Source organism: Ranitomeya variabilis, chromosome 1 (assembly GCF_051348905.1).
Source record: "Ranitomeya variabilis isolate aRanVar5 chromosome 1, aRanVar5.hap1, whole genome shotgun sequence".
NCBI classification, from domain to species: domain Eukaryota; kingdom Metazoa; phylum Chordata; class Amphibia; order Anura; family Dendrobatidae; genus Ranitomeya; species Ranitomeya variabilis.
The window spans coordinates 1,159,416,852-1,159,561,030 of record NC_135232.1 but is presented as its reverse complement, the minus strand read 5'-3'; the positions used below and the strand labels follow the sequence as shown (position 1 = coordinate 1,159,561,030).

General features: G+C 46.8%; 1 protein-coding gene and 1 pseudogene across 1 annotated transcript; one reads left to right on the top strand and one right to left on the bottom strand.

Annotated features, from left to right (window-relative positions):
- Positions 1 to 60,314: 60,314 nt before the first annotated feature.
- LOC143793436 (uncharacterized) lies at positions 60,315 to 124,059 on the bottom strand. Its single transcript, XM_077280392.1, has 4 exons — positions 123,715 to 124,059; positions 93,997 to 94,846; positions 93,373 to 93,553; positions 60,315 to 61,332 (listed from the first exon to the last, which is right to left on the bottom strand). The coding sequence occupies exons 1-4, from the start codon at positions 123,758 to 123,760 to the stop codon at positions 61,111 to 61,113; spliced, it is 1,299 nt and encodes a 432-aa protein (XP_077136507.1). The 5' UTR covers positions 123,761 to 124,059; the 3' UTR covers positions 60,315 to 61,110.
- Positions 124,060 to 136,210: 12,151 nt separating this feature from the next.
- LOC143793223 (mediator of RNA polymerase II transcription subunit 4-like) lies at positions 136,211 to 139,641 on the top strand (annotated as a pseudogene).
- The last annotated feature ends 4,538 nt before the right edge of the window (positions 139,642 to 144,179 follow it).

Sequence of the window (144,179 nt, the reverse complement as noted above, 5' to 3'; positions counted from 1 at the left end):
CCAACTTGCCTGAAGGATACCAAGGACTATGTTCTCTCTTGCGAGGTATGTGCCCATTACAAGACTCCTCATGTGGCACCTACGGGTCTTCTACAACCATTACCTGTTCCATCCCGCCCTTGGGTGTCTATATCAATGGACTTTATTGTGGAGCTGCCTACATCGGGGGGCATGAATACAATCATGGTGGTAGTTGATCGCCTGACTAAAGCTGCTCATTTTGTTCCGTGCACCGGCCTCCCCTCAGCTAAAGATACAGTGAACTTGGTTATACAGAATGTCTTTCGGTTGCATGGGGTCTCGGATGAGATCATCTCTGACCGTGGAGTGCAGTTCACTTCAAGATTCTGGAAGGGGTTTTTCTCTGCACTCAATATTAATGTCTGTCTCTCTTCCGCTTACCATCCCCAGACAAATGGTCAGACTGAGCATACCAACCAGACGCTGGAACAATATCTAAGATGCTATGTCAGCCATCTCCAGGATGATTGGTTGGAGTTGTTGCCGTTAGCCGAATTTTCATATAATAATTCTCAGAGCGCCTCCACTAAATTTACACCTTTCTTTGCCAATCTGGGTTATCATCCGTGTATTTTACCTAGGTCTCCAATTAATTCTCCGGTTCCAGCAGTGGAGGAAAGGCTGACTGCGATGAGATAAAATCTGGAGGTTCTGAAGGAATCCCTGACCACGGCTCAAGAACGTTATAAGAGATCGGCTGATAGATTCTGTAAACCTGCACCCATGTTCAAGGTAGGAGATTCCATGTGGTTAGCAACTAAGAATCTGAAGTTAAACGTTCCTTCACAAAAACTTGGACAGAAATTCATTGGCCCCTTCAAGATCAACGGTATTGTAAGCTCTGTGGCCTGCCGGCTGAAGCTACCTGGGACAATGAAGGTACACCCAGTTTTTCATGTATCTTTACTAAAGCCTGTATCTCCTAATACCTTCCAGGGACGTGTTGTGCTACCTCTGCAGCCTGTGGTGATTGATGGGCAAGAACAATTCATGGTGGAGGAAATTATTGATTCCAGGATTTGCAGGAATCTGCTCCAATATCTGATAAGATGGCAGGGATATTCCCCTGAGGAAGACTCTTGGGAACCTGTGGAAAACATCAATGCCCAACAGATGATTTCTCGTTTTCATCAGAGATTCCCTGAGAAACCAGGTCCAGGATCATCCTGAGGCCGCTTCTAAGGAGGGAGTAATGTCAGGACTCTGAACATTTTTTACCTTTTGTGCATTACTGCCCTTTTCCAACATGGCATCTTTGGTCTCATGTGCACTTGTCTTCCTGCTATAAAACTCCACCCCAGCCTTTAGTCTGTGCTAGATTATTCTGCTTTGCATCCAGCTCCTGATTACTCCCTGGCCTTGCACCTGCACCTGCTCCTGTCAACCTGTGTTGGAGATCCTGCCACTCTGCTCTGAGTTCCTGCTGCATACACCAGTGTTCAGTAATCCTCCTTCATCTGCTGCTCGTGTTACTTCCATCTGCATTTGTTAGACATGTAAGCTGTTTGCTTCTCTGCAAAACCTGAGCCTTTTATCCAGGCCTCCCTGGTTGAGCTAAGATATGATTTGAACTGCCTTATAGCATATCTATCTGTGTCTGGACTAAGTCAAGGATCTATTCGTGTCAAGTTTCCTCAAGAATAACTGTGCTTCATAGACTTTCTGTTTGTTTGCATCTACCTCTGAAGTTTCCTATTGACTGCTAAGCTGCGTTTATTATTTGCACCAAGTGTTGTGGACTTGAGTTTCTCTCTGCACCTGTTTGAATCACCGTGTGATAATATACACTTTACCACTTATAAAACTGCGTCCTGTTGTCTTGTTCCACGCAAAGAGTCTCCTGAATTATACCTGCAGCGCCCCAGAGTCCTGGTCGTTGCAGTAATGTCGCTCTGCCACTAAGGGGAGTGATGTTACGTCTGATTGCACTAAAGGAGTTTCTCTGACCAGGTAACACTCACACTACACTTCACACTCCGGCCACCAGGGGGGGGGTTCTATCTAGTAGGCCACTCCTCACACTTTGGTAAAACTGGGGGTTGGACAGGAAGACAAGGGAGAAGTAACTGGGAAGAGCTAGTGAGAGGACCTGTCAGGGATGGGATCCTGGCAGACTCCTAAGAGCAGAACTAACCAGTGAACAAAGGGAATACAGTAAAGAGGAATTAGGACCAGAAGGAGTCGTGCTGTTAGACCGAGGCAACATCCTTCTGAGGCGCAAACAGTCGGTGGCCGGAACGCCGAGCAAGTAAGAGACTCTAAGTACAACTGCAAACCACGGCCGGACAGCCAATTATAGGTTGGCTGTCTCACACAAATCACCTAAGCAGACAACGGAGGCAGCTGTGGGAGAGGGGTGACTCTAGGGTCCCGGAAGAACTCCAGGCCTACCCCGTCATACGGGTGCGTCCTACCATATCATCTGGGGGACGGAGAGAATGAACATCAGAGACAGGCAGAATCAGTTGTGAGGACTATCCCGGGAGCTCAGCAGGGAAGAACTACAACACCCAGCGCTAGAAGGTAGACACTGATTCCCACCTGTAAAGAGAACTCCTGATGTGCCTTTGGACCGGCCGGTCTCTGACAGCCCTGTTGACAGCGCTCTGGACTGAGGACTCTAAAACCTTCAGTAAAGAGGTAAAGAGACTGCAACCTGGTGTCCTCGTTATTTACTACGACCTACACTGCACCGCAACATCACCATCATTTACCACCACCTTTCACTGGACGCCCCTCAGCAGGGTCACGGACCGGGTCTAGCCACCGTGACAACCCCAGAACAGAGACTCAGAGACCCGGTACCGGGTACCCCTCGGCCCTGCGGCAGTGGGGGCGCTCCATTTTGGCGTCACGAACAGGATCTACTTAAGCTTGAAGAATCAGGTCATGTGTGCCTTGGAACTGTGATTTATTGTGCTTGGACTGTAACTTATTGCAAAGGCTGTGCGTCGACAATTGCCGCCAGGAGTTCCCGCCACGATTCGCCATCGCAGTGTGCGGAGGGAGGAGCCACAGCTTCGTGGGCGGAACTGTCCAAAAGAAGCGCGGAACGAGAAATCGCGGTAACGTGCCGATCCCGGAAGAGGAACCCCGATCTCCAGCAGGTTAGTGGAGGAAGGGCCAGCCATGTCCGAGTCGGGAGGAGCGGAGGAGGAGGCCGCAACCGGGGACGCAGGGGCACCTCCGGGCCCCGCAGCGGGCGAAGCCGCAGCCCTAATACCACCACCGGTTGCCGCAGAACCCGCTGCCCCCAGTAGTCAGTCGGACACTGCCGCTACCACAAAGGCCATAATGCCCTTCTCTATGCCGTACCTGCCCGGAGCGGCCTGGCTCCCGCGATACTCCGGGGAGTCGCATACATTCACTGACTTTAAGGAAGGGCTCTGCAGCCTGCTCGAGTTCTATCCCCTGACAGAGCCTCAGAAGGTTCATATGATAACCGGCCAACTCTTTGGGGCGGCTCTGAGAGAATTGAAGTCCTGGCCCGCCGAAGATAAGGGAACTGCACAGCAGATTTTTGCAAAGCTTAAAGCCACCTTCGATACTCGCACTGCTACAGAAATTAAACTGACTTTCTATGGATGCAAACAGAGACCGCAGGATAGCTTACGGGACTATGCCCTTAATCTCCAGGAGGCGATGCGGGCCATTAAGCAGAGTGACCCCGGCAGCATGCAGGATGAGGATAAACTCCTGAAGGAGCGGTTCATTGAGGGGCTCCTGTGCAGTCACCAGCGGGGCCAATTGCACTTCCTGGCCATGCAAAATCCAGACTTGACTTTTGCGCAATTCAAAGATAAAGTTTTCCAGGCATTGCAGGAGCGACAGCCCAGCCGTGCAGCACCTCCCCGGCGTCCCGCTCTCACATACCACCAGGAGGTGGCGTCGGATGCCCCAGTCGCCGCCGAGACCGATGCCCAGAGCCTAGAGGACGACTCCCCTGCAGGACTTCGCCTCCAGATGCAGGAGCTAACCAAGAGCGTTGCTTCCCTGGCCCGGACGGTGCAGTCCCTACAGGAGGCCCCCAAGGAGAAGATCTGCAGCGCCCCAGAGTCCTGGTCGTTGCAGTACTGTGGCTCCGCCACTAAGGGGAGCTATGGTATGTCTGATGGCACTGAAGGAGTTCATCTGACCAGGTATCACAGACACCAATACATTTCACAGTCGGGCCTCCAGTGGGAGCTAAGGGTACTATTCATTAGGCCACTCCTCACATACTGGTAAAACTGGGGGTCAGGCAGGAAGTTAGTAGAGAAAGCTGACTGGGTTGGAACCAGGCAACACCTTGTGGCAGAGGGTGTTGTGGGGGAAGATTCGGTAGGGTCTCTGTCAGGTTTGGGACCCTGACGGAGGCCTGGCAACAAGGAAGAATGTCACGTGACCGTGCCTGCTCAGCATAGCGGCGGTGCCCTAAGAAAGGATCAGAAGCGAGATAGATTGTGCTGAGTGAGAAACGAGATCAAAGCAACAAGGAGAATACCAGTAGGAGTCGTGCTGTAAGACCGAGGCAACATCCTACTGAGGCGCACAGCCGGCGGCCGGAACGCCGAGGAAGTATTTATACATCTAGCTCCAAGCAATACTTCAAACCAACGGCAGGACAGTCAGTCACAGGCAGGCTGTCTCACTTAAATCACCTAAGAAGACATAGGGGGCAACTTGTGGAGAGGGGTGACTCTAGGGTCCCGGAAGAGCTCCGAGCCTACCCGTCATACGGGTGCGTCCCAACCATAACACCGGGAGGGACGGAGGATTAGCAGAACATCATCTAATCGAGTTGTGAGGGAACATCAGAAACAGACACAACAGTTGTGGGGACTTTCCGTAAGCACAGCAGGGAAGGACCACAACCCATAGCGCTAGTAGGAAGGCACAGATTTCCACCTGCAAAGAGAACTCTGGAGGTGCCATTGGACCGGCCGGACTTGCGCAGCCTGGTTATCCGGATTCCGGACTGAGGACCCAGAGATCTTCAGTAAAGAGGTAAAGAGACTGCAACCTGGTGTCCTCGTTATTTACTGCGACCGGCACTTCACAACTACACCACCATTCACCACCTCTACACTGGACGTCCCCGCGCAGGCAGGGCCACGGACCGGGCCTAGCCACCGTGACAACCCCCCCAGAACAGAGACTCTGAGGCCCGGTACCGGGTACCCCTCGGCCCTGCGGCTGTGGGGGCGCTCCATTTTGGCGTCACGAACAGGATCTACTTAAGCCTGAAGAATCAGGTCATGTGTGCCTTGGAACTGTGATTTATCGTGCTTGGACTGTGCTTTATTACAAGGACTGTGTATTGCCATTTGCCGCCAGAAGTTCCCGCCAAAACCGCCGCCATTACAGCGCTAAGAGGAGCGCAGGAGAAGAAGGGCGTGGAAGTGGGCGTAAACAAGCTGAAGAGCGCGAAAGACAATGGCCGCCCAGTCTAAGTATTTCTGCCCCTTGAGAACGTGTCTGTCAGCAGCCGAAATCCGCCTCCTCATCCTCAATGGAGGGCGGAGACAACGAAAACGAAACCGCCCACGAAGGAGAGAGCGGGAAAAGGACCAGGAAGAAGAAGTCAGCGACATGGAGGACGCCATGGCCAGCCACCCAGAGCCGGAGCGTGGGGTAGGAGCGGAGGATTCCCCCAGCTATCCGGAGGGGCACCTGTTATGATCCCAATGGTAGAGGATCTCAGGGTTTTCAACAAAGTCTGCAAACATAAAAAACCAGCTCATAGGGAGGTGGTAACTGAGCTGACCGCATACCTGATCCTAACCCACAACTAATAGCAGCCGGGGAACGTACCTACGTTGGTTCTAGACGTCTCGCGCCAGCCGGAGAACTAACTAACTCTTTCAGAGAAAATCAGACCTCACTTGCCTCAAGAGAAAGGTACCCCAAAGTAAAGACACGCCCCCAACAAATAATAACGGTGAGGTATGAAGAAAGGATAAACATAAGTATGAACTAGATTCAGCAAAGAGAGGCCCACTATATAATAGCAGAAATATAGAAAGCGGACTTATGCGGTCAGCGAAAAACCCTACAAAAATATCCACGCTGAATATCCAAGAACCCCCGCACCGACTAACGGTGTGGGGGGAGAATATCAGCCCCCTTAGAGCTTCCAGCAAAATCAGGAATCACATTATGAACAAGCTGGACAAAAAACAGAACAATACAAATGAACAAAAATAAGAAAGCAGGACTTAGCTTATCTTGCAAGAATCAGGACCAGTAGACAGGAGCAACCAGACAAGGACTGATTACATTAATGCCAGGCAATGGACTAAGAATCCAGGAAGTTTAAATAGGAACACCCAGGGTCTAATGAACCAGGTGACTACCAACCTGGGGAAAGAATATCCAAGAGCCATACCGCTAGTGACCACAAGAGGGAGCCAAAAAGTATAGTTCACAACAGTACCCCCCCTTAAGGAGGGGTCACCGAACCCTCACTACGACCACCAGGGCGATCAGGATGGGCAGCGTGAAAGGCACGAACCAAATCGGCCGCATGAACATCAGAAGCGACCACCCAGGAATTGTCCTCCTGACCATAGCCCTTCCATTTGACCAGATACTGAAGCCTCCGTCTAGAGAGACGAGAATCTAAGATCTTCTCCACCACGTACTCCAACTCGCCCTCAACCAAGACCGGAGCAGGAGGGTCAACAGCAGGAACCACAGGCACAATGTACCGCCGCAACAAAGACCTATGGAACATATTGTGAATGGCAAACGACACAGGAAGATCCAAACGAAAAGACACCGGATTAAGGACCTCCAATATTCTATAAGGACCAATAAAGCGAGGCTTAAACTTAGGAGAGGAAACCTTCAGAGGGACATACCGAGAAGACAACCAAACCAAATCCCCAACACGAAGTCGGGGACCCACACCGCGGCGGCGGTTGGCAAATCGCTGAGCCTTCTCCTGTGACAACTTCAAGTTGTCCACCACATGATTCCAAGTCCGCTGCAACCTATCAACCACGGAATCCACCCCAGGACAGTCAGAAGGCTCAACATGACCTGAGGAGAAACGAGGATGAAAACCAGAGTTGCAGAAAAATGGCGAAACCAAGGTAGCGGAAATAGCCCGATTATTGAGGGCAAACTCAGCCAATGGCAAAAAGGTCACCCAATCATCCTGATCCGCAGAAACAAAACATCTCAAATAAGCCTCCAGCGTCTGATTAGTTCGCTCCGTTTGGCCATTAGTCTGGGGATGAAAGGCAGACGAGAACGACAGATCAATGCCCATCTTAGCACAAAAAGATCGCCAGAATCTGGACACAAACTGGGATCCTCTGTCAGACACGATATTCTCAGGAATGCCGTGCAAACGAACCACATTCTGAAAAAACAAAAGAACCAGATCGGAAGAGGACGGCAACTTAGGCAAGGGCACCAAATGGACCATCTTGGAAAAACGATCACACACCACCCAGATGACAGACATTCCCTGAGTGTTATGGTTTCCAATGGCAAGGAAACATCAGAAGCATAGAATAAACGGACAAGCTCTCGGGTGATGGAAACTAGAGCTGACCGCGATGCTAAACCTACACACCACACTAGAAGTAGCCAGGGGGCATTCCTGCGTTGTCTCTAGATGCCGCGCGCCAGCCGGAGAACTAACTACCCCTGGTAGAAGAAAACACAGTCCTGGCTTGCCTCCAGAGAATGTCCCCACAGGAGATAGCAGCCCCCCACATATAATAACGTTGAGAGCAGATGAAAAGACACACGTAGTATGAAAGCAGATTTAGCACAGAGAGGCCCGCTAACTAAATAGCAGAAAGATACAACAGAGGACTTCGCGGTCAGCTGCAAAACCCTTCAAAACACCATCCTGAAATTACCTTAACTCATGTGACAACTCATGACACCGGAGTGGTAATTTCAGCCCAACAAGAGCTTCCAGCTGCAGAGATTCACATAAGTGCAAACTGGACAAAACATACAAAAATAGACTTAAGGACTAAAGTGTCCAACTTAGCTGAGCAGAAAACTGGGAGCAGGAACATGCAACAGAATCACTCTGGATACATTGATGGCCAGCATTAGAATGACTGAGGAGCAAGGTTAAATAGGATACTCCCACATCCTGATAGGAACAGGTGAACTGAGAAGGCAAAGCTTGCAGGACACCAGTACCACAAGAGACCACCGGGGGAGCCCACGAACCGAATCACAACAGTACCCCCCCCCTTAAGGAGGGGGCACCGAACCCTCACAAGAACCACCAGGGCGATCTGGATTGGCCCTATGAAAGGCACGGACCAAATCAGAAGCATGAACATCAGAAGCTGTAACCCAAGAATTATCCTCTTGACCGTAGCCCTTCCATTTCACCAGATATTGAAGTCTCCGTCTGGAAACACGGGAGTCCAAGATTTTCTCCACCACGTACTCCAATTCACCCTCAACCAGCACAGGAGCAGGAGGCTCAACAGAAGGCACAAGTGGTACCTCATTCCTCCCCAATAATGACCGATGGAAGACATTATGGATAGCAAAGGATGCTGGGAGGTCCAAACGAAAAGACACAGGGTTAAGAATTTCCAAAATCTTATAAGGACCGATGAACCGAGGCTTAAACTTAGGAGAAGAGACCCTCATAGGGACAAAACGGGAGGACAACCACACCAAGTCCCCAACACGAAGACGAGGACTGTTATGACCCCAATGGCGAGGGTCTCAGAGGAACAAGTAAGTCTGCGAAGTACAAAAATCCAGCTCATAGGGCAGTGGTAACTGGGTTGACCATATATCTACTCCTAACGCCAACACTAGAAGTAGCCGGGGAACATGCCTACGTAGGTCGCTAGATGTCTCGCGCCAGCCGGAGGACTAACTACCCCTAGAAGAGGAAAACAAAGACCTCTCTTGCCTCCAGAGAATAGACCCCAAAAGTTGGATACAAGCCCCCCACAAATAATAACAGTGAGGTAAGAGGAAATGACAAACACAGAGATGAACTAGGTTTAGCAAAGAGAGGCCCACTTACTAATAGCAGAATGTAGTAAGATAACTTATATGGTCAACAAAAACCCTATGAAAAATCCACACTGGAAATTCAAGAACCCCCGAACCGTCTAACGGCCCGGGGGGAGAACTCCAGCCTCCCTAGAGCTTCCAGCAAGGTTAGGATACAGATTATGTACAAGCTGGACAAAAATGCAAACAAAAACAAATAGCAAAAAGCAAGAAAGCAGACTTAGCTTAATCTAGCAGGAACCAGGATGAGTAGACAAGAGCACAACAGATTAGCTCTGATTACAACGTTGCCAGGCATTGAACTGAAGGTCCAGGGAGCTTATATAGCAACTCCCCTGACCTAACGACCCAGGTGAGCATACAAGGGATGGCAGACATTCCCAGAGTCAAATCACTAGTAACCACTAGAGGGAGCCAAAAAGGTAAATTCACAACAGTACCCCCCCCTTAGTGAGGGGTCACCGAACCCTCACCAAGACCACCAGGGCGATCTGGATGAGCGGTGTGAAAGGCACGAACCAAATCGGCCGCATACACATCAGAGGCGACCACCCAGGAATTATCCTCCTGACCATAGCCCTTCCACTTGACCAGGTACTGAAGCCTCCGCCTGGAGAGACGAGAATCTAAGATCTTCTCCACCACGTACTCCAACTCGCCCTCAACCAACACCGGAGCAGGAGGCTCAGCAGAAGGGACCACAGGCACAACGTACCGCCGCAACAAGGACCTATGAAATACGTTGTGAATGGCAAACGACACCGGAAGATCCAGGCGAAAGGATACAGGATTAAGGATTTCCAATATCTTGTAAGGACCAATGAAGCGAGGCTTAAATTTGGGAGAGGAGACCTTCATAGGAACAAATCGAGAAGACAGCCATACCAAATCCCCAACGCGAAGTCGGGGACCCACACCGCGGCGGCGGTTGGCAAAACGCTGAGCCTTCTCCTGTGACAACTTCAAGTTGTCGACCACATGACTCCAGATCCGCTGCAACCTATCCACCACAGAATCCACCCCAGGACAGTCAGAAGGCTCCACATGTCCCGAGGAAAAACGAGGATGGAAACCAGAGTTGCAGAAAAATGGCGAAACCAAGGTGGCGGAACTAGCCCGATTATTAAGGGCAAATTCAGCCAACGGCAAGAAGGTCACCCAATCATCCTGATCAGAAGAGACAAAACACCTCAAATAAGCCTCCAGAGTCTGATTAGTTCGCTCCGTTTGTCCGTTAGTCTGGGGATGAAAAGCGGACGAAAACGACAAATCAATGCCCATCCTACCACAAAAGGATCGCCAGAACCTGGAAACAAACTGGGATCCTCTGTCCGACACAATATTCTCAGGAATGCCGTGCAAACGAACCACGTTCTGGAAGAACACAGGAACCAGATCAGAAGAGGAGGGCAGCTTAGGCAAAGGAACCAAATGGACCATCTTGGAGAAACGATCACATATCACCCAGATGACAGACATGCCCTGAGACACCGGAAGATCAGAAATGAAATCCATAGAGATGTGTGTCCAAGGTCTCTTCGGGACAGGCAAGGGCAAGAGCAACCCGCTGGCACGAGAACAGCAAGGCTTAGCTCGAGCACAAGTTCCACAGGACTGCACAAATGACCGCACATCCCTTGACAAGGAAGGCCACCAAAAGGACCTGGCCACCAGATCTCTGGTGCCAAAAATTCCCGGGTGCCCTGCCAACACTGAGGAATGAACCTCGGAAATGACTCTGCTGGTCCATTTAGCAGGCACAAACAATCTGTCAGATGGACAAGAGTCAGGCCTACCAGCCTGAAATCTCTGCAACACACGCCGCAGATCAGGAGAAATAGCTGACAAGATAACTCCTTCCTTAAGAATACCCACAGGTTCAGCGACTCCAGGAGCATCAGGCACAAAGCTCCTAGACAGAGCATCGGCCTTCACATTCTTAGAACCTGGTAAATACGAGACCACAAAGTCAAAATGGGAGAAAAACAATGACCAGCGGGCCTGTCTAGGATTCAGGCGTTTAGCAGACTCGAGATACATCAGATTTTTGTGATCAGTCAAGACCACCACACGATGCTTAGCACCCTCGAGCCAATGACGCCACTCCTCAAATGCCCACTTCATGGCCAACAACTCCCGATTGCCCACATCATAATTTCGCTCTGCCGGCGAAAACTTCCTGGAGAAAAAGGCACAAGGTCTCATAGTAGAGCAACCAGGGCCTCTCTGCGACAAAACGGCCCCTGCCCCAATCTCCGAAGCATCCACCTCCACCTGAAAGGGAAGTGAGGTGTCAGGTTGGCACAAAACAGGCGCCGAAGTAAACCGGCGTTTCAACTCCTGGAAAGCCTCCACGGCAGCAGGAGCCCAGTTAGCTACATCAGAGCCTTTCTTGGTCATATCCGTCAATGGTTTAACAATGCTAGAAAAATTTGCGATAAAACGACGGTAGAAGTTAGCAAAACCCAAGAACTTCTGAAGACTCTTAACTGACGAGGGTTGAGTCCAATCATGAATAGCTCGGACCTTGACTGGGTCCATCTCCACAGCAGAAGGGGAAAAAATGAACCCCAAAAAGGGAATCCTCTGTACACCAAAGAGACACTTTGAGCCTTTAAAAAACAAAGAATTTTCACGCAAAATCTTAAAAACCATCCTGACCTGCTCCACATGCGAGTCCCAATCATCAGAAAAAACCAGAATATCATCCAGATAAACAATCAAAAATTTATCCAGATACTTCCGGAAAATGTCATGCATGAAGGACTGAAAAACTGAAGGTGCATTAGAGAGCCCAAATGGCATCACCAAGTACTCAAAATGACCTTCGGGCGTATTGAATGCGGTTTTCCATTCATCGCCTTGCTTAATGCGCACAAGGTTGTACGCACCACGAAGGTCTATCTTGGTGAACCACTTGGCACCTTTAATCCGGGCAAACAAGTCTGACAACAGCGGCAAAGGATACTGAAATTTGACAGTGATCTTGTTTAAAAGCCGATAGTCAATACAAGGCCTCAAAGATCCGTCCTTTTTGGCCACAAAAAAGAATCCCGCACCAAGAGGGGAAGAAGAAGGACGGATATGCCCCTTCTCAAGAGACTCCTTGATATATGAACGCATCGCGGTATGTTCAGGTACCGACAAATTAAACAGTCTCCCCTTAGGAAACTTACTGCCAGGAATCAAATCTATTGCACAGTCACATTCCCTATGAGGAGGCAGTGCACTGGACTTAGACTCGCTGAAGACATCCTGATAATCAGACAAATACGCCGGAACTTCCGAAGGCGTAGAAGAAGCAATAGACAAGGGCAGGGAATCTCCATGAATTCCATGGCAGCCCCAACTTGACACCGACATTGCCTTCCAGTCCAAGACTGGATTATGGGTCTGTAACCATGGCAAACCCAAAACAACCAAATCATGCATCTTATGCAGAACAAGAAAACGTATCACCTCCCGATGTTCGGGAGTCATGCACATGGTAACCTGTGTCCAAAACTGCGGTTTATTTTTTGCCAAAGGCGTAGCATCAATACCCCTAAGAGGGATAGGATTTTCTAATGGCTCCAGAACAAAACCGCAACGCTTGGCAAATGACAGATCCATCAGACTCAGGGCAGCACCTGAGTCTACAAACGCCATGACAGGATACGATGACAGTGAGCAAATCAAAGTTACAGATAGAATAAATTTAGGTTGCAAATTACCAATGGCGACAGGACTAACAACCCTAGTAAGACGTTTAGAGCATGCTGAGATAACATGTGTAGAATCACCACAGTAGTAACACAAGCCATTCTGGCGTCTATGAATTTTCCGCTCATTTCTAGTCAGGATTCTATCACATTGCATTAAATCAGGTGCCTGTTCAGACAACACCATGAGGGAATTTGCGGTTTTGCGCTCCCGCAACCGCCGGTCGATTTGAATTGCCAGGGCCATGGAATCATTCAGACCTGTGGGAATGGGAAAACCCACCATCACATTCTTAATGGCTTCAGAAAGGCCATTTCTGAAATTTGCAGCCAATGCACACTCGTTCCACTGGGTCAGCACGGACCATTTCCGAAATTTTTGGCAATACACTACAGCCTCGTCCTGGCCCTGAGACATAGCCAGCAAGGCTTTTTCTGCCTGAATCTCAAGATTGGGTTCCTCATAAAGCAAACCGAGCGCCAGAAAAAACGCATCAATATCAGCCAATGCCGGATCTCCTGGCGCCAGCGAGAAGGCCCAATCCTGAGGGTCGCCCCGTAAAAAAGAAATAACAATTTTCACTTGCTGAGCGGAGTCTCCAGATGAACAGGGTCTCAGGGACAAAAACAATTTACAATTATTCCTGAAATTTCTAAATTTAAATCGGTCTCCGGAAAACAGTTCAGGAATCGGTATCTTAGGTTCTGACATAGAATTTCTGATAACATAATCTTGTATGCCCTGCACACGAGCAGTAAGCTGGTCCACACCTGTAATCAAGGTCTGGACATTCATGTCTGCAGCAAACACAAGCCACTCAGAGGTAAAGGGGAAAAGAAAAAAAAAATGAGAAAGAGAAAAAAAAACTCAGAATTTTCTTTCTTATAATCCCGCTTCTGCAATGCATTTAACATTTAATACTGGCCTGGCAAACTGTTATGACCCCAATGGCGAGGGTCTCAGAGGAACAAGTAAGTCTGCGAAGTACAAAAATCCAGCTCATAGGGCAGTGGTAACTGGGTTGACCATATATCTACTCCTAACGCCAACACTAGAAGTAGCCGGGGAACATGCCTACGTAGGTCGCTAGATGTCTCGCGCCAGCCGGAGGACTAACTACCCCTAGAAGAGGAAAACAAAGACCTCTCTTGCCTCCAGAGAATAGACCCCAAAAGTTGGATACAAGCCCCCCACAAATAATAACAGTGAGGTAAGAGGAAATGACAAACACAGAGATGAACTAGGTTTAGCAAAGAGAGGCCCACTTACTAATAGCAGAATGTAGTAAGATAACTTATATGGTCAACAAAAACCCTATGAAAAATCCACACTGGAAATTCAAGAACCCCCGAACCGTCTAACGGCCCGGGGGGAGAACTCCAGCCTCCCTAGAGCTTCCAGCAAGGTTAGGATACAGATTATGTACAAGCTGGACAAAAATGCAAACAAAAACAAATAGCAAAAAGCAAGAAAGCAGACTTAGCTTAATCTAGCAGGAACCAGGATGAGTAGACAAGAGCACAACAGATTAGCTCTGATTACAACGTTGCCAGGCATTGAACTGAAGGTCCAGGGAGCTTATATAGCAACTCCCCTGACCTAACGACCCAGGTGAGCATACAAGGGATGGCAGACATTCCCAGAGTCAAATCACTAGTAACCACTAGAGGGAGCCAAAAAGGTAAATTCACAACAGAGGACCAACACGACGATGGCGATTAGCAAAACGTTGAGTCCTCTCCTGGGACAACTCCAAATTGTCCACCACCTGCCCCCAAATACGATGCAACCTATCCACCATGGTATCCACTCCAGGACAATCCGAAGACTCCACCTGACCAGATGAAAAACGAGGATGGAACCCTGAATTGCAAAAGAAAGGGGGGACCAAAGTGGCAGAACTGGCCCGATTATTAAGGGCAAACTCAGCCAACGGCAAAAAGGAGACCCAGTCATCCTGATCAGCAGACACGAAACACCTCAAATAAGTCTCCAAGGTCTGATTAGTACGTTCCGTCTGGCCATTTGTCTGGGGATGAAATGCAGACGAAAAAGACAAATCAATGCCCATCCTGGCACAAAACGCCCGCCAAAATCTGGACACAAACTGGGATCCCCTGTCGGAAACGATATTCTCCGGAATACCATGCAGCCGAACCACATTCTGAAAAAACAGGGGCACCAACTCAGATGAGGAAGGCAGCTTGGGCAAGGGCACCAAATGAACCATCTTAGAAAAGCGGTCACACACCACCCAAATGACGGACATCTTCTGAGAAACAGGGAGATCAGAAATAAAATCCATAGAGATGTGTGTCCAAGGCCTCTTAGGAACAGGCAAGGGCAACAACAACCCACTAGCCCGAGAACAACAAGGCTTGGCCCGAGCACAAACATCGCAAGACTGCACAAAAGTACGCACGTCCCGAGACAGGGAAGGCCACCAGAAGGACCTAGCCACCAAATCTCTGGTACCAAAAATTCCCGGATGACCTGCCAACGCAGAAGAATGAACCTCCGAGATGACTCTATTGGTCCACTCATCCGGCACAAACAATCTACCAGGCGGACAACGATCAGGCCGATCCGCCTGAAACTCTTGTAAAGCACGTCGCAGGTCTGGGAAGACAGCAGACAATATCACCCCATCCTTAAGTATACCCGTAGGTTTAGAATCACCAGGGGAATCAGGTTCAAAACTCCTAGAAAGGGCATCCGCCTTCACATTCTTAGTACCTGGCAGATACGAAACCACAAAATTAAACCGGGAGAAAAACAACGACCAGCGCGCCTGTCTAGGATTCAGACGTCTGGCCGACTCAAGATAAATCAAATTTTTGTGATCAGTCAAGACCACCACCTGATGTTTAGCACCCTCAAGCCAATGACGCCACTCCTCGAATGCCCACTTCATCGCCAAAAGCTCCCGATTACCGACGTCATAATTTCGCTCGGCGGGCGAAAATTTTCGAGAAAAGAACGCACAAGGTCTCATCACTGAACAATCTGAACTTTTCTGCGACAAAACCGCCCCCGCTCCGATCTCGGAAGCATCAACTTCCACCTGAAAAGGAAGAGAAACATCAGGCTGGCACAACACCGGAGCAGAAGAAAAACGGCGCTTAAGCTCCCGAAAGGCCTCCACAGCAGCAGGAGACCAATCTGCAACATCAGCACCCTTTTTAGTCAAATCAGTCAAAGGCCTGACAACGCTAGAAAAACCAGTTATGAATCGACGATAAAAGTTAGCAAAGCCCAAAAATTTCTGAAGGCCCTTAAGAGAAGTCGGTTGCGTCCAGTCACAAATAGCCCGAACCTTCACAGGATCCATCTCAATAGAAGAGGGGGAAAAAATGTACCCCAAAAAAGAAATCTTCTGAACCCCAAAAACACACTTTGAACCTTTAACAAACAGAGAATTGGTCCGCAAAACCTGAAAAACCCTCCTAACTTGTTGAACATGAGATTCCCAGTCATCCGAAAAAATCAAGATATCGTCCAAATACACAATCATAAATTTATCCAGATATTCACGGAAAATATTGTGCATAAAAGACTGAAAGACCGAAGGGGCATTTGACAGACCAAAAGGCATCACCAAATACTCAAAATGGCCCTCGGGCGTATTAAATGCGGTTTTCCACTCATCCCCCTGCTTAATTCGCACCAAATTATACGCACCGCGAAGATCAATCTTAGAGAACCACTTCGCCCCCTCAATGCGAGCAAATAAATCTGTCAGCAATGGCAAAGGATACTGATACTTGACTGTGATCTTATTCAAGAGTCTATAATCAATACAAGGTCTCAAAGAACCATCGCTTTTAGCTACGAAAAAGAACCCCGCTCCAAGAGGAGACGAAGAAGGACGAATATGTCCCTTTTCCAAGGACTCCCTAATATACTCTCGCATGGCAGCATGTTCAGGTACAGACAGATTGAATAGACGACCCTTAGGAAATTTACTGCCAGGGATCAAATCTATGGCGCAATCGCAATCTCTGTGAGGAGGAAGAGAATTAAGAGTAGATTCCTCAAAAACCTCACGATAATCAGACAAAAACTCAGGAATTTCAGAGGGAATAGATGAAGCAATGGAGACCAAAGATGTGTCCCCATGATTTCCCTGACATCCCCAGCTTAGTACAGACATTGTTTTCCAGTCAAGGACTGGGTTATGAGTTTGCAACCATGGCAATCCCAGCACCAACACATCATGTAGATTATACAGTACAAGGAAGCGAATCACCTCTTGATGGTCTGGAGTCATACGCATAATCACTTGTGTCCAGTATTGTGGTTTATTACTAGCCAATGGTGTAGAATCAATACCCTTTAAAGGTATAGGAACTTCCAGAGGCTCTAGATCAAACCCACAGCGCCTGGCAAAGGACCAATCCATAAGACTCAAAGCGGCGCCAGAATCCACATACGCATCCGCAACAATAGAAGATAACGAACAAATTAGAGTTACAGACAAAATAAACTTGGACTGCACAGTGCCAATAGCAGAGGATTTATCAACTTTCTTTGTTCGTTTAGAGCATGCTGATATAACATGAGTAGAATTTCCACAATAGAAGCACAAATGCTTTTTGCGCCTATAAATCTGTCGTTCGCTTCTGGACAGAAAGCTATCACATTGCATACTCTGTGGTGCCTCTTCAGAAGACACCGCCAACTGGTGCACAGGTTTGCGTTCCCGTAAACGCCGATCAATCTGAATTGCCATTGTCATGGACTCATTCAGACCAGTAGGCGCAGGAAACCCCACCATGACGTCTTTTACAGCATCAGAGAGACCTTCTCTGAAAATTGCCGCCAGAGCGCACTCATTCCACTGAGTAAGCACAGACCATTTTCGAAATTTTTGGCAATATATTTCGGCTTCATCTTGCCCCTGAGAGAGGGCTATTAGGGCTTTCTCAGCCTGAATCTCCAAATTTGGTTCCTCATAAAGCAACCCCAAAGCCAGAAAAAACGCATCCACATTGAGCAACGCAGGATCCCCTGGTGCCAATGAAAATGCCCAATTTTGGGGGTCACCCCGCAGTAAAGAAATAACAATTTTTACTTGCTGGGCAGGATCTCCAGCAGAATGAGATCTCAGCGAAAGAAACAATTTACAATTGTATTTAAAATTTAGAAAACAAGATCGATCTCCAGAAAAAAACTCCGTTATAGGAATTTTAGGTTCAGACCGAGGAGCATGTAACAAAAAATCTTGTATATTCTGAACTTTAGAGGCAAGATTATTCAAATTGGTAGCCAGACTCTGGGGATCCATATTTCAACAGATAAAGTCTGAGCCATTCAGGGGTTAAGAGGAGAGGAAAACAGGAGACTGCAATTAGAGCTGGAGTGCAACTTCAGAGGAAGGAAAAAAAAAAAAAAAAAAAGGTTTCACACAGTTCCTTTTCTCTCCTGCTTCAGCCTATAGATTAAACATTTGGGCTGGCCATACTGTTATGGTTTCCAATGGCAAGGAAACATCAGAAGCATAGAATAAACGGACAAGCTCTCGGGTGATGGAAACTAGAGCTGACCGCGATGCTAAACCTACACACCACACTAGAAGTAGCCAGGGGGCATTCCTGCGTTGTCTCTAGATGCCGCGCGCCAGCCGGAGAACTAACTACCCCTGGTAGAAGAAAACACAGTCCTGGCTTGCCTCCAGAGAATGTCCCCACAGGAGATAGCAGCCCCCCACATATAATAACGGTGAGAGCAGATGAAAAGACACACGTAGTATGAAAGCAGATTTAGCACAGAGAGGCCCGCTAACTAAATAGCAGAAAGATACAACAGAGGACTTCGCGGTCAGCTGCAAAACCCTTCAAAACACCATCCTGAAATTACCTTAACTCATGTGACAACTCATGACACCGGAGTGGTAATTTCAGCCCAACAAGAGCTTCCAGCTGCAGAGATTCACATAAGTGCAAACTGGACAAAACATACAAAAATAGACTTAAGGACTAAAGTGTCCAACTTAGCTGAGCAGAAAACTGGGAGCAGGAACATGCAACAGAATCACTCTGGATACATTGATGGCCAGCATTAGAATGACTGAGGAGCAAGGTTAAATAGGATACTCCCACATCCTGATAGGAACAGGTGAACTGAGAAGGCAAAGCTTGCAGGACACCAGTACCACAAGAGACCACCGGGGGAGCCCACGAACCGAATCACAACACTGAGACACCGGAAGATCTGAAATGAAATCCATGGAAATGTGTGTCCAAGGCCTCTTCGGGACGGGCAAGGGCAAAAGCAACCCGCTGGCACGAGAACAGCAAGGCTTAGCCCGAGCACAAGTCCCACAGGACTGCACAAAAGAACGCACATCCCGTGACAAGGAAGGCCACCTAAAGGACCTAGCCACCAAATCTCTGGTACCAAAAATCCCAGGATGCCCTGCCAACACCGAGGAATGAACCTCGGAAATAACTCTGCTGGTCCATTTATCAGGAACAAACAGTCTGTCAGGTGGACAAGGGTCAGGTCTACCAGCCTGAAATCTCTGCAACACATGTCGCAAATCAGGAGAAATGGCCGACAAGATTACTCCCTCTTTAAGAATACCAGCCGGCTCTGAGACTCCAGGAGAGTCAGGCACAAAGCTCCTAGAGAGAGCATCAGCCTTCACATTTTTCGAACCAGGCAGGTATGAGACCACAAAGTCAAAACGGGAGAAAAACAACGACCAACGAGCCTGTCTAGGATTCAGGCGTTTAGCAGACTCGAGATACATCAGGTTCTTGTGATCAGTCAAGACCACCACACGATGCTTAGCTCCCTCGAGCCAATGACGCCACTCCTCAAATGCCCACTTCATGGCCAACAACTCCCGATTACCAACATCATAGTTCCGCTCAGCAGGCGAAAACTTCCTGGAAAAGAAAGCACATGGTCTCATCACAGAGCAACCAGAGCCTCTCTGCGACAAAACAGCCCCTGCACCGATCTCAGAAGCGTCTACTTCAACCTGAAAGATAAGTGAGACATCAGGCTGGCACAAAACAGGCGCCGAAGTAAACCGGCGCTTCAGCTCCCGGAAGGCCTCCACGGCCGCAGGAGCCCAATTAGCAACATCAGAACCTTTCTTGGTCATATCCGTCAGAGGTTTAACAACGCTAGAAAAGTTAGCAATAAAACTACGGTAGAAATTAGCAAAACCCAAAAACTTCTGAAGACTCTTAACAGACGTGGGTTGAGTCCAAACATGAATAGCTCGGACCTTGACTGGGTCCATCTCCACAGCAGAAGAGAAAAAATAAAACCCAAAAAGGAAACCTTCTGCACTCCAAAGAGACACTTTGAGCCCTTCACAAACAAAGCATTATCGCGCAAAACCTGAAACACCATCCTGACCTGCTTTACATGAGAATCCCAATCATCAGAAAAAACTAAAATGTCATCCAGATAAACAATCACAAATTTATCTAGATACTTCCAGAAGATGTCATGCATAAAGGACTGAAACACTGAAGGGGCATTAGAGAGCCCAAAAGGCATCACCAAGTACTCAAAATGACCTTCGGGCGTATTAAATGCAGTTTTCCATTCATCTCCCTGCTTAATGCGCACAAGGTTGTACGCACCACGAAGATCTATCTTGGTGAACCAACAGGCACCCTTAATCCGAGCAAACAAGTCCGACAATAGTGGCAAAGGATATTGAAATTTAACCGTGATTTTATTCAGAAGCCGATTGTCTATACAAGGTCTCAAAGACCCGTCTTTCTTGGCCACAAAAAAGAATCCCGCACCAAGAGGAGAAGAGGATGGACGAATATGTCCTTTCTCCAAAGACTCCTTTATATAAGAATGCATCGCGGCATGCTCAGATACCGACAAATTAAATAATCGTCCCTTAGGAATCTTACTACCAGGAATCAAATATATAGCGCAGTCACAGTCCCTATTGTTGTGGATTCTGTTTTTGGGCTCCCTCTGGTGGTTACGGCTGGTACTGGGTGACTTTGGTGGGTTGCGGTCTCTGGTTTCCACCTGTCCATCAGAGGCTGGGTGTTTCCTATTTAACCTGGCTTTCCTGTCATTCCCTTGCCGGCTATCAATGTACTCAGATGTGCTCAGTTTGGTTCCTGACTACCTGCTCCCAGATCTCTCAGGATAAGCTAAGTTCTGTTTTTCAGTTGTTTGGTTTTTTGTCCAGCTTGCTAGTTATGACTCTATGCTAGCTGGTAGCTCTAGTGGGCTGAGGTTCTCCCCATGTGCCATGAGTTGGCACATGGGTTCTTGTAATCTCAGGATGGTTTTTGATTAGGGTTTTTTTGCTGACCGCTCAGACCCCTTTTGTATCATTCTGCTTTCTAGTTATAGCGGGCCTCATTTTGCTAAATCTATTTTCATCTCTATGTGCGTGCCTTCCTCTCATTTCACCGTCAATACATGTGGGGGGCAACTATACCTTTTGGGGTTCATTCCTCTGGAGGCAAGCTAGGTCTTTATTTCCTCTGCAGTGCTAGTTAGCTCTTAGGCTGGCGCGTGGCGTCTAGAATCAACGTAGGCACGCTCCCTGGCTATTTCTAGTTGTGTTTGTCAGGAGTAGGGCAGCGGTCAGCCCAGGTTCAATCACCCTAGAGCTCGTCCGTTATTTATGTTATTTTGCTTGTCCAGTGCGATCCCCAGCCATTGGGATCCATGACAGTATAGCCGGCCCACAAAGTGTTAATTGTTTGGGCTGAAGCAGGAGAAAAAGAAGTGTTTAAGGGAAATTTTTTTTTTTTTTTTTTCCCCTCAGAGTTTTGCTGCCTAGCCCTTAATTGCTGTCTAGCTGCTTCTTACTTCCTCTTAACCCTTGAATGGCTCTGACCTAAGCTGTTTAACATGGATGTCCAGAGTTTGGCTTCCAGCCTGAGTAATCTTGCTGCAAAAGTTCAAAACATACAGGATTTTGTTGTTCACACTCCCATGTCTGAACCTAGAATTCCCATTCCAGAGTTTTTTTCTGGAGATAGATCTACCTTCCTGAATTTCAGGAACAATTGCAAATTGTTTCTTTCTTTGAAATCTCGCTCCTCTGGAGACCCTGCTCAGCAGGTTAAGATTGTAATATCTTTCCTGCGGGGCGACCCTCAGAATTGGGCATTTGCATTGGCACCAGGGGATCCTGCATTGCTCAGTGTGGATGCGTTTTTTCTGGCACTGGGATTGCTCTATGAGGAACCTAACCTGGAGATTCAGGCTGAAAAGGCTTTATTAGCCCTCTCTCAGGGGCATGATGAAGCGGAAGTATATTGTCAAAAATTTCGGAAATGGTCGGTGCTTACTCAGCGGAATGAGTGCGCCCTGGCTGCAAACTTCAGAGATGGTCTTTCTGAGGCCATTAAGGATATTATGGTGGGGTTCCCTGCGCCTACAGGTCTGAATGAGTCTATGGCTATGGCCATTCAGATTGATCGGCGTTTACGGGAGCGCAAACCTGTGCACCAGTTGGCGGTGTCTTCTGAAGAGGCACCTGAGACTATGCAATGTGATAGAATTCAGTCCAGAAGTGAACGGCAAAATTATAGGCGGAAAAATGGATTGTGTTTTTATTGTGGTGATTCAGCTCATGTTATATCAGCATGCTCTAAACGCACAAAAAAGGTTGATAAATCTTTTGCCATTAGTACTCTGCAGTCTAAGTTCATTTTGTCTGTAACTCTGATTTGTTCACTGTCTTCCATTTCCGTCGATGCCTATGTGGATTCGGGCGCTGCCCTGAGTCTTATGGATTGGTCATTTGCCAAACGCTGCGGTTTTAGTCTGGAGCCTCTGGAAGTTCCTATTCCTTTGAAGGGAATTGACTCTACACCATTGGCTATGAATAAACCGCAGTACTGGACACAAGTGACCATGCGCATGACTCCCGTTCATCAGGAGGTGATTCGCTTCCTTGTACTGTATAATTTACATGATGTACTAGTGCTTGGTCTGCCATGGTTACAAACTCATAATCCTGTCCTGGATTGGAAAACAATGTCTGTGTTAAGCTGGGGATGTCAGGGGGTTCATGATGATGCACCTCTGATTTCAATAGCTTCATCTACTCCTTCTGAGGTCCCTGCGTTTTTGTCTGACTATCGGGATGTTTTTGAGGAGCCTAAGCTCAATTCGCTCCCTCCTCATAGGGATTGTGACTGTGCTATAGAATTAATTCCTGGCAGTAAGTTCCCTAAGGGTCGTTTATTTAATCTGTCAGTGCCAGAGCATACTGCTATGCGGAATTATATTAAGGAGTCCTTGGAAAAGGGACATATTCATCCATCTTCGTCCCCTCTGGGAGCAGGTTTTTTTTTCGTGGCAAAAAGAGATGGTTCCCTGAGGCCTTGTATAGATTATCGCCTTCTGAATAAGATTACAGTCAAATATCAGTATCCATTGCCATTATTGACTGATTTGTTTGCTCGCATTAAGGGGGCTAGGTGGTTCACTAAGATAGATCTTCGCGGTGCGTATAATCTTGTGCGGATAAAACAGGGTGATGAGTGGAAAACCGCATTTAATACGCCTGAGGGCCATTTTGAGTATTTGGTAATGCCTTTTGGACTTTCTAATGCTCCTTCAGTCTTTCAGTCCTTTATGCACAATATTTTCCGTGAATATCTGGATAAGTTTATGATTGTGTATTTGGATGATGTTTTGGTGTTTTCTGATGACTGGGAGTCTCATGTTCTACAGGTCAGGAAGGTGTTTCAAGTCCTGCGGGCCAATTCTCTGTTTGTGAAGGGCTCAAAATGTCTCTTCGGAGTCCAGAAAATTTCTTTTTTGGGGTACATTTTTTCTCCTTCTACTATTGAGATGGATCCCGTCAAGGTTCAGGCGATTTGTGACTGGACACAACCTACATCTGTTAAGAGTCTTCAGAAGTTCTTGGGTTTTGCTAATTTTTATCGTCGGTTCATTACTAATTTTTCCAGTGTTGTTAAACCTTTGACTGATTTGACTAAAAAGGGTGCTGATGTTGCTAATTGGTCTCCTACGGCTGTGGAGGCCTTTCAGGAACTTAAGCGCCGGTTTTCTTCTGCTCCTGTGTTATGTCAACCAGATGTTTCACTTCCTTTTCAGGTTGAGGTTGATGCTTCCGAGATTGGAGCGGGGGCGGTTTTGTCACAGAGAAGTTCCAATGGCTCGGTGATGAAGCCATGTGCGTTCTTTTCTAGAAAATTCTCGCCCGCCGAGCGCAATTATGATGTGGGTAATCGGGAGCTTTTGGCCATGAAGTGGGCATTTGAGGAGTGGCGTCATTGGCTTGAGGGTGCTAGACATCGTGTGGTGGTCTTGACTGATCACAAAAATCTGATTTACCTTGAGTCTGCCAGGCGTCTGAATCCTAGACAGGCTCGTTGGTCGTTGTTTTTTTCTCGTTTCAATTTTGTGGTTTCATACCTGCCAGGTTCAAAGAATGTGAAGGCAGATGCTCTTTCCAGGAGTTTTGTGCCTGACTCTCCTGGAGACTCTGGGCCTACTGGTATCCTTAGGGATGGGGTAATATTGTCCGCCGTCTCCCCAGACTTGCGACGTGCATTGCAGGAGTTTCAGGCGGATAAACCTGATCGTTGTCCACCAGAAAGACTGTTTGTTCCGGATGATTGGACCAGTAGAGTCATCTCCGAGGTCCATTCTTCTGTGTTGGCTGGTCATCCTGGAATATTTGGTACTAGAGACTTGGTGGCCAGGTCTTTTTGGTGGCCTTCCTTGTCAAGGGATGTGCGCACCTTTGTGCAGTCTTGTGAAGTGTGTGCTCGGGCTAAGCCTTGCTGTTCTCGGGCCAGTGGGTTGTTGTTATCCTTGCCTATCCCGAAGAGGCCTTGGACGCACATTTCCATGGATTTTATTTCAGATCTCCCTGTCTCACAGAAAATGTCCGTTATCTGGGTTGTGTGTGACCGCTTTTCTAAGATGGTTCATTTGGTACCCTTGCCTAAGTTGCCTTCCTCCTCTGAGTTGGTCCCTTTATTTTTTCAGAACGTGGTTCATTTGCATGGGATTCCGGAGAATATTGTTTCTGACAGGGGATCCCAGTTTGTGTCTAGATTTTGGCGGACGTTTTGTGCTAAGATGGGCATTGATTTGTCTTTCTCGTCTGCATTCCATCCTCAGACGAATGGCCAGACGGAGCAAACTAATCAGACCTTGGAAACTTATTTAAGGTGTTTTGTTTCTGCTGATCAAGATGACTGGGTTGCCTTTTTGCCACTGGCCGAATTTGCCCTTAATAATCGGGCTAGTTCTGCTACTTTGGTCTCTCCTTTCTTTTGTAATTCGGGGTTTCATCCTCGTTTTTCCTCTGGTCAGGTGGAGCCTTCGGATTGTCCTGGAGTGGACGTGGTGGTGGACAGGCTACATCAGATTGGGAATCAGGTGGTGGACAATTTGAAGTTGTCTCAGGAGAAGACTCAGCAGTTTGCTAATCGCCGTCGCCGCGTGGGTCCCCGACTTCTTGTTGGGGACTTGGTGTGGTTGTCTTCTCGTTTTGTCCCTATGAAGGTCTCTTCTCCTAAGTTCAAGCCTCGGTTCATCGGTCCTTATAAGATCTTGGAGATTCTTAACCCTGTGTCTTTTCGTTTGGATCTCCCAGCATCGTTTGCTATTCATAATGTGTTCCATCGGTCGTTATTGCGGAGGTATGAGGTGCCCGTTGTTCCTTCGGTTGAGCCTCCTGCTCCGGTGCTGGTGGAGGGAGAATTGGAGTATGTTGTTGAGAAGATCTTGGATTCTCGTGTTTCCAGACGTAAACTCCAGTATTTGGTTAAGTGGAAGGGTTATGGTCAGGAGGATAATTCCTGGGTGGTCGCCTCTGATGTTCATGCGACTGATTTGGTCCGCGCCTTCCATAGAGCTCATCCTGATCGCCCTGGGGGTTCTCGTGAGGGTTCGGTGACCCCTCCTCAAGGGGGGGGGTACTGTTGTGGATTCTGTTTTTGGGCTCCCTCTGGTGGTTACGGCTGGTACTGGGTGACTTTGGTGGGTTGCGGTCTCTGGTTTCCACCTGTCCATCAGAGGCTGGGTGTTTCCTATTTAACCTGGCTTTCCTGTCATTCCCTTGCCGGCTACCAATGTACTCAGATGTGCTCAGTTTGGTTCCTGACTACCTGCTCCCAGATCTCTCAGGATAAGCTAAGTTCTGTTTTTCAGTTGTTTGGTTTTTTGTCCAGCTTGCTAGTTATGACTCTATGCTAGCTGGTAGCTCTAGTGGGCTGAGGTTCTCCCCATGTGCCATGAGTTGGCACATGGGTTCTTGTAATCTCAGGATGGTTTTTGATTAGGGTTTTTTTGCTGACCGCTCAGACCCCTTTTGTATCATTCTGCTTTCTAGTTATAGCGGGCCTCATTTTGCTAAATCTATTTTCATCTCTATGTGCGTGCCTTCCTCTCATTTCACCGTCAATACATGTGGGGGGCAACTATACCTTTTGGGGTTCATTCCTCTGGAGGCAAGCTAGGTCTTTATTTCCTCTGCAGTGCTAGTTAGCTCTTAGGCTGGCGCGTGGCGTCTAGAATCAACGTAGGCACGCTCCCTGGCTATTTCTAGTTGTGTTTGTCAGGAGTAGGGCAGCGGTCAGCCCAGGTTCCATCACCCTAGAGCTCGTCCGTTATTTATGTTATTTTGCTTGTCCAGTGCGATCCCCAGCCATTGGGATCCATGACACCCTATGAGGAGGAAGAGCACTGGACCTGGACTCACTGAATACATCCTGATAGTCAAACAAATACTCAGGAACTTCTGAAGGAGTGGAGGAAGCAATAGACACCGACGGGGAATCGCAATGAATTCCCTGACAATCCCCAACTTGACACAGACATAGCCCTCCAATCCAAAACTGGATTATGGGCCTGTAACCATGGCAGACCCAAAACGACCAAATCATGCATCTTATGCAGAACAAGAAAACGAATCACCTCCCGATGTTCAGGAGTCATGCACATGGTCACTTATGTCCAATACTGCGGTTTATTCTCCGCCAATGGCGTAGCATCAATTCCTCTAAGAGGAATAGGATTTTCTAAAGGCTCTAGGACAAAACCACAGCGCTTGGCAACCGACAAGTCCATAAGACTCAGGGCAGCACCTGAATCCACAAACGCCATAACAGGGTAGGAAGACAATGAACAAATTAAAGTCACAGACAAAATAAATTTAGGCTGCAAGTTACCAATGGCGACAGGACTAACAAACTTTGTTAGGCATTTAGAGCATGCTGATATAACATGTGTAGAATCACCACAGTAAAAACACAACCCATTCTGACGTCTATGATTTTGCCGTTCAGTTCTAGTCTGAATTCTATCACATTGCATTAAGTCCGGTGTCTGTTCAGACAACACCGCCAGAGGATTAGCGGATTTGCGCTCCCGCAAACGCCGATCAATCTGAATGGCCAGCGTCATAGAATCATTCAGACTTGTAGGAATGGGGAAACCCACCATCACATTCTTAATGGTTTCAGAAAGGCCATTTCTGAAATTTGCGGCCAGAGCGCACTCATTCCACTGAGTAAGCACGGACCATTTCCGAAATTTTTGGCAATACACTTCAGCTTCATCCTGGCCCTGAGAGATAGCCAGCAAAGCTTTCTCTGCCTGAATTTCAAGATTGCGCTCCTCATAAAGTAATCCGAGTGCCAGAAAAAACGCATCAATATTTGCCAATGCCGGATCTCCTGGCGCCAAAGAGAAAGCCCAATCCTGAGGGTCGCCCCGCAAGAAGGAGATAACAATTTTAACCTGCTGAGCTGAGTCTCCAGACGAACGAGGTCTCAAAGATAGAAACAATTTACAATTATTCCTAAAATTCCTAAATTTAAATCGATCTCCAGAGAACAGCTCAGGAATAGGTATCTTAGGCTCTGACATAGGACTGCTAATAACAAAATCCTGAATGCCCTGCACACGTGCAGCAAGCTGATCCACACTAGTAATCAGAGTCTGAACATTCATGTCTGCAGCAGAGCTTCAAGCCACTCAGAGATAAAGGGGAGGAAGAAAAAATAAATAAAAACTCAGAACTTCTTTTCTTTTAATCCCACTTCTGCAATGCATTAACTATTTATTCGGCCTGGCATTCTGTTATGATCCCAATGGTAGAGGATCTCAGGGTTTTCAGCAAAGTCTGCAAACATAAAAAACCAGCTCATAGGGAGGTGGTAACTGAGCTGACCGCATACCTGATCCTAACCCACAACTAATAGCAGCCGGGGAACATACCTACGTTGGTTCTAGACGTCTCGCGCCAGCCGGAGAACTAACTAACCCTTTCAGAGAAAATCAGACCTCACTTGCCTCAAGAGAAAGGTACCCCAAAGTAAAGACACGCCCCAACAAATAATAACGGTGAGGTAAGAAGAAAGGACAAACGTAAGTATGAACTAGATTCAGCAAAGAGAGGCCCACTATATAATAGCAGAAATATAGAAAGCGGACTTATGCGGTCAGCGAAAAACCCTACAAAAATATCCACGCTGAATATCCAAGAACCCCCGCACCAACTAACGGTGTGGGGGGAGAATATCAGCCCCCTTAGAGCTTCCAGCAAATTCAGGAATCACATTATGAACAAGCTGGACAAAAACAGAACAATACAAATACGACCGACCCCGGCGGACGCAGCTGAGCACGGAGGCCGGGTGGAAGAAGATCTTCATCGGGAGCCTCGCCGGACGCCTGTCGGCAGCCTCGTCTGGTCCGGAGCAGGAAAGAAGTTCCAGCGCTCCGAAGCTGGAAAGCAAGGCCCTGCCGGAAAGCGGGATGCTGCAAGCAGAGTTGACAATGTCGCAGCACAAGGCCCCGCAACCAGCGTTCCAGACCCCAGCGGAGGCGGAGCAGACCGGCAACGGAGGGACCGCTGTTGTGAATTTGCTTTTTGGCTCCCTCTAGTGGTTACTAGTGATTTGACTCTGGATATGTCAGTCATCCCTTGTATGCTCACCTGGGCCGTTAGTTCAGGGGTGTTGCTATATAAGCTCCCTGGACCTTCAGTTCAATGCCTGGCAACATTGTAATCAGAGCTAATCTGTTGTGCTCTTGTCTACTGATCCTGGTTCCTGCTAGATTAAGCTAAGTCTGCTTTCTTGCTTTTTGTTATTTGTTTTTGTTTGCATTTTTTGTCCAGCTTGTACTTAATCTGTATCCTGTCCTTGCTGGAAGCTCTAGGGAGCTGGTGTTCTCCCCCCGGGCCGTTAGACGGTTCGGGGGTTCTTGAATTTCCAGCGTGGATGTTTGATAGGGTTTTTGTTGACCATATAAGTTATCTTACTACATTCTGCTATTAGTAAGCGGGCCTCTCTTTGCTAAACCTAGTTCATTTCTATGTTTGTCATTTCCTCTTACCTCACCTTTATTATTTGTGGGGGGCTTGTATCCTACTTTTGGGGTCCTGTTGTGAATTTGGATTCTGGGCTCCCCCGGTGGCTACTGGTGGAATTGAACTGGTGTTTTCATCTTCTCTGTTCACCTGTTCCCATCAAGATGTGGGAGTCGCTATATAACCTTGCTGCTCTGTTAGTTGCTTGCCGGTCAACAATGTTATCAGAAGCCTCTCTGTGCTTGTTCCTGCTCCTAGACAACTACTAGATAAGTTGGACTCTTGTCCATGTTTGTTTTTGCATTTTTGTTCCAGTTCACAGCTGTAGTTTCGTTACTGTGTCTGGAAAGCTCTTGTGAACAGGAATTGCCACTCTGGTGTTATGAGTTAATGCCAGAGTTTTAAAGTAATTTCTGGATGGTGTTTTGATAGGGTTTTCAGCTGACCATGAAAGTGTCCTTTCTGTCTTCTGCTATGTAGTAAGTGGACCTCAAATTTGCTAAACCTATTTTCATACTACGTTTGTTATTTCATCTTAATTCACCGCCAATACATGTGGGGGGCCTCTGTCTCCTTTCGGGGTATTTCTCTAGAGGTGAGCTAGGACTAATATTTTCCTCTGCTAGCATTATTTAGTCCTCCGGCTGGTGCTGGGCATCTAGAATCAACGTAGGCATGCTACCCGGCCACTGCTAGTTGTGCGTTAGGTTTAGTTCATGGTCAGCTCAGTTCCCATCTTCCAAGAGCTAGTTCCTATATATGCTGATGCTATGTTCTCTTGCCATTGAGAACATGACAGTTTGACCGGCCCACTAAAGGGTTAAAATCCTTGGCTGAGAAAGGAGAGAAATAAGAAGTCTGCTGAGAATTTTTTTTTTTTTTTTCTCCTTCTAATCTTTGAATGGCTCTGTGTCCACCTGTTTGTAATGGATCTTCAGAGTGTAACTGCAGGTTTGAATAATCTCGCCACGAAGGTACAAAATTTGCAAGACTTTGTTTGTCATGCACCTGTATCTGAGCCGAGAATTCCTTTGCCGGAATTTTTCTCGGGGAATAGATCTGGGTTTCAGAATTTTCGAAATAATTGCAAATTATTTTTGTCCCTGAAATTTCGCTCTGCCGGAGACCCTGCACAGCAGGTCAGGATTGTGATTTCCTTGCTCCGGGGCGACCCTCAAGACTGGGCTTTTTCATTGACACCAGGGGATCCTGCGTTGCTCAATGTGGATGCGTTTTTTCTGGCCTTGGGGTTGCTTTATGACGAACCTCATTTGGAGCTTCAGGCAGAAAAAACTTTGATGTCCCTATCTCAGGGGCAAGATGAAGCGGAAATTTACTGTCAAAGATTCCGTAAATGGTCTGTGCTTACTCAGTGGAATGAGTGCGCCCTGGCGGCGACTTTCAGAGAGGGTCTCTCTGATGCCATTAAGGATGTTATGGTGGGGTTCCCTGTGCCTGCGGGTCTGAATGAGTCCATGACAATGGCTATTCAGATCGATAGGCGTTTGCGGGAGCGCAAACCAGTGCACCATCTGGCGGTGTCCACTGAGAAGTCGCCAGAGAGTATGCAGTGTGATAGAATTCTGTCCCGAAGCGAGCGGCAGAATTTTAGACGGAAAAATGGGTTGTGTTTCTATTGTGGTGATTCTACTCATGTTATATCAGCATGCTCTAAGCGCACTAAAAAGCTTGATAAATCTGTTTCCATTTGCACCTTACCGTCTAAGTTTATTCTATCTGTGACCCTGATTTGCTCTTTGTCATCTATTACCACGGACGCCTATGTCGACTCTGGCGCCGCTTTGAGTCTTATGGATTGGTCCTTTGCCAAACGCTGTGGGTATGATTTAGAGCCTTTGGGGACTCTTATTCCTCTGAAGGGGATTGACTCCACCCCATTGGCTAATAATAAACCACAATACTGGACACAAGTAACTATGCGTATTAATCCGGATCACCAGGAGATTATTCGCTTTCTGGTGCTGTATAATCTACATGATGATTTGGTGCTAGGATTGCCTTGGCTGCAATCTCACAACCCAGTCCTCGACTGGAGAGCTATGTCTGTGTTGAGCTGGGGATGTAAGGGGGCTCATGGGGATGTACCTGTGGTTTCCATTTCATCATCTATTCCCTCTGAAATTCCTGAGTTCCTGTCTGACTATCGTGACGTCTTTGAAGAATCCAAGCTTGGTTCGTTACCTCCGCACCGAGAGTGCGATTGTGCCATAGATTTAATCCCGGGTAGTAAATACCCAAAGGGTCGTTTATTTAATCTGTCTGTGCCTGAACATGCTGCTATGCGAGAATATATAAAGGAGTCCTTGGAAAAGGGACATATTCGTCCATCGTCATCTCCCTTAGGAGCCGGTTTTTTCTTTGTGTCAAAAAAAGACGGCTCTTTGAGACCATGTATCGATTATCGGCTTTTGAATAAAATCACTGTAAAATATCAATACCCATTGCCGTTGCTGACTGATTTGTTTGCTCGCATAAAGGGGGCCAAGTGGTTCTCTAAGATTGACCTTCGTGGGGCGTATAATTTGGTGCGAATCAGGCAGGGGGATGAGTGGAAAACCGCATTTAATACGCCCGAGGGCCACTTTGAGTATTTAGTGATGCCTTTTGGTCTTTCAAATGCTCCGTCAGTTTTCCAGTCCTTTATGCATGATATTTTTCGCGATTATTTGGATAAATTTATGATTGTGTATCTGGATGATATTCTGATTTTTTCGGATGACTGGGACTCTCATGTCCAGCAAGTCAGGAGGGTTTTCCAGGTTTTGCGGTCTAATTCTTTGTGTGTGAAGGGTTCTAAGTGTGTTTTTGGGGTACAGAGGATTTCCTTTTTGGGATATATTTTTTCTCCCTCTTCCATTGAAATGGATCCTGTCAAGGTTCAAGCTATTTGTGATTGGACGCAGCCCTCTTCTCTTAAGAGTCTTCAGAAATTTTTGGGCTTTGCTAACTTTTATCGTCGATTTATTGCTGGTTTTTCGGATATTGCTAAGCCATTGACCGATTTGACTAAGAAGGGTGCTGATGTTGCTGATTGGTCCCCTGATGCTGTGGAGGCCTTTCGGGAGCTTAAGCGCCGTTTTTCCTCTGCCCCTGTGTTGCGTCAGCCTGATGTTGCTCTACCTTTTCAGGTTGAGGTCGACGCTTCTGAGATCGGAGCTGGGGCAGTGTTGTCGCAGAAAAGTTCTGACTGCTCCGTGATGAGGCCTTGTGCCTTCTTTTCCCGTAAATTTTCGCCCGCTGAGCGGAATTATGATGTTGGGAATCGGGAGCTTTTGGCCATGAAGTGGGCTTTTGAGGAGTGGCGCCATTGGCTTGAGGGGCCCAGACATCAGGTGGTGGTATTGACCGACCACAAAAATTTGATTTATCTTGAGACCGCCAGGCGCCTGAATCCTAGACAGGCGCGCTGGTCATTATTTTTCTCTCGGTTTAATTTTGTGGTGTCATACCTACCGGGTTCTAAGAATGTTAAGGCGGATGCCCTTTCTAGGAGTTTTGAGCCTGACTCGCCTGGTAACTCTGAGCCCACAGGTATCCTTGAGGATGGAGTGGTATTGTCAGCCGTTTCTCCAGACCTGCGGCGGGCCTTGCAGGAGTTTCAGGCGGATAGACCGGATCGTTGCCCACCTGATAAACTGTTTGTTCCTGATGATTGGACCAGTAGAGTCATCTCTGAGGTTCATTCTTCTGCGTTGGCAGGTCATCCTGGCATTTTTGGTACCAGGGATTTGGTGGCAAGGTCCTTCTGGTGGCCTTCCCTGTCACGAGATGTGCGAGGCTTTGTGCAGTCTTGTGACGTTTGTGCTCGGGCCAAGCCTTGTTGCTCTCGGGCTAGTGGATTATTGTTGCCCTTGCCTATTCCTAAGAGGCCTTGGACGCACATCTCGATGGATTTTATTTCAGATCTGCCTGTTTCTCAGAAGATGTCTGTCATCTGGGTGGTGTGTGATTGTTTCTCTAAGATGGTCCATTTGGTTCCTCTGCCCAAGTTGCCTTCTTCTTCCGAGTTGGTTCCTCTGTTTTTTCAAAATGTTGTTCGTTTGCATGGTATTCCTGAGAATATCATTTCTGACAGAGGGACCCAATTCGTGTCTAGATTTTGGCGGGCATTCTGTGCTAGGATGGGCATAGATTTATCTTTTTTGTCCGCTTTCCATCCTCAGACGAATGGCCAGACCGAGCGGACTAATCAGACCCTGGAGACATATCTGAGGTGTTTTGTGTCTGCTGACCAGGATGATTGGGTTGCTTTTTTGCCATTGGCAGAGTTCGCTCTCAATAATCGGGCCAGCTCTGCCACTTTGGTGTCCCCGTTTTTCTGTAATTCGGGGTTTCATCCTCGATTTTCCTCTGGTCAGGTGGAATCTTCGGATTGTCCTGGAGTGGATGCTGTGGTGGAGAGATTGCATCAGATCTGGGGGCAGGTGGTGGACAATTTGAGGTTGTCCCAGGAGAAGACTCAGCTTTTTGCCAACCGCCACCGTCGTGTTGGTCCTCGGCTTTGTGTTGGGGATTTGGTGTGGTTGTCTTCTCGTTTTGTCCCTATGAGGGTCTCTTCTCCTAAGTTTAAGCCTCGGTTCATTGGCCTGTATAAGATATTGGAGATTCTTAACCCTGTTTCCTTCCGTTTGGACCTCCCTGCATCCTTTTCTATTCATAACGTTTTTCATCGGTCATTATTGCGCAGGTATGAGGTACCGGTTGTGCCTTCCGTTGAGCCTCCTGCTCCGGTGTTGGTTGAGGGTGAGTTGGAGTACGTTGTGGAGAAAATCTTAGACTCTCGTGTTTCCAGACGGAGACTCCAGTATCTGGTCAAGTGGAAGGGATACGGCCAGGAGGATAATTCTTGGGTGAATGCATCTGATGTTCATGCCTCTGATCTGGTTCGTGCCTTTCATAGGGCCCATCCTGATCGCCCTGGTGGTTCTGGTGAGGGTTCGGTGCCCCCTCCTTGAGGGGGGGGGTACTGTTGTGAATTTGGATTCTGGGCTCCCCCGGTGGCTACTGGTGGAATTGAACTGGTGTTTTCATCTTCTCTGTTCACCTGTTCCCATCAAGATGTGGGAGTCGCTATATAACCTTGCTGCTCTGTTAGTTGCTTGCCGGTCAACAATGTTATCAGAAGCCTCTCTGTGCTTGTTCCTGCTCCTAGACAACTACTAGATAAGTTGGACTCTTGTCCATGTTTGTTTTTGCATTTTTGTTCCAGTTCACAGCTGTAGTTTCGTTACTGTGTCTGGAAAGCTCTTGTGAACAGGAATTGCCACTCTGGTGTTATGAGTTAATGCCAGAGTTTTAAAGTAATTTCTGGATGGTGTTTTGATAGGGTTTTCAGCTGACCATGAAAGTGTCCTTTCTGTCTTCTGCTATGTAGTAAGTGGACCTCAAATTTGCTAAACCTATTTTCATACTACGTTTGTTATTTCATCTTAATTCACCGCCAATACATGTGGGGGGCCTCTGTCTCCTTTCGGGGTATTTCTCTAGAGGTGAGCTAGGACTAATATTTTCCTCTGCTAGCATTATTTAGTCCTCCGGCTGGTGCTGGGCATCTAGAATCAACGTAGGCATGCTACCCGGCCACTGCTAGTTGTGCGTTAGGTTTAGTTCATGGTCAGCTCAGTTCCCATCTTCCAAGAGCTAGTTCCTATATATGCTGATGCTATGTTCTCTTGCCATTGAGAACATGACAGGGTCCTTTCTCTGGAGGCAAGAGAGGTCTTTGTTTTCCTCTTCTAGGGGTAGTTAGTTCTCCGGCTGGCGCGAGACATCTAGCGACCAACGTAGGCATGTTCCCCGGCTACTTCTATTGTTGGCGTTAGGAGTAGATATATGGTCAACCCAGTTACCACTGCCCTATGAGCTGGATTTTTGTACTTCGCAGACTTACCTATTTCTCTGAGACCCTCGCCATTGGGGTCATAACAGTTTGCCAGGCCAGTATTAAATGTTAAATGCATTGCAGAAGCGGGATTATAAGAAAGAAAATTCTGAGTTTTTTTTTTTTTCTCTCTCTCATTTTTTTTTCTTTTCCCCTTTACCTCTGAGTGGCTCAAGCTTGCTGCAGACATGAATGTCCAGACCTTGATTACAAGTGTGGACCAGCTTGCTGCTCGTGTGCAGGGTATACAAGATTATGTTACCAGAAATCCTATGTCAGAACCTAAGATACCGATTCCTGAATTGTTTTTCGGAGACCGATTTAAGTTTAGAAATTTCAGGAATAATTGTAAATTATTTTTGTCCCTGAGACCCTGTTCATCTGGAGACTCCGCTCAGCAAGTGAAAATTGTTATGTCTTTTTTACGGGGCAACCCTCAGGATTGGGCCTTCTCGCTGGCGCCAGGAGATCCGGCATTGGCGGATATTGATGCGTTTTTTCTGGCGCTCGGTTTACTTTATGAGGAACCCAATCTTGAGATTCAGGCAGAAAAAGCCTTGCTGGCTATGTCTCAGGGCCAGGACGAGGCTGAAGTGTATTGCCAAAAATTTCGGAAATGGTCCGTGCTGACTCAGTGGAACGAGTGTGCACTGGCCGCAAATTTTAGAAATGGCCTTTCTGAAGCCATTAAGAATGTGATGGTGGGTTTCCCTATTCCCACAGGTCTAAATGATTCCATGGCCCTGGCTATTCAAATTGACCGGCGGTTGCGGGAGCGCAAAACCGCAAATTCCCTTATGGTGTTGTCTGAACAGGCACCTGATTTAAGGCAATGTGATAGAAAAACCGCAAATTCACCTATGGTGCTGTCTGAACAAACACCTGATTTAATGCAATGTGATAGAATCCTGACTAGAAATGAGCGGAAAATTCATAGACGCCAGAATGGCTTGTGCTACTACTGTGGTGATTCTACACATGTTATCTCAGCATGCTCTAAACGTCTAACTAAGGTTGTTAGTCCTGTCACCGTTGGTAATTTTCAACCTAAATTTATTCTATCTGTAACTTTGATTTGTTCACTGTCATCTTATCCTGCCATGGCGTTTGTAGATTCAGGTGCTGCCCTGAGCCTTATGGATCTGTCATTTGCCAAGCGCTGTGGTTTTGTTCTTGAGCCATTAGAAAATCCAATCCCTCTTAGGGGTATTGATGCTACGCCGTTGGCAGAAAATAAACCGCAGTTTTGGACACAGGTTACCATGTGTATGACTCCTGAACATCGGGAGGTTATACGTTTTCTTGTTTTGCATAAAATGCATGATTTGGTTGTTTTGGGGTTGCCATGGTTGCAGACCCATAATCCAGTCTTGGATTGGAAGGCCATGTCAGTGTCAAGTTGGGGATGCCGTGGAAATCATGGGGATTCCCTGCCCGTGTCTATTGCTTCTTCTACGCCTTCGGAAGTTCCGGAGTATTTGTCTGATTATCAGGATGTTTTCAGCGAGTCCAGGTCCAGTGCACTGCCTCCTCATAGGGAGTGTGACTGCGCAATAGAGTTGATTCCAGGCAGTAAGTTTCCTAAGGGAAGATTATTTAACCTGTCGGTACCTGAACATACCGCTATGCGTTCATATATTAGAGAGTCTCTGGAGAAGGGGCATATCCGTCCTTCTTCTTCCCCTCTTGGGGCGGGATTCTTTTTTGTGGCCAAAAAGGACGGATCTTTGAGGCCTTGTATTGACTATCGGCTCTTAAATAAAATCACTGTCAAATTTCAGTATCCTTTGCCGCTGTTGTCAGACTTGTTTGCCCGGATTAAAGGTGCCAAGTGGTTCACCAAGATAGATCTTCGTGGTGCGTACAACCTTGTGCGCATTAAGCAAGGAGATGAATGGAAAACCGCATTCAATACGCCCGAAGGTCATTTTGAGTACTTGGTGATGCCTTTTGGGCTCTCTAATGCGCCTTCAGTTTTTCAGTCCTTTATGCATGACATTTTCCGGAAGTATCTGGATAAATTTTTGATCGTTTATCTGGACGATATTCTGTTTTTTTCTGATGATTGGGACTCGCATGTAGAACAGGTCAGGATGGTTTTCAAGATTTTGCGTGAAAATTCTTTGTTTGTTAAAGGCTCAAAGTGTCTCTTTGGTGTACAGAAGGTTCCCTTTTTAGGGTTCATTTTTTCCCCTTCTGCTGTGGAGATGGACCCAGTCAAGGTCCGAGCTATTCATGATTGGACTCAGCCCTCGTCAGTTAAGAGTCTTCAGAAGTTCTTGGGTTTTGCTAACTTTTACCGTCGTTTTATCGCTAATTTTTCTAGCGTTGTTAAACCTTTGACGGATATGACCAAGAAAGGCTCTGATGTAGCTAACTGGGCTCCTGCTGCCGTGGAGGCTTTCCAGGAGTTGAAACGCCGGTTTACTTCGGCGCCTGTTTTGTGCCAGCCTGATGTCTCACTGCCCTTTCAGGTTGAGGTGGATGCTTCGGAGATTGGGGCAGGGGCCGTTTTGTCTCAGAGAGGTCCTGGTTGCTCTACTATGAGACCTTGTGCCTTTTTCTCTAGGAAGTTTTCGCCTGCAGAGCGAAATTATGATGTGGGCAATCGGGAGTTGTTGGCCATGAAGTGGGCATTTGAGGAGTGGCGTCATTGGCTCGAGGGTGCTAAGCATCGTGTGGTGGTTTTGACTGATCACAAAAATCTGATGTATCTCGAGTCTGCTAAACGCCTGAATCCTAGACAGGCCCGCTGGTCATTGTTTTTCTCCCGTTTTGACTTTGTGGTCTCGTATTTACCAGGTTCGAAGAATGTGAAGGCCGATGCTCTGTCTAGGAGCTTTGTGTCTGATGCTCCTGGAGTCGCTGAACCTGTGGGTATTCTTAAGGAAGGAGTTATCTTGTCAGCTATTTCTCCGGATCTGCGACGTGTGTTGCAGAGATTTCAGGCTGGTAGGCCTGACTCTTGTCCACCTGACAGATTGTTTGTGCCTGCTAGGTGGACCAGTAGAGTCATTTCCGAGGTTCATTCCTCGGTGTTGGCAGGGCACCCGGGAATTTTTGGCACCAGGGATCTGGTGGCCAGGTCCTTTTGGTGGCCGTCCTTGTCTAGGGATGTGCGGTCTTTTGTGCAGTCCTGTGGGACTTGTGCTCGAGCTAAGCCGTGCTGTTCTCGTGCCAGCGGGTTGCTCTTGCCCTTGCCTGTCCCGAAGAGACCTTGGACACACATCTCTATGGATTTCATTTCTGATCTTCCGGTGTCTCGGGGCATGTCTGTCATCTGGGTGATATGTGATCGTTTCTCCAAGATGGTCCATTTGGTTCCTTTGCCTAAGCTGCCTTCCTCTTCCGATCTGGTTCCTGTGTTCTTCCAGAACGTGGTCCGTTTACACGGCATTCCTGAGAATATTGTGTCGGACAGAGGATCCCAGTTTGTTTCCAGGTTCTGGCGATCCTTTTGTGGTAGGATGGGCATTGATTTGTCGTTTTCGTCTGCTTTTCATCCACAGACTAATGGACAAACGGAGCGAACTAATCAGACTCTGGAGGCTTATTTGAGGTGTTTTGTCTCTTCTGATCAGGATGATTGGGTGACCTTCTTGCCGTTGGCTGAATTTGCCCTTAATAATCGGGCTAGTTCCGCCACCTTGGTTTCGCCATTTTTCTGCAACTCTGGTTTCCATCCTCGTTTTTCCTCGGGACATGTGGAGCCTTCTGACTGTCCTGGGGTGGATTCTGTGGTAGATAGGTTGCAGCAGATCTGGAATCATGTGGTGGACAACTTGAAGTTGTCACAGGAGAAGGCTCAGCGTTTTGCCAACCGCCGCCGCGGTGTGGGTCCCCGACTTCGTGTTGGGGATTTGGTATGGCTGTCTTCTCGATTTGTTCCTATGAAGGTCTCCTCTCCCAAATTTAAGCCTCGCTTCATTGGTCCGTACAAGATATTGGAAATCCTTAATCCTGTGTCCTTTCGCCTGGATCTTCCGGTGTCGTTTGCCATTCACAACGTATTTCATAGGTCCTTGTTGCGGCGGTACGTTGTGCCTGTGGTTCCTTCTGCTGAGCCTCCTGCTCCGGTGTTGGTTGAGGGCGAGTTGGAGTACGTGGTGGAGAAGATCTTAGATTCTCGTCTCTCCAGGCGGAGGCTTCAGTACCTGGTCAAGTGGAAGGGCTATGGTCAGGAGGATAATTCCTGGGTGGTCGCCTCTGATGTGCATGCGGCCGATTTAGTTCGGGCCTTTCACGCCGCTCATCCTGATCGCCCTGGTGGTCTTGGTGAGGGTTCGGTGACCCCTCACTAAGGAGGGGGTACTGTTGTGAATTTGCTTTTTGGCTCCCTCTAGTGGTTACTAGTGATTTGACTCTGGATATGTCAGTCATCCCTTGTATGCTCACCTGGGCCGTTAGTTCAGGGGTGTTGCTATATAAGCTCCCTGGACCTTCAGTTCAATGCCTGGCAACGTTGTAATCAGAGCTAATCTGTTGTGCTCTTGTCTACTGATCCTGGTTCCTGCTAGATTAAGCTAAGTCTGCTTTCTTGCTTTTTGTTATTTGTTTTTGTTTGCATTTTTTGTCCAGCTTGTACTTAATCTGTATCCTGTCCTTGCTGGAAGCTCTAGGGAGCTGGTGTTCTCCCCCCGGGCCGTTAGACGGTTCGGGGGTTCTTGAATTTCCAGCGTGGATGTTTGATAGGGTTTTTGTTGACCATATAAGTTATCTTACTACATTCTGCTATTAGTAAGCGGGCCTCTCTTTGCTAAACCTAGTTCATTTCTATGTTTGTCATTTCCTCTTACCTCACCGTTATTATTTGTGGGGGGCTTGTATCCTACTTTTGGGGTCCTTTCTCTGGAGGCAAGAGAGGTCTTTGTTTTCCTCTTCTAGGGGTAGTTAGTTCTCCGGCTGGCGCGAGACATCTAGCGACCAACGTAGGCATGTTCCCCGGCTACTTCTAGTGTTGGCGTTAGGAGTAGATATATGGTCAACCCAGTTACCACTGCCCTATGAGCTGGATTTTTGTACTTCGCAGACTTACCTATTTCTCTGAGACCCTCGCCATTGGGGTCATAACAGACTGCATCTGAAGCAGGAATGAAGGACGACCCTGCCCTGACGACCGACACCACTCCAGTGACTGCTAGTGCCACAGCTGCTGACTCCATTCCAGTGACTGATCTTGCAGCAGCCGCTACCTCTGCTGCAGCAAATGCCCCTACTCAAGCTGCGCAGACCTCCATCGCTGCGCCCGATTTAACCGTACATGCAAGACGGATTAACGGCGTTTGTCCAGCACTGGGTGCAACTCTGGACCTCACTTTTCCCAGGCCAGGAAGGGTTAAGTGCCAGGTGCAGCCCTGGAAGCCGTCCAACTAAACCTCGGAAACCTGAAACTGTACATAGTTAACTGTTTGTTTCCCTGCTTTTTGCTACTTTAAACCCGACCTGGGTTATTCTTAAAGGGATCCCTTTGTTTACCCGGGATCCCTTCTTCTGCTTTTTGTTTTGTTTCCTGTTTATTCATCACTGAAAGAACTGCTGGATCATGAACGATGCATGATACAAACTTCTTGTAAATAGTTTGCACCTTCTTAAAGGTGCTCCTTACTGGTTTTACATAAAAGAAGGACTCTTTGCGAAGATACCGCACCGGAGTCCTTACTGTGTACGGACTGGTAGCTGGAGAAGCTGCGCTACCTCATAAAGACTTGGTCCCCTCTTAAAGGGGATGTTCATATGTTGCACTTACGAGTAGTATTGCCTTAAGACAGTTAGCTGGCAATAATGTTTTGAAAAAAGAAGTGATAATGTTTTGATATAGTGAGTTATATGTGGTCAGTTAGACAATTATAAGAAATGTTGATAATGTGCTCTGGAATAAAGTAATTATTGGAAAGGTGCAGTAGACCCATAGGGGTAGACATAAAGTCCTGCATAAGTGAAAGCTAGAAGAAAGATGCAGCAGACCCGTAGGGGTAGACATAGTGTCCTGCATACATGTTAGTAAGAAAAGTAGTGAAGGAAGTTTAATGTTTTACTTAATAGGAAATGTTTAATAATGTTGCTAGTAGATGAGGACAGGAAGTGAACCCGTAGGGGTTATGTTCTATACTGTGTATAGTAGTTGAAATGGCAGTAGGCCCGGGCTGAACGGGGCGGTCCTGCATAGAAAGGAGAGGCAGTAGGTCTGGAGCCGTTAGGACAGGCAGTCCTGCAGACTTAAAGTAGGAGAATAAAAGAGAAAAGTTAATTGGTATTATAATGTTTTTATAAGTAAGTCTTTAGTGGATAGGAAGTGTACGTCCTTAAAGACAATGTGTTGTGAATTTGGATTCTGGGCTCCCCCGGTGGCTACTGGTGGAATTGAACTGGTGTCTTCATCTTCTCTGTTCACCTGTTCCCATCAAGATGTGGGAGTCGCTATATTACCTTGCTGCTTTGTTAGTTGCTTGCCGGTCAACAATGTTATCAGAAGCCTCTCTGTGCTTGTTCCTGCTCCTAGACAATTACTAGATAAGTTGGACTTTTGTCCATGTTTGTTTTTGCATTTTTGTTCCAGTTCACAGCTGTAGTTTCGTTACTGTGTCTGGAAAGCTCTTGTGAACAGGAATTGCCACTCTGGTGTTATGAGTTAATGCCAGAGTTTTAAAGTAATTTCTGGATGGTGTTTTGATAGGGTTTTTAGCTGACCATGAAAGTGTTCTTTCTGTCTTCTGCTATGTAGTAAGTGGACCTCAAATTTGCTAAACCTATTTTCATACTACGTTTTGTTATTTCATCTTAATTCACCGCCAATACATGTGGGGGGCCTCTGTCTCCTTTCGGGGTATTTCTCTAGAGGTGAGCTAGGACTTATTTTCCTCTGCTAGCATTATTTAGTCCTCCGGCTGGTGCTGGGCATCTAGAATCAACGTAGGCATGCTACCCGGCCACTGCTAGTTGTGTGTTAGGTTTAGTTCATGGTCAGCTCAGTTCCCATCTTCCAAGAGCTAGTTCCTATATATGCTGATGCTATGTTCTCTTGCCATTGAGATCATGACAGTTTGACCGGCCCACAAAGTGTTAATTGTTTGGGCTGAAGCAGGAGATAGAGAAGTGTTTAAGGGAAATTTTTTTTTTTTTTTTTTTTTCCCTTCAGAGTTTTGCTGTCTAGCCCTTAATTGCTGTCTAGCTGCTTCTTACCTCCTCTTAACCCTTGAATGGCTCTGTGTCCACCTGTTTGTAATGGATCTTCAGAGTGTAACTGCAGGTTTGAATAATCTCGCCACGAGGGTACAAAATTTGCAAGATTTTGTTTGTCATGCACCTGTATCTGAGCCGAGAATTCCTTTGCCGGAATTTTTCTCGGGGAATAGATCTGGGTTTCAGAATTTTCGAAATAATTGCAAATTATTTTTGTCCCTGAAATCTCGCTCTGCCGGAGACCCTGCACAGCAGGTCAGGATTGTGATTTCCTTGCTCCGGGGCGACCCTCAAGACTGGGCTTTTTCATTGACACCAGGGGATCCTGCGTTGCTCAATGTGGATGCGTTTTTTCTGGCCTTGGGGTTGCTTTATGACGAACCTCATTTGGAGCTTCAGGCAGAAAAAACTTTGATGTCCCTATCTCAGGGGCAAGATGAAGCGGAAATTTACTGCCAAAGATTCCGTAAATGGTCTGTGCTTACTCAGTGGAATGAGTGCGCCCTGGCGGCGACTTTCAGAGAGGGTCTCTCTGATGCCATTAAGGATGTTATGGTGGGGTTCCCTGTGCCTGCGGGTCTGAATGAGTCCATGACAATGGCTATTCAGATCGATAGGCGTTTGCGGGAGCGCAAACCAGTGCACCATCTGGCGGTGTCCACTGAGAAGTCGCCAGAGAGTATGCAGTGTGATAGAATTCTGTCCCGAAGCGAGCGGCAGAATTTTAGACGTAAAAATGGGTTGTGTTTCTATTGTGGTGATTCTACTCATGTTATATCAGCATGCTCTAAACGCACTAAAAAGCTTGGTAAATCTGTTTCCATTTGCACCTCACCGTCTAAGTTTATTCTATCTGTGACCCTGATTTGCTCTTTGTCATCTATTACCACGGACGCCTATGTCGACTCTGGCGCCGCTTTGAGTCTTATGGATTGGTCCTTTGCCAAACGCTGTGGGTATGATTTAGAGCCTTTGGAGACTCCTATTCCTCTGAAGGGGATTGACTCCACCCCATTGGCTAATAATAAACCACAATACTGGACACAAGTAACTATGCGTATTAATCCGGATCACCAGGAGATTATTCGCTTTCTGGTGCTGTATAATCTACATGATGATTTGGTGCTAGGATTGCCTTGGCTGCAATCTCACAACCCAGTCCTCGACTGGAGAGCTATGTCTGTGTTGAGCTGGGGATGTAAGGGGGCTCATGGGGATGTACCTGTGGTTTCCATTTCATCATCTATTCCCTCTGAAATTCCTGAGTTCCTGTCTGACTATCGTGACGTCTTTGAAGAATCCAAGCTTGGTTCGTTACCTCCGCACCGAGAGTGCGATTGTGCCATAGATTTAATCCCGGGAAGTAAATACCCAAAGGGTCGTTTATTTAATCTGTCTGTGCCTGAACATGCTGCTATGCGAGAATATATAAAGGAGTCCTTGGAAAAGGGACATATTCGTCCATCGTCATCTCCCTTAGGAGCCGGTTTTTTCTTTGTGTCAAAAAAAGACGGCTCTTTGAGACCATGTATTGATTATCGGCTTTTGAATAAAATCACTGTTAAATATCAATACCCATTGCCGTTGCTGACTGATTTGTTTGCTCGCATAAAGGGGGCCAAGTGGTTCTCTAAGATTGACCTTCGTGGGGCGTATAATTTGGTGCGAATCAGGCAGGGGGATGAGTGGAAAACCGCATTTAATACGCCCGAGGGCCACTTTGAGTATTTAGTGATGCCTTTTGGTCTTTCAAATGCTCCGTCAGTTTTCCAGTCCTTTATGCATGATATTTTTCGCGATTATTTGGATAAATTTATGATTGTGTATCTGGATGATATTCTGATTTTTTCGGATGACTGGGACTCTCATGTCCAGCAAGTCAGGAGAGTTTTTCAGGTTTTGCGGTCTAATTCTTTGTGTGTGAAGGGTTCTAAGTGTGTTTTTGGGGTACAGAGGATTTCCTTTTTGGGATATATTTTTTCCCCCTCTTCCATTGAAATGGATCCTGTCAAGGTTCAAGCTATTTGTGATTGGACGCAGCCCTCTTCTCTTAAGAGTCTTCAGAAATTTTTGGGCTTTGCTAACTTTTATCGTCGATTTATTGCTGGTTTTTCGGATATTGCTAAGCCATTGACCGATTTGACTAAGAAGGGTGCTGATGTTGCTGATTGGTCCCCTGATGCTGTGGAGGCCTTTCGGGAGCTTAAGCGCCGTTTTTCCTCTGCCCCTGTGTTGCGTCAGCCTGATGTTGCTCTACCTTTTCAGGTTGAGGTCGACGCTTCTGAGATCGGAGCTGGGGCAGTGTTGTCGCAGAAAAGTTCTGACTGCTCCGTGATGAGGCCTTGTGCCTTCTTTTCCCGTAAATTTTCGCCCGCTGAGCGGAATTATGATGTTGGGAATCGGGAGCTTTTGGCCATGAAGTGGGCTTTTGAGGAGTGGCGCCATTGGCTTGAGGGGGCCAGACATCAGGTGGTGGTATTGACGGACCACAAAAATTTGATTTATCTTGAGACCGCCAGGCGCCTGAATCCTAGACAGGCGCGCTGGTCATTATTTTTCTCTCGGTTTAATTTTGTGGTGTCATACCTACCGGGTTCTAAGAATGTTAAGGCGGATGCCCTTTCTAGGAGTTTTGAGCCTGACTCGCCTGGTAACTCTGAGCCCACAGGTATCCTTAAGGATGGAGTGGTATTGTCAGCCGTTTCTCCAGACCTGCGGCGGGCCTTGCAGGAGTTTCAGGCGGATAGACCTGATCGTTGCCCACCTGATAAACTGTTTGTTCCTGATGATTGGACCAGTAGAGTAATCTCTGAGGTTCATTCTTCTGCGTTGGCAGGTCATCCTGGCATTTTTGGTACCAGGGATTTGGTGGCAAGGTCCTTCTGGTGGCCTTCCCTGTCACGAGATGTGCGAGGCTTTGTGCAGTCTTGTGACGTTTGTGCTCGGGCCAAGCCTTGTTGTTCTCGGGCTAGTGGATTATTGTTGCCCTTGCCTATTCCTAAGAGGCCTTGGACGCACATCTCGATGGATTTTATTTCAGATCTGCCTGTTTCTCAGAAGATGTCTGTCATCTGGGTGGTGTGTGACCGTTTCTCTAAGATGGTCCATTTGGTTCCTCTGCCCAAGTTGCCTTCTTCTTCCGAGTTGGTTCCTCTGCTTTTTCAAAATGTTGTTCGTTTGCATGGTATTCCTGAGAATATCGTTTCTGACAGAGGGACTCAATTCGTGTCTAGATTTTGGCGGGCATTCTGTGCTAGGATGGGCATAGATTTATCTTTTTCGTCCGCTTTCCATCCTCAGACGAATGGCCAGACCGAGCGGATTAATCAGACCCTGGAGACATATCTGAGGTGTTTTGTGTCTGCTGACCAGGATGATTGGGTTGCTTTTTTGCCATTGGCGGAGTTCGCTCTCAATAATCGGGCCAGCTCTGCCACTTTGGTGTCCCCGTTTTTCTGTAATTCAGGGTTTCATCCTCGATTTTCCTCTGGTCAGGTGGAATCTTCGGATTGTCCTGGAGTGGATGCTGTGGTGGAGAGATTGCATCAGATCTGGGGGCAGGTGGTGGACAATTTGAGGTTGTCCCAGGAGAAGACTCAGCTTTTTGCCAACCGCCACCGTCGTGTTGGTCCTCGGCTTTGTGTTGGGGATTTGGTGTGGTTGTCTTCTCGTTTTGTCCCTATGAGGGTCTCTTCTCCTAAGTTTAAGCCTCGGTTCATCGGCCCGTATAAGATATTGGAGATTCTTAACCCTGTTTCCTTCCGTTTGGACCTCCCTGCATCCTTTTCTATTCATAACGTTTTTCATCGGTCATTATTGCGCAGGTATGAGGTACCGGTTGTGCCTTCCGTTGAGCCTCCTGCTCCGGTATTGGTTGAGGGTGAGTTGGAGTACGTTGTGGAGAAAATCTTAGACTCTCGTGTTCCCAGACGGAGACTCCAGTATCTGGTCAAGTGGAAGGGATACGGCCAGGAGGATAATTCTTGGGTGAATGCATCTGATGTTCATGCCTCTGATCTGGTTCGTGCCTTTCATAGGGCCCATCCTGATCGCCCTGGTGGTTCTGGTGAGGGTTCGGTGCCCCCTCCTTGAGGGGGGGGTACTGTTGTGAATTTGGATTCTGGGCTCCCCCGGTGGCTACTGGTGGAATTGAACTGGTGTCTTCATCTTCTCTGTTCACCTGTTCCCATCAAGATGTGGGAGTCGCTATATTACCTTGCTGCTTTGTTAGTTGCTTGCCGGTCAACAATGTTATCAGAAGCCTCTCTGTGCTTGTTCCTGCTCCTAGACAATTACTAGATAAGTTGGACTTTTGTCCATGTTTGTTTTTGCATTTTTGTTCCAGTTCACAGCTGTAGTTTCGTTACTGTGTCTGGAAAGCTCTTGTGAACAGGAATTGCCACTCTGGTGTTATGAGTTAATGCCAGAGTTTTAAAGTAATTTCTGGATGGTGTTTTGATAGGGTTTTTAGCTGACCATGAAAGTGTTCTTTCTGTCTTCTGCTATGTAGTAAGTGGACCTCAAATTTGCTAAACCTATTTTCATACTACGTTTTGTTATTTCATCTTAATTCACCGCCAATACATGTGGGGGGCCTCTGTCTCCTTTCGGGGTATTTCTCTAGAGGTGAGCTAGGACTTATTTTCCTCTGCTAGCATTATTTAGTCCTCCGGCTGGTGCTGGGCATCTAGAATCAACGTAGGCATGCTACCCGGCCACTGCTAGTTGTGTGTTAGGTTTAGTTCATGGTCAGCTCAGTTCCCATCTTCCAAGAGCTAGTTCCTATATATGCTGATGCTATGTTCTCTTGCCATTGAGATCATGACACAATGTTAACTTATTATTCAAAAAGTTTGCACTAAGTAGAATACCCGGTTGGGTAACAGGAGTTATTTATGGCCTGAAATTTATAATGTTTAACCATGTTTGTAACGTTCAAGTGTCCTCACCTCCCATAAAGGGAAGCTCTGTTCAAGCTTACTTATTGTTATTGCATTTTCAAAATTGTATGTCTTTTTGCTAACCTGTATTGTCGTTTTCTTCCCAGTCCCGGAGTACTGGATTTAACCGGGGGGGGGAGTGCAGCACCCCAGAGTCCTGGTCGTTGCAGTACTGTGGCTCCGCCACTAAGGGGAGCTATGGTACGTCTGATGGCACTGAAGGAGTTCATCTGACCAGGTATCACAGACACCAATACATTTCACAGTCGGGCCTCCAGGGGGAGCTAAGGGTACTATTCATTAGGCCACTCCTCACATACTGGTAAAACTGGGGGTCAGGCAGGAAGTTAGTAGAGAAAGCTGACTGGGTTGGAACCAGGCAACACCTTGTGGCAGAGGGTGTTGTGGGGGAAGATTCGGTAGGGTCTCTGTCAGGTTTGGGACCGTGACGGAGGCCTTGCAACAAGGAAGAATGTCACGGGACCGTGCCTGCTCAGCATAGCGCCGGTGCCCTAAGAAAGGATCAGAAGCGAGATAGATTGTGCTGAGTGAGAAACGAGATCAAAGCAACAAGGAGAATACCAGTAGGAGTCGTGCTGTAAGACCGAGGCAACATCCTACTGAGGCGCACAGCCGGCGGCCGGAACGCCGAGAAAGTATTTATACATCTAGCTCCAAGCAATACTTCAAACCAACGGCAGGACAGTCAGTCACAGGCGGGCTGTCTCACTTAAATCACCTAAGAAGACATAGGGGGCAACTTGTGGAGAGGGGCGACTCTAGGGTCCCGGAAGAGCTCCGAGCCTACCCGTCATACGGGTGCGTCCCAACCATAACACCAGGAGGGACGGAGGATTAGCAGAACATCATCTAATCGAGTTGTGAGGGAACGTCAGAAACAGACACAACAGTTGTGGGGACTTTCCGTAAGCACAGCAGGGAAGGACCACAACCCATAGCGCTAGTAGGAAGGCACAGATTTCCACCTGCAAAGAGAACTCTGGAGGTGCCATTGGACCGGCCGGACTTGCGCAGCCTGGTTATCCGGATTCCGGACTGAGGACCCAGAGATCTTCAGTAAAGAGGTAAAGAGACTGCAACCTGGTGTCCTCGTTATTTACTGCGACCGGCACTTCACAACTACACCACCATTCACCACCTCTACACTGGACGTCCCCGCGCAGGCAGGGCCACGGACCGGGCCTAGCCACCGTGACAACCCCCCCAGAACAGAGACTCTGAGGCCCGGTACCGGGTACCCCTCGGCCCTGCGGCAGTGGGGGCGCTCCAGATCCAGTTGGCCTCCAGACCAGAGGATGTCCCTTGGATGCGACAGAGGAGGACTCCGCCGACCAGAGGCCGGAACGACGATCGCTTCCACCAGGACGGACGACCCATCTGCCGCCGCTGTCACCAGGTGGGCCACCTTGCAAGGTACTGTCCTTTAAACGAGCAACCCCTGGGGCAAAGGGCCAACCCCCAGGAGTAGGACGGTCAGGCCCGCAGCATTGGAGAACCAAGTACATTGGAGGACGACCAGTTCTCCCTGTAGTGGTTGATGGAATCCCCTTGAACGCTTTGCTTGACACCGGTTCTCAGGTGACGACTATACCTTACGTGCTTTATAGACGGTATTGGGAGGACACCGATATTACTCATGGCCCTGACGATGATTTCACCATAATAGCCAGCAATGGTCAGCCGTTGCCACAAGTGGGGTATAAGGAGGTCACCATCAAGGTGGGGCGGGTGGAATTGAAAGCCCAAGGGATTGTGATTGTTGATATTGATCGTCGAGAATGTAATCCCATGATGACTCTTGGTACTAATGTTATACAAAATTGTCTTGCAGAAGTTATTATTTTGTTGCAACAGGTGGCAGAAACCGCTGGCCACAGTGAGCAACGTGCCCTGCAGAAGGAAATCAGAGCTCTGATGCAGAGACAGCAGGTAGAGCTCACTGGTGGTGAGATTGGTCGTGTCACTGTGAGTGATTCAAACCCCATCGCGATACCCCCCAGGAGTGAAATGTTAATATGGTGTCGGGCAGCCATAGGCCTCAGGGGAAAGGACTACCAGGCCTTGGTAGAACCCGTATATTCAGAAAATAGGCCTACTATTCTGACAGCCCGGGGGGTGGTCGACGTTCGCCAGGGGAGAGTGCCCGTACGTGTCCTCAATTGTGGGGAGGAAGAGGTTCACCTCACCAAGTATGCCACGCTTGCCAAATTGTTCACTGTTAATAATAGTGTGATACAGACACCTGAACCCTTGGTCCCGTCAAACGTGGCGGAGGACAACGGGTCTGCAGAACACTCGAAAGACTGGTGTCGGGAATTGCATGTGGGCACTGACTCTACTCCATCCCATCAAAAACAGGGGGCCTACAGGGTGGTACACGAGTACGAGCAGGTATTCAGCAAACACCCCTTAGATTTTGGGCAGGTGAAAGGGATCCAACACCATATCCCCACGGGAGATCACCGACCCATAAAAGAGAGATATCGCCCTGTACCCCCAGCTCATTACCAGTGTGCTAAGGACATGTTGCGGGAAATGAAGGAGGCTGGGGTGGTGAGAGACAGCTGTAGCCCCTGGGCAGCTCCGTTAGTCCTTGTTAAAAAGAAAGATGGTACAATGAGAATGCGTGTTGATTACAGGCAGTTGAATCGCATTACACATAAGGACGCATACCCACTGCCCAGGATAGAGGAGTCTCTGGCTGCCTTAAAATCTGCTAACTACTTCTCTACCTTAGATCTCACCAGTGGGTACTGGCAGGTTCCTGTAGCGGAGGCAGACAAAGAGAAGACGGCCTTCACGACACCAATGGGTCTCTGCGAATTCAATTACATGCCCTTCGGATTGTGCAATGCTCCCGGGACGTTCCAGAGGATGATGGAGTGCTGCCTGGGACACATGAACTTCGAAACCATGCTGCTGTATTTGGATGATGTCATTGTCTTCTCTAAGACCTACGAAGACCATCTGAAGCACCTGGCCGAGGTGTTTGAAGCCCTGTCCAACTTTGGCTTAAAGGTGAAACCGTCCAAGTGTCATCTGCTGAAACCTAAAGTGCAGTACCTGGGCCATGTGGTGAGCGCTGAAGGAGTGGCCCCAGACCCCGACAAGGTCACGGTGATCAAGGACTGGCCAAAGCCCAGTGACCTTCACGAAGTCCGGCAGTTCCTCGGGCTGGTAGGCTATTACCGGAGGTTCATTAAGGACTTTACCAAGAAGGCCGCACCCTTGCAAAACCTGTTGGTGGGCCAACCAAAGAAGACCAAGGGGAGGAACACCCCCTTTGATTGGAACGAGGAGCTGGAGGGATCCTTCCCTTGTTTGAAGTCGGCACTGACGGGAGAAGAGGTACTGGCTTACCCCGAATACGACCAACCGTTTGTGCTGTACACAGATGCCAGCAATGTGGGATTAGGAGCCGTGCTGTCCCAGGTCCAGAAAGGCACAGAAAGGGTGATCGCTTACGCCAGCAGGAAACTCCGTCCCACGGAAAGAAACCCTGACAACTACAGTTCCTTTAAGCTGGAATTCCTTGCCATCGTCTGGGCAGTGACAGAGAGGTTCAAACACTACCTGGCCTCCGCGAAATTCACCGTCTTCACGGATAACAATCCGCTAACGCATCTGGATACTGCCAAACTCGGGGCCTTGGAACAGCGGTGGATGGCCCGGCTGTCCAACTACGATTTCACCATCAAGTACCGGGCAGGACACAAGAATGCCAATGCCTTGTCCCGAATGCCCAATTTGCCAGAAACGGGAGAAGACCCGGAGGCACTTGAAGAGGTGGAGCTGCCTGCATTCCATCGCCCCAAAGCCACTCAGAACTCTCATCATGTGAAGAACAGGCACAGGAACCAACCGGATGCCACGCTGAATCCCCTGCCCCATCACGGGTGGGCGGAAACTCAGGATGGTGACTCTGCGGTCCGTCGGGAGAAAGAGCTCTTGACGCAGGCAGGGTTGCATCCCGGCCCAGATGATCCACAGGAAACCCAACAGCTGTGGAAGGGGAGAGGCAAACTGTTTATCCATGATGGCAAGCTGTGCAGGAGGAGCATCGACCCACGTACTCATGAATTGGTGTGGCAGATAGTGGTGCCAAGGCGAGATGCGCCCATGGTTCTGGGAGCCTACCACGATGGAGCCGGACACTTCGGATGGAGAAAGCTAGAGAGGCTACTCCGAGGGAGGTTCTATTGGATTGGCATGAAGAGAGCCATTGAGAAGTGGTGTCGGGAGTGCGGTCCATGTAGCCTACGCAGGAAGGACTGTGGCAGCCAACGGGCTCCCCTGCAGCCTATCAACACCAAACGGCCGCTCGAACTGGTCGCGCTGGATCATGTGAAGTTGACACCTAGCCGGTCAGGCTATATCTACGCTCTTACCATCGTAGATCACTACTCCAGATTTTTGGTGGTTGTACCTGTCAAGGATCTAATGGCCAGGACTGCCGCCAAGGCCTTCCAGCAGTACTTTTGTAGGCCCCATGGCTACCCGGAGAAGGTACTGACCGATCAGGGACCAGCATTCGAAGCAGAAGTGTTCCAAGAGTTCTGCCAACTGTACGGGTGTAAGAAGATCCGAACCACGCCGTACCATCCTCAAACCAATGGGATGTGCGAAAAGATGAACCAGGTGGTGATCGATTTATTGAAGACCTTGCCCGTAGAGGAACGGAACCTGTGGCCGACAAAGTTGCCTGACTTGGTGGATATCTACAATCACATCCCAGTAAATTCCACCAACTGTACTCCAGCGTACCTAATGAGGGGAAGGCCTAGCCAGTTACCCGTTGATCTGGACATGGGGGTCCTAGTCCCCGAAGATACCTCGCCGGATGCAGATTGGTATGCAGAAAGGCAGCGAAGGTACCGCAAAGTACAGGAGTGCGTGGAAAGAAGTCTCGCCCAGGCTAGGCAAAAACAAGAAAGGGACTACAACCAGCACGCTCCTGCGATTCCCCTGTCACCTGGTGAGCAAGTACTTAAACGAAAGAGGAGACTACACAAGCTCGATGACCAATGGGAAGCGGAACCGTATACCATCCTGCCATCCGATTTCGACAACACGAAGGTCTGTCTCATCAGCAAGGACAGAGGAGAGACCTCGACAGCGGTATCCAGGGATCACCTTAAGGTCTGCCCCGATAAGTTGAGAGAGAGGGACACGGCCCCAGGAATCTCCCCGCCGGTGGAAAAGGAGAAGATGATCCATACCGTCCTTGGTGACTTTCCCCAGTCCTGGCCTCAGATAAATCAGGCCATCGTGGTACCTGTTCTAACGTTTCAACAGCCGGACCCACCCGAAACAATGGTGGTACCAGATCATCCGGCCCCGCTACCTCAACAAGCCCTACCTGAAGATGCCATGCCAACCGTTGAACCAGCAAATCCTCCCTCTGCTATCGGTGAGCCTGCCGTACCTACTGTTGCCAGCAGCAGCAGCCCTGAGAGCTTCAGCCTGCCAGTGCTACCCAGACTCACTGAAAGTGTAGCTAGGAGGCAGTACACTACACCAGGGGTAGCAAGTATAGTGGGCCCTGATAGGCCAGTAGCAACCCCTGTGCTGCAAAGGTCCACACGCAGCACTCAGAATCAAATTCCCCTCCGCTACAAAACTTAGAGATACTAATAAGGGCTGTTATTTAGTTGAAAGTGTTTGTGTATATATCTTTTGTTACAGGTTTTAAAATGGACAATAGAGTAATGGACGGTGAATTGCTCCAAAAACTTCTAAAAGGGGACCCCTTTGTTTACCCGGGGTCCCCGCTGTTTCAACCACTGAACTGAGAGTCATAAACTGTGCATGACCTAACTTTCGTAACGTTCAAGAGTCCTCACCTCCCATAAAGGGAAGCACTGTTATGTTTAATTGTTTATGATATTTCAAAATTTTGTGTGTTTTCTATTAACATGTAATGTTGTTCTTGTTTTCCCAGTCTGGGAGTACTGGATTTAACCGGGGGGGAGTGCAGCGCCCCAGAGTCCTGGTCGTTGCAGTAATGTCGCTCTGCCACTAAGGGGAGTGATGTTACGTCTGATTGCACTAAAGGAGTTTCTCTGACCAGGTAACACTCACACTACACTTCATACTCCGGCCACCAGGGGGGGTGGTTCTATCTAGTAGGCCACTCCTCACACTTTGGTAAAACTGGGGGTTGGACAGGAAGACAAGGGAGAAGTAACTGGGAAGAGCTAGTGAGAGGACCTGTCAGGGATGGGATCCTGGCAGACTCCTAAGAGCAGAACTAACCAGTGAACAAAGGGAATACAGTAAAGAGGAAATAGGACCAGAAGGAGTCGTGCTGTTAGACCGAGGCAACATCCTTCTGAGGCGCAAACAGTCGGTGGCCGGAACGCTGAGCAAGTAAGAGATTCTAAGTACTACTGCAAACCACGGCCGGACAGCCAATTATAGGTTGGCTGTCTCACACAAATCACCTAAGCAGACAACGGAGGCAGCTGTGGGAGAGGGGCAACTCTAGGGTCCCGGAAGAACTCCAGGCCTACCCCGTCATACGGGTGCGTCCTACCATATCATCTGGGGGACGGAGAGAATGAACATCAGAGACAGGCAGAATCAGTTGTGAGGACTATCCCGGGAGCTCAGCAGGGAAGAACTACAACACCCAGCGCTAGAAGGTAGACACTGATTCCCACCTGTAAAGAGAACTCCTGATGTGCCTTTGGACCGGCCGGTCTCTGACAGCCCTGTTGACAGCGCTCTGGACTGAGGACTCTAAAACCTTCAGTAAAGAGACTGCAACCTGGTGTCCTCGTTATTTACTACGACCTACACTGCACCGCAACATCACCACCATTTACCACCACCTTTCACTGGACGCCCCTCAGCAGGGTCACGGACTGGGTCTAGCCACCGTGACAACCCCAGAACAGAGACTCAGAGGCCCGGTACCGGGTACCCCTCGGCCCTGCGGCAGTGGGGGCGCTCCATACCCTATAATTGTTACACTTGGGAGCCCTTGGGACCCCCTTCACCTCATCACCATCTTGCTGCAACATCACCCCAGAGGACCCCTTTAAGCAGCGTCGATCCCGTCTGACCGAGAACCACAGGTGGGGTCACAAAAAAAAAAAACTTTACCAAATTCCCTTTAAAGACTTTCCCCTTTTAAGTGAGCGCCCAGGGCCACGGACCGGGTTGCAGCCACCGTGACATCCCCTTTAAGTGAGAATGGACCTGGCACTGAGTACCCCACTGCCCAGGCAGATGACTCAGTAACACACCTGATTTGGACTTAGCCTGGCTCAGTTCAATCTCAGACCTAGGTGACTCACCTCTCAGCCTTTGTCCCCCTGAAATTAGGAGTACAACCACAACTTAGACATTTTTAGGTGCTCCCTAAAAACATCTGTTTAGAGCGGCCTATCACATTCCCTAATTAAAGTCCTTTATATATATATATATATATATATATATATATATATATATATATATATATCTTATTCTCTACTTTTCTGAACATAATTCACCATCAAACTCAACCATACCCAAAAGGGTCATGCAGCCTTTATCTGCCGCTCATTTCCTCAAGATGGTTGTGCCATCATTGTACATAACCACCCTTAATTGGTGTCACCCCCACCTCATTGTAGATTGTAAGCTATGAAGAGCAGGGTTGTCATTTTTTTTGCTTGAATTGTTTGATTATCTTAAACTTGGTAACTTTTGACTGTTTTATATGAACTGCTGACTTGTAATGTGATGCATAATGTTTTTGTGATATATAAATAAAGGTTATTATTAGTAGATTAAAGATGGTGAAATTCAAGCTGTTAACTTTGTCATGTGTAGGAGTAAAGAATCTTTTATGTGAGCACAACTACACAAATGAGGGTTTGCTGCTGTGCTGACAGGGTGGAGTACGTTGAACACGACAAGCTGCTGGACTGTGAGAGAGGTACAGGTGGAGATGTTACGATAGATTGAGAAAGATGGGGTGTGCTTGGTATGTAAGATCAGTCAAAAACAATAGGCATGTCCAATTCTGTATCAGCTGACAGGCTCTCAATCATCCCAACTGTAGGGGGTAAACAAGTGGAGGTTCTTCTACCTGTGTGACAACACTTGCTATGGTGAGGGAGGAGGAAAAATCAGAAGATGTGGTTGATGGGGTGGACGGTGGTTGGAGAGACCCGTTAGTCTGCATTTTAGCACAATGACATTCCTAGGTTAACGCATGTTGATCGCGCATGTGCCAGTTTATGCATATAGCATTGACATCATTTACTTATTTTATTCTACTAGGTCTTTTTTTTTTTTAAATTGACAGCTAGCATGATTTTTCAGATTTTTGCTGGTCTGAAAAAAAGACTCAAGATAGCCCACTACAGAACCTCGAACGATGCTGTCCACTTCCAAAGTTAGGCCTCAGGATGCATTGGTTGTCGTGGTTGCATATCTCTTTGTCTACATAACCTCCTTGTCTTCCTCCTCCTCTGCTGAGCTACGCAGCTGCATGCCTCTGGATTTACACCAAGTGTGATCTACTACCTCATCGTCATCCTCTCTGTTTTCCCACTCCTCACCTTGAGAGTCATCCTCCCCCTCTGCCTGCCTTGACAGCATAGTACAGTCCGTGAGTGCCTCAAATATCTGAGTCTCATCAAAAATGGATCACCTTCATCCAACGGAGTTAATGTCTGTTAATGAGGGTTTGGTTTATGCTCAGACAAAACTTCATCCGGCCATGGATCAAACTAAGAAAAAATTAGGCCATTGGTGCAGATGATTTCCTCTTCTTGACTCTGTGAGTCTTTGGAGTACACTTCCCATGCCCATGGCATACAATATGTGAAGACATCTGCAGACTCTTGTGGTTCCCAACAGTCAGTTGGGTGCTTGGAGAGTTGTGATGTGTGGGGAAAAAAAGTTAATTGGGGTGTCACCACTGAGGACTGTACTGTGTGTGATGTTAAGGTGGAGGAAAAGGAGCATAGGCCACTTGATGCTGCACTTGCCATTTACTGGTGCACATGTTCTTTCTGGTCCGCATCTACAAAGCATATCATTGTACGGCTGCCAAAGAAAGGGAGCAGAGTTGCCCGTCCAGTAGCAGAAGTTGTAAAAATGCTGTGCAAATTCTGACTGCAGCAAACCAAACACGACTGTTCATCCTTCATATCATACCTGTCTCACAACCCTAAACAGCTATTCAGAACTTTCAATTTTTTCCTGCATCCACCAGTTTCCCCTCCCTCTCATGTCAGCTGAATACTTTGCCTCACCACCTGTGAACTTGATACAATAATATCTCACCTCATTACAAACTTTACCACATTCTTCATCACAAGCAGCCTGTCACTAATAGAGATGAGTGAATTTGTTCAGATTATGTCCCTGAATCTGTTTTTGACATATTCGGGCCACTATTCCTGCTGAATGATTGTCTTATGATCGGTTCCTAACATATTCAGTAATTTCTACTCCCATTGACTCTAATGACATTCAGCTGTGTTCGACGAATATTGCAAAAACAATATTCGATTCCTATTTGGAAGCGAATCCAAACAAATTCGCTCATTTCTAGTCACTAACAACTGGTGTCTTCCATCCTGCTTGAAACATACCTTGATCACACCCATCCTCAAGAAGCCCACCCTTGACCCACCCTTGACCCATCCTGTGTGTCTACTTATCGCCCCATATCATTTCTCCCCTATCCCACCAAACTACTGGAACAACATGTCCATTTTGAATTGTCCTCCCACCTCTTCTCTTGCTCCCTCTTTGACCGCATACAATCTGACTACAGACCGCACCATTCCTCTGAAACCACCCTGTCTAAAGTTATCAACAACCTACTAACCTCCAAATAAAAGCGACACGCTAGTTTGTCCTCCTCCTTCTCCTGGACCTGGCGTCTGTCTTTGACACAGTGGACCATTCCCTCTTTCTACAGATTTTCTGATCTGTTGACATTACAGACGTGGCCCTTGTTGGATCTCCTCGTACCTAACAGACAGGACATTCAATGTCTCCCACTCACACACCACGTCCTCATCTCGCCCCCTATGTGTCGTTGTCCACCAAGGTTCAGTTGTAGGAACTATGCTTAGAGGGTGCACTTGCACACACCCTCCCTCTTAAAGGGACCACCGCATCAACCTAAGGTATTCCCAACCTATAGCTGGGCGACACCATCTATTTAAGGCTTCTTCTCCAATATGGAGATTCCCCAGGTTTTCCTGTCTGCTTGTCTACCCTGTATCCATCTGCTCTTACCTGTCTGTTTCCGTCTGCTCGTACCTGTCTGCGGTTTTCTGTTCATCAGCCGTTCCAGATCACACCTGCCAGCACCCATCTGTCTAACACCTGGTCCAGCCCGCCCCTGCCAGTGCTTTTCTGTTCCTCAGCAGGTCCCATCTGCACCCGTGGTTACAGAGTGCCTACAGTGCCTGCCTGCATTTTTCATCCCTCCTTTGGGCCGTAGCAGCTTATCTGCTGTAGGGGGTCAGCTGCCACATTCAGTAGGTCAGCCATGGAGTAGCATCTGGTGCCACCTCTTTGTACCTCCTTGGGTCGCAGTTTTCGCCTGCTGCCACTTGGTAGGGATTTGGTAGGCCACCTAGTTACGTCCCTTCCAGGCTTTCAGATAGTTATGGAACAGTGATTCCACCAGCTTGCCCGTTACAGTCTCCATCTGCTGAGTTGGCTGTAGTGGAAGAGGTGTTGGTCCCCGCTATACTAATTCTACCTTATTGCAATTGATGGCACTTTGTTGATGTCTGCCAATTATTTTTGTAAATGTATAGACTCCTGGTTGGGTCTCCACTCTCCTTCATATGTGTTGCCTGTAGCAGTAGGCCTTCGAGACCGTCAGGCCTCTACTTTCTTGGTCTCAACTATACGTGTTGCTATCCTTACATTTTTCTGACAATAGTAATCTACAAAACTGATATTTGTGCCACCTGAGTGCGGCTCAGCATGAAAGCAAGTAGAGGTGTTACATGTGGTATCAGGGCTTCCAGCACAGGAGGCCTACACCGCTCCATCATCCACCTCGTCTTAATGTGACATTCATTGGAAAGCTGTAAATGTTGTCCCAGACCCCGATACCTCATGCCTGGCTGATTACTGCAGTGCCATGCTGCAATCTCTACTGTGGGTGAATTGAGGCCACTTTCCTGGTGTCTGTCCCTCATTTGATGTGTTTTGGCAGCATTTTGGACCGTTATAAGGTGTTGTGCATGTATTTGTTTTTGCCTCCCATTGAGCTAAATGGCATTCGGTTATGTTCGGCGAATATTCAACGAATTAATCGATGAATATTGAAAACTTGGCCAACATAATCTGAACCAAACATTAACATATTCGCTCATCTCTACTTTCTACCTCTTGTAATAGCTGCAAAGTGTATTGTGATGTCCCCATCACAGTGTCTTGCAGCTGGTCTGATACAGACCCCTTGGGTAATTTCTTCAAAACTGTTGCTCAAAACCATGCAGAAGATCCATTGTGGCTGGTTGGGTAGTTTCCAGAAGAAGAGGGTAGGCTTGTGCAGATTGGTCAATGACGCTCCTGGCTCTTTTCCTTGAGGAGGCTGTTTCCAAGTATTATGTTCACCTTACAGCAGCTTCACCCGCTATAACAGTGGTTCCATTTTGATCTGGTGTCAAAAATGAATTGTGGAGCTCACGAAACTCAGGTTTCACAGCATCTAGTGGCACTGTGATAATTTGAAGTGAGGGCCGCATAATGACATGGCGTTTGACATGGTGGTGGTGGCGGGCGAAGCCCAAAATTCAAATGGGTATGTTTTATCTGGCATTGTAAAGAGATGGAGAATATGTATTCTACTATCTTTCTAACTGTTTGACATGAGGGAGGAACCTCCCGAATGAAGGAGTGAGAGCCGGCTCAAATGTAAAAGGAAAAACTTAAGCCAAAACACTCCATGTGAACATATGCTAAAGGGGAGGTATATATTTTTTTAATTTTTAATTTTGTGTTATATACATGTACGTTTAAAAATAAATGTAGGTGTGCAATCCCACACTGTTTTTTTGTTTGGCTTTTTTGCTAGGTTCAATAAATGCTAAAACTGACCTGCCATTATGATTCTCCAGGTCATTACAAATTCATAGACACCTAACATATCTAGGTTCTTTTTTATCTAAGTGGTAAAAAAATTCCAAACTCTGCTAAAAAAATAAATTTTCTGATACCCGTAGCGTCTCCATTTTTCGTGATCTGGGGTCGGGTGAGGGCTTATTTTTTGCGTGCCGTGCTGGCGTTTTTAATGATACCATTTTGGTGCAGATACGTTCTTTTTATCGCCCGTTATTGAATTTTAATGCAATGTCGCGGTGACCAAAAAACGTAATTCTGGCACTTCAAATTTTTTCTCGCTATGCCGTTTAGCGATCAGGTCAATCCTTTTTTTTTTTTGATAAATCAGGCGATTCTGAACGCGGCGATACCAAATATGCGTATGTTTGATTTTTTTATTGTTTTATTTTGAATGGGGCGAAAGGGGGGTGATTTAAACTTTTATTTACTTTTTTTTTTTCATATATTTTAAAACATTTTTTTTTACTTTTGCCATGCTTCAATAGACTCTATGGGAGGCCAGAAGCTGCCACAACTCGATTGGCTCTGCTCCTATGTAGCTCAATTACTGCATTTCTATGAGCGCCGACCACAGGGTGGCGCTCACAGCAATCTGGCATCAACAACCATAGAGGTCTCAAGGAGACCTTCTGGTTACTATGCCGATGCCTCGCTGACCCCCGATCATGTGATGGGGGTCGGCGATGCGCTCATTTCCGCCCCGATGGCCAGAAGTTAGCTAGTTAAATGCCGCTGTCAGCATTTAGCAGCATTTAACTAATTAATAGCGACGGGTAGATTCCACCCGTTGCTATTGCGGGCACATGTCAGCTGTACAAAAGAGGTGACATGTCCCGGCTTTGATGCGGGCTCACTGCAGGAGCAAAGCAGAGGGGATCCGACCTCGGACGTACTATCCTGTCCGAGGGCAGAAAGGGGTTAAAATTATGGGGGAGCGCACCCGTTTTGTTTTTTTTTTAATTTCAAAAATAAACAGATATTGCATTTCCCGCAGATTTCTGACTGCTGCTTTTTTGTTGCAGCATATGTAGGTTAATTATGTTAATGCTCCTACATAGGCAGGGGTGTGTCTTCATTTAATATTAATGAGGGTATCCGGCTGAAGAGGTTGAACAAGGAAATGACAGCACAATTCTTTTTTTTTTTTAATAATATATCTTTATTTAGCTCTATGGATATACAAAAATGCATGAAAAACGCATCAAAGCCGCGGAATTTCCACTGTGTTTTCTGCCAAGAGATGTAGAAATTTCCCCAAGCAAATCCGCAAGGTGCGCACAAAGCCTAATATACTGCGGATGGACACTGTTTAGAAATGATCAGACCACCGGAGAAGAGAGTGATGCAGGAACTGTGTCTGATCGCTACTTTATACCTCTATAAAAACAAAAAATTGGACCTAATTATAAAAATGATAAAATCTTAGTTGCTAGAAGCTAAAGATTAGGCGTCCCAAAAGTAGGACATTGGTAGATAATGGGTTAACTTTCTCTTTTTTCCTTTGATGGTATTACACGTAGACTGCTCTAATTTAAATAGAACCTAATGAGATTATTATTATTATTACCTATCGGTAAATTCCTGCTGCCCGCACCACCGGTACACACTCGGGATGGAAATGTCAATCATAGGGACAGACCGGCTCGGGATGCTCCGGAGTAGTCGCGCCTTTCCCTATAGACCCAGGCCGGCCTTTAGAACTTTGTTTTATCTGAATATTTTCACAGAGAGTCACTCTTGGAGGCGATCATGCCGCCAGACTGTGCGGACTGTGGCACGGGCGGCATGACTCTACTGACAGGTCCCATTGGATGCAGAAGTTATTTAATAAGTTTTCTATCGTAGAAATGTTTTCTAGTGATAGTAGTTTGAAATCATTTTTCATGGAGCAGAGTCTTTTTTATATGAAGCCTCTTCTCCAGTGAGCGGCCATATTTCTGCTCTCAGTTTAGTGGCACTAATTCTGTGTTATAATCTTCTTGTCTAACCATCAGATTATAGAGTGAAACTCCGTTCCATGTGCCTTCAATTTCAGCTTCAAATCCAAAGAGGGTCTTGACTTTCGCCCGATATGGCACAATCAGTTCGGCCTTCGCCACAGAAGCCACCACTCGTATGGCTTTACCAGCAGGCAGATCCACCTGGGAGCTTGATGAAAATGTCTCCTGTATAAAGAGATAATCATAAATGGTCAGATCAGACACTCTTCATTCGGTAAGAAAAATATGTATTTATAGGAAAAAATTAATTAATACATAAAGCGAACCTGTCAGCAGGATTTTGCTGAGTAAACCACTGGTATTGTCATGGTAGCACTGTTACACTGATTAAAATGATACCTGTGGTAAAGAAATCCGTCTTGTGGTTCTTGTGTAATCAGCGTTAGAAGTTTTCAGCTAATAAGATGCTCATGCTCCAGGGTGGGACTGTAGGCAGAGTCTTATCTTCCTGCTCTAAGCCAGAGAAACCAAGGAAAGTCCTGCCCACAGGCCGGTCTATATCAGGAATCTTCAAATTTAAAAAATGAGGGCCTGACACCACCGAAGTGGCATCATTTTCACGAGAGTAGAAATAGTATAATTGGGACCAACATGTCTTCCACAACAGCCAGGGCCGTATTTAGAGTTTCTGCAGCCCTAGGCACTTTTAGCGCTGCCCCCCCCCATTGGTGAGTATGACACTATCGGCAGTGACTTTGGCAAGAATCGCTGTTGCGAAAATAGCCTTTTGCAGCAGATTGGGCAGTTTTTTTGCATCTGCCACGTAACGGATCACTTACAACGGATCACTTACGGCAACACTGCGCTTGGCTTCATTCATTCCCTATGGGATTTGTGGCACTTGCTGTGATCTGGCAAATGCGGTACCATACCTCCCAACTCTTGAAGGGAAAGAGGTATAAAGGTTGCGGCGCACGTAGTGCGCCGCGGCAAATTTTAGGCCACGCCTCTGACCACACCCATTTCACAACTAGTCACACCCATATCCAAGTCCCAACCACAGCCATTTAGCACTGCTGATCACAACTGTTTCATATACAATAATTATAACCAAAAAAATATGGCCACACATGATGCTCCATACACTGTATAATGACCGCACATGATGCTCCATACACTGTATAATGACCGCACATGATGCTCCATACTGTATAATGACCGCACATGATGCTCCATACTGTATAATGACCGCACATGATGCTCCATACACTGTATAATGACCGCACATGATGCTCCATACACTGTATAATGACCGCACATGATGCTCCATACACTGTATAATGACCGCACATGATGCTCCATACTGTATAATGGCCACACATGATGCTCCATACTGTATAATGACCGCACATGATGCTCCATACTGTATAATGACCCCACATGATGCTCCATACTGTATAATGACCACACATGATGCTCCATACTGTATAATGACCCCACATGATGCTCCATACACTGTATAATGACCGCACATGATGCTCCATACACTGTATAATGACCGCACATGATGCTCCATACACTGTATAATGACCGCACATGATGCTCCATACTGTATAATGACCGCACATGATGCTCCATACTGTATAATGACCGCACATGATGCTCCATACACTGTATAATGACCGCACATGATGCTCCATACACTGTATAATGACCGCACATGATGCTCCATACACTGTATAATGACCGCACATGATGCTCCATACTGTATAATGGCCACACATGATGCTCCATACTGTATAATGACCGCACATGATGCTCCATACTGTATAATGACCCCACATGATGCTCCATACTGTATAATGACCACACATGATGCTCCATACTGTATAATGACCCCACATGATGCTCCATACACTGTATAATGACCGCACATGATGCTCCATACACTGTATAATGACCGCACATGATGCTCCATACACTGTATAATGACCGCACATGATGCTCCATACTGTATAATGACTGCACATGATGCTCCATACTGTATAATGACCCCACATGATGCTCCATACACTGTATAATGACCGCACATGATGCTCCATACTGCATAATGGCCACAAATGATGTTTAATACTGTATAATGACCGCACATGATGCTCCATACTGTATAATGACCGCACATGATGCTCCATACTGTATATTGGCCACACATGATGCTCCATACTGTATAATGACCGCACATGCTCCATACTGTATAATGGCCACAAATGATGTTTAATACTGTATAATGACCGCACATGATGCTCCATACACTGTATAATGACCGCACATGATGCTCCATACACTGTATAATGACCGCACATGATGCTCCATACTGTATAATGACCGCTCATGATGCTGCATACTGTATAATGACCGCACATGATGCTCCATACTGTATAATGACGCACATGATGCTCCATACTGTATAATGACCGCACATGATGCTCCATACTGTATATTGGCCACACATGATGCTCCATACTGTATAATGACCACACATGATGCTCCATACTGTATAATGACCCCATATGATGCTCAATAGTGTATAATGCCGCCCTCCCATCTTGTATGCATGGCTCACCTTCCTCCCATCCCATATGCATGGCTCATATCCCCCCGCGTATGCATGGCTCATAATTCCCCCCCCCCCGTATGCATGGCTCATATCCCCATATGCATGGCTCATAATTCCCCCCCACCTCCTGTATGCATGGCTCATAATTCCCCCCAGTATGCATGGCCGATATCCACCCCCCCGTATGCATGCCTCATATCCCCCTATGCATGGCTCATAATTCCCCCCCCTGTATGCATGGCTCATATCCGCCCCCCTGTATGCATGGCTCATATCCCCCTATGCATGGCTCATATCCGCCCCCCTGTATGCATGGCTCATATCCCCCTATGCATGGCTCATAATTCCCCCCCCTGTATGCATGGCTCATATCCCCCTATGCATGGCTCATAATTCCCCCCCCTGTATGCATGGCTCATATCCCCCTATGCACGGCTCATAATTCCCCCCCTCCTCCTGTATGCATGGCTCATAATTCCCCCCCCCCTGTATGCATGGCTCATATCCGCCCCCCCCGCCCCCCTGGCTGTATGCATGGCTCATAACCCCCCCCACCTCTTGTATGCACGACTCATATTCCCCCTATGCATGGCTCATCACTCCCCCCTCCCCCCCCCATGCATGGCTCATCACTCCCCCTCCTCCCCCCCCATGCATGGCTCATCACTCCCCCTCCTCCCCCCCCATGCATGGCTCATCACTCCCCCTCCTCCCCCCCCCATGCATGGCTCATCACTCCCCCTCCTCCCCCCCCCATGCATGGCTCATCACTCCCCCTCCTCCCCCCCCCCATGCATGGCTCATCACTCCCCCTCCCCCCCCCATGCATGGCTCATCACTCCCCCTCCTCCCCCCTTCATGCATGGCTCATCACTCCCCCCTCCCCCCCATGCATGGCTCATCACTCCCCCCTCCCCCCTCCGCTCCCCGCTCCTTCTCCCATGGCACGGGCGGCTTACCGTCCTCCTTCAATCCCCCCTGTCCTCTGTCCCTCATACTCACCTGTCAGCTGTCTCACACCAAGCGGGCGCGCCGATGGCGACATCCCTCCGGCTCTCTGTCCCGACTCCCGGCGCACAGGCGCAGGCTCGCAGCTCCTTCTTCCTGCGTGAGCGGTCACGTGATACCGCTTCATTAAGGCTCATGAATATGCGCATATTCATGAGCCTTAATGAGCGGTACCACATGTCCTCTCACTCAGGACGCGCTACAGAAGCTGAGACCAGGCATCGCTGGAGCAAGGTGAGTATCGTCTTCAAGGAGGGCGGGGGGAGGCGGGGGGGGCGTCGGTCGGAGGGTGGGTGGGAGGCTGGTCCCGGGGGGGGCTGGGGGGGCGGGGGTTGGGGCGGTCGGGAGGTGGGAAAAAAAAAAAAAAAAAAAACCTTGCTCACTTGCTCTGGTGCCGCCCCCCCGCATCGTCCCCGCCCTAGGCACGTGCCCTCGGGTGCCTAGTGGCAAATACGGCCCTGACAACAGCTAACCCAGCAGATGTGGACCAACCATGACTGTTCACATTTCCATAAATGTTGTGTTAATATCTGCAGCAGAAGCCACACTAAAGATATCACAGAGTGCAGTTACGCAAGATTACAGCAGCGCACTAAAAATACAACATTGCCTACTCTGTACAGTCTGCAATTGGGGTGCAAAAGGCCTTGGGGATCCATGACTTGTTCATCTTGATGAAAGTTAGGCGGTCTACACTTTCTGAGGACAGCCGGCGGAGCTTATCTGTCAGGCACCACCAGCAGCGCTGAAGACACGTTCTGAGAGAGCGCTGGCCGCCAGGCACGATAAAACCTCCAAGGCGTGTGAGGCGAGCTCAGGCCACTCATCCATTTTTGAAGACCAAAATGTAAAAAGGTTCAAACCCTCCATGATGTCATTGATAGTCATTTCTAGATACTCCTGCACAATCCTCTTGAAATTGGCGCCCGCTGAGCCTGCGCAGTAGCAGCTATTGGCGAATGTAGATGTGGTCCGAAAGCTGCTACCGTGCAGGCACGGATGGCGCCATCTTGGGGGAGGATTTTATTTTTCTTCTGCAGTAAGATGGCACCGCCGACGCATGCACAATAGCAGCTATCGGATTATCTCAATATATACTGATAGCTGCTACTGCGCAGGTGCGGCGAGCGCCGTTTTCAAATGGATTTTTTTTAATACTATTAGATAAACCTCAGGGACATTTATTATTAACACAGTAAACATGCTCAGTGCAGGCTCCATGGCCATCACCTGACCGCAGAAGGTTTTTTTTTTTTCAGTATGTACATACTGTATATTCATTATGCAAGCTAGGGGGCAGGTCAGTGAGGGATCAGTGACCAGTCAGCAGGCTGCATTAAGAATACCTAATTAGTTCTCCATATGAAGCCCCCACAGCCCCACCCACAGCCGCGCCTACAGGCCGCCCTGGAGCATGAGCATATCATTAACTCGAAACTGACAATAATCATTAACAACAACCACAAGACAGATTTCATCAACCAAGGTATCATTTTATTCAGTATAACGGCGCCGACCTGACAGTGTCTGTAGGTTACTGTGCACAATCCTGCTGACAGGTTCACTTTAAAAAAAAAAAATTCTGTTGCTTAAAATGATACAGCCTGCCATATCACACTTTGTGTGATACAGTGACCCCTGTTACAGGTAGGGGGCGCTGCATGGTCTTCCTAGAATATGCATGGAGGCATATTGTGGCCATAGGAATGCATGGCAATCGCAGCCTTGGCTGTGGTGAGGAGTAGTATTGAGCGATACCGTCCGATACTTGAAAGTATCGGGATCGGAAAGTATCGGCCGATACCGGCAAAGTATCGGATCCAATCCGATACCGATACCCGATACCAATACAAGTCAATGGGACTCAAGTATCGGACAGTATTCCTGATGGTTCCCAGGGTCTGAAGGAGAGGAAACTCTCCTTCAGGCCCTGGGATCCATATTAATGTGTAAAAGAAAGAATTAAAATAAAAAATATTGCTATACTCACCTCTCCGACGCAGCCTGGACCTCACCGAGGGAACCGGCAGCGTTGTTTGCTTAAAATTCGCGCGTTTACTTCCTTACGTGAAGTCCCGGCTTGTGATTGGTCGCGTGCCGCCCATAAAATCCTGAAGGACCTAAAATTACGTCACGGCTTGCTGTGATTGGTCGCGTCGCGGCCACATGGGCGACGCGACCAATCACAAGCCGGGACGTCACGGGAGGCAGGACACGCGCGCATTTTAAAATGCGCGCGTGTCCAGCCTCCCGTGACGTCACGGCTTGTGATTGGTCGCGTCGCCCATGTGACCGCGACGCGACCAATCACAAGCCAGAACGTAATTTTAAAATCCTGAAGGACCTAAAATTACGTCACGGCTTGCTGTGATTGGTCGTGTCGCGGCCACATGGGCGACGCGACCAATCACAAGCCGGGACGTCACGGGAGGCAGGACACGCGCGCATTTTAAAATGCGCGCGTGTCCAGCCTCCCGTGACGTCACGGCTTGTGATTGGTCGCGTCGCCCATGTGACCGCGACGCGACCAATCACAAGCCAGAACGTAATTTTAAAATCCTGAAGGACCTAAAATTACGTCACGGCTTGCTGTGATTGGTCGCGTCGCGGCCACATGGGCGACGCGACCAATCACAAGCCGGGACGTCACGGGAGGCAGGACACGCGCGCATTTTAAAATGCGCGCGTGTCCAGCCTCCCGTGACGTCACGGCTTGTGATTGGTCGCGTCGCCCATGTGACCGCGACGCGACCAATCACAAGCCAGAACGTAATTTTAAAATCCTGAAGGACCTAAAATTACGTCACGGCTTGCTGTGATTGGTCGCGTCGCGGCCACATGGGCGGCACGCGACCAATCACAAGCCGGGACTTCACGTAAGGAAGTAAACGCGCGAATTTTAAGCAAACAACGCTGCCGGTTCCCTCGGTGAGGTCCAGGCTGCGTCGGAGAGGTGAGTATAGCAATATTTTTTATTTTAATTCTTTCTTTTACACATTTTTACATTAATGTTGTTTTGATACCGATACCCGATACCACAAAAGTATCGGATCTCGGTATCGGAATTCCGATACCCGCAAGTATCGGCCGATACCCAATACTTGCGGTATCGGAATGCTCAACACTAGTGATGAGTCAAAGTCCTGCATTATTGTGAATGAACGGTATGTGTGTCGCAGAGGAAGACACTCTGCACTGCCAGCCTGGACTAATGTTGCTCTGGGACCTGTAGTCCCACAAGTAATTATGCTGTTTTAGAGGAAGGCTGGCAGGGCTAGTTCTGAGAGCTGGGCGGGTTGAACTAGCTACACACACACACCACCCATCTATGGGAGTCGTTACAAGTATATAATGTGACCAGGGTGTGGGTCACATGTTCCTGTGTATGAACCTGAATGGTGCTTGGCTGGAAGGTCCTGTGTGACTAAAGGCCTGGGTGTTAGGAGGTCCTGTGTGTGGACCGGATGCCTGAACAGCACAAGGTGAGGCCAGGGATCCGCAGAGCCGGTGACAGCTACTGTGTGGGGGAAGCTATCGTCTTTTGGTGGGTCTGGAACTGACTAATCTGTGCCTGCCAGGCCAGTTGGTGATCCCCATAGACAGCTTCTCCTGAGGACAGGACCCGTGTTAAGCCAGCCAGTGAAAACTGCAACGCTGACAAGCAGGTAAATCAGACTGTGTGTGTTTGGCTCCAGAGTGAGCCTGAATATTGGACTCTACCAAAGTGTATAGTCACAGTCCTGATGGAGCAGAGTCATGCTATGAACACTGTTACTTTGTTTTGCCATGCTATGAAGGCTGTTACTTTGTGTTTTGTGCCACTGGGGTTTATGGAGTAATAAAACCCAGCTGAACTTTTGAAGAAATACGGTCTTGCTGTGTGTTATATCGCTGCCAAGCGAGTATTCCCCAACGCGTTAGTGAGTGCTGTCTCACAGTTGTAATTTTGTGGCGGTGATATGAAGCTGTCTGCAGAGCTCAGGCACATTTTTTAAAAAATCAGTTGCTAAACGTGATACGACCCGCCATATCCTACATTGTAATTTTGTGGCGGTGAAATGAAACTGCAGACCTCACAGCCATTCCAAAAAAAAGATTCTGGTGCTAAACGTGATATAATATATAGTTTTTTTTACAAATGCGATACAGCCGGCTAGATCCGAATTTGAAATTGTTTGGAGCATATCTTCTAGGTTATACAGGCCTCATTCACACTAAAACAAGTTTGTTCAGTTTCTAATAGTGATGAGCGAGTATACTCATTGCTTGGGTTTTCCCAAGCTTGCTCGGGTGTCCTATGAGTATTTGTAATTTGCTCGGAGATTTAGTTTTCATCACCTCAGCTGAATGATTTGCGGCTACTAGCCAGGCTGAGTTCATGTGGGGGTTGCCGGGTTGCCTGGTTGCTAGGGAATCCTTACATGTATTCAGCCTGTCTAGTAGTCATAAATCATTCAGCTGAGGTGCCGAAAACTAAATCTCCGAGCAGTCACCAATACTCGGAGATCACCCGAGCGGGCTCGGGAAAACCCGAGCAACGAGTACACTCGCTCATCACTGGTTACTAACGTTGTACAGTAGGGGAGATGTCACTTTGAAATTGTTTTATAGCATCTGGTCTATGTTATATAGACATCATCTACACCAAAAAAGATAATTTATTCTGTTACTAATGTTCTACAGTAGGGGAGATCTCATTTTGAAATTGTTTGTAGCATCTAGTCTATGTTACACAGGCCTCATACACAAGCCCCAAAAAAATGTATTTGATTATAAACGTCATACATTAGGGTAGATCTCACTTTAAAATTGTTTGGAGCATCTAGTATATTTTATATAGGCCTCCTCCACACACACAAAAATATTATGTTACTAACTAGTGATGAGCAAGTGTACTCGTTGCTCGGGTTTTCCTGTGCACGCTCGGGTGATCTCCGAGTATTTGTTAGTGTTCAGAGATTTAGTTTTCATCGCATCAGCTGAATGATTTAGAGCTACTAGCCAGGTTGAGTACTTGTGGGGGTTTCCTGGTTGCGAGGGAATCCCCATATGTAATCAAGCTGGCTAATAGCTGTAAATCATTCAGCTGCAGCAATGAAAACTAAATCTCCGAGCAGTCATAAATACTCGGAGACTACCCGAGTGTGCTCGGGAAAACCCGAGCAACAAGTATACTCGCTCATCACTATTATATACTAACGTCAAACACTAGGGGAGATCTCATTTTGAAATTGCTTAGAGCATATCTTCTTTGTCATATAGGCATCATCCACACTCAAACAATTCTTTCTTCTATGACTAACGTGATTCAGCTCGTCATGTTTCACCTTGTCATTTAGTGCCTCTGAAATTCAGCTGTTTGCAGAGCTGGTGCAGAGTAAAAAAATCTAATTTTTTGTTGCTAATACTGTGTTCCCACCACACTACCTGAGCAACATGACTGGGAAAAAGCGAAGCCGTGGTAGAAGGGGAAATAGGCTTGGTGTTCAAGGTGTACGTGGTGTAGTGGTAATGTTTGTGAAAGCACTAGTGAGCCAACAACGTCCCGTCCTATACAAAGATAACTAACAACTTCTGTTACTGGACGGGCTACTCCACTACCTTTCTTTGGCAGGCGCATAGTGGTATGTCTTGTTGATAAGGCCCAGAAAGAGTATGTGCGCAAGTGGATGGCAAGAGCAGCTTCAAGTGGCTTCTCCTCCTCTTCCTTCACCTCAACATCACACCTTGTACAGTCCACAGAGGTGGCACCCCAATTTCCCTTGCTTTGCCCCTCATCACAACTCTCCAACCGCCCAACTGACTGTAGGGAACCAGAGTGAGTCTGAGGATACTTAAATATTTGAGGCTCACGTGGACTGTACTGTGCAGTCAGGCCAGGAAGAGGAGGAGGGTGAGGTGGTAGATCCCAATTGGCTTGAACACTGCGGTACACTACACAGCTAAGGAGGTCATCTGAGGAGGTGGAGGAGGAGGATGGTTGCGTGGTTGTATTGTGCCACATGGCGCACACAAGTAGTGATGCAGGCACGATGAGCAATGCTTCCTCAACCATAACTGTGGTTGCAGCCAGCTGCGTTCGCGGTCTGGGACAGTAAGGGTTGCCTAGTCTTGGCCTTTTTTAACACCGCAAAGGATGACCTAACTCACATTATCTAATAATTTTGCAAAAAAAAACTGAGCAGGGGAAAAAGTGCAATAATTTGACTACTACATGTATGAACATTCACATGTGCCATCAACATGCTTTACTTTGGGAATCCCACTGTGCTAAAATGTAGACCAATGGACCACAACAACCATCAGCCACACCATCAATCACATCTGCTACTTCTTCCTCCCCTGTTACCGTGCCAAGTTTTGTGACGCAGGTCTCTGACCGCAGAACCTCAAGTTCTTTACTCGCTCTAGTCAAGCTGAGTGTAAGCCCGTCAGCTGTAACGGATGCAGGCATGCCTGCTGATTTTGACCGATCTGAGAGAACGAGCACACCAAACTTTCTCAGTCCACCATAACATCTCCACAAATACCTACCTGACGGTCCAGCAGTTTGTCCGGTTCACCGTACTCCGCTCTCTATCAGCACTACAGCCAGCCCATGGTCTTACAGCTGTGGTCATGTAAAAGATTGTTTCTTACTACACATGACAAAGCTGAAAAGTTTAACTCCACCATCTCTAATCTCTTTTTCACAGAAATGCTGCCTTTCCACGTGTTTCCATGTGAATGGTGGCTCCTGTGTTATCTACTGTATATAGAGGTGTTATCAGTCATTGTACAGGAGGAGGAGGTGAGCTGTGACATCACCTATTGTGAATGGTGGATCCTGTGTTATCAGCTGTATATAGAGGTGTTATCAGTCATTGTACAGGAGGAGGAGGTGAGCTGTGACATCACCTACTGTGAATGGTGGATCCTGTGTTATCTACTGTATATAGAGGTGTTATCAGTCACTGTACAGGAGGAGGAGGTGAGCTGTGATATCACCTATTGTGAATGGTGGATCCTGTGTTATCTACTGTATATAGAGGTGTTATCAGTCATTGTACAGGAGGAGGAGGTGAGCTGTGATATCATCTATTGTGAATGGTGGATCCTGTGTTATTTACTGTATATAGAGGTGTTATCAGTCACTGTACAGGAGGAGGAGGTGAGCTGTGATATCACCTATTGTGAATGGTGGATCCTGTGTTATCTACTCTATATAGAGGTGTTATCAGTCATTATACAGGAGGAGGAGGTGAGCTGTGACATCAATTATTGTGAATGGTGGATCCTGTGTTATCTACTGTATATAGAGGAGTTATCAGTCATTGTACAGGAGGAGGAGGTGAGATGTGACATCACCTATTGTGAATGGTGGATCCTGTGTTATCTACTGTATATAGAGGTGTTATCAGTCATTGTACAGGAGGAGGAGGTGAGCTGTGACATCAATTATTGTGAATGGTGGATCCTGTGTTATCTACTGTGTTGTGAATTAGACTTTTTGGCTCCCTCTTGTGGTCACTAGTGGTATGACTCTGGGATTGTCTTTTTTCTGTTTGGCACTCACCTGGGTCGTTAGTCCAGGGGTGGCGCTATATTAACTTCCTGGATCCTTAGTCCAGTGCCTGGCATCGTTGTAATCAGATCCTTCTGTTGCTCCTGTCTGCTGGTCCTGGCTCTTGCAAAATTAAGCTAAGTCTTGCTTCTTTGTTTTTTGAGTTACTTGCTTTGCTACTATTTTTGTCCAGCTTGTACTAAATGTGATTTCTGACCTTGCTGGAAGCTCTAGGGGGCTGGTGTTCTCCCCCCGGCCGTTAGACGGTTCGGGGGTTCTTGAATATCCAGCGTGGATATTTTAATAGGGTTTTTGCTGACCATATAAGTCATCTTACTATATTCTGCTATTAGCAAGTGGGCCTCTCTTTGCTAAATACCTAGCTCATTCTTATGTTTGTCTTTTCCTCTTACCTCACCGTTATTATTTGTTGGGGGCTTGTATCCAACTTTTGAGGTCTTTTCTCTGGAGGCAAGAAAGGTCTTTCTTTTCCCTTCTAGGGTTAGTTAGTTCTCCGGCTGGCGCGAGACGTCTAGAACCAACGTAGGCACGTTCCCCGGCTACTTCTATTTGTGGTGCTAGGATTAGATATATGGTCAGCCCAGTTACCACTGCCCTATGAGCTGGTTTTTTGTGTTTGCAGACTTCGTATTGATTCCTGAGACCCTCTGCCATTGGGGTCATAACAGTATGCCAGGCCAACATTGAATGTTTAATGCATTGCAGAAGTGGGATATAAGAAAGGAAATTCTGAATTTTTTTTTTTTTTCCTCTCTTCCTCCCCTTTACCTCTGAGTGGCTTGAGCTTGCTGCAGACATGAATGTCCAGACCTTGATTACAAGTGTGGACCAGCTTGCTGCTCGTGTGCAAAGCATACAAGATTTTGTTACCAGTAGTCCTATGTCTGAACCTAAAATACCTATTCCTGAACTGTTTTCTGGAGACCGATTTAAGTTTAGGAATTTCAGGAATAATTGTAAATTGTTTCTATCTCTGAGACCTCGTTCATCTGGAGACTCAGTTCAGCAAGTTAAAATTGTTATCTCTTTTTTACGGGGCGACCCTCAGGATTGGGCTTTCTCGCTAGCGCCAGGAGATCCGGCATTGGCAAATATTGATGCGTTTTTTCTGGCGCTCGGATTGCTTTACGAGGAACCCAATCTTGAGGTTCAGGCAGAAAAAGTCTTGCTGGCTATTTCTCAGGGCCAGGATGAAGCTGAAGTGTATTGCCAAAAATTTCGGAAATGGTCCGTGCTTACTCAGTGGAATGAGTGTGCTCTGGCCACAAACTTCAGAAATGGCCTTTCTGAAGCCATTAAGAATGTGATGGTGGGTTTCTCCATTCCTACAAGTCTGAATGATTCCATGGCGCTGGCTATTCAAATTGACCGGCGTTTGCGGGAGCGCAAAACCGCTAATCCTCTGGTGGTGTTGTCTAAACAAACACCTGATTTGATGCAATGTGATAGAATTCAGACCAGAAATGAGCGGAAAAATCATAGACGTCAGAATGGGTTGTGTTTTTACTGTGGTGATTCTACACATGTTATATCAGCATGCTCTAAACGCCTAACAAGGGTTGTTAGTCCTGTCGCCATTGGTAATTTGCAACCTAAATTTATTTTGTCTGTGACTTTAATTTGCTCATTGTCCTCTTACCCTGTTATGGCGTTTGTGGATTCAGGTGCTGCCCTGAGTCTTATGGATCTGTCATTTGCCAAGCGCTGTGGTTTTGTTCTTGAGCCGTTGGTTAATCCTATCCCTCTGAGGGGTATTGATGCTACGCCATTGGCGGAAAATAAACCGCAGTTTTGGACACAGGTAACCATGTGCATGACTCCTGAACATCGGGAGGTGATTCGTTTTCTTGTTCTGCATAAAATGCATGATTTGGTCGTTTTGGGTTTGCCATGGTTACAGACTCATAATCCAGTCTTGGATTGGAAGGCAATGTCTGTGTCAAGTTGGGGCTGTCAGGGTATTCATGGTGATTCCCCGCCGGTGTCTATTGCTTCCTCTACTCCTTCGGAAGTTCCGGAGTATTTGTCTGATTATCAGGATGTGTTCAGCGAGTCCAGGTCCAGTGCACTGCCTCCTCATAGGGACTGTGATTGTGCCATATATTTGATTCCAGGTAGCAAATTTCCTAAGGGAAGACTATTTAATCTGTCTGTACCTGAGCATACCGCAATGCGTTCGTATATCAAGGAATCTCTGGAGAAGGGGCATATCCGTCCTTCCTCTTCCCCTCTTGGTGCGGGATTCTTTTTTGTGGCCAAGAAGGACGGATCTTTGAGACCTTGTATTGACTATCGGCTTTTGAATAAAATCACTGTTAAATTTCAGTATCCTTTGCCTCTGTTGTCAGACTTGTTTGCCCAAATTAAAGGTGCCAAGTGGTTCACCAAGATAGATCTTCGTGGTGCGTACAACCTTGTGCGCATTAAGCGAGGAGATGAATGGAAAACCGCGTTTAATACGCCCGAAGGTCATTTTGAGTACTTGGTGATGCCTTTTGGGCTCTCTAATGCTCCTTCAGTTTTTCAGTCCTTTATGCATGACATTTTCCGGAAGTATATGGATAAATTTATGATCGTTTATCTGGATGATATTCTGGTTTTTTCTGATGACTGGGACTCGCATGTAGAGCAGGTCAGGATGGTGTTTCAGGTTTTGCGTGAGAATGCTTTATTTGTTAAGGGCTCAAAGTGTCTCTTTGGTGTACAGAAGGTTCCCTTTTTGGGGTTTATTTTTTCCCCTTCTGCGGTGGAGATGGACCCAGTCAAGGTCCGTGCTATTCATGATTGGACTCAACCCACGTCAGTTAAGAGTCTTCAGAAGTTCTTGGGCTTCGCTAACTTCTACCGTCGTTTTATTGCTAATTTTTCTAGCATTGCTAAACCTTTGACGGATATGACCAAGAAAGGTTCTGATGTTGCTAACTGGGCTCCTGCAGCCATGGAGGCTTTCCAGGAGTTGAAGCGCCGGTTTACTTTGGCGCCTGTTTTGTGCCAGCCTGATGTCTCACTTCCCTTTCAGGTTGAAGTGGATGCTTCTGAGATTGGGGCAGGGGCCGTTTTGTCGCAGAGAGGCCCTGGTTGCTCTGTGATGAGACCTTGTGCCTTTTTCTCGAGGAAGTTTTCACCTGCTGAGCGGAATTATGATGTGGGCAATCGGGAGTTGTTGGCCATGAAGTGGGCATTTGAGGAGTGGCGTCATTGGCTCGAGGGTGCTAAGCATCGTGTGGTGTTGAGCATTCCGATACCGCAAGTATCGGGTATCGGCCGATCCTTGCGGTATCGGAATTCCGATACCGAGATCCGATATTTTTGTGGTATCGGGTTTCGGAATCGGAAGTCCCCACAGTGCTAAAATCACTATAATGTAAAGTGGGCGGTGCGTGGGCGGAGACTGCGTGTCTCTGTGCGGGCGGGGTCTGTGCGGGCCTGCCAGGGATCTCATTATTCTATGCGGCCGGCGCTGTATGCCCAGGCTTGATGCGGCGTGGGAGGGCTCTGCGGCGTGCTGGGGGGGTCTATGCGGCGTGCTGGGGGGGTCTATGTGGCGTGAGGGGCTCTCTGCGGCGTTCTGGGGCGTCTATGCGGCGTGCTGGGGGATCTATGCGGCGTGAGGGGCTCTCTGCGGCGTTCTGGGGCGTCTATGCGGCGTGCTGGGGGGTCTATGCGGCGTGCTGGGGGGTCTATGCGGCATGCTGGAGGGTCTATGCGGCGTGCTGGGGGGTCTATGCGGCGTGCTGGGGGGTCTCAGCGGCGTGCTGGGGGGTCTCAGCGGCGTGCGGGGGTCTATGCGGCGTGCGGGGGTCTCTGCGGCGTGCTGGGGGGTCTCTGCGGCGTGGGGGGGGGGTCTCTGCGGCATGGGGGGGGGTCTCTGCGGCGTGGGGGGGGGTCTCTGCGGCGTGGGGGGGGTCTCTGCGGCGTGCGGGGGTCTCAGTGCGGGCATCGTCCGATGGGACTACAAGTCCCATCGGGCTATGCCTGCTACACTGACAGTGATTGACACATTAGCCAATGATGGGACAGTAGTAGTCCCATCATCCGGCTAATGTGTTGAATGAAAAAAAAAAAAATACTCCATACATACATTCTACATACATACATACATATAGACATACAGTACATTCATACATTACATACATGACATACATTACATTAAACATAGATTACATACTCACCATTACTTGTCATTTTGATCCCCGAAGCCAGTGTCATCTATAAAAAATGTGAAAAAAACAAACAACCAATATACTCCCTGTCCGCAGAAATCCACGAGTGTCCCACGACGATCTCCCGTGGAGAGCAGCAGCATCAAATAATGCGACCGCTCTCTAGGGGCTCAGAAACACAATGACGGGAGGAAGGTATCCTTCCGCCACTGTATTCCTCCGCCGCTGTAAAAAAAAAGTCCCTAGTCTCACTTTATGGCATTGCTGTATGAGACATTTTCCCATGCAGCAATTGCCATAAAGTGACACTTTGAACTCAAGTAACCTCAGTGATGCACTGCAGGAGCCATTGTCTCCTGTCAGTGTGTCACTGAGGGTCCTATAGAGCAGTGACGTCACCCGATGTCACTGTTCTATAGGGGAGATCGTCGTGGGACACTCGTTATTAATTGGACTACGGCGGACAGGTAGTATGCGGTTTATTATTTTACGTTTTTTGCAGGCGCTGAAGTATGGTAAGTATGGTGAAATGAAGAATATTAAAATACTTTTTCCTAATGTGTGTGTGTTTTATTAACCCTTTTCTTACTATTGGATTAATAACGGATAGGCGTCTTATTGACGCCTCTCCGTTATTAACCCGGCTTAATGTCACCTTACGATAGCAAGGTGACATTAACCCCTTATTACCCCATATCCCACCGCTACACGGGAGTGGGAAGAGAGGGGCTAAGTGCCGGAATTGGCGCATCTTACGGATGCGCCATTTTCGGGGCGGCTGCGGACTGGTATTTGTAGCCGGGGGGGGGCCAATATCCATGGCCCCTCTCTAGGCTATGAATATCAGCCCGCAGCTGTCTGCGTAGCCTTTCTGGCTATAAAATATAGGGGGACCCCACGTCATTTTTTTGGGGGGTCCCCCTATTTTAATAGCCAGTAAAGGCTACGCAGACAGCTGCGAGCTGATATTCATAGCAGGCTACAAATATTGGCCCCCGGCCGTCGGCTTTCCCCCTCTGGCGCAGAAAATTGCGCGGGAGCCCACGCCGTTTTTTTCCATTTTTTTTTTTTTTAAATTCAACGCTCATAAAGGCCTCTTTCACCCTTGCGTCAGTACGGGTCCGTCGCTATGCGTCGAGCCGACGTACCGACGCACGTTGTGAAATTTGTACACGACGTGGGCAGCGGATGCAGTTTTTCAACGCATCCACTGCCCATTCTGAAGTGCGGGGAGGAGGGGGCAGAGTTTCTGCTGCGCATGCGCAGTAGAAAATGGCAGACGCGACGGACAAAAAAGTTCACTTGAACGTTTTTTTCGTGCCGACGGTCCGCCAAAACTCGACGGATCCGTTGCAGAACGGACGCGACGTGTGGCCATTCGTCGCGATCCGTCGCTAATACAAGTCTATGGGGAAAAAAATGCATCCTGCGAGCACATTTGCAGGATCCGTTTTTTTCCGCCAGATCCGTTTTTTCAGTCGGATCCGTTGTTTTCCGCCAGATCGTTTTTTTTCCACCGGATCCGTTTTTTTCCGCTAGATCCGTTTTTTTTCCGCCGGATCCGTTTTTTCCTGCCGGATCCATTTTTTTCCACCAGATCCGTTTTTTCTCATAGAGTTGTAATAGCGCCGGATTGCGCCTGATGGCCACACATTTCATCCGTTTTTTGCAGGATTCGTAAAAAAAAACTTTCCGCCGGACGGAAAACTCATAGGAACGTTTTTTGTCCGTTATGTTTCATGCATGTTTGCATTCAAATCATGCACATTTTCCGTTTATTTATTTTCCAAAAACCTCATCAAAACCTGCATCAAAACTAAACTGCATGAAAAACCGCACCAAAAACCTGCATCAAAAACAGCATCTAAAACCGCACCAAAAACCTGCAGCAAAAAAGCACCAAAAACTGCTTCAAAAACTGAACCAAAAACTACATCAAAAACCGCACCAAAAACATGCAGCAAAAAAGCACCAAAAACTGCATCAAAAACCGCATCAAAAACTGCACCAAAAACCGCACCAAAAACCTGCAGCAAAAAGCACCAAAAACTGCATCAAAAACCGCATCAAAAACTGCACCAAAAACTGCATCAAAAACCGCACCAAAAACCTGCATCAAAAAAAGCACCAAAAACTGCATCAAAAACTGAACCAAAAACTACATCAAAAACCGCACCAAAAACATGCGGTTTTTGATGCAGTTTTTGGTGCTTTTTTGCTGCAATGTTTTTGGTGCGGTTTTTGATGTAGTTTTTGGTTCAGTTTTTGATGCAGTTTTTGGTGCTTTTTTTGCTGCAGGTTTTTGGTGCGGTTTTTGATGCAGTTTTTGGTGCAGTTTTTGATGCGTTTTTTGATGCAGTTTTTGGTGCTTTCTGCTGCGGTTTTTGATGCAGTTTTTGGTGCAGTTTTTGATGCGGTTTTTGATGCAGTTTTTGGTGCTTTTTTGCTGCACCAAAAACCTGCAGCAAAAAACACCAAAAACTGCATCAAATACTGCACCAAAAACTGCATCAAAAACCTGCAGCAAAAAAGCACCAAAAACTGCATCAAAAACGGCATCATAAACCTGCAGCAAAAAAGCACCAAAAACTGCATCAAAAACCGCATCAAAAAGCTACATCAAAAACAGCACCAAAAACTGCATCAAAAACCGCATCAAAAACTGCACCAAAAACCTGCAGCAAAAAAGCACCAAAAACTGCATCAAAAACGGCATCAAAAACCTGCAGCAAAAAAAGCACCAAAAACTGCATCAAAAACCTCAACAAAAAGCTACATAAAAAAACAGCACCAAAAACTGCATCAAAAACCGCACCAAAAACCTGCAGCAAAAAAGCACCAAAAACTGCATCAAAAACTGAACCAAAAACTACATCAAAAACCGCACCAAAAACATGCAGCAAAAAAGCACCAAAAACTGCATCAAAAAACGCATCAAAAACTGCACCAAAAACTGCATCAAAAACCGCACCAAAAACCTGCAGCAAAAAGCACCAAAAACTGCATCAAAAACCGCATCAAAAATTGCACCAAATACTGCATCAAAAACCGCACCAAAAACCTGCAGCAAAAAAGCACCAAAAACTGCATCAAAAACAGCACCAAAAACCTGCAGCAAAAAAAGCACCAAAAACTGCATCAAAAACCGCATCAAAAAGCTACATCAAAAACAGCACCAAAACCTGCATCAAAAACTGCACCAAAAACTGCATCAAAACCTGCATAAAAAACTGGTACAGTTTTGATGCGGTTTTTGATGCAGTTTTTGCTGCAGGTTTTTGGTGCGGTTTTTGATGCAGTTTTTGGTGCAGTATTTGATGCAGTTTTTGGTGCTTTTTTTGCTCCAGCTTTTTGATGCGGTTTTTGATGCAGTTTTTGGTGCAGTTTTTGATGCGGTTTTTGATGCAGTTTTTGGTGCTTTTTTGCTGCAGGTTTTTGGTGCGGTTTTTGATGCAGTTTTTGGTGCTGTTTTTGATGTAGCTTTTTGATGCAGTTTTTGGTGCTTTTTTTGCTGCAGTTTTTTGGTGCTGTTTTTGATGCAGTTTTTGGTGCAGTTTTTGATGCAGTTTTTGGTGCAGTTTTTGGTGCTGTTTTTGATGTAGCTTTTTGATGCGGTTTTTGATGCAGTTTTTGGTGCTTTTTTTGCTGCAGTTTTTTGCTGCAGTTTTTTGGTGCGGTTTTTGATGCAGTTTTTGATGCAGTTTTTGGTGCTTTTTTGCTGCAGGTTTTTGGTGCGGTTTTTGATGCAGTTTTTGGTGCGGTTTTTGATGCAGTTTTTGGTGCGGTTTTTGATGCAGGTTTTTGGTGCGGTTTTTGATGCTGTTTTTGATGCAGGTTTTTGGTGCGGTTTTTCATGCAGTTTTGATGCAGGTTTTGATGAGGTTTTTGGAAAATAAATAAACGGAAAATGTGCATGATTTGAATGGAAACATGCATGAAAAATAACGGACAAAAAACGTTCCTATGAGTTTTCCGTCCGGCGGAAACAGTTTTTTTTAACGAATCCTGCAAAAAACGGATGAAATGTGTGGCCATCAGGCGCAATCTGGCGCTATTACTACTCTATGAGAAAAAACGGATCTGGCGGAAAAAAATGGATCCTTCAGGAAAAAACGGATCTGGCGGAAAAAAAACGGATCTGGTGGAAAAAAACGGATCCGGTGGAAAAAAACAGATCTGGCAGAAAAAAACGGATCCAATGTAAAAAAAACGGATCTGGCGGAAAAAACCGGATCCGGTGGAAAAAAACCGATCTGGCGGAAAACAACGGATCCGACTGAAAAAACGGATCTGGCGGAAAAAAACGGATCCTGCAAATGTGCTCGCAGGATGCATTTTTTTTCCCCATAGACTTGTATTAGCGACGGATCGCGACGAATGGCCACACGTCGCGTCCGTTCTGCAACGGATCCGTCGAGTTTTGGCGGACCGTCGGCACGAAAAAACGTTCAAGTGAACTTTTTTGTCCGTCGCGTCTGCCATTTTCTACTGCGCATGCGCAGCAGAAACTCTGCCCCCTCCTCCCCGCACTTCAGAATGGGCAGTGGATGCGTTGAAAAACTGCATCCGCTGCCCACGTCGTGTACAAATTTCACAACGTGCGTCGGTACGTCGGCTCGACGCATAGCGACGGACCCGTACTGACGCAAGGGTGAAAGAGGCCTTTATGAGCGTTGAATTTAAAAAAAAAAAAAAATGGAAAAAAACGGCGTGGGCTCCCGCGCAATTTTCTGCGCCAGAGGGGGAAAGCCGACGGCCGGGGGCCAATATTTGTAGCCTGCTATGAATATCAGCTCGCAGCTGTCTGCGTAACCTTTACTGGCTATTAAAATAGGGGGACCCCCCAAAAAAATGACGTGGGGTCCCCCTATATTTTATAGCCAGAAAGGCTACGCAGACAGCTGCGGGCTGATATTCATAGCCTAGAGAGGGGCCATGGATATTGGCCCCCCCCCGGCTACAAATACCAGTCCGCAGCCGCCCCGAAAATGGCGCATCCGTAAGATGCGCCAATTCCGGCACTTAGCCCCTCTCTTCCCACTCCCGTGTAGCGGTGGGATATGGGGTAATAAGGGGTTAATGTCACCTTGCTATCGTAAGGTGACATTAAGCCGGGTTAATAACGGAGAGGCGTCAATAAGACGCCTATCCGTTATTAATCCAATAGTAAGAAAAGGGTTAATAAAACACGCACACATTAGGAAAAAGTATTTTAATATTCTTCATTTCACCATACTTACCATACTTCAGCGCCTGCAAAAAACGTAAAATAATAAACCGCATACTACCTGTCCGCCGTAGTCCATTTAATAACGAGTGTCCCACGATGATCTCCCCTATAGAACAGTGACATCGGGTGACGTCACTGCTCTATAGGACCCTCAGTGACACACTGACAGGAGACAATGGCTCCTGCAGTGCATCACTGAGGTTACCTGAGTTCAAAGTGTCACTTTATGGCAATTGCTGCATGGGAAAATGTCTCATACAGCAATGCCATAAAGTGAGACTAGGGACTTTTTTTTTTACAGCGGCGGAGGAATACAGTGGCGGAAGGATACCTTCCTCCCGTCATTGTGTTTCTGAGCCCCTAGAGCAGTGATGGGCAACCTTTTGAGCTCGGTGTGTCAAAATTCGCCAAAAAACCGAGCATAACTTGGGTGGTGTGTCACCTTGATAAAAAAACAATTTTGCGACATGTATAGTTTAAATAACAAATATGTATAATTAGAATTAACTTACCTGCTTAGTGACTTCTTTGTTCATCTGTCAGTTGGTTTCTTTTGTTGGTCTTGCTATTATTTAACTTGTGTGGGGTGCCGTGAACTAAGATAAGTGAGGGGGAGGGGGAATTCTTCCAGTGATGGCGAACCTGTGGCACTCCAGCTGTTGCAAAACTACAATTCCCATCATGTCTTTACAGCCAAAGCCTTTGCTTTGAATGGCCAGCCATGATGGGAATTGTAGTTTTGCAACAGCTGGACTGCCACAGGTTCGCCATCACTGATGCCTCCCTCTCACTTATCTCAGTAATGGCCAATGACACCCCACAGTTCACTGGATGATGGTTGCTGTAGTAGTCACAGGGCCTGAGTCCAGACAGCAATCACAGGGCCTGAGTCCAGACAGCAATCACAGGGCCTGAGTCCAGACAGCAATCACAGGGCCTGAGTCCAGACAGCAATCACAGGGCCTGAGTCCAGACAGCTATCACAGGGCCTGAGTCCAGACAGCAATCACAGGGCCTGAGTCCAGACAGCTATCACAGGGCCTGAGTCCAGACAGCTATCACAGAGCCTGAGTCCAGACAGCAATCACAGGGCCTGAGTCCAGACAGCAATCACAGGGCCTGAGTCCAGACAGCAATCACAGGGCCTGAGTCCAGACAGCAATCACAGGGCCTGAGTCCAGACAGCTATCACAGGGCCTGAGTCCAGACAGCAATCACAGGGCCTGAGTCCAGACAGCAATCACAGGGCCTGAGTCCAGACAGCTATCACAGGGCCTGAGTCCAGACAGCAATCACAGGGCCTGAGTCCAGACAGCTATCACAGGGCCTGAGTCCAGACAGCTATCACAGGGCCTGAGTCCAGACAGCAATCACAGGGCCCGAGTCCAGACAGCAATCACAGGGCCCGAGTCCAGACAGCTATCACAGGGCCTGAGTCCAGACAGCAATCACAGGGCCTGAGTCCAGACAGCTATCACAGGGCCTGAGTCCAGACAGCTATCACAGGGCCTGAGTCCAGACAGCTATCACAGGGCCTGAGTCCAGACAGCTATCACAGGGCCTGAGTCCAGACAGCTATCACAGGGCCTGAGTCCAGACAGCAATCACAGGGCCTGAGTCCAGACAGCTATCACAGGGCCTGAGTCCAGACAGCTATCACAGGGCCTGAGTCCAGACAGCTATCACAGGGCCTGAGTCCAGACAGCAATCACAGGGCCTGAGTCCAGACAGCTATCACAGGGCCTGAGTCCAGACAGCAATCACAGGGCCTGAGTCCAGACAGCTATCACAGGGCCTGAGTCCAGACAGCTATCACAGGGCCTGAGTCCAGACAGCAATCACAGGGCCTGAGTCCAGACAGCAATCACAGGGCCTGAGTCCAGACAGCAATCACAGGGCCTGAGTCCAGACAGCTATCACAGGGCCTGAGTCCAGACAGCAATCACAGGGCCTGAGTCCAGACAGCTATCACAGGGCCTGAGTCCAGACAGCAATCACAGGGCCTGAGTCCAGACAGCTATCACAGGGCCTGAGTCCAGACAGCTATCACAGGGCCTGAGTCCAGACAGCAATCACAGGGCCTGAGTCCAGACAGCTATCACAGGGCCTGAGTCCAGACAGCAATCACAGGGCCTGAGTCCAGACAGCTATCACAGGGCCTGAGTCCAGACAGCAATCACAGGGCCTGAGTCCAGACAGCTATCACAGGGCCTGAGTCCAGACAGCTATCACAGGGCCTCCAGACAGCAATCACAGGGCCTGAGTCCAGACAGCTATCACAGGGCCTGAGTCCAGACAGCTATCACAGGGCCTGAGTCCAGACAGCAATCTCCTCAGGCCTCAGAAGTGCAGCCTTGGACTTCTGGTCGGCGCAGCAGGGAGCAGCGCAATGTCGCCCAAACAACACAGATCCGACGCAGAGGCCTGGGACTTCCGGGAGCTGCGCCTAGCCTACCGGAAGTCCCAGGCCTAGACGCTCTGCACCGGAGCTCTGTTGTTTGGACCCACAGACTTCCTGCATGGCATCCGATCCGATAAAAAATCGGATCGGATGCCATTGTTTAGTATTCCGATACCGCAAGTATCGGGTATCGGCCGATATTTGCTGTATCGGAATTCCGATACCGAGATCCGATACTTTTGTGGTATCGGGTATCGGTATCGAAACAACATTAATGTGTGTAAAATAAAGAATTAAAATAAAAAATATTGCTATACTCACCTGTCCGACGCAGCCTGGACGTCCGCGAGGGAACCGGCAGCGTTGTTTGCTTAAAAATCGCGGTTTTCCTTCCTTACTTGAAGTCCCGGCTTGTGATTGGTTGCGTGCCGCCCATGTGACCGAGACGCGACCAATCACAGCAAGCCGTGACGTAATTTTAGGTCCTTCAGGATTTTAAAATTACGTTCCGGCGTTGTGATTGGTTGCGTGCGGTCACATGGGCGACGCAACCAATCACAACGCCGGAACGTAATTTTAAAATCCTGAAGGACCTAAAATTACGTCACGGCTTGCTGTGATTGGTCGCGTCTCGGTCACATGGGCGGCACGCAACCAATCACAAGCCGGGACTTCAAGTAAGGAAGGAAAACCGCGATTTTTAAGCAAACAACGCTGCCGGTTCCCTCGCGGACGTCCAGGCTGCGTCGGACAGGTGAGTATAGCAATATTTTTTATTTTAATTCTTTATTTTACATATTAATATGGTTCCCAGGGCCTGAAGGAGAGTTTCCTCTCCTTCAGACCCTGGGAAAGAAGCAATTTCTATGGGGCCGCGGCCGGCGGCCGGCGTGTCACTGAAAATGACTACGCGTGTCATAGGTTCGCCATCACTGCCCTAGAGAGCGGTCGCATTATTTGATGCTGCTGCTCTCCACGGGAGATCGTCGTGGGACACTCGTGGATTTCTGCGGACAGGGAGTATATTGGTTGTTTGTTTTTTTTCACATTTTTTATAGATGACACTGGCTTCGGGGATCAAAATGACAAGTAATGGTGAGTATGTAATCTATGTTTAATGTAATGTATGTCATGTATGTAATGTATGAATGTACTGTATGTCTATATGTATGTATGTATGTAGAATGTATGTATGGAGTATTTTTTTTTTTTTTCATTCAACACATTAGCCGGATGATGGGACTACTACTGTCCCATCATTGGCTAATGTGTCAATCACTGTCAGTGTAGCAGGCATAGCCCGATGGGACTTGTAGTCCCATCGGACGATGCCCGCACTGAGACCCCCGCACGCCGCAGAGACCCCCCACACGCCGCAGAGACACCCCCCCACGCCGCAGAGACCCCCCCCACGCCGCAGAGACCCCCCAGCACGCCGCTGAGACCCCCGCACGCCGCAGAGACCCCCGCACGCCGCATAGACCACCCAGCACGCCGCTGAGACCCCCGCACGCCGCAGAGACCCCCCAGCACGCCGCTGAGACCCCCGCACGCCGCAGAGACCCCCCAGCACGCCGCAGAGACCCCCCAGCACACCGCAGAGACCCCCGCACGCCGCTGAGACCCCCGCACGCCGCATAGACCCCCCAGCACGCCGCATAGACCCCCCAGCACGCCGCATAGACGCCCCAGAACGCCGCAGAGAGCCCCTCACGCCGCATAGATCCCCCAGCACGCCGCATAGACGCCCCAGAACGCCGCAGAGAGCCCCTCACGCCGCATAGACCACCCAGCACGCCGCTGAGACCCCCGCACGCCGCAGAGACCCCCAGCACGCCGCTGAGACCCCCCACACGCCGCAGAGACACCCCCCCACGCCGCAGAGACCCCCCCCCACGCCGCAGAGACCCCCCAGCACGCCGCTGAGACCCCCGCACGCCGCAGAGACCCCCGCACGCCGCATAGACCACCCAGCACGCCGCTGAGACCCCCGCACGCCGCAGAGACCCCCCAGCACGCCGCTGAGACCCCCGCACGCCGCAGAGACCCCCCAGCACGCCGCAGAGACCCCCCAGCACACCGCAGAGACCCCCGCACGCCGCTGAGACCCCCGCACGCCGCATAGACCCCCCAGCACGCCGCATAGACCCCCCAGCACGCCGCATAGACGCCCCAGAACGCCGCAGAGAGCCCCTCACGCCGCATAGATCCCCCAGCACGCCGCATAGACGCCCCAGAACGCCGCAGAGAGCCCCTCACGCCGCATAGACCACCCAGCACGCCGCTGAGACCCCCGCACGCCGCAGAGACCCCCAGCACGCCGCTGAGACCCCCGCACGCCGCAGAGACCCCCCAGCACGCCGCAGAGACCCCCCAGCACGCCGCAGAGACCCCCGCACGCCGCTGAGACCCCCGCACGCCGCATAGACCCCCCAGCACGCCGCATAGACCCCCCAGCACGCCGCATAGACGCCCCAGAACGCCGCAGAGAGCCCCTCACGCCGCATAGATCCCCCAGCACACCGCATAGACGCCCCAGAACGCCGCAGAGAGCCCCTCACGCCGCATAGACCCCCCAGCACGCCGCTTAGACCCCCTCACGCCGCATAGACCCCCCCAGCACGCCGCAGAGCCCTCCCACGCCGCATCAAGCCTGGGCATACAGCGCCGGCCGCATAGAATAATGAGATCCCTGGCAGGCCCGCACAGACCCCGCCCGCACAGAGACACGCAGTCTCCGCCCACGCACCGCCCACACTCTCCCCCCCCTCCAGAACCCCATATAGAAGGACAGAAAGGGCTGATTTACCGTCCGATACTTGTGTCCCATTCACTTGTATTGGTATCGGGTATCGGTATCGGATTAGATCCGATACTTTGCCGGTATCGGCCGATACTTTCCGATACCGATACTTTCAAGTATCGGACGGTATCGCTCAACCCTAGTCTTGACTGATCACAAAAATCTGATGTATCTCGAGTCTGCTAAACGCCTGAATCCTAGACAGGCCCGCTGGTCATTGTTTTTCTCCCGTTTTGACTTTGTGGTCTCGTATTTACCAGGTTCAAAGAATGTGAAGGCTGATGCTCTTTCAAGGAGCTTTGTGCCTGACTCTCCGGGAGTCGCAGAACCAGTTGGTATTCTTAAAGAGGGAGTAATCTTGTCAGCCATTTCTCCGGATTTGCGACGTGTGTTGCAGAGATTTCAGGCTGGTAGACCTGACTCTTGTCCACCTGACAGACTGTTTGTTCCTGATAAATGGACCAGCAGAGTCATTTCCGAGGTTCATTCCTCGGTGTTGGCAGGGCATCCGGGAATTTTTGGCACCAGAGATCTGGTGGCCAGGTCCTTTTGGTGGCCTTCCTTGTCACGGGATGTGCGGTCGTTTGTGCAGTCCTGTGGGACTTGTGCTCGAGCTAAGCCTTGCTGTTCGCGTGCCAGCGGGTTGCTCTTGCCCTTGCCTGTCCCGAAGAGGCCTTGGACACACATTTCCATGGATTTCATTTCAGATCTCCCGGTGTCTCAGGGCATGTCTGTCATCTGGGTGGTATGTGATCGCTTTTCTAAGATGGTCCATTTGGTACCTTTGCCTAAGCTGCCTTCCTCTTCTGATCTGGTTCCTGTGTTCTTTCAGAATGTGGTTCGTTTACACGGCATTCCTGAGAATATTGTGTCTGACAGAGGATCCCAGTTTGTTTCCAGGTTCTGGCGATCCTTTTGTGCTAGGATGGGCATTGAGTTGTCGTTTTCGTCTGCCTTTCATCCTCAGACTAATGGACAAACGGAGCGAACTAATCAGACTCTGGAGGCTTATTTGAGGTGTTTTGTTTCTGCGGATCAGGATGATTGGGTGACCTTCTTGCCGTTGGCTGAGTTTGCCCTTAATAATCGGGCTAGTTCCGCTACATTGGTTTCGCCATTTTTCTGCAACTCTGGTTTCCATCCTCGTTTTTCCTCGGGACATGTGGAGCCTTCTGACTGTCCTGGGGTAGATTCTGTGGTGGATAGGTTGCAGCAGATCTGGAATCATGTGGTGGACAACTTAAAGTTGTCACAAGAGAAGGCTCAGCGTTTTGCCAACCGCCGCCGCGGTGTGGGTCCCCGACTTCGTGTTGGGGATTTGGTATGGCTGTCTTCTCGATTTGTTCCTATGAAGGTCTCCTCTCCTAAATTTAAGCCTCTCTTCATCGGTCCTTACAAGATATTGGAAATCCTTAATCCTGTGTCCTTTCGCTTGGATCTTCCTGTGTCGTTTGCCATTCACAACGTGTTCCATAGGTCTTTGTTGAGGCGGTACGTTGTACCTGTGGTTCCTTCTGTTGGGCCTCCTGCTCCGGTGTTGGTTGAGGGCGAGTTGGAGTACGTGGTGGAGAAGATCTTGGATTCTCGTCTCTCCAGGCGGAGGCTTCAGTATCTGGTCAAGTGGAAGGGCTATGGTCAGGAGGATAATTCCAGGGTGGTTGCCTCTGATGTGCATGCGGCCGATTTAGTTCGTGCCTTTCACGCTGCTCATCCTGATCGCCCTGGTGGTCTTGGTGAGGGTTCGGTGACCCCTCCTTAAGGGGGGGGTACTGTTGTGAATTAGACTTTTTGGCTCCCTCTTGTGGTCACTAGTGGTATGACTCTGGGATTGTCTTTTTTCTGTTTGGCACTCACCTGGGTCGTTAGTCCAGGGGTGGCGCTATATTAACTTCCTGGATCCTTAGTCCAGTGCCTGGCATCGTTGTAATCAGATCCTTCTGTTGCTCCTGTCTGCTGGTCCTGGCTCTTGCAAAATTAAGCTAAGTCTTGCTTCTTTGTTTTTTGAGTTACTTGCTTTGCTACTATTTTTGTCCAGCTTGTACTAAATGTGATTTCTGACCTTGCTGGAAGCTCTAGGGGGCTGGTGTTCTCCCCCCGGCCATTAGACGGTTCGGGGGTTCTTGAATATCCAGCGTGGATATTTTAATAGGGTTTTTGCTGACCATATAAGTCATCTTACTATATTCTGCTATTAGCTAGTGGGCCTCTCTTTGCTAAATACCTAGCTCATTCTTATGTTTGTTTTTTCCTCTTACCTCACCGTTATTATTTGTTGGGGGCTTGTATCCAACTTTTGAGGTCTTTTCTCTGGAGGCAAGAAAGGTCTTTCTTTTCCCTTCTAGGGTTAGTTAGTTCTCCGGCTGGCGCGAGACGTCTAGAACCAACGTAGGCACGTTCCCCGGCTACTTCTATTTGTGGTGCTAGGATTAGATATATGGTCAGCCCAGTTACCACTGCCCTATGAGCTGGTTTTTTGTGTTTGCAGACTTTGTATTGATTCCTGAGACCCTCTGCCATTGGGGTCATAACATACTGTATATAGAGGTGTTATCAGTCATTGTACAGGAGGAGGAGGTGAGCTGTGACATCAATTATTGTGAATGGTGGATCCTGTGTTATCTACTGTATATAGAGGAGTTATCAGTCATTGTACAGGAGGAGGAGGTGAGCTGTGACATCACCTATTGCGAATGGTGGATCCTGTGTTATCTACTGTATATAGAGGTGTTACCAGTCATTGTACAAAAGGAGGTGAGCTGTGACATCAATTATTGTGAATGGTGGATCCTGTGTTATCTACTGTATATAGAAGAGTTATCAGTCATTGTACAGGATGAGGAGGTGAGCTGTGACATCACCTATTGTGAATAGTGGATCCTGTGTTATCTACTGTATATAGAGGTGTTATCAGTCACTGTACAGGAGGAGGAGGAGGTGATCTGTGACATCACCTATTGTGAATGGTGGATCCTGTGTTATCTACTGGATATAGAGGTGTTATCAGTCATTGTACAGGAGGAGGAGGAGGTGAGCTGTGACATCACCTATTTTGAATGGTGGATTCTGTGTTATCTACTGTATATAGAGGTGTTCTCAGTCATTGTACAGGAGGAGGAGGTGAGCTGTGACATCACCTATTGTGAATGGTGGATCCTGTGTTATCTACTGTATATAGAGGTGTTATTAGTCATTGTACAGGAGGAGGAGGTGAGCTGTGACATCACCTATTGTGAATGGTGGATCCTGTATTATCTACTGTATATAGAGGTGTTATCAGTCATTGTACAGGAGGAGGAGGTGAGCTGTGACATCACCTATTGTGAATGGTGGATCCTGTGTTATCAGCTGTGTATAGAGGTGTTATCAGTCATTGTACAGGAGGAGGAGGTGAGCTGTGATATCATCTATTATGAATGGTGGATCCTTTGTTATCAGCTGTGTATAGAGGTGTTATCAGTCCTTGTATAGGAGGTGGAGGAGGTGTTTTTATTTTTTCCCTCTTTCTAATTTTGCCTTATATACAAGTAATTATACAGAAAAAAGTTTCCTAACATTTTTTCTGTAAAATCCATTTTTGCTCAGTTTTGTATGTTTTATTATCAGTCCATCAAAGTGGCGTAATACTCTGACACCATTGTTCCCAGCAGTGACCTGGGAGTCAGAAATGCTTCTACGAGTCTTCCCAAGGCTCTTTCCTTGCCATTTCAGCACTTTATCCATCCATTTTAGCGATTTACTGCCTTCCAGACCTCCTGGGAGAGTCTGCCACGAAAATACTCGAGTTTCACATTGACTTCCATTATACTCAAGTCAAGCACCCGAGCGTCCAACGTGCTCGAGTCGAATAAGGAGCAGTCGAGCATTTTAGTGTTCGATCACCACTAGTTACTACTATAATGTAATGTATGGGGAACACAAATAGGAACAGTACTTGTGTTTAAATGCAGAAAAGTAGAAATAACGACAGTATCGGGGCATAATGAGAGGCCCTACTGCTGTATGGGTGCCATAGAGAGGATATTATTTATATAGGGGGAAATAAGTATTTCATACTCTGCTGATAAAAATAAAATCTAGAAAATCACATTGTAGGATTGTTACATAATTTAATTGCATTTTATTGCATGAAATAAGTATTTGATCACCGACCAACCAGCAAGAATTCTGCCTCCCACAGACCTGTTAGTTTTCCTGTAAGAAGCCTCCTACTCCACACTCATTACCTGGATTAATTGCACCTGTCTGACCTCGTTACCTATATAAAAGACACCTGTGCACACAATCACACTCCAACCTCTCCACCATGGCCAAGACCAAAGAGCTGGGACAAAATTGTAGACCTGCCCAAGGCTGTGATGAGCTACTGGACAATAGGCAAGTAGATTGATGAGAAGGCAACAACTGTTGGCGCAATTATTAGAAAATGGGAGAAACACAAGATGATTGTCAATCTTCCTCATTCTCCATGCAAGATTTCGCCTGATAGTGTAAGGATGATTCTGAGGAAGGTCGAGAATCAGCCCAGAACTAGAGGAGGACCTGGTCAATGACCTGAAGAGAGCTGGGACCACAGTCTCAGATATTACCATTAGTAACACACTACGCTGTCATGGATTAACACCCTGCAGGGCACACAAGGTCTCCTGCTCCCACCAGCACATGTCCAGGCCCGTGTCAATGACCATCGGGATGATCCAGAGGAGACATGAGAGAAGGTCATGTGGTCAGAGGAGGCCAAAACAGATTTTTTGGTATCAACTCCACTCGCCATGTTTGGAGGAAGAAAATAGATGAGTACGACCCCAAGAACACCGTCCCAGCTGCGAAACATGGTGGGGGAAACATTAAATTTGGGGGTGCATTTCTGCAAATCTCTATTGAAGGGAGGATGGATGGTTTCTAGAATTAGATGGACACCTGCATGTTCGGATCCAGCGGGTTTGGCCGAACAGTTACAAAAAGTTCGGGTCTGGGTACCAGAACAATTCATGGACCTGAACCCAGACCCCATTCACTTGAATGAGGGGCCCGGACATCCAGTGTTTGCCACGCTGTTATGTGCATGACAGCGTGGCAAACACTGCTTCTGATTGGCGGTAAAATCATCAGGAAAAAACAGCATGAGCGCGCGGCTGTGATCGGAGGTATAAAGATCACCTCCAGTCACTGGTGTCGGCTGATGGGACTACTGCTCCCATCAGCGGACGCTTCTCACTGTTATGATGGTTTTACCGCTGGACAGAAGCGGTGTATGCTGCGCTGTCATGCACATGACAGCACGACAAACACCTGGTGTTCGAGGGACCGAACCCAAACAGTAACACGGACTTCCTGGTGAAATCCATGTTTGGTGTCTGTGCCCAAACAGTAGGTGTTCGGTACAGACACCAAACTTTACTGTTCGGGTTCGCCCATCTCTAATGTGGTGTCATGTATCGCAAGATTTTGGCCCACAACCTCCTTCCTTCAGTAAAAGCATTGAAGATGGGCCGTGGCTGGGTTTTCCAGCATGACAATGAATAGAAACACACAGCCTGGGCAACTAAGGAGAGACTCTTCAAGAATCATGGGCAGCATGGTGGCTCAGTGGTTAGCAGTGCAGCCTTGCAGCGCTGGAGTCCTGGGTTCAAACCCCACCAAGGACAACATCTGCAAAGAGTTTGTATGTTCTCTCCGTGTTTGCGTGGGTTTCCTCCGGGTACTCCGGTTTCCTCCCACATTCCAAAGACATACTGATAGGGAATTTAGATTGTGAGCCCCAACGGGGACAGCGATGATAATGTGTGCAACCTGTAAAGCGCTGCAGAGTATGTTAGCGCTATATAAAAAAAAAATAAATAAAGATTATTATAAAGATAAAGAATCATTGCAAGATCCTGGAGCCTGGTCCTAGCCAGTCTCCACACCTCAACCCAATAGAAAATCTTTGGAGGAGCTGAAACTCAATATTGCCCAGTGACAGCTCCGAAATCTAGAAGATCTGTATGGAGGAGGGGGCCAATATCCCTACTGCAGTGTGAGCAAACCTGGTCAAGAACCACAGAAAATGTCTGACCTCTGTAACTGCAAACAAAGGTTTCTGGAGCAAATATTAACTTCTGATTTTCTATTGTATCACACACTTATTTCATGCAATAAAATTCAATTTAATAATGTAAAAATCCTACATTGTGATTTTCTGGTTTTTATTTTTACATTCTGTCTCTCACAGGTGAAGTGTACCTACGATAACAATTACTGACCTCTCCATTCTGTGTAGGTGGAAAACTGAAAAGTCGGCAGAGTATCAAATCCTTATTTTCACCACTGTATATGGGGACTTTATTTCTCTAAGGGAGAACCAGACAGAATTGTACTGCTTTACGAGGGCCACAAACAGAGACATTACTGCTGTAGGAGAGCAGAACTTGGACCATGATATATGGACACCCAGAGCCTGTGGGAACGTAGTTGCCCCCATGCAGACAACGTTCATTTACCTCGGTCTCGTTGGTTTCTGTGAAGCTCCAGACGTTGGTTGTGCTTAGATTTATTGTCACTTGGGCCTCAAACTCGGCAATACGCGGTATCCCAGTTTTAAACTTGAGCAAGGTACCGACTTCAACTGTAAATCCGTGCTCTTGGGAGAAGGAGCTGGATGACTTCACTGTTTTATCAAACCTGAGATAGAATAATACAAATACAAAATAAATTTGGCTTCAGCATCACCATAATTCTAGTGGCTCATTGAACACCGTTCACAGGTCAAATGTAGTGCGCAGCCAGTATCACTAAGGAGTACACTGTGCCTAGCGCCCAAATCACCTTTTTTTTACTTTTTATCATATTACGCATATAAAGATAAAGACTTTTGTAAATAGAATTACTTAAAAAAATAAAAATAAAGTATGTTGCATAGAGTGTGAAGAGTGCGCGCATGGCATGCAAATATGACTATTCATGGAAAGTCCCTCCGCCCCGCCATTTTTCTTTATCTTCATTTTGCTATACTAGCCCAAGCCGTTCCCACTGCTTTTTGCTGTTACTATAGATTAGGTTCATAGTCATTTTTATATATGCCGTACTTTATGCTTAGCCTTTGACAGAAACATCACAATACTCACGTGAAGCAATGCTTTAACGTGGAGCTGCTCTTCCGGTTATCGTAGACTCGCTCCTCAATCACTTCTGGGTTCTCACGAGACCTCTTGGCATTATCAAGAAGAAACTCAAAGCTGATGATGCTGCCAATTGTCTTGTCTTTTGTGAAAGAGAGAAAAGGAAATGTGTTGTAGTAGCATCCTAATTTCTCAGCGGTCTCCAAGTATCTACCATCAGGTGGTATGGATCCGCAGTAAATATTTCCATTCCTTTTTTCTACACACCACAGTTCTCCAGCGGGACCAAATGACATGAAATGTGTGAGATTCTGCCAGTTCTTTCTTCCGGCCACGGTGACTGTCTCCATCCACTTCTTGAAGTCGTGAGCTGTTGGTGGCTTTGATTTCACTATATTATCTTGTTTGGTCACTGCGTACAGAACACCAGATAGATCAAAGAATAAGGCTTCACAATTCTCCCAACCACTGGTCCCAATCTGTTCGGCTTGGCCATACATCCAGGGTACATTTTCATTGTCCGGCTGTGGACCTTTGTAGAACTCTCCACTTTTGGTTGTTCCATACAGTTCTCCGTTTGGATGGAAGAAAAGAATTTTATACTCGCTCCATTCACATCTTCCGACTCTTCTGGCTGTAGAAAACCAATCAACACCTTCCTTTGCTTGAAGTGGCCCCTTGTAAAGGTCTTTATCGTGGACACAGAACAGTTCCCCTTCTGGACTGCAGAGAACGTGGCTGGCATTTCCCAGTTTTCCCACAACTGCGGCTCTATGACTATAGCCATCTTGAGGATCTCTAGGTGGCAGACCGATTCTCATGGTACCATCTTTTGCGATGGCCAGTAAGAGAGTCTCTGAAAAGTAGGAAATAGACCATTAAACTTTAGAGCAAATCATAATCCCTCTGTTTGGTGTGGACTCCGGTGCTTAGCCCTCACCTTTTCAGGCACATGCCAGCTGATATATGTAGCGGACATGTGCCCTTAACAGCTATGGGTGGAATTGCGATCCACCCTCGGCTGTTAACTATTTAAATGCTGATGTCAATCTCTGACAGCGGCATTTACTGGAACCGGAAGAGGAGTGTGTAGTAAATACTGCCCATCGGTAACCCCATCACATGATCGCGGGTCACCGATTGGATGGCATGACAAGTAGAGGTCTGCAGCAGACCGCTTATGTTGTCATTTCCAGATTGCTATGAACATTGCCCCGTGTTTTTTTTTTTAAATATGAAAAAAGTATATAAAAGTTCAAATCACCCCCCTTTCGTTCCATTCAAAATAAAACAATAATAAAATCAAATGTACACATATTTCAGAATCGCCCGATCAATCAATATAAAAAAATAAATAACCCGATCGCTAAACGGCGTAACGAGAAAAAAATTAAAAGCTCCAGAATTACGTGTTTTTTGGTCACTGCTACATAGCAATAAAATGCAATAATGGGCGAGCAAAAGATCATATCTACCCCAAAATAATATAAATAAAAATGTCAGCTCGGCGCACAAAATAAAAGCCCTCACCCAACCACAGATCACGAAAAATGGAGATGCTACTGGTCTCAGAAAATGGCACAATTTTTTTCTTTTTTTAACAAATTTAGGAATTTTTTTTCACCATTTAAATAAAAAGAAAAAATATAGAAAAAAGTCAGCTCAGCCATCTATTTGTCCCAGTATCCAAGCACGGAAGCTGCAGTGTGGCAGGAACAAGTGAATCATGAAGGTATAATCCAGCTCAGAAAGGTCCGTTAAAAAAAAATGTTTCAAATCTTTTTTAGAAAAATATCTTTCATAAAAAAGTTACATATCTTAAAAAATCACAACCTCCATCTGGGAATGTAAAATCTATTTTATTTCTCTGTATTTTATGTGTGAATTTCAGATTGAATTCATTCTGATTCATCAAAGTAAAGTACTGAAGGTTGTGGTTTGGCTTTGTGTTTTTCTTTTCTTTTCTTTTCTTTTCTTTGCTTTGTTTTCTGTTTCCATCTACTTTTTACGTTCCAAGCACAGGTGATGAGATTCACCAGGTGGGAGAGAGGAATTAGACACATGGTGGAAGCAGGATGTGATATCTAAGGGTGGTTTTTGTATTACATAGTGCAGCGCCCCAGAGTCCTGGTCGTTGCAGTAATGTCGCTCCGCCACTAAGGGGAGTGATGTTACGTCTGATTGCACTAAAGGAGGTCACCTGACCAGGTATCACAGTCACACATTACACTTCACACTCCGGCCACCAGGGGGAGCAAAGGGTTCTATGTATTAGGCCACTCCTCACACTCCGGTAAAACTGGGGGTTGGATAGGAAGTTAGAGAGAAGCTGACTGGGTTTTGCCCAGGTAACATCCTGTGAGAGAGGGAGTTACTGGGAGATTCAGGGGGGTCCCTGTCAGGGGTGGGATCCTGACAGCGGCCTAGCACAAGGACAGATCGTTACGGAGCCGTGCCTGCACTACCTTGCGGCGGCATCCTAAGAAAGGACAAGAAGCAGAATATATTGTGGAGAAGTGAGAAACGAGATCACAGCACAAAGGCGATAGAACCAGTAGGAGTCGTGCCCCGAGATCGGCAACATCCTACTGAGGCGCGTAGCCGGTGGCCGGAACGCCGAGGAAGTATTGGGCTCTACGCATTACTTCAAACCAACGGCAGGGCAGTTAACTCTAGGTTGGCTGTCTCACCTAAATCACCTAATGAAGACAACGGAGGCAATTGTGGGAGAGGGGCGTCTCTAGGGTCCCTATAAAATAACTCCAGGCCTACCCCGTCATACGGGTACGTCCTATCCATATCATCTGGGGGACGGAGAGAGAAAGAACAGAAACATACACGACAGTTGTGAGGACTATCCCGTGGTGCTCAGCAGGGAAGTACTACAACAAAAGAAAAAATCCAGCTCACCACAGTTGTAGTCCCTGGAGGCTCGGAGCACGGAAACACTGTGTCAAGGCGTGAGGAATGCAGGAAATAGAAAAAAATCCAGCTCGACGAGGTGGTGAAAAAGCAAAGTCTTGGTACTTTATTCACTTCATATCAAAAAATAGAGGATAAAACAACAGCACAATATAATTAAAAACACTATCTACGCGTTTCTGGTGACATAGCACCCTTAGTCATGACTAAGGGTGCTATGTCACCAGAAACGCGTAGATAGTGTTTTTAATTATATTGTGCTGTTGTTTTATCCTCTATTTTTTGATATGAAGTGAATAAAGTACCAAGACTTTGCTTTTTCACCACCTCGTCGAGCTGGATTTTTTTCTATTTCCTGCAAGTACTACAACACCCAGGCGCTAGTAGGTAGGCACTGATTTCCACCTGCAAAGGGAAATCTGGATGTGCCTTCGGACCAGCCCTGTTAGCAGTACTCTGGATTGCGGATCCCAAAGCCTTCAGTAAAGAGGTAAAGAGACTGCAACCTGGTGTCCTCGTTATTCATCGCGACTTGCACCACGCACCATCATCTTTCATTGGACGCCCCTTAGCAGGGTCACGGACCGGGTCTAGCCACCGTGACAACCCCAGGACCAAGACAGAGAGGCCCAGTACCGAGTACCCAGCGGCCCTGCGTCTGGGGGTGCTCCAATAGTAACATAGTAACATAGTTATTAAGGTTGAAGGAAGACTTTAAGTCCATCTAGTTCAACCCATAGCCTAACCTAACATGCCCTAACATGTTGATCCAGAGGAAGGCAAAAAAAACATGTGGCAAAGAGTAAGCTCCACATTGGGGAAAAAAATTCCTTCCCGACTCCACGTACAGTAATCAGACTAGTTCCCTGGATCAACACTGAGATCCATAGACAATATGGAGAGGAGTCTTCTGCGCACTGAGCAGACGCTCAATGGGATAGATGAGGAGGGGGATGGTAGGATGGAGCTGCAGGACAGTGAAGCAGCTAGCTGGGTGACAGTCAGAAAGCGGAGTAGAGGGAAGAGTGCCAGGGAGGCTAGTCCTGATCTGGCTCACCCCAATAAGTTTGCTAAGTTGGCAGATGTAAGGGGGGTACCAGTACAGGGGTAGCACTGCTGCAGCCAGGCATGTCCTCTGAAAGCCGGAGGAGTGACTGCTCCAGTAAGGAGGGAAATAGGAGAGCAGGGCAGGCCAGACAGGTGCTGGTAGTGGGGGACTCAATTATTAGGGGAACAGATAGGGCAATCTGTTACAAAGACAGGGATCGTCGGACGGTGTGCTGCCTACCTGGTGCTCGAGTCCGACACATCGCTGATCGGGTGGACAGATTACTGGGAGGGGCTGGTGAGGACCCAGCGGTCATGGTGCACATTGGCACAAATGACAAAGTTAGAGGTAGGTGGAAGGTCCTTAAAGATGATTTCAGGGAATTAGGCTGCAAGCTGAAAGCAAGGACCTCCAACGTGGTATTTTCCGAAATACTGCCTGTACCACGTGCCACGCCAGAGAGGCAACGGGAGATTAGGGAGGTTAATAAGTGGCTCAAGAATTGGTGTAGGAAGGAGGGGTTTGGGTTCCTGCAGAACTGGGCCAACTTCTCAGTTGGCTACAGGCTCTACGCTAGGGACGGGCTGCACCTCAATGGGGAAGGTGCAGCTGTGCTGGGGGAGAAAATGGCTAGAAGTTTGGAGGAGTGTTTAATCTAGGGATTGGGGAAGGGGGTATTCAATTTATAGGAGGGGAAGATAGGGCAGATAGAGACCTGGGCACAAATAAGGAAGTTGGGGGTGGCGGTGGCATGGGGGGTGGGGTTAGAACAGTTAGTAATTTAAGAAAGAATAGAGGTACAGAGAGGAACATCAAGTGCATGTATACTAATGCCAGAAGCCTCGCCAACAAAATGGACGAATTAGAACTAATGTTGTTGGAGCATAATTATGACATGGTGGGGATATCTGAGACGTGGCTGGATGAGAGCCATGACTGGGCTGTTAACTTGCAGGGCTATAGCCTGTTCAGAAATGACCGTACAGATAAGCGAGGGGGTGGGGTGTGTCTGTTTGTAAAATCGACCTTAAAACCCATCCTGCGTGATAATATAGGTGAATCTAATGAAAATGTAGAGTCCCTGTGGGTGGAGATAAGGGGAGGGGGAAAAAATAATAAATTACTGATAGGGGTTTGTTATAAATCTCCAAAAATAATGGAAGCAATGGAGAATATCCTCGTAAAGCAAATAGATGAAGCTGCGACTCAAGGAGAAGTCATTATTATGGGGGACTTCAACTACCCTGAAATAGATTGGGGAACAGAAACCTGCAGTTCCAGCAAAGGTAATCGGGGTCTGACAACTATGAGAGACAATTACCTCTGACAACTGGTTCAGGACCCAACAAGGAGGGGGGCACTGCTAGACCTAATATTAACCAACAGGCCAGACCGCATAGCAAATATAAGGGTTGGGGGTCACTGGGGAATAGTGATCACAAAATAATAAGTTTTCATGTCTCCTTTAATAAGATGTGTAGTAGAGGGGTGACAAGGACACTAAACTTCAGGAGGGCAAATTTCCAACGGATGAGAGAGGATCTTGGTGCAATTAACTGGGACAATATCCTGAGACATAAAAGTACACAAAGAAAATGGGAGACGTTTATTAGCATCCTGGATAGGACCTGTGCACAATATATACCGTATGGGAATAAACATACTAGAAATAGGAGGAAACCAATATGGCTAAATAGAGCTGTAAGGGGCGCAATAAGGGACAAAAAGAAAGCATTTAGAGAATTAAAGGAAGTAGGTAGTGAGGAGGCATTAAATAAATACAGAAAATTAAATAAATTCTGTAAAAAGCAAATCAAGGCAGCAAAGATTGAGACAGAGAGACTCATTGCCAGAGAGAGCAAAAATAACCCCAAAATATTCTACATAAATAGTAAGAAACTAAAAAATGACAGTGTTGGCCCCTTAAAAATAGTCTGGGTGAAATGGTGGATGAGGAGGAGGAAAAGGCCAATCTGCTAAATGACTTTTTTTCATCAGTATTTACAAAAGAAAATCCCATGGCGACAATATGACTAGTGATAAAAATTCCTCATTAAATGTCACCTGCTTAACCCAGCAGGAAGAACGGCGGCGTCTAAAAATAACTAAAATTGACAAATAAATCTTCAGCACAGCGAGTGTGAGCGAGCTGAGTGTGACCTGAGCATAAGTGTGAACGGCGGTAAGTGTGTGACTTGTGATTCAGTGACTTTGGAATCAGGGAGTTTCCAAGGGAGGAATTGCTTCTGTTTTTTTTTTTTTTTTTTTAATTAATACTTTGTATTTATTTTTAATTAAAGTTTCTGTGTGGTGCAATCCCCATTAGGAAATGTGCTCCACAATTGTTAATGCCATCCAGTGTACAACTTGCCACATGTATGCAGTCCTTGACCAGCCGGTCGAGGGTGCATACTGCTGTGCGAGATGTGAGCACATTGTGCATTTGGAAGCCCAGATACTGGATCTAAATGTGCAGCTGGCAACACTGAGATCCATAGACAATATGGAGAGGAGTCTTCTGCTCACAGAGCAGACGCTCAATGGGATAGATGAGGAGGGGGATGGTAGGATGGAGCAGCAGGACAGTGTGGCAGTTAGCTGGGTGACAGATAGAAGGCGGGGTAGAGGGAAGAGTGCCAGGGAGGCTAGTCCTGATCTGGCACACCCCAATAAGTTTGCTAAGTTGGCAGATGAGGGGGGTGCCAGTACAGGGGTAGCACTGCTGCAGCCAGGCATGTCCTCTGAAAGCCGGAGGAGTGACTGCTCCAGTAAGGAGGGAAATAGGAGAGCAGGGCAGGCCAGACAGGTGCTGGTAGTGGGGGACTCAATTATTAGGGGAACAGATAGGGCAATCTGTCACAAAGACAGGGATCGTCGGACGGTGTGCTGCCTACCTGGCGCTCGAGTCCGACACATCGCTGATCGGGTGGACAGATTACTGGGAGGGGCTGGTGAGGACCCAGCAGTCATGGTGCACATTGGCACAAATGACAAAGTTAGAGGTAGGTGGAAGGTCCTTAAAGATGATTTCAGGGAATTAGGCTGCAAGCTGAAAGCAAGGACCTCCAACGTGGTATTTTCCGAAATACTGCCTGTACCACGTGCCACGCCAGAGAGGCAACGGGAGATTAGGGAGGTTAATAAGTGGCTCAAGAATTGGTGCAGGAAGGAGGGGTTTGGGTTCCTGCAGAACTGGGCCGACTTCTCAGTGGGCTACAGGCTCTACGCTAGGGACGGGCTGCACCTCAATGGGGAAGGTGCAGCTGTGCTGGGGGAGAAAATGGTTAGAAGGTTGGAGGAGTGTTTAACCTAGGGATTGGGGGGAGGGTATTCATTTTATAGGTGGGGAAGATAGTGCAGATAGAGACCTGGGCACAAATATGGAAGCTGGGGGTGGCGGTGGCATGGGGGGTGGGGTTAGAACAGTTAGTAATTTAAGAAAGAATAGAGGTACAGAGAGGAACATCAAGTGCATGTATACTAATGCCAGAAGCCTCGCCAACAAAATGGACGAATTAGAACTAATGTTGTTGGAGCATAATGATGACATGGTGGGGATATCTGAGACGTGGCTGGATGAGAGCCATGACTGGGCTGTTAACTTGCAGGGCTATAGCCTGTTCAGAAATGACCGTACAGATAAGCGAGGGGGAGGGGTGTGTCTGTATGTAAAATCTTCCTTAAAACCCATCCTGCGTGATAATATAGGTGAATCTAATGAAAATGTAGAGTCCCTGTGGGTGGAGATAAGGGGAGGGGGAAAAAATAATAAATTACTGATAGGGGTTTGTTATAAATCTCCAAAAATAATGGAAGCAATGGAGAATATCCTCGTAAAGCAAATAGATGAAGCTGCGACTCAAGGAGAAGTCATTATTATGGGGGACTTCAACTACCCTGAAATAGATTGGGGAACAGAAACCTGCAGTTCCAGCAAAGGTAATCGGGGTCTGACAACTATGAGAGACAATTACCTCTGACAACTGGTTCAGGACCCAACAAGAAGGGGGGCACTGCTAGACCTAATATTAACCAACAGGCCAGACCGCATATCAAATATAAGGGTTGGGGGTCACTTGGGGAATAGTGATCATAAAATAATAAGTTTTCATGTAACCTTTAATAAGATGGGTAGTAGGGGGGTGACAAGGACACTAAACTTCAGGAGGGCAAATTTCCAACGGATGAGAGAGGATCTTGGTGCAATTAACTGGCACGATATCCTGAGACACAAAAATACACAAAGAAAATGGGAGACGTTTATTAGCATCCTGGATAGGACCTGTGCACAGTATATACCGTATGGGAATAAACATACTAGAAATAGGAGGAAGCCAATATGGCTAAATAGAGCTGTTAGGGGCGCAATAAGGAACAAAAAGAAAGCATTTAGAGAATTAAAGGAAGTGGGTAGTGAGGAGGCATTAAATAAATACAGAAAATTAAATAAATTCTGTAAAAAGCAAATCAAGGCAGCAAAGATTGAGACAGAGAGACTCATTGCCAGAGAGAGCAAAAATAATCCCAAAATATTCTTTAACTACATAAATAGTAAGAAACTAAAAAATGACAGTGTTGGCCCCCTTAAAAATAGTCTGGGTGAAATGGTGGATGAGGATGAGGAAAAAGCCAATATGCTAAATGACTTTTTTTCATCAGTATTTACAAAAGAAAATCCCATGGCAGCCAATATGACTAGTGATAAAAATTCCCCATTAAATGTCACCTGCTTAACCCAGCAGGAAGTACAGCGGCGTCTAAAAATCACTAAAATTGACAAATCTCCGGGCCCGGATTGGATACACCCCCGAGTACTGCAGGAACTAAGTACAGTCATTGATAGACCATTATTTTTAATCTTTAAAGAGTCCATAATAACAGGGTCTGTACCACAGGACTGGCGTATAGCAAATGTGGTGCCAATATTCAAAAAAGGGGCAAAAACTGAACTCGGTAATTATAGGCCAGTAAGTTTAACCTCTACTGTGGGTAAAATCCTGGAGGGCATTCTAAGGGATGCTATACTGGAGTATCTGAAGAGGAATAACCTCATGATCCAGTATCAGCACGGGTTTACTAGGGACCGCTCATGTCAGACTAATTTGATCAGCTTCTATGAAGAGGTAAGTTCCGGACTGGACCAAGGGAACCCAGTGGACGTAGTGTATATGGACTTTTCCAAAGCTTTTGATACGGTGCCACACAAAAGGTTGATACATAAAATGAGAGTAATGGGGATAGGGGAAAATATGTGTAAGTGGGTTGAGAGCTGGCTCAGGGATAGGAAACAAAGGGTGGTTATTAATGGAGCACACTCGGACTGGGTCGCGGTTAGCAGTGGGGTACCACAGGGGTCAGTATTGGGCCCTCTTCTTTTTAACATATTTATTAATGACCTTGTAGGGGGCATTCAGAGTAGAATTTCAATATTTGCAGATGACACTAAACTCTGTAGGGTAATCAATACAGGGGAGGACAATTTTATATTACAGGATGATTTATGTAAACTAGAAGCTTGGGCTGATAAATGGCAAATGAGCTTTAATGGGGATAAATGTAAGGTCATGCACTTGGGTAGAAGTAATAAGATGTATAACTATGTGCTTAATTCTAAAACTCTGGGCAAAACCATCAATGAAAAAGACCTGGGTGTATGGGTGGATGACAGACTCATATTCAGTGGCCAGTGTCAGGCAGCTGCTACAAAGGCAAATAAAATAATGGGATGTATTAAAAGAGGCATTGATGCTCATGAGGAGAACATAATTTTACCTCTATACAAGTCACTAGTTCGACCACACTTAGAATACTGTGCACAGTTCTGGTCTCCGGTGTATAAGAAAGACATAGCTGAACTGGAGCGGGTGCAGAGAAGAGCGACCAAGGTTATTAGAGGACTTGGGGGTCTGCAATACCAAGATAGGTTATTACACTTGGGGCTATTTAGTTTGGAAAAACGAAGACTAAGGGGTGATCTTATTTTAATGTATAAATATATGAGGGGACAGTACAAAGACCTTTCTGATGATCTTTTTAATCATAGACCTGAGACAGGGACAAGGGGGCATCCTCTACGTCTGGAGGAAAGAAGGTTTAAGCATAATAACAGACGCGGATTCTTTACTGTAAGAGCAGTGAGACTATGGAACTCTCTGCCGTATGATGTTGTAATGAGTGATTCATTAATTAAATTTAAGAGGGGACTGGATACCTTTCTGGAAAAGTATAATATTACAGGGTATATACACTAGATTCCTTGATAAGGCGTTGATCCAGGGAACTAGTCTGATTGCCGTATGTGGAGTCGGGAAGGAATTTTTTTCCCCATGGTGGAGTTACTCTTTGCCACATGGGTTTTTTTTGCCTTCCTCTGGATCAACATGTTAGGGCATGTTAGGTTAGGCTATGGGTTGAACTAGATGGACTTAAAGTCTTCCTTCAACCTCAATAACTATGTAACTATGTAACTATGTAAAATCTCCGGGCCAGGATGGGTTACACCCCCGAGTACTGCAGGAATTAAGTACAGTCATTGATAGACCATTATTATTAATCTTTAAAGAGTCCATAATAACAGGGTCTGTACCACAGGACTGGCGTATAGCAAATGTGGGGCCAATATTCAAAAAGGGGACAAAAACTGAACTCGGAAATTATAGGCCAGTAAGCTTAACCTCTACTGTGGGTAAAATCCTGGAGGGCATTCTAAGGGATGCTATACTGGAGTATCTGAAGAGGAATAACCTCATGACCCAGTATCAGCACGGGACCGATCATGTCAGACTAATCTGATCAGCTTCTATGAAGAGGTAAGTTCCGGACTGGACCAAGGGAACCCAGTAGATGTAGTGTATATGGACTTTTCAAAAGCTTTTGATACGGTGCAACACAAAAGGTTGTTACATAAAATGAGAATAATGGGGATAGGGGAAAATATGTGCAAGTGGATTGAGAGCTGGCTCAGGGATAGATAACAAAGGGTGGTTGTTAATGGAGCACACTCGGACTAGGTCGCGGTTAGCAGTGGGGTACCACAGGGTCAGTATTGGGCCCTCTTCTTTTTAACATATTTATTAACCACTAAAGCCCCAAGGGTGGTTTGCACCTTAATGACTGGGACAATTTTTACAATTTTGACCACTGTCCCTTTATGAGGTTATAACTCTGGAACGCTTCAACGGATCCTGGTGATTCTCACATTATAGTGGTAAAATTTCTTTGATATTACCTGCGTTTATTTGTGAAAAAAAACAGAAATTTGGCAAATATTTTGAAAATTTCGCAACTTTCCAACTTTGAATTTTTATGCCCTTAAATCACAGAGATATGTCACTCAAAATACTTAATAAGTAACATTTTCCACATGTCTACTTTACATCAGCACAATTTTGGAACCAACATTTTTTTTTGTTAGGGAGTTATAAGGGTTAAAAGTTCACCAGCAATTTCTCATTTTTACAACACCATTTTTTTTAGGGACCACATGACATTTGAAGTCACTTTGAAGGGTCTATTTCATAGAAAACAACCAAATGTGACAACATTCTAAAAACTGAACCCCTCACGGTGCTCAAAACCACATTCAAGAAGTTTATTAACCCTTCAGGTGTTTCACAGGAATTTTTGGAATGTTTTAAAAAAAATGAACATTTAACTTTTTTTCACAAAAAATTTACTTCAGCTCCAATTTGTTTTATTTTACCAATGATAACAGGAGAACATGAACCCCAAAAGTTGTTCTACAATTTGTCCTGAGTACGCCGATACCCCATATGTGGGGGTAAACCACTGTTTGTGCGCATGGCAGAGATCGGAAGGGAAGGAGCGCCATTTGACTTTTCAATGCAAAATTGACTGGAATTGAGATGGGATGCCATGTTGCATTTGGAGAGCCCTGATGTGCCTAAACATTTAAACCCCCCACAAGTGACACCATTTTGGAAAGTAGACCCCCTAAGGAACTTATCTAGAGGAGTGGTGAGAGCTTTGAACCTCCAAGTGTTTCACTACAGTTTATAACGCCCAGCCGTGAAAATAAAAAAAAAATTTTTTCCACAAAAATTATTTTTTAGCCCCCAGTTTTGTATTTTCCCAAGTGTAACAGGAGAAATTGGACCCCAAAAGTTGTTGTCCAATTTGTCCTGAGTACGCTGTTAACCCATATGTGGAGGGGAACCATCGTTTGGGCGCATGGCAGAGCTCGGATGAGAGAGCGCCATTTGGAATGCAGACTTAGATGGATTGGTCTGCAGGCATCACGTTGCATTTGCAAAGCTCCTGATGTACCTAAACAGTAGAAACCCCCCACAAGTGACCCCATATTGGAAACTAGACCCCCCAAGGAACTTATCTAGATGTGTAGTGAGAACTTTGTACCCCCAAATGTTTCACTACAGTTTATAACGCAGAGCCATGAAAATAAAAAATCATTTTTTTTCACAAAAATTATTTTTTAGCCCCCAGTTTTGTATTTTTCCAAGGATAACAGGAGAAATTGGACCCCGAAAGTTGTTGTCCAATTTATCCTGAGTATGCCGATATTCCATATGTGGGGGGGAACCACCGTTTGGGCGCATGGCAGAGCTCGAAAGGGAAGGAGCGCCATTTGGAATGCAGACTTAGATGGATTGGTCTGCAGGCATCACGTTGCATTTGCAGAGCCCCTGATGTACCCAAACAGTATAAACCCCCCATATGTGACCCCATATTGGAAACTAGACCCCCCAAGAAACTTATCTAGATGCGTTGTGAGAGCTTTGAACCCCCAACTGTTTCACTACAGTTTATAATGCAGAGCCGTGAAAATAAAAAATCATTTTTTTCCTACAAAAATGTTTTTTTAGCCCCCAAATTTTTATTTTCCCAAGGGTAACAAGAGAAATTGGACCCCAAATGTTGTCCAATTTGTCCTGAGTACACTGATACCCCATATTTTGGGGTAAACCCCTGTTTAGGCGCATATGAGAGCTCGGAAGGGAAGGAGTACTGTTTTACTTTTTCAACGCAGAATTGGCTGGAATTGAGATCGGACGCCATGTCGCATTTGGAGAGCCCTGATGTGCCTAAACAGTGGAAAACCCCCAATTGTAACTGAAACCCTAACCCAAACACACCCCTAATCCAAATCCCAACCACACCCCTAACCCGACACACCCCTAACCCTAATACCTAATATCCGTAAATGTAATCCAAACCCTAGCCCTAACCCTAGCCCTAACCCTAATGCCAACCCTAACCACACCCCTAACTCCAACACCCCCCCAACCCTAACCCTATCTTTAGCCCCAGCCCTAACCCTAACTTTAGCCCCATCCCTAACTGTAGCCCTAACCCTAGCCCCAACCCTAACCCTAGCCCCAACCCTAACCCTAGCCCCATCCCTAACCCTAGCCCTACCTCTAACCCTAGCCCTAATGTAGCGCCCCCACTGCCGCAGGGCCGAGGGGTACCCGGTACCGGGCCTCTGAGTCTCTGCTCTGGGGTTGTCACGGTGGCTAGGCCCGGTCCGTGACACTGCTGGTGGGGGGGGGGCGACGTACAGTAAATAATAGATGTGGATAGTGGTAGTGGTGGTGGTGGTGCGGTGCAGTAAATAACGAGGACACCAGGTTGCAGTCTCTTTACCTCTTTACTGAAGGTCTCTGGGTCCTCAGTCCAGAATAAGGTTCACCAGGCTGCGCAAGTCCGGCCGGTCCAATGGCACCTCCAGAGTTCTCCTTGCAGGTGGAAATCTGTGCCTTCCTGCTAGCGCTATGTGTTGTGGTCCTCCCCTGCTGTGCTTACGGGATAGTCCCCACAACTGTTGTGTCTGTTTCTCGTTTTCCCTCACAACTCGTTCGGATGATGTTCTTCTCCTCCGTCCCTCCCGGTGTTATGGTTGGGACTGCACCCGTATGACGAGTAGGCTCTCCTAGTGTGCCCCCCATGTCTTCATAGGTGATGTATGTGAGACAGCACGCCTGTGACTGACTGTCCTGCCGTTGGTTTGAAGTATTGCCTGAAGCTGAATATAGTAATACTTCCTCGGCGTTCCGGCCGCCGGTTGTGCGCCTCAGTAGGATGTTGCCTCGGTCTTTCAGCACGACTCCTACTGGTATTCTCCTTCTTGCTTTGATCTCGTTTCTCACTCAGCACAATATATCTCGCTTCTAATCCTTTCTTAGGGCACCGCCGCTATGCTGAGCAGGCACGGTCCCGTGACGTTCTTTCTGTTTGCCAGGCCTCTGTCAGGGTCCCAAACCTGACAGGGACCCTACCGAATCTTCCCCCACAACACCCTCTGCCACAAGGTGTTGCCTGGTTCCAACCCAGTCAGCTTTCTGAACTAACTTCCTGCCTGACCCCCAGTTTACCCACACGGTGAGGAGTGGCCTAATAAATAGCACCCTTAGCTCCCCCTGGAGGCCCGGCTGTGAAATGTATTTGTGTCTGTGATACCTGGTCAGATGAACTCCTTCAGTGCCATCAGACGTACCATAGCCCCCCTTAGCGGTGGAGCCACAGTACTGCAACGACCAGGACTCTGGGGTGCTGCACTCCCCCCCGGTTAAATCCAGTACTCCGGGACTGGGAAGAAAACAACAATACATGTCAGCAAAAAGTCATACAATTTTTATGAGTGCAATAACAATAAGCATATTTGAACAGAGCTTCCCTTTATGGGAGGTGAGGACACTTGAACGTTACAAACATGGTTAAATACTTTTAAATAACTTTTCTTACCCAACCGGGTATTCTACTAAGTGCAACATTTTTAAACATTAATTCAACATTGCCTTTAAGGATGTACACTCTAAATCCACTAAAGACCTTCTTATAACACATTATAAGGCTTAAGCAACTGTGCTACATTCTCCTACTTTACGTCTGCAGGACCGCCTGTCCTAACGGCTCCTGTTATGGTTCTCAATGGCAAGAGAACATAGCCCAGCAAACATAAGAACTAGCTCTTGGAAGGATGGAAACTAAACTGACCATGAACTAAACCTGCCGCACAACTAACAGTAGCCGGGTAGCGTAGCCTGCGTTTTATCCCTAGACGCCCAGCGCCGGCCGGAGGACTAACTAATCCTGGCAGAGGAAAATATAGTCCTGGCTCACCTCTAGAGAAATTTCCCCGAAAGGCAGACAGAGGCCCCCACAAATATTGGCGGTGATTTTAGATGAAATGACAAACGTAGTATGAAAATAGGTTTAGCAAAATTGAGGTCCGCTTACTAGATAGCAGGAAGACAGAAAGGGCACTTTCATGGTCAGCTGAAAACCCTATCAAAACACCATCCTGAAATTACTTTAAGACTCTAGTATTAACTCATAACATCAGAGTGGCAATTTCAGATCACAAGAGCTTTCCAGACACAGAAACGAAACTACAGCTGTGAACTGGAACAAAATGCAAAAACAAACAAGGACTAAAGTCCAACTTAGCTGGGAGTTGTCTAGCAGCAGGAACATGCACAGAAAGGCTTCTGATTACAATGTTGACCGGCATGGAAGTGACAGAGGAGCAAGGCTAAATAGCGACTCCCACATCCTGATGGAAACAGGTGAACAGAGAGGATGATGCACACCAGTTCAATTCCACCAGTGGCCACCGGGGGAGCCCAAAATCCAATTTCACAACAGTACCCCCCCCTCAAGGAGGGGGCACCGAACCCTCACCAGAACCACCAGGGCGATCAGGATGAGCCCTATGAAAGGCACGGACCAAATCGGAGGCATGAACATCAGAGGCAGTCACCCAAGAATTATCCTCCTGACCGTATCCCTTCCATTTGACCAGATACTGGAGTTTCCGTCTGGAAACACGGGAGTCCAAGATTTTTTCCACAACGTACTCCAACTCGCCCTCAACCAACACCGGAGCAGGAGGCTCAACGGAAGGCACAACCGGTACCTCATACCTGCGCAATAATGACCGATGAAAAACATTATGAATAGAAAAAGATGCAGGGAGGTCCAAACGGAAGGACACAGGGTTAAGAATCTCCAATATCTTGTACGGGCCGATGAACCGAGGCTTAAACTTGGGAGAAGAAACCCTCATAGGGACAAAACGAGAAGACAACCACACCAAGTCCCCAACACAAAGCCGAGGACCAACCCGACGCCGGCGGTTGGCAAAAAGCTGAGTCTTCTCCTGGGACAACTTCAAATTGTCCACTACCTGCCCCCAAATCTGATGCAACCTCTCCACCACAGCATCCACTCCAGGACAATCCGAAGATTCCACCTGACCAGAAGAAAATCGAGGATGAAACCCCGAATTACAGAAAAAGGGAGACACCAAGGTGGCAGAGCTGGCCCGATTATTGAGGGCAAACTCCGCTAAAGGCAAAAAAGCAACCCAATCATCCTGATCTGCAGACACAAAACACCTCAAATATGTCTCCAAGGTCTGATTCGTCCGCTCGGTCTGGCCATTAGTCTGAGGATGGAAAGCAGACGAGAAAGACAAATCTATGCCCATCCTAGCACAGAATGCTCGCCAAAATCTAGACACGAATTGGGTACCTCTGTCAGAAACGATATTCTCCGGAATACCATGCAAACGGACCACATTTTGAAAAAACAGAGGAACCAACTCGGAAGAAGAAGGCAACTTAGGCAGGGGAACCAAATGGACCATCTTAGAGAAACGATCACACACCACCCAGATGACAGACATCTTCTGAGAAACAGGAAGATCCGAAATAAAATCCATCGAGATGTGCGTCCAGGGCCTCTTCGGGATAGGCAAGGGCAACAACAATCCACTAGCCCGAGAACAACAAGGCTTGGCCCGAGCACAAACGTCACAAGACTGCACGAAGCCTCGCACATCTCGAGACAGGGAAGGCCACCAGAAGGACCTTGCCACCAAATCCCTGGTACCAAAGATTCCAGGATGACCTGCCAACGCAGAAGAATGAACCTCAGAAATGACTTTACTGGTCCAATCATCAGGAACAAACAGTCTACCAGGTGGGCAACGATCAGGTCTATCCGCCTGAAACTCCTGCAAGGCCCGCCGCAGGTCTGGAGAAACGGCAGACAATATCACTCCATCCTTAAGGATACCTGTAGGTTCAGAATTACCAGGGGAGTCAGGCTCAAAACTCCTAGAAAGGGCATCCGCCTTAACATTCTTAGAACCCGGCAGGTAGGACACCACAAAATTAAACCGAGAGAAAAACAACGACCAGCGCGCCTGTCTAGGATTCAGGCGTCTGGCGGACTCAAGATAAATTAGATTTTTGTGGTCAGTCAATACCACCACCTGATGTCTAGCCCCCTCAAGCCAATGACGCCACTCCTCAAAAGCCCACTTCATGGCCAAAAGCTCCCGATTCCCAACATCATAATTCCGCTCGGCGGGCGAAAATTTACTCGAGAAAAAAGCACAAGGTCTCATCACGGAGTAATCGGAACTTCTCTGCGACAAAACCGCCCCAGCTCCGATTTCAGAAGCGTCGACCTCAACCTGAAAAGGAAGAGCAACATCAGGCTGACGCAACACAGGGGCGGAAGAAAAGCGGCGCTTAAGCTCCCGAAAGGCCTCCACAGCAGCAGGGGACCAATCAGCAACATCAGCACCCTTCTTAGTCAAATCAGTCAATGGTTTAACAACATCAGAAAAACCAGCAATAAATCGACGATAAAAGTTAGCAAAGCCCAAAAATTTCTGAAGACTCTTAAGAGAAGAGGGTTGCGTCCAATCACAAATAGCCTGAACCTTGACAGGATCCATCTCGATGGAAGAGGGGGAAAAAATATATCCCAAAAAGGAAATCTTTTGAACCCCAAAAACGCACTTAGAACCCTTCACACACAAGGAATTAGACCGCAAAACCTGAAAAACCCTCCTGACCTGCTGGACATGAGAGTCCCAGTCATCCGAAAAAATCAAAATATCATCCAGATACACAATCATAAATTTATCCAAATAATCACGGAAAATGTCATGCATAAAGGACTGAAAGACTGAAGGGGCATTTGAAAGACCAAAAGGCATCACCAAATACTCAAAGTGGCCCTCGGGCGTATTAAATGCGGTTTTCCACTCATCCTCCTGCTTAATTCGCACCAAATTATACGCCCCACGGAGATCTATCTTAGAGAACCACTTGGCCCCCTTTATGCGAGCAAACAAATCAGTCAGCAGTGGCAACGGATATTGATATTTAACCGTGATTTTATTCAAAAGCCGATAATCAATGCACGGCCTCAAAGAGCCATCTTTCTTAGCCACAAAGAAAAAAACGGCTCCTAAGGGAGATGACGAAGGACGAATATGTCCCTTTTCCAAGGACTCCTTTATATATTCTCGCATAGCAGCATGTTCAGGCACAGACAGATTAAATAAACGACCCTTAGGGTATTTACTACCCGGAATCAAATCTATGGCACAATCGCACTCCCGGTGCGGAGGTAATGAACCAAGCTTAGGTTCTTCAAAAACGTCACGATATTCAGTCAAGAATTCAGGAATCTCAGAGGGAATAGATGATGAAATGGAAACCACAGGTACGTCCCCATGCGTCCCCTTACATCCCCAGCTTAACACAGACATAGCTTTCCAGTCAAGGACTGGGTTATGAGATTGCAGCCATGGCAATCCAAGCACCAACACATCATGTAGGTTATACAGCACAAGAAAGCGAATAATCTCCTGGTGATCCGGATTAATCCGCATAGTTACTTGTGTCCAGTATTGTGGCTTATTGCTAGCCAATGGGGTGGAGTCAATCCCCTTCAGGGGTATAGGAGTTTCAAGAGGCTCCAAATCATACCCACAGCGTTTGGCAAAGGACCAATCCATAAGACTCAAAGCGGCGCCAGAGTCGACATAGGCATCCGCGGTAATAGATGATAAAGAACAAATCAGGGTCACAGATAGAATAAACTTAGACTGTAAAGTGCCAATTGAAACAGACTTATCAAGCTTCTTAGTACGCTTAGAGCATGCTGATATAACATGAGTTGAATCACCGCAATAGAAGCACAACCCATTTTTTCGTCTAAAATTCTGCCGTTCACTTCTGGACAGAATTCTATCACATTGCATATTCTCTGGCGTCTTCTCAGTAGACACCGCCAAATGGTGCACAGGTTTGCGCTCCTGCAGACGCCTATCGATCTGGATAGCCATTGTCATGGACTCATTCAAACCCGCAGGCACAGGGAACCCCACCATAACATCCTTAATGGCATCAGAGAGACCCTCTCTGAAATTCGCCGCCAGGGCGCACTCATTCCACTGAGTAAGCACAGCCCATTTACGGAATTTCTGGCAGTATATTTCAGCTTCGTCTTGCCCCTGAGATAGGGACATCAAGGCCTTTTCCGCCTGAAGTTCTAACTGAGGTTCCTCATAAAGCAACCCCAAGGCCAGAAAAAACGCATCCACATTGAGCAACGCAGGATCCCCTGGAGCCAATGCAAAAGCCCAATCCTGAGGGTCGCCCCGGAGCAAGGAAATCACAATCCTGACCTGCTGAGCAGGATTTCAGGGACAAAAACAACTTGCAATTATTTTTGAAATTTTGAAAGCAAGATCTATTCCCCGAGAAAAATTCAGGCAAAGGAATTCTAGGTTCAGATATAGGAACATGAACAACAAAATCTTGTAAATTTTGAACTTTCGTGGTGAGATTATTCAAACCTGCAGCTAAACTCTGAATATCCATTTTAAACAGGTGAACACAGAGCCATTCCAGGATTAGAAGGAGAGAGAGAGAGAAAGGCTGCAATATAGGCAGACTTGCAAGAGATTCAATTACAAGCACCCTCAGAACTGAAGGAAAAAAAAAAAAAAAATCTTCAGCAGACTTCTCTTTTCTCTCCTTTTTCTGTCAATTAATTTAACCCTTTGTGGCTGGTCAAACTGTTATGGTTCTCAATGGCAAGAGAACATAGCCCAGCAAACATAAGAACTAGCTCTTGGAAGGATGGAAACTAAACTGACCATGAACTAAACCTGCCGCACAACTAACAGTAGCCGGGTAGCGTAGCCTGCGTTTTATCCCTAGACGCCCAGCGCCGGCCGGAGGACTAACTAATCCTGGCAGAGGAAAATATAGTCCTGGCTCACCTCTAGAGAAATTTCCCCGAAAGGCAGACAGAGGCCCCCACAAATATTGGCGGTGATTTTAGATGAAATGACAAACGTAGTATGAAAATAGGTTTAGCAAAATTGAGGTCCGCTTACTAGATAGCAGGAAGACAGAAAGGGCACTTTCATGGTCAGCTGAAAACCCTATCAAAACACCATCCTGAAATTACTTTAAGACTCTAGTATTAACTCATAACATCAGAGTGGCAATTTCAGATCACAAGAGCTTTCCAGACACAGAAACGAAACTACAGCTGTGAACTGGAACAAAATGCAAAAACAAACAAGGACTAAAGTCCAACTTAGCTGGGAGTTGTCTAGCAGCAGGAACATGCACAGAAAGGCTTCTGATTACAATGTTGACCGGCATGGAAGTGACAGAGGAGCAAGGCTAAATAGCGACTCCCACATCCTGATGGAAACAGGTGAACAGAGAGGATGATGCACACCAGTTCAATTCCACCAGTGGCCACCGGGGGAGCCCAAAATCCAATTTCACAACAGGCTCCAGACCTACTGCCTCTCCTTTCTATCACAGGACCGCTCCCTTCAGCCCGAGCCTTCTGTCCTTCCACTACTATACACAGTATAGAACATGTTTTTCCTTCAGTTAGAGATTACCGAGCCATCCCTATATGGCTCCTAAGAGGACTCATCACTAACCCCTACGGGTTCACTTCCTGTCCTCATCCTTCTATTAACATTATTGAACATTTCTTACAATTAACTAATTGGTTACATTTAACTTTCACATATCAACACTATTACTTCTTCTTTCAAAGCATCATCATTCCTTAAGTGCTATCGATGAACATCCCCTTTAAGAGGGGACCAAGTCTCTATGAGGTAGTGCAACTTTTCAAGCTGCAAGTCCGTATGCAGCAAGGACTCCAGTTCAAGTTCCAATAACCGTATCTTCGCAAAGAGTCCGTCTTTTATATAAAACCAGTAGAGAGCACCTTTAAGAAGGTGCAACTATGTACAAGAAGTTTGTATCATGCATTGTTCATGATTCAGCAGTTTTTGAGAACTTGTGCAAAAATTAGAAAACAAACCAAAAAGCAATAGGGATCCTGGGTCAACAAAGGGATCCCTTTAAGAGTTAACCCTGGACGGGTTTAGCAGCAACGTAGCAGAAAAACAATGAACTATTTACAATCATTAATGCAGAGTTTTAAGATCTTACTCTTGTGATGCAGAAGGTGGTTTCTTAGGTGCCATCAAATCAGCCGGTGTCTGGACTTGAAGGCTAATCCTGCTTGCAAGTTCAGTAGCCGCTACAAGGCGTACGGTGGTGACAGTAACAAGATCTGGAAAATCTGGATCAGTCATGATCGGGGCAACAGGTGGCGCTCTCTCAGGCTCACACCGTCGAACGTTCCGGGCGCACCATCCTTGTGCATTCCGATGACGGGTGTAGGTCACCTGATCCCCTTTTTGCAATGGATCCCCATCTCGGCTGCAACAGGGAGTTTTCACGTTGTAACTAGTAACAAAGACATCAGTTGGTAGCCCCGGATCCTGTATGGAGCCCCATCCCCTCTTCGGGTGGTAGGCCAGCACAGTTCCCCGTTTTACCACGTCTTTCCTGCCGTGCGCAGACTTTCTAAGTTGTGTATCATGTTGTTCGGTCTCGTCTCGATCTTTCCAGTGTTGGATTAGACATTGCTTATACTGTTCCCAGGTAAGTACCGCAAGGGTGAGGCTCTCCCCCGGAGCTCCATACGGCTCGTTCCAGGGGGTGTCCCACCGGAGGATCACCCCGTCCGGGCCTACATCTATGGGTTCCCCCATCTTGGTCGGTAGTGGAGGTAGCAGCTTCCCCATCGCGTTGGGGGTGAGGACTACCCGCTCCACTGAGAGGAAACGGTTATTGTTGCTGGGGTGAGGAGCGGTCACAGGAGCGGGATCGGTCAGGGGAGCCGGATCGGTCGGGAGAGCAGAATCAGCCGGGGGAGTAGGGGTGCCGTCCATACCTGCGCCTGATGTGATTCCACCGATGTCGATCTGTTCCGTTGACGAGGACACTGGAATCGGCTGCAGCCCGGACCGCGGCTCTTCCGGAGTGGCCTCTTGATGTGGCTCCGCCCTCCATGGTTCCGTGGCTGGGATAGGTAGGCTCGGCTCCTCCACTGGCGGCTCCAAGGAGTTCAGGTCCCTCACCGGCGGTGGACGCGAGTCTGTCTCTGATGGGTGAGGGCAAGCCGGGATCACCTCGCCATTGCTCGGGCACTTGCTGCTCATCGTCGCTGTCTGGCATTCGGCGGCAACGCATGCACCTGGCTCCGCCATTTCTCCGAGGTCGGGTTCCTTCTTCACCTCGTTCCCGCTGTTGCAAATCAGGGGGCGGTTCTCCTCTGCTGCTGGGTAGATCGTCCTCTCGCAGCAGGAGTCGGAGGGGGCAGTCGCTACTTCTGGCGCCGCTTTGGTAGTATCCTCCCATGGCACGCCCTTCTTCTTCCTCTGCGCTCCCTGTGACGCTGCAATGGCGGCGACTTTTGGCGGAAACTTTTGGCGGTAAATGGCAACACACAGTCTTTGCAATAAAGTACAGTCCAAACACAGTAAATCACAGTTCCAAGGCACACATGACCCGATTCTTCAGGCTTAAGTAGATCCTGTTCGTGACGCCAAGTTGTAGCGCCCCCACTGCCGCAGGGCCGAGGGGTACCCGGTACCGGGCCTCTGAGTCTCTGCTCTGGGGTTGTCATGGTGGCTAGGCCCGGTCCGTGACCCTGCTGGTGGGGGGGGGGGGCGACGTACAGTAAATAATAGATGTGGATAGTGGTAGTGGTGGTGGTGGTGCGGTGCAGTAAATAACGAGGACACCAGGTTGCAGACTCTTTACCTCTTTACTGAAGGTCTCTGGGTCCTCAGTCCAGAATAAGGTTCACCAGGCTGCGCAAGTCCGGCCGGGCCAATGACACCTCCAGAGTTCTCCTTGCAGGTGGAAATCTGTGCCTTCCTGCTAGCGCTATGTGTTGTGGTCCTCCCCTGCTGTGCTTACGGGATAGTCCCCACAACTGTTGTGTCTGTTTCTCGTGTTCCCTCACAACTCGTTCGGATGATGTTCTTCTCCTCCGTCCCTCCCGGTGTTATGGTTGGGACGGCACCCGTATGACGAGTAGGCTCAGAGCTCTTCCGGGACCCTAGAGTCGCCCCTCTCCTAGTGTGCCCCCCATGTCTTCATAGGTGATGTATGTGAGACAGCCCGCGTGTGACTGACTGTCCTGCCATTGGTTTGAAGTATTGCCTGAAGCTGAATATAGTAATACTTCCTCGGCGTTCTGGCCGCCGGTTGTGCGCCTCAGTAGGATGTTGCCTCGGTCTTACAGCACGATTCCTACTGGTATTCTCCTTGCTTTGATCTCGTTTCTCACTCAGCACAATATATCTCGCTTCTAATCCTTTCTTAGGGCACCGCCGCTATGCTGAGCAGGCACGGTCCCGTGACGTTCTTTCTGTTTGCCAGGCCTCTGTCAGGGTCCCAAACCTGACAGGGACCCTACCGAATCTTCCCCCACAACACCCTCTGCCACAAGGTGTTGCCTGGTTCCAACCCAGTCAGCTTTCTGAACTAACTTCCTGCCTGACCCCCAGTTTACCCACACGGTGAGGAGTGGCCTAATAAATAGCACCCTTAGCTCCCCCTGGAGGCCCGGCTGTGAAATGTATTGGTGTCTGTGATACCTGGTCAGATGAACTCCTTCAGTGCCATCAGACGTACCATAGCCCCCCTTAGCGGCGGAGCCACAGTACTGCAACGACCAGGACTCTGGGGCGCTGCACTAACCCTAATCCCAACCCTAACCACACCCCTAACTCCAACACACCCGCAACCTTAACCCTATCTTTAGCCACAGCCCTAACCCTAACTTTAGCCCCATCCCTAACTGTAGCCCTACCTCTAACCCTAGCCCTAACTCTAACCCTAACCCTAGCCCTAATGGGAAAATGGAAATAAATACATTTTTTTAAATTTTATTATTTTTCCCTAACTAAGCGGGTGATGAAGGGGGATTGATTTACTATTTATAGAGGGTTTTCTAGCGGATTTTTATGATTTGCAGCTGTCACACACTAAAAGACGCTTTTTATTGGAAAAAATAGTTTTTGCGTCATCACATTTTGAGAGCTATAATTTTTCCATATTTTGGTCCACAGAGTCATGTGAGGTCTTGTTTTTTGTGGGACAAGTTGACATTTTTTATTGGTACCATTTTCGGGCACGTGACATTTTTTGATCGCTTTTTATTTCAATTTTTGGGAGGCAGAATGACCAAAAACCAGCTATTCATGAATTTCTTTTGGGGGAGGCGTTTATACTGTTCCATGTTTGGTAAAATGGATAAAGCAGTTTTATTCTTCGGGTCAGTACGATTACAGCGATACCTCATTTATATAATTTTTTTATGTTTTGGCGATTTTATACGATAAAAACTATTTTATAGAAAAAATAATTATTTTTGCATCACTTTATTCTGAGGACTATAACTTTTTATTTTTTCGATGATGATGCTGTATGGTGGCTCGTTTTTTGCGGGACAAAATGACGTTTTCAGCGGTACCATGGTTATTTATATCTGTCTTTTTGATCGCGTGTTATTCCACTTTTTGTTCGGTGGTATGATAATAAAACATTGTTTTTTGCCACTTTTTTTTTACGGTGTTCACTGAAGAGGTTAACTAGTGGGACAGTTTTATAGGTCGGGTCATTACGGACGCGGCGATACTAAATATGTGTACCTTTATTGTTTTTTTTTTTATTTAGATAAAGAAATGTAGTTATGGGAACAATATTTTTATTTTCTTTATTTAGGAATTATTATTATTATTTTTTTTTTACACATCAAAACTTTTCTTTTTTACATTACACATTGTCCCAGGGGGGGACATCACTATATAGTGAGAGATCGCTGATCTGACACTTTGCAATGCACTATGTCAGAACAGCGATCTGACGTGCACTCCTCCAGGCTTACAGGCGCCTGCTCTGAGCAGGCGCTTGTAAGCCACCTCCCTGCAGGACCCGGAAGTAGCCCCGTGGCCATTTTGGATCCGGGGCCTGCAGGGAGGAGACGCTTGGTACAAGGTGAGTACATCGCCTTGTACCGAGGGTCTCAGGGAAGCCTGCAGGGAGCCCCCTCCCTGCGCGATGCTTCCCTATGACCCCGGAACGCTGCGATCATGTTTGATCGCAGTGTGCTGAGGGTTAATGTGCCAGGGGGATAGGGGTTGATCCAGGGAACTAGTCTGACTGCCATATGTGGAGTTGGAAGGAATTTTTTTCCCCAATGTGGAGCTTACTCTTTGCCACATGTTTTTTTTGCCTTCCTCTGGATCAACATGTTAGCGCATGTTAGGTTAGGCTATGGGTTGGACTAGATGGACTTAAAGTCTTCCTTCAACCTTATATATATACCCTGTAACATTATACTTTTCCAGAAAGGTATCCAGTCCCCTCTTACATTTTAGTAATGAATCACTCATTACAACATCATACGGCAGAGAGTTCCATAGTCTCACTGCTCTTACAGTAAAGAACCCGCGTCTGTTATTATGCTTAAACCTTCTTTCCTCCAGACGTAGAGGATGCCCCCTTGTCCCTGTCACCGGTCTATGATTAAAAAGATCATCAGAAAGGTCGTTGTACTGTCCCCTCATATATTTATACATTAACATAAGATCACCCCTTAGCCTTCGTTTTTCCAAACTAAACAGCCCCAAGTGTAATAACCTATCTTGGTATTGCAGACCCCCCAGTCCTCTAATAACCTTGGTCGCTCTTCTCTGCACCCGCTCCAGTTCAGCTATGTCTTTCTTATACACCGGAGACCAGAACTGTGCACAGTATTCTAAGTGTGGTCGCACTAGTGACTTGTATAGAGGTAAAATTATGTTCTCCTCATGAGCATCTATGCCTCTTTTAATGCATCCCATTATTTTATTTGCCTTTGTAGCAGCTGCCTGACACTGGCCACTGAATATGAGTTTGTCATCCACCCATATACCCAGGTCTTTTTCATTGACGGTTTTGCCCAGAGTTTTAGAATTAAGCACATAGTTATACAGTGGGGCAAAAAAGTATTTAGTCAGTCAGCAATAGTGCAAGTTCCACCACTTAAAAAGATGAGAGGCGTCTGTAATTTACATCATAGGAAGACCTCAACTATGGGAGACAAACTGAGAAAATCCAGAAAATCACATTGTCTGTTTTTTTAACATTTTATTTGCATATTATGGTGGAAAATAAGTATTTGGTCAGAAACAAAATTTCATCTCAATACTTATAATATATGCTTTGTTGGCAATGACAGAGGTCAAACGTTTACTGTAAGTCTTCACAAGGTTGCCACACACTGTTGTTGGTATGTTGGCCCATTCCTCCATGCAGATCTCCTCTAGAGCAGTGATGTTTTTGGCTTTTCGCTTGGCAACATGGACTTTCAACTCCCTCCAAAGGTTTTCTATAGGGTTGAGATCTGGAGACTGGCTAGGCCACTCCAGGACCTTGAAATGCTTCTTACGAAGCCACTCCTTCGTTGCCCTGGCGGTGTGCTTTGGATCATTGTCATGTTGAAAGACCCAGCCACGTTTCATCTTCAATGCCCTTGCTGATGGAAGGAGGTTTGCACTCAAAATCTCACGATACATGGCCCCATTCATTCTTTCATGTACCCGGATCAGTCGTCCTGGCCCCTTTGCAGAGAAACAGCCCCAAAGCATGATGTTTCCACCACCATGCTTTACAGTAGGTATGGTGTTTGATGGATGCAACTCAGTATTCTTTTTCCTCCAAACACGACAAGTTGTGTTTCTACCAAACAGTTCCAGTTTGGTTTCATCAGACCATAGGACATTCTCCCAAAACTCCTCTGGATCATCCAAATGCTCTCTAGCAAACTTCAGACGGGCCCGGACATGTACTGGCTTAAGCAGTGGGACACGTCTGGCACTGCAGGATCTGAGTCCATGGTGGCGTAGTGTGTTACTTATGGTAGGCCTTGTTACATTGGTCCCAGCTCTCTGCAGTTCATTCACTAGGTCCCCCCGCGTGGTTCTGGGATTTTTGCTCACCGTTCTTGTGATCATTCTGACCCCACGGGGTGGGATTTTGCGTGGAGCCCCAGATCGAGGGAGATTATCAGTGGTCTTGAATGTCTTCCATTTTCTAATTATTGCTCCCACTGTTGATTTCTTCACTCCAAGCTGGTTGGCTATTGCAGATTCAGTCTTCCCAGCCTGGTGCAGGGCTACAATTTTGTTTCTGGTGTCCTTTGACAGCTCTTTGGTCTTCACCATAGTGGAGTTTGGAGTCAGACTGTTTGAGGGTGTGCACAGGTGTCTTTTTATACTGATAACAAGTTTAAACAGGTGCCATTACTACAGGTAATGAGTGGAGGAAAGAGGAGACTCTTAAAGAAGAAGTTACAGGTCTGTGAGAGCCAGAAATCTTAAATGTTTGTTTCTGACCAAATACTTATTTTCCACCATAATATGCAAATAAAATGATAAAAAAAACAGACAATGTGATTTTCTGGATTTTTTTTTCTCAGTTTGTCTCCCATAGTTGAGGTCTACCTATGATGTAAATTACAGACGCCTCTCATCTTTTTAAGTGGTGGAACTTGCACTATTGCTGACTGACTAAATACTTTTTTGCCCCACTGTACATCTTATTACTTCTAGCCAAGTGCATGACCTTACATTTATCCCCATTAAAGCTCATTTGCCATTTATCAGCCCAAGCTTCTAGTTTACATAGATCAGCCTGTAATATAAAATTGTCCTCCTCTGTATTGATTACCCTGCAGAGTTTAGTGTCATCTGCAAATATTGAAATTCTACTCTGAATGCCCCCTACAAGGTCATTAATTAATATGTTAAAAAGAAGAGGGCCCAATACTGACCCCTGTGGAACCCCACTGCTAACCGTGACCCAGTCCGAGTGTGCTCCATTAATAACCACCCTTTGTTTCCTATCCCTGAGCCTACTCTCAACCCACTTGCACATATTTTCCCCTATCCCCATTATTCTCATTTTATGTATCAACATTTTGTGTGGCACCGTATCAAAAGCTTTTGAAAAGTCCATATACACTACGTCCACTGGGCTCCCTTGGTCCAGTCCGGAACTTACCTCTTCATAGAAGCTGATCAGATTAGTCTGACATGATCGGTCCCTAGTAAACCCGTGCTGATACTGGGTCATGAGGTTATTCCTCTTCAGATACTCCAGTATAGCATCCCTTAGAATGCCCTCCAGGATTTTACCCACAGTAGAGGTGAAGCTTACTGGCCTATAATTTCCGAGTTCAGTTTTTGTCCCCTTTTTGAATATTGGCCCCACATTTGCTATACGCCAGTCCTGTGGTACAGACCCTGTTATCATGGACTCTTTAAAGATTAATAATAATGGTCTATCAATGACTGTACTTAATTCCTGCAGTACTCGGGGGTGTATCCCATCCGGGCCCGGAGATTTGTCAATTTTAGTGATTTTTAGACGCCGCCGTACTTCCTGCTGGGTTAAGCAGGTAACATTTAATTGGGAATTTTTATCACTAGTCATTTTGTCTGCCATGGAATTTTCTTGTGTAAATACTGATGAAAAAAAGTCATTTAGCATATTGGCTTTTTCCTCATCCTCATCCACCATTTCATCCAGACTATTTTTAAGGGGGCCAACGCTTTCATTTTTTAGTTTCTTACTATTTATTTTGTTAAAGAATATTTTGGGATTATTTTTGCTCTCTCTAGCAATGAGTCTCTCTGTCTCAATCTTTGCTGCCTTGATTTGCTTTTTACAGAATTTATGTAATTTTTTGTATTTATTTAATGCCTCCTCACTACCTACTTCCTTTAATTCTCTAAATGCTTTCTTTTTGTCACTTATTGCGCCCCTTACAGCTTTATTTAGCCATATTGGTTTCCTCCTATTTCTAGTATGTTTATTCCCATACGGTATATACTGTGCACAGGTCCTATCCAGGAGGCTAATAAACGTCTCCCATTTTCTTTGTGTACTTTTATGTCTCAGGATATCGTCCCAGTTAATTGCACCAAGATCCTCTCTCATCCGTTGGAAATTTGCCCTCCTGAAGTTTAGTGTCCTTGTCACCCCTCTACTACACATCTTATTAAAGGAGACCTGAAAACTTATTATTTTATGATCACTATTCCCCAAGTGACCCCCAACCCTTATATTTGATATGCGGTCTGGCCTGTTGGTTAATATTAGGTCTAGCAGTGCCCCCCTCCTTGTTGGGTCCTGAACCAGTTGTGAATGGTATGCAAAGTCTAAGAACTGTTGTTCCAAACGCGTCTGCCCACATTAGATTCCTATATGGAGGTTGTGATTTTTTAAGATATGTAACTTTTTTAATGAAAGATAGAGCAAGTGGTGGAGCATGGATTCAGTGGCTCTGAACTCTGTCACATTTACTATCAGTATCTCGCAATTAATGTGGTCCAATGACAGACCGGCCCATCTGGAACTTAGCAGATTTGCCCAGTGGCCAGTATGGCCATGTGAACATTGTTGATTATGCCACATTTCTATGACCTTAAAACAATTACAAGGATTCCTAATGCATCTTTATAATGTTACCTTGATTTTTCAGATTTTTTTGTATGAGAGAAAAGTAAAATATGTTCTTACCTGGATGTTTCACTTGGAGGGAAATCAGTTTTCTGGCTGACTTCATTGTTCTCTTGTGGTTTGTGGTGGCCTTGGAATGTGGTCAATCTCCCGGACTTGTGGTTGGATCAGTAGAGTCAGTAGAACCCTGATGTAATAGAAAATTTGTTAGAATAAATCTATCCCGTGTGTGCTGCGTCCGTTACCAATCAAGAATGACACCGCACAGCCAGGTGACAGAATAACACTCCGTCAATACTGATGCTTTATTATGGTGACATATGATTTTATAGTCGTATATAGAAAGGGGAGGTTAGTTAAGGATCATATGGTCAAGCGTCTCTGTTATTGGTTATCTAAATATATGGAATATTGTGATTAAGCAATTAATGTATAACTATCGCTTTTTCTGTAATTAAGCCAAAGGTTGAGAAATCTGATGTTCAGTTCCTCTTTATTTCTGGAAAGTCCCAAGGCGTTGTCTGGTCTGTGGTGGCCATTTTAAGGAATTGATTATAAGGTACATAGTAGCTGTTAGTGTAGCGCCCCCACTGCCGCAGGGCCGAGGGGTACCCGGTACCGGGCCTGTGAGTCTCTGCTCTGGGGTTGTCACGGTGGCTAGGCCCGGTCCGTGACCCTGCTGAGGGGCGTACAGTAATAGATGTGGATGGTGGTGGTGGTACGGTACAGTAAATAACGAGGACACCAGGTTGCAGTCTCTTTACCTCTTTACTGAAGATCTCTGGGTCCTCAATCCGGAGTACGGTTAACCAGGCTGCGCAAGTCCGGCCTGGTCCAATGGCACCTCCAGAGTTCTCTTTGCAGGTGGAAATCTGTGCCTTCCCGCTAGCGCTATGTGTTGTGGTCCTCCCCTGCTGAGCTTACGGAAAGTCCCCACAACTGTTGTGTCTGTTTCTTAAGTTCCCTCACAACTCGATTAGATGATGTTCTTCTAATCCTCCGTCCCTCCCTGATGTTACGGTTAGAACGGCACCCGTATGACGGGTAGGCACGGAGCTCTTCCGGGACCCTAGAGTCGCCCCTCTCCACAAGTTGCCCCCTATGTCTTCGTAGGTGATTTAGGTGAGACAGCCCACCTATGACTGACTGTCCTGCTGTTGGTTTGAAGTATTGCTTGAAGCTAGATTTATAAATACTTCCTCGGCGTTCCGGCCTCCGGTTGTGCGCCTCAGTAGGATGTTGCCTCGGTCTCACAGCACGACTCCTACTGGTATTCTCCTTGTTGCCTTGATCTCGTTTCTCACTCAGCACAATCTATCTCGCTTCTAATCCTTCCTTGGCCACCGCCGCTATCCTGAGCAGGCACGGTCCCGTGACGTTCTCTCAAGTTGCCAGGCCTCTGTCAGGATCCCACCCCTGACAGGGGCCCTACCGAATCTTCCCCCACAACACCCTCTGCCACAAGGTGTTGCCTGGTTCCAACCCAGTCAGCTCTCTCTCTAACTTCCTGCCTGACCCCCAGTTTTACCAGTATGTGAGGAGTGGCCTAATGAATAGAACCCTTAGCTCCCCCTGGAGGCCAGACTGTGAAGTGTATTGGTGTCTGTGATACCTGATCAGATGAACTCCTTCAGTGCCATCAGACGTACCATAGCTCCCCTTAGTGGCGGAGCCACAGTACTGCAATGACCAGGACTCTGGGGCGCTGCATTAGTATATATGCAAATGAAATCTACAGCTCTGGCAAAAATTAAGAGACCACCACATCAAAGCCCTGTCATGGCCGCCCAATCTCCAGACCTGAACCCCATTGAAAACCTCTGGAATGTAATCAAGAGGAGGATGGATAGTCACAAGCCATCAAACAAAGGAGAACGGCTGACATTATTGTACCAGGAGTGGCATAAGGTCACCCAGGAGCAGTGTGAGAGACTGGAGGAAAGCTGCCAAGATGCAGGAAAGCTGGGATTAAACATCATGGTTATTCCACAAAACATTGATTTCTGAACTCTTCCGGAGGTAAAACATTAGTATTGTTGTTTCTAAATGATTATGAACTTGTTTTCTTTGCATTATTTGAGGTCTGAAAGCACTGTTGTGTTTTTTTTTTAATTTTGACCATTTCTCTTTTTCAAAAAAATACAACATTTATTGCTTGGAACTTTGAAGACATGTTGTCGAAGATAATAGAATAACTGAGCAATTTACATTTCACTCAAAAATATACCTATAAAGAGAACCATCAGACAAACTGAACATTTTACAGGGGTCTCTTAATTTTTGCCAGAACTGTATATGTGTTATATATTTCCATCACAATCCATCCAAGAGAAAACTCGAGAATGGACATTAGCAAGTTTTTTTGGTCAATTCAATCACATAAGCAGATATTGTGTCATACTGCATAGTCAACTGTTGGAAAAATACCCTCAACCTGGGACTGGACCCAAATAAATTTTCATATGGTGACAGCTTTTCTGGGCCCTGGGGAGTGTGCCTTACACTAAACAGTGCGACTGGGAGTGTCTCATGCCATGGTTTGTTTGTCTCTTGGGCAACTTTCAACATCCTGTTCTTAAGTGTCCAGTTTAGTCTTTCTACTCTGGGGATGGTAAGGAATGTGTAGGCCTAAGGCCATGTGCACACGTTCAGGATTTTTCACATTTTTTTCGCGTTTTTTCGCTATAAAAACGTGATAAAAACGCAAAAAAAACGCTTACATATGCCTCCTATTATTTACAGGGTATTCCGCATTTTTTTGTGCAAATGTTGCATTTTTTTCCGCAAAAAAATCGCATCGCGGAAAAAAAAGCAACATGTTCATTAAAAATGCGGAATTGCGGGGATTCCGCACACCTAGGAGTACATTGATCTGCTTACTTCCCGCACGGGGCTGTGCCCACCATGCGGGAAGTAAGCAGATCAAGTGCGGTTGGTACCCAGGGTGGAGGAGAGGAGACTCTCCTCCACGGACTGGGCACCATATAATTGGTAAAAAAAAAAAGAATTAAAATAAAAAATAGTCCTATACTCACCCTCTGATGGCCCCCAAAGTGTTCCCGCCTCTTCGGTGCATGCTCTCTCTTCCGTTCCTATAGATGGTGTGCTTCAGGACCTGTGATGACGTCGCTGTCTTGTGATTGGTCGCGTGACCGCTCATGTGACTCACGCGACCAATCACAAGCCGCGACGTCATCGAAGGTCCTGAACCACACCGGCATCTATAGGAACGGACGCCGCTGAGGAGATTGGCTGTCTGCAGAGGGTGAGTATAACCATTTTTTTTATTTTTTTTATTATTTTTAAACATTCTATCTTTTACTATAGATGCTGCATAAGCAGCATCTATAGTAACAAGTCGGTCACACTTACCAAACAGTATGTTTGACAAGTATGACCAACTTGTCAGTCAGTTTTCCAAGCGATGCTACAGATCGCTTGGAAAACTTTAGCATTCTGCAAGCTAATTACGCTTGCAGAATGCTAAAAAAACCGCGAAAAAAACGGAAAAAAAACGCAAAAAAAAAAAATGCGGATTTCTTGCAGAAAATTTCCGGTTTTCTTCAGGAAATTTCTGCAAGAAATCCGGACGTGTGCACATACCCTCAGTCTGATTCTACTGCTGACCAGATTTCTTGTGTCAGGTTTTCTGTGAATTGGGGCCTCTTATCACTCTCTATCACTTCTGGAATCCCCATATCTACACGCTATTTCTGAAAGTAGTTTCTTTGCAGTAGTCTTCGCCGACTGGTTCCTCACTGGGAAAGCTTCTGGCCATCGTGAGAACACATCTACAACCACGATGGCATATTCAAATCCTCCGCTTGGTGGCATCTGGATATGGTCTATCTGGATCCTCTGGAAAGGGTACAGTGGTCTGGCCAGATGATGTGGGGGAACTTTCTCCATTTGTCCGGGGTTACCTTTGCCACAGGTCAAAGAGCTGTTAGTAAACTTAACTGTTAGAGTGGAAATCCCTGGAGCGAACCAGTAAGCACCGATCAGATCATTCATTTGTGTCTTGGATCTGTGTGTAGGCCCATGTGCCCATTTAACCACCATAGGGTACATCCTCCAAGGCAGGCAGGGTTTGAAATCCATTGCATATACCCTTCCTTCTTCATGCGTTGCTCCCTTCTGCATCCAGTTTTCCTTCTCCTCCTTTGGAGCCTGGTCTTATAGTTTCTTGAACAGATCCCAGGTCGTCATCTCGTCAGGTGTCACGGTTCCACCCCTCAGAGCGTCTGGGATGCAGATGCTGACAGCTTGGCCGTCCAATCTGGTATAGGGGTGTGCTGAATCTGTCAGTACTTTGATTGACAGCTTGGCCGTCCAATCTGGTATAGGGGTGTGCTGAATCTGTCAGTACTTTGATTAACAGCTTGGCCATCCTATCTGGTACAGGGGTGTGCTGAGCTGTCAGTTTGTTGATTGACAGCTCGACTATCCAATCTGAGACTGTGAGGCGTCGGCTGTCTCCATGTGTTCATTATTCCAGTTAATGACAATGCTTCTTAACTGAACTGTTTCTCTCAGAACACTGCCAGAAGTACATTCATCTGGTGAGGTTTGTGCTGTGCTATCCTGTGCCTTGAGTTCTGTTTGCTTGATCAGTTGCCTGACCTTGAACTTCGTTCTGACCATCCGCCTATTTAACCCCTTCAGCTTGGATCCATTATCCTCCCGGTACTCAGACTTCGGAACGTTACCTGACTACGCTTTTGTCTCTTCCTTCTGTTTATGACGTACTCTCCTGGCTTCTGACCTTGGACTCCTTGACCACTCTGACACATGGCTTGGCCATGAGAAGTGACTAGTGTCACATCAGGCTTCTTGTTCTAAGACGTCATGTAGTAGCCGTCCGGCTCTATGACCTCTCCCACCTCTCCATATTGTCTTCTTTGGCTGCCACGTCCACCATTTTATTGCCTTATGCCTCTACTGTGTTCAGTTTTCCATGTGCTTTGACGTTTAATATTGCCACCGTCTTTGAAAGTTGAAGTGCATCCAGCAGCAAATCACTGATGGCTCCATGATGCTTCACGATTGTCCTGCTTGCCGTGATGAAGTCCCTCGCAGCCCAGATGGGTCCAAAGTCGTGTGCTATACCATGCGAAAACCTGGAATCATTATAAATGTTCGCAGTTTTGTCCAGTTTTGTCTTTTACAATCTGGCAGGCTTTTGTTAGCGCTATCAGTTCTGCTTCCTGGGCTGACAGGCTAGGCGGCAGACTTCTGGACCATAAGATTTCTTGATTGCTGGTCACTGCACATCCCGTATGGAATCTTTCTTCATTATCTGCAAATCTGGAGCTGTCTACGCAAAGGGTCAACTCTGGGTTGGTCAGTGGCTCATCTGCCACATTGAGTAATCCTGCTGTTTCCTGTTGCATGATGCTGAAACAGTCATGGTCATCAGTCTGGAGTAAGTCCAGATCCTTGTGAAAGGTATCATACAGATTTTGATCTGAAAAGTCTGTATCCCCCTTGGTAGGGGGAGTAGAGTGGCCGGATTGAGCACCTTGCATTTGGAGATGGTGACATTGTCCGGCAAGGGCAGAAAGCACTGGAGGCATGTGCGATTTGCAGGACAGCCATGGGTAAGAGCATTAGCTTTATGTGATCCTTATGTTGCCGTGGTCAGCACCAGTACGTGTTATGACTATGATGGCATATGGGATATCTTACCTATTGTACTTCTGCTGACACGGCCACATACGTCTCACTGACTATTTTTCCTGGATAGACTAGAAGCACTGTCACTTTAGTTATTCTACATGTTTTACTTCCAGGCTCTAACTATGCTATACCTGTGTAATTGCACGTGATTTTTGTTGCACCTGATACCTTGTCTTTTATAGCTGTCATTGATATGGTTCTTTTAATATCTTTTGGTGTCTTTCATATATTTTGTCTAATAAAAACACTTCTTTTTTACTCATTTTGGTGGATTGTTTTTACTCCATTCTTGTATTTATACCATTCTGAACTTAGCTGGTTCTCCTTTTACAGTCTTTTTCTTGACCGGGAAAAACAGGATGTTTCAAGGCGATGTGCAGGGAACAATGATTCCTATCTTCAAGAAGATCTTCTGTTGGTCAGAGATGGCCTGACTCTGGGCTATGGACAAGGGATACTGGGCCTTACGATGTATGGGGTACATAGCTTGAGTGACACCTGTACTGGGGCAACTTGAAGATTTCCCAGATCCTGGTGTCCCTTGGACCTTAGGCTCTCATGTACTACATCCAGTGCCTTCTGATGTAGGCTTGTATAGGTTGTTTGAGGTTCTTGTAGGGCCACCAGCATGGTTGATTCTTTTTGAGTCAGGGGTGAAGAAAGTGTCACGGTCCCATCTTCCTGGAACACTATGGTCGCTTTCAGCTTCTGCAGTAGTTCCGCTCCCAGAGGTTGAGTGGACAGGTTCTTGACACCACAAACTGAATAGAGAGTCCTGGCTGAGTCCACACCCTCAGGGGCTTTGTAAGCAGGGAGTGCCTGACCTGGCCATCAATCCCCACACAAGACACAGAGGATTGCGATAGGCAGGTGGGGTCAGGGAGTTCCACTTGTCGCATCACACTTCTGGCTACACCAGTGTCCACAAGAAAAGTTCTGGCAACCCCATCCATCTTCAGGGCAATTTGGGGTATTGGTCTCACTGGTGGGGTTTTGCATGTTAATAGCATGGTGTCTTGTGGACCTGGCTTGCCCCTGTCCTATGGGCTTAGCTCCTCACTGCTTGCTGTGGTTCCTCCCTGACCTGTCCCTCTGGGCAAATTCTTGGGTTGCATAGGTGCTCTGCACTGGTTCTGGAAATGGCCAAACTTGCCACAGTTGTAACACTTGACATTTCTTGTGTCCCTCTGGGGTGGTTGTTCACCCAGGTCAGTGCCCGCCATAAGAGGGGCTGTCTTCCGCACTTCTGGTTGGGACTCAATCCCTTTTGCTACTATGAGCAGGACATCCATTGCTATTGACCTGTACTTGGGTCTGGCCACTATCAGTGGTTTCCTGAATGGTTCCCTTAGTCCATGCACAAAAGCCTGTGCCAACATTTGTCTGTATATTTGGTCGTGAATGTTGAAGTCCAGGTCTTGAAATACCTGCATCACTCTGCCATGAAACTTCTCCACAGACTCTGTTTTGTCATGGCTCATGTCCTGTAAGCTGAGAGCTTGCCCTGCCAATCTACCTTTGGCCCACTCTTTGAGTTGCTCAATTAGCTTTGGTCCTGACTCACAAATGTGCACATCTAATTCTGGTACCTGTAGTACTGTGGGCAGGGAGGTCTTCGCCCTCTTCTCCAGATATCATAACTGGCAATGGATGTGCTGTGCTTGGGACATAAAAGGTGCTCTCTGTGGGAAGCACTGGATACAGAGACACCACACTGTTTGGCTTGGGCGTTGGCACAGCCAGTAACGAAGGAGTAGGAGAGAGGCATGGAGGAGTGGAGGAGGAGGAGTGAAGGAGTAGGAGGAGAGAAGAGTGGAGGAGGGAGGAGTGAAGGAGGAGGAGAGAGGAGGGACAAAAGAGGAGAGAGGAGAGAGGAGAGAAGGAGGAGGAGGAGAGAGGAGTGGAGGAGGGAGGAGTGAAGGAGGAGAGAGGAGTGATGAAGGAGGAGAGAGGAGTGAAGGAGGAGGAGGAGGAAGAGAGAGAGGAGTGAAGGAGGAGGAGCAAATTCCTCCTCCTTTTGTGTAGCTTGGGAGGGCATGGAGGGCATCACTGGGCACAAAAAGACTTATCCACAAGGCAACTTCTCAGCTTTAACCCCTTAAGGACAGGGTGATTGTTTATTTTGTTGTCTCTTTTTTTTATCACATTCTTAAATAACATTTTTGAATATTTTTAATCAATTCTAGCTCTCTGGGTTTTTATGGATGATTATAGCTTTAAATGACATCGTTACATTTACCAATAAATATACTGAAAAACCGGGAAACAATTCCAAGTAGAATGAAATGGGGAAAAAGATACAATACCCACAATGTTTTGTGGGTTTTGCTTTTTACAGTGTAAATTTGGTGATACAAATTACCTTGAAATAAGATTCTCGAAGTCAGTGCAATTACGGCGATAAGAGACTTGTTTATTTATTTATTCTTTTTAATTACATGGTGAGAAAAATTACGCAATTTGTAAAAATAAAAAAAGGATATTGTTTGTTTTGCTACAATATCTACACGGTGGAGACAATTCGTGTGTGAACAGAGACAACCAAATAGTAAATACAATGTGGCGTCTACCTGGACTTCAGCTTGAGCAGACATGCCGCAGATCAGCTAGAAGCACCTATCTAACTGCCTCAATCTGCATGTATCACCTGGGAAAGCAATAACTTGACTCCCGAGTGTGTTATCTACAGTGGGAGCCAGATAGTACTAAACAGAAGAACGCTGCTCCTAGTTCTAGCCGACCTGGAGATAACAAGGGCACAGATGTCAGTTCCGGCCCGATGGCACCGAACTGCAACCTACCGTGACTTTTTGCACAGAGGAAGAGGACAGAGAAGGATCAAAATCTTTCTACATACCTGCTCATGGATCCACACTCATCTGGAGCACCGACCAAAACGAGTGCCCATAAGCTGACCCAGAGAGATCGCCCTCGCTGTGTTCTAGAGAGTCACAGAATTATTGGGCTTTGATTGAGCTTTGCGGTCATACCGCCATGTGGCATCGCCAAAGAAAACTGAGCGCGAAGGTGCAGCTCCACTCACACAGAAGCTCTATATATTGAGAGAAACGTGGGGAGTCCCCTCTCGGGTCAATCTCTCTGTTGGTGAGTGTAGCGATGGCCGTTCTTCCAGGATCGCACTATCTAGCTGCCGCCATCTTAAAGAAAAGCAGCATAGTGGCTGCCATTGCTCTGTACTCCCGCTCACCACAGAGAGTGACAGGTGAGTATCACTTGAATTCTAAGTACATAGTGCAATATAATAGGATGGTTACAATATATTAAGAGGATAGAAATTTTCATGGCAGTGCTTCTTTCATTATCGTAGAGAATCTCGGATATCAACCCCACCACAGTGATATTGCATAATACTAACGGCACCATGTGATTTCTCATGACTCTACCGGTAACTCTGTCATATGCAAGATATCTACACAAAATGGTCAAAATTAGAGGAGGCTCTTCCAAAGAAGCCATCACTAATCTAAAAAATATTAGAAGGGAAATGGAGAAGTTTATCAAAAAAGTGCCTGCTGCACCCTCCACCACGTCCAACAAGGCCTTAGTTTCTTCAAAAGAACCCAGAAAAGCAACAAAAAGGATCTCATATGACGAAAATGTCAGCGATCAAGACGTAATTACCCAAAACTCACTCTCAACCTTGCACTCATTTATCCAGAAAACCCTGTCTAAAGCCTTAGACCTGCTGATTATGGAAGTCCGAGATGTGAAGAAAGAAGTCAATCAAATTGGATCCAGAGTGAAAGTTCTTGAAAATACAAGAACATCCCTTTGCAACTTCTCAGCAGCAGTAAACGAAGATCTTCAAAAATGTCAACAATAGCTAAACTTGGTGCTTGACTCCTTAGGGTATGTGCACACGTTGCGGATTTCTTGCAGAAAATTCCTGAAGAAAACCGGAAATTTTCTGCAAGAAATCCGCATTTTTTTTTTTGCGTTTTTTTTCCGTTTTTTTCGCGTTTTTTTAGCATTCTGCAAGCGTAATTAGCTTGCAGAATGCTAAAGTTTTCCCTGCGATCTGTAGCATCGCTTGGAAAACTGACTGACAGGTTGGTCACACTTGTCAAACATAGCGTTTGACAAGTGTGACCAACTTTTTACTATAGATGCTGCCTATGCAGCATCTATAGTAAAAGATAGAATGTTTAAAAATAATAAAAAAAATAAAAAAATGCTTATACTCACCCAGACATCTCACCGGCGTCCGTTCCGTATAGCTGGTCTGTGCGCACAGGACCTCCCGTGACGTCACGGTCACGTGAGCGGTCACATGACCGCTCACGACCAATCACAGGACAGTGACGTCATTCGGCGAGGTCCTTCAGCTCACACCAGGTACAGAAACCGAACGGCAGCGTGCGAGGAGGCGGCAAGACATCGAGGGTGAGTATAGGACTGTTTATTATTTTATTTCTTATTTTTTGACCACTTATATGGTGCCCAGTGCGTGGAGGAGAGTCTCCTCTCCTCCACCCTGGGTACCAACCGCATATAATCTGCTTACTTCCCGCATGGTGTGCACAGCCCCGTGCGGGAAGTAAGCAGATCAATGGACCCCTAGGTGTGCGGAATCCCTGCAATTCCGCATTTTTAATGAACATGTTGCTTTTTTTTCCGCTATGCGATTTTTTCGCGGAAAAAATCGCAACATTTGCACCAAAAATGCGGAATACCCTGTAAATAATAGGAGGCTTATGTAAGCGTTTTTTTTCGCGTTTTTATCACGTTTTTATAGCGAAAAAACGCGAAAAAACGCTAACAATCCTGAACGTGTGCACATGGCCTTAATGTCTTCTTAACTTCAGAACCAAAGAAAACATTCTCAAAAAACTGACAAACTTTGGACCATTGCGATTTGAGGAGACCGAAATTGCTATCTACCAGGACACTTCCCACCAAACTTCACAGAAGAGAAGGATTCTAAAACCGCTAACGTACATTCTCTGGAACAGCGAGATCCTATACTTCTGAATATCCCATTTCGGTATATCCTTCTCGATAAACAAAAAGAAACTAATGTTGTGCACAAGGGAGGACCTCTCTGAAGCATGACCTGTTCTGGACCTCCTGGACCTTCAGATTAAAGGATGATGTACCATCCAAGACTGCTCCACGCTTCTCCCTGTCCTTCTCCCATCCCTTGTGAAATAGTTCTGTCGGGTCGACATGGGGGGCAAGGGAGAAAAGTGGGGAAGTTGACACTGCAGCGCCTTATACCCGACTGATCCTGAGGTTCCGGAATCTATCCTGGTTTGCTAAATCTTCTCTTTAGAGTAATTTGTACCCTACTGAGATACATCTTCAGGTTTATAACCCTTTATTTTATGACCATTATGGTTCTATACACACTTTACTAACTAATTCTTCCTCCAATCGAGGCCAAATCATTAACTATTTTAACCCCTTCACGATATATAATACACATTTACGTCATATGTTGTGTCCCTGCCTTTGATGTTGGTTTGACACCAGAGCCGCATCTTTCCCTGCACATGATGACTGATTTAATCATGTGCCTCTAAAAATCTTGGGTGGAGCAGAGCTTTGCCCACGGCCGTTCATCTGGTCATTCCAGTTGTCCATCTCTCACAGTGACACTTAACATTCACCGACAAGGGCGTGCGTCATTCCTCGCTCTCATTGGCAGGCCTGTGATGTGATCAGTAGTCATGACAGTCGAGGGTCTGCTGATGACCGCTTGCCTGTCATTATGAGCCCGCTTTCATAGGACATCATGACTTTAGCTGAAGCCTTACTATGTATAGTACAAGTAATCGGATGATTGCAGTCTGAAGTCCCCAAAGGGGACCATTAAATACAGTAAAAAGTGAAAACCTTTTTTTTAAAAACTATGAAAAAAGAGAAAAAAAACACAAACGATCAAATTTTCACATTCTGCCCAATTAAAAATAAAACAATTTATGAAAAATATAATATACGCAAATATCTGATTTTTTGATAATTATCCGATCTATCAATATATAAAGTAAATTAATATGATCAGTAAATGGCTTAACAAGAAACAAAATCGAATTGCCAGAATTTTGTTTTTTGGCCTCCACAATGTTGCAATAAAATGCAATCAGAGGCAATAAAAACATCTTATCTACCCAAAAATGGTATCACTAACACATCAGCTCAAAAAGAACCCATTACAAAGCCCTGGATCCCGAAAAATGAAAACGTTACGGTTCTTGGATTGTGACAACACCAAACATTTTTTTCATGCAAATTTCAACATTTTTTTTCACTTATATAAAAAAACCTATACAAGTTTGATATCTGCGTGCCGTTCCAGTGATACTAGAAATTTTAGATGAACTCGGAAGTCTACCCAATCTCAGAGTTAATATGGGCAAATCACAAGCACTTAACATCACCCTCCACTAGCTCTAAACCACAGCCGGCTGCTAATTCTCCCTGTGACTGGTCCACACCTTGTATTCACAACATAACCACCAATTTCTACATAAACAATTTCCGCCATTGCTTGTTCACATAACTTAACTAACCTCTTTATCTTCATGGATAATTCCATATGTCTCTAAGCTAGGCAAATAAAACCCGATGAAGTCAATTTTCTTGCCTAAAGTTACATACTGTATCTACTACAATCACTTCCAATCCATTTCCCCAAATTCCTTTTTGTCAGAATCCATGCTTTTTTCTCCCAATTCTTATGAGGCTCCAGCAAGCCCAGGACTGCACACCAAATCCTTTACCAAAGGAGGCAACGACTTACTGGCTTGCTTCAGTTCCAACAAGCAGCACACCTCCACAGGATGACGGGTTGGATAAGATGTTCCACGCACAAAACTTAGGTCCAAGCAGTGCAAACTGGGAGCCCAGCGCTGTAATGGCGGCCACAGAGAAGAGCACGAAAGAAGAGTTACTGAGTGTGCTGGGTGACTTGGAGGTGCTGCCCTGAGAGCTGACAGAGTTATTGGCGCCTTCATGAGTCAGAGACTAAGTCCACCTGGAGAAGAAAATCAGATCTTAGACTTATTAATTCACAAGGATGGAGAGTTTCAGGAGTTGATGAAGGTGGCTTTCAATCAGGGCAAGGTGCACCAAGAAATGCAGCTTTTGGAAAAAGATGTCGGGAAAAGGGGCTGTGATATCCAGCAGTGGCAAAAGCCGCTAAAGGAGGCTGAACACATTCTGGCAACAGCAGTTTACGAGGCAAAAGAAATACTGAAATCTATTGAAAAAGCAAGAAAAGGCTCCATCTCATCAGGAGAGTTGATTAAGTATGCTCATCGAATTAGTGCAATCAATGCGATGTGTGCTTCCCTGATGAGGGTCCCAGGGGATCCTCACCGGCCGTACCCCACAGATCAGGGAACGAGGAGTGGCTTATTGGGACAGATGAGTAACTGTCCTAAAAATGGCGCCAATGGGCATTTACCAGGGGATCCTCACCTGCTGTACCCCACAGATCTGGGAACGAGGAGTGGCTTATTGGGACAGATGAGTAACCTTCCTACAAATGGCGTCAATGGGCATTTACCAGGGGATCCTCACCGGCCGTACCCCACAGATCTGGGAACGAGGAGTGGCTCATTGGGACAGATGAGTAACCTTCCTACAAATGGCGTCAATCGGCATTTACCAGGGGATCCTCACCAGCCGTATCCCACAGATCTGGGAACGAGGAGTGGCTTATTGGGACAGAAGAGTAACTGTCCTACAAATGGTGTCAATGGGCATTTACCAGGGGATCCTCACCTGCCGTACCCCACAGATCTGGGAATGAGGAGTGGCTTATTGGGACAGATGAGTAACTGTCCTACAAATGGCGTCAATGGGCATTTACCAGGGGATCCTCACCGGCTGTACCCCACAGATCTGGGAACGAGGAGTGGCTTATTGGGACAGATGAGTAACCTTCCTACAAATGGCGTCAATGGGCATTTACCAGGGGATCCTCACCGGCTGTACCCCACAGATCTGGGAACAAGGAGTGGCTTATTGGGACAGATGAGTAACTGTCCTACAAATGGCGTCAATGGGCATTTACCAGGGGATCCTCACCGGCCGTACCCCACAGATCTGGGAACGAGGAGTGGCTTATTGGGACAGATGAGTAACCGTCCTACAAATGGCGTCAATGGGCATTTACCAGGGGATCCTCACCAGCCGTACCCCACAGATCTGGGAACAAGGAGTGGCTTATTGGGACAGATGAGTAACAGTCCTACAAATGGTGCCAACGGGCATTTACCAGGGGATCCTCACTGGCCGTACCCCACAGATCTGGGAACGAGGAGTGGCTTAATGGGACAGATGAGTAACCTTCCTACAAATGGCGTCAATGGGCATTTACCAGGGGATCCTCACCAGCCGTACCCCACAGATCTGGGAACAAGGAGTGGCTTATTGGGACAGATGAGTAACTGTCCTACAAATGGCGTCAATGGGCATTTACCAGGGGATCCTCACCGGCCGTACCCCACAGATCTGGGAACGAGGAGTGGCTTATTGGGACAGATGAGTAACCGTCCTACAAATGGCGTCAATGGGCATTTACCAGGGGATCCTCACCAGCCGTACCCCACAGATCTGGGAACAAGGAGTGGCTTATTGGGACAGATGAGTAACAGTCCTACAAATGGTGCCAACGGGCATTTACCAGGGGATCCTCACTGGCCGTACCCCACAGATCTGGGAACGAGGAGTGGCTTAATGGGACAGATGAGTAACCTTCCTACAAATGGCGTCAATGGGCATTTACCAGGGGATCCTCACCAGCCGTACCCCACAGATCTGGGAACAAGGAGTGGCTTATTGGGACAGATGAGTAACAGTCCTACAAATGGTGCCAACGGGCATTTACCAGGGGATCCTCACCGGCCGTACCCCACAGATCTGGGAACGAGGAGTGGCTTATTGGGACAGATGAGTAACCTTCCTACAAATGGCGTCAATGGGCATTTACCTGGGGATCCTCACCAGCCGTACCTCACAGATCTGGGAACGAGGAGTGGCTTATTGGGACAGATGAGTAACCTTCCTACAAATGGCGTCAATGGGCATTTACCAGGGGATCCTCACCAGCCGTACCCCACAGATCTGGGAACAAGGAGTGGCTTATTGGGACAGATGAGTAACAGTCCTACAAATGGCGTCAATGGGTATTTACCAGGGGATCCTCACCAGCCGTACCCCACAGATCTGGGAACGAGGAGTGGCTTATTGGGACAGATGAGTAACCGTCCTACAAATGGCATCAATGGGCATTTACCAGGGGATCCTCACCGGCTGTACCCCACAGATCTGGAAATTAGGAGTGGCTTATTGGGACAGATGAGTAACAGTCCTACAAATGGCGTCAATGGGCATTTACCAGGGGATCCTCACCTGCCGTACCCCACAGATCTGGAAATTAAGAGTGGCTTATTGGGACAGATGAGTAACCGTCCTACAAATGGCGTCAATGGGCATTTACCAGGGGATCCTCACCGGCTGTACCCCACAGATCTGGGAACGAGGAGTGGCTTATTGGGACATATGAGTAACCTTCCTACAAATGGCGTCAATGGGCATTTACCAGGGGATCCTCACCGGCTGTACCCCACAGATCTGGAAATTAGGAGTGGCTTATTTGGACAGATGAGTAACAGTCCTACAAATGGCGTCAATGGGCATTTACCAGGGGATCCTCACCTGCCGTACCCCACAGATCTGGAAATTAAGAGTGGCTTATTGGGACAGATGAGTAACCGTCCTACAAATGGCGTCAATGGGCATTTACCAGGGGATCCTCACCGGCTGTACCCCACAGATCTGGGAACGAGGAGTGGCTTATTGGGACAGATGAGTAACCGTCCTACAAATGGCATCAATGGGCATTTACCAGGGGATCCTCACCAGCCGTACCTCACAGATCTGGAAATTAGGAGTGGCTTATTGGGACAGATGAGTAACCGTCCTACAAATGGCGTCAATGGGCATTTACCAGGGGATCCTCACCGGCTGTACCCCACAGATCTGGGAACGAGGAGTGGCTTATTGGGACAGATGAGTAACCGTCCTACAAATGGCGTCAATGGGCATTTACCAGGGGATCCTCACCGGCTGTACCCCACAGATCTGGGAACGAGGAGTGGCTTATTGGGACAGATAAGTAACCGTCCTACAAATGGCATCAATGGGCATTTACCAGGGGATGCCTTGGCAGCTGGAACACTTCCGGATGTCCTGGCTCCACAGTACCCTTGGCAAACTAATGATATTTCAATGAACATGCTGCCTCCAAACCACAGCAATGACTTCTTAATGGAATGAAGATAACGTGTAAATAATGTCTGCAGATTAGGGCAAAAACTGAGAACAATGATGAACTCTTATCGCCACACAATAAGAGAAAGAAAAATAGATCTACCTGTGGCAATACATTTTTGTCTCCCTGATCATAGCATCATGGACATGAGATAACTTGTATTAAAGGGTAATTTTAAATCTCAGAGAGACAGAAGAGTCTGGGAATATAAACTGATGACGACCTAAATATCTGATTCTTCAGAATTTGTATTAGTCTGTGCCTGATGAAGAGACCTGTGTAGTCTCGAAAGCTTGCAATTTGTTACCATCTTTTCAGTTAGCCATTAAAAGGTATCAACCACTGAGGACTCTCAATTCTAAAGATTTTACAGATTCCTCCAGCAGTAACAGTGCCTCTGACTAATGCTTGCTTATGTAGAGTTTGGACTTTTCATACCTCCTGATAAGCTGAAGCTGTATCTAGTATTGGTAAATTATGGGGTGCCGTATCATTAGATTGTATACAGAACATCGGGGTGTACATAGAGATGGAGGCCTGCGTAGCGTAACATCAGTGACCATAGCCATCGTTTAGATGTCAAACTCACCTACGTCACTGCAGATGTTACTCACTATCATTTATGTATCCAAGATGGTGCCACTGTTGTATATAAACTTATTAGCTTGTCATGTGTATGTTTTTGTTCAGACATGGAGTATGTACAAATGTATATAAGGAAAGGCTCGTTATTTCATACACTTTTTCTAATGTAAACCTATAGAATGGAAAAAAGTTATATAATAAAAAACAAACAAATAAAAAAACCTGGGTCCAAATCAAAGAAGAAAATGTATGACTAAGAGTATGTGTCCACGTTCAGGATTGCATCAGGATTTGGTCAGGATTTGGTCAGGATTTTCCATCAGTTTTTGTAAGCCAAAACCAGGAGTGGGTGATAAATACAGAAGTGGAGCAGATGTTTGTATTATACTTTTCCGCTAATTGTTCCACTCCTGGTTTTGGCTTACAAATACTGATGAAAAATCCTGACCAAATCCTGATGCAATCCTGAACATGGACACAGACCCTAAGACAGCTAGTATTTTTGCCTTCTGAAAACCTCCTACACTCCCAAATTACAAATCCATTTACAGACGTGGCCCTTTTTCGTTGTTGCGTTCTCGTTTTTCACTTCCCTCCTTCCCAGAGCCATAACTTTTTTATTTTTCAGTCAATATGGCCATGTGAGGGCTTGTTATTTGCAGGACGAGTTGTACTTTTGAACGACACCATTGGTTTTACCATGTCTTGTACTAGAAAATGGGAAGTAAATTCCAAGCCTGATGAAATTGCGAAAAAAATGCAATCCCACACTTGTTTTTTGTTTGGCTTTTTTACTAGGTTCACTAAATGCTAAAACTGACCTGCCAATATGATTCTCCAGGTCATTTCGAGTTCACAGACACCTAATATGTCTAGGTTACTTTTTATCTAAGTGATGAAAAAAAATTCCAAACTTTGCTAAAAAAAAATAAAAAATTGTGCAATTTTCCGATACCCGTAGCGTCTTCATTTTTTGGGATCTGGGGTCGGGTGAGAGCTTATTTTTTGCGTGCCGAGCTGACATTTTGAATGATACTTTTGTGGTGCAGATACGTTCTTTTGATCGCCCGTTATTGCATTTTAATGCAATGTCACAGTGACCTACAAAAAGATAATTCTGGCATTTTTAATTTTTTTCTCGCTACGTCATTTAGCGATCAGGTTAATTCTTTTTTTTATTGATAGATTGAGCGATTCTGAACGCGGCGATACCAAATATGTGTAGGTTTGATTTTTCTTTTTATTGTTTTATTTTGAATAGGGCGAAAGGGGGATGATTTAAACTTTTATATATTTTTTTATTTTTTTCAGATTTTTTTTTAAACTTTTTTTTACTTTTGCCATGCTTCAATAGTTTCCATGGGAGACTAGAAGCTGGCACAACTGGATCGGCTCTGCTACATAGGAGCAATCCTCAGATCGCTCCTATGGAGCTGAATTACTGCATTGCTATGAGCGCTGACCACAGGGTGGCGCTCACAGCAATCCAGCAACAACAGCCTCAGGTTGTCATGCCGACACATCGCTGACCCCCGATCACGTGACGGAGGTTAGCGATGTGCTCATTTCCAGCCCAATGGCGGAAAGCACTTGTTAAATGCCGCTGTCAGCGTTTGACATCGGCATTTAACTAGTTAATAGTGGTTAATTGAGATTCCACCTGACGCTCCTGCGCCCACATGTTAGATGTACAAAGCAGCTGACATGTCCCGGTTTGTTGTGGGCTCAGCGCCAGACCCCACATCAAAGGGGAGACACGACATGCGACGTACTAGTATGGCGCATGTCATGAGGGGGTTAATATCTGGCCTTTGCCCCACATAAGGAAAACGTGTTCTCGTCACACCGCTCCACTCCTTCAGATCAGAGACCATTTCCTCCTTATCACACCTGGACAAAATGAAACCCTACCACACGTTCAAAGCAGCTCCGACATTCTACTTCCAAAGCTGGCAGACTTGGACTAGTTCCTACAGGAAGTGACCTGAAAGATCCACTAAGCATCGTCTCACTGAAGCCGCGTCACCTTCACAGGTTCACAAACCTTTTTACATCTATTGAAAACAATGCTGACATGAACAGACAACTAACGTGGGGTGAAATATTATTATTCCAGATAAGGCCTCGAAAAAAGACCACTGCGACCATATGGAAACCAATGGTCTCCTCTGAGAAAGCCTCCTTTTCTTAGTCAGTGGGAACAGGATCTAAACAGGACAGTAAAAGTAAAAGTGGGTAAAATATTACTCGCCCCTAAACGGGTTTAATAAAACATATAACCCAATGTGCTGGAAATGCTTCTCCGAAATTGGAACAAATTATCACATGTGGTGGTTGTGTCCTAAAATTAATAACTTTGGGTCTGAAATCCTGTGCTTCATAAAACGAGTCCTCAAAATCCAACTGGCCTCAATGACAGAAATCTGCTTACTACATCTCTTCCAGATAAAATGTCAAAACGTATTTCTTCTTAAACATCCACAGTTGTGTTGAAAAGTTTACATACCCGGCAGAATTTTATGATTTAACAAGAGAAAACACAGTAGTCTGACAACAAACGGCTTCACCCAACCACTAACCATGAGTGGAGGAAAAGTATTGGTGTTATCATTCATATTCTCTGAAAAAAGGCCAAGAAAGCAAGAAATTCTGCCGGGGTGTGTAAACTATTCAGCACAACTGTGTTTGCATCAGCTAGAATTCTGATTCCGGCAATGTGGAGATCCAATCCAGCACCTCTGTCTCCCATTGGGAATCTAAAGTACAGACTTGAAGAACTCTCAGTCTGAGAATTTAGGAGACACAGACAATTCAAAGAAATTTGGACTTCATGGCGACTCTTAAGACTCTGCTTCTCCAACTTTACGAGTCTAGGCAATTTCTTACCACCCGGAACGAGGCTTAGTCCTTACAAGCATAACTAAATACCTATCATTATCTGATAATATGAAAATAAAATATACTCAATGTAAGTTTAGATCCAAAGAAATGGACTACCACCGCCCCCACTCTTTTACCTTTCATATCATAGTTATTTGGTTATAATGTATTCTTATAATGATCTGCAACTTTCCTTCTTTCCGAAAGATACACATGCATGAATTTATTGATGGACTTCTATTTGGTTTTTATGCCTATTTGATTACAAACATACAGTATTTATTACATAAAAGTAACCCATTTTATAATATATTATACCAAAAAATTATAATAAAAAGAAGTTGGAAGGAAAATGAAAAGACAGCACAATATTTTTAAATGAGGAAAAAAGAATGGAGAGGATTTGCGGAAACAAAGTGAGTCGTCCGCCAGGGCCGTGGGGTACCCAGTACCGGGTCCAGTGTTCACAGGGGGATGTCACGATGGTGACCCAGTCCGTGGCCCTGGGCGCCTATGTGAAAGGGATAATTGAATAAAGTTTATGTTCGTGATGCCACCTGTGGTATTCGGTCAGTGGGGACCAACACTGCTTTAAGGGGTCCTCTGGGGTGATGTTAAAGCAGCTAGATGGTATACCTTCACATAGGTGAAGTATGTCCCCAGGGCTCCCGGTGTATAGATGAAAGATGGTGAATGGTTCGGTAAAGAACGAGGACACAGGTTTGCAGTCTCTTTACCTTGTTTACTAAAGACTTCAGGCAACCACAGTCCAGGGCACCAGATCACAGGGCAGGCAGGGTCCGGCCGCCTTGGAAGCGAATCCAGAGTCCCCTTTACCAGGTGGAGTTAAAAGCCTTCCTCTAGCACGGTGGTGTTGTAGCCCCTTACTGCCTATGGCTTCAGATAAGGTCCTCACAGTTCAACTCTCTGTCCCCCATATAGGATAGGACAAGACCTGTAAGACAGGTAACTGGAGCCTTTTTACAGGGACTCTATCACGCCCCAGGCTATGTGTTACTGTGTCTTCAGGTGTGTGTGGTGGACAGGTAACTTGCAATTCAGCTGTCCTGCCGGTCTC

Excerpts from the sequence above, each read along its gene's own strand:
- LOC143793436 (XM_077280392.1), bottom strand. The coding sequence starts at position 123,760 with ATGAAGTCAGCCAGAAAACTGATTTCCCTCCAAGTGAAACATCCAG. Across the intron at positions 94,847-123,714 it reads CCTCCAAGTGAAACATCCAG|AGACTCTCTTACTGGCCATC; the intron begins GTAAGAACATAT and ends CCTACTTTTCAG. Across the intron at positions 93,554-93,996 it reads ACGTTAAAGCATTGCTTCAC|GTTTGATAAAACAGTGAAGT; the intron begins GTGAGTATTGTG and ends ATTCTATCTCAG.